Below are 144,179 nucleotides of genomic sequence, written 5' to 3' on the forward strand. Positions count from 1 at the left end.
GCTTGATTGCACTTGAAATTGGGCCGTTTAGGCATGTAGAAGCGGAATCTGGCCACCACTTCATGGCTGCGTCGGCGGTCTGGTATCCATACTCAGTCCCCAGCTGCTCGGGGTCCGGGTGTCCATGCTTGGTCCCCAGCTGCCAGGGGGCGGCCGGGTGTCCATAAACGGTCCCCAGCAGCCCCTATTTGTCCCGGTGCACCTTATACACAAGCGTGAATACCAAAACATTACCTGTGCCCTCCCCAGTGCATTTAGTGGGAAGGACAGCCTAACCACAAACATGTGAACAAGTGAATGTGGCCAGGGATGGTCCATCTCACTGACGCCTTCTCACTGGGTTAATATTGTGGAAGCCAGGACACAGTTGGACACCGGGATGCAACACGTCCTCCAGACAGAGAGGATTGCGGGTCCTGGGTTAATCAGGATTCAACACAAAATTCAGAATGTAGACAGCAGCTGTGGTCGGCCTCCTACACAACGAGTAAATTACTCATGATCATGAGGCCATCCATCTCCTTAGATTTCTGTTCCTTGGAATGCAAGCACATGTATGTAGTAGCGGCTAGACCTGAGGTGGTCAGCGTTTTGGCGCATATTCTACCTCCTCCGAGGATTGCTGGATGTTTTCCTGCTACTATCCCAGTTCTATGACTCCCATTAAAACAAAGCTTCAGGTGATGAATGATGGATGAGGTGGTGGCAAAGGAGAAAGAGCAGGAGGAACAGGGACCACTCACATCAATATCAGGCCAGTCAACCACACATGTCTTGTAGGATATGTTTCTGTAACAAAAGGAGCGGTTCGGCTACACAGTTATAGGGCATATAGTGAGTGCAATGCCTACCAAAAATTTCGAGGCATTCCAATGCCCCTTGGAAGTGACATGGAGGTCAGAGCGCCTTAACTAAACTGTTTTTTCCATTTATAGCAACTGGGTCTCCTGTACACTGTTGGCCTAAGCAGTGAATGGAAGGCTTTCCAAAAATTATGAGAAACTGCAATGCCCCTTGAAACAAACGTGGATTACAGCGTACTAAAAGCCTTCTACCCATTATTGGGGAGTGGGTCTCCCTTAGTGTTCGCTTATGCATTGAAAAGCAAAAGCTGACAAAAATTAGAAGGAAATGCAATGCCCGTTGGAAGAGTCGTGGAGGTTAGAGGTAATTAAAAACAACATTTCAATGCCCCTTGGAACAGCTGTGGAGTTCAGAGTGGTTTAACAAGACAGTTTTAATGCCCCTTGGAAGAGACGTGGAGGTCACAGTAACTTAACAAGACGGTTTTAATGCTCCTTGGAAGAGACGTGGAGTTCAGAGTGGTTTAACAAGATGGTTTTAATGCCCCTTGGAAGAGACGTGGAGGTCACAGTAGAAAAAAAAGACAATATCAATGATACTTGGAAGAGTGGTGGAGGTCGCAGTGGAATAAAATGACAATGTCAATACCCCTTGGAAGAGTGGTGGAGGTCGCAGTGGAATAAAAAGACAATATCAATGCCCCTTGGAAGAGACGTGGAGGTCACAGTAGCTTAACAAGACGATTTTAATGCCCCTTGGAAGAGACGTGGAGGTCGCAGTAGCTTAACAAGGCGGTTTTAATGCCCCTTGGAAGAGATGTGGAGTTCAGAATGGTTTAACAAGACGGTTTTAATGCCCCTTGGAAGAGACGTGGAGTTCAGAGTGGTTTGACAAGACGGTTTTAATGCCCCTTGGAAGAGACATGGAGGTCCCAGTGGAATAAAAAGACAATATTAATGCCCCTTGGAAGAGTGGTGAAGGTGGCAGTGGAATAAAAAGACAATATCAATGACCCTTGGAAGAGACATGGAGTTCAGAGTGGTTTAACTAGACGGTTTTAATGCCCCTTGGAAGAGACGTGGAGGTCACAGTAGCTTAACAAGACGGTTTTAATGCCCCTTGAAAGAGACATGGAGTTCAGAGTGGTTTAACAAGACAGTTTTAATGCCCCTTGGAAGAGACGTGGAGGTCCCAGTGGAATAAAAAGACATTATCAATGCCCCTTGGAAGAGTGGTGGAGGTCGCAGTGGAATAAATAGACAATATCAATGCTCCTTGGAAGAGTAGTGAAGGTCGCAGTCGAATAAAAAGACAATATCAATGCCCCTTGGAAGAGACGTGGAGGTCACAGTAGCTTAACAAGATGATTTTAATGCCCCTTGGAAGAGACGAGGAGTTCAGAGTGGTTTAACAAGACTGTTTTAATGCCCCTTGGAAAAAACGTGGAGGTCACAGTAGCTTAACAAGACGGTTTTAATGCCCCTTGGAAGAGACGTGGAGTTCAGAGTGGTTTGACAAGACGGTTTTAATGCCCCTTGGAAGAGACGTGGAGGTCCCAGTGGAATTAAAAGACAATATCAATGCCCCTTGGAAGAGTGGTGGAGGTTGCACTGGAATAAAAAGACAATATCAATGACCCTTGGAAGAGATATGGAGTTCAGAGTGGTTTAACTAGACGGTTTTAATGCCCCTTGGAAGAGACGTGGAGGTCACAGTAGCTTAACAAGACGGTTTTAATGCCCCTTGAAAGAGACATGGAGTTAGGAGTGGTTTAACAAGACAGTTTTAATGCCCCTTGGAAGAGACGTGGAGGTCCCAGTGGAATAAAAAGACATTATCAATGCCCCTTGGAAGAGTGGTGGAGGTCGCAGTGGAATAAATAGACAATATCAATGCTCCTTGGAAGAGTAGTGGAGGTCGCAGTGGAATAAAAAGACAATATCAATGCCCCTTGGAAGAGACGTGGAGGTCACAGTAGCTTAAAAAGATGATTTTATTGCCCCTTGGAAGAGACGAGGAGTTCAGAGTGGTTTAACAAGACTGTTTTAATGCCCCTTGGAAGAAACGTGGAGGTCACAGTAGCTTAACAAGACGGTTTTAATGCCCCTTGGAAGAGACGTGGAGTTCAGAGTGGTTTAACTAGACGGTTTTAATGCCCCTTGGAAGAGACGTGGAGGTCCCTGTGGAATAAAAAGACAATATCAATGCCCCTTGGAAGAGTGGTGGAGGTCGCAGTGGAATAAAAAGTCAATATCAATGACCCTTGGAAGAGACGTGGAGGTCACAGTAGCTTAACAAGACGATTTTAATGCCCCTTACTAGAGCCATGCAGTACACCATATTAAAAACATTATTCCCATTATTGGGGAGTGGGTCTCCCATAGTCTTTGCCTATGCCTTCCAAGCAAAAACTGCCAAAAATTAGGACGGAGGAACTTGCAATGCTGGCAACAACCCTGGTGGTATAGTGGTGGTGGAGGGTGAGGATAAAGAGAAGAGCAAAAAACAGCTGAAATGAGGAAGCACTTACCCATGTGTGGGTGTGAAGCGGTGCATGGGAATACACCTCCCGAAATAACACAGTGGATTTGACTTTATGTTACTCTGCTGTCATTTGGTGGTGATGGGAAGTCTGGACCAATCCAGAAATTGTTTATTTTGATAAGGGTCAGCTTGTCAGCATTGTCAGTTGACAGGCGAGTGCGCTTATCAGTTACAATTCCCCCAGCGGCACTAAAAACACGCTCCGATAACACGCTAGCGGCAGGGCGGGCCAGGACCTCCAAGGCATACAGAACGAGTTCATTCCAAGTGTCCAGCATGGATACCCAAAAATTAAAAGGCACAGAGGAATCACGGAGGACGCTGGTACGGTCGGCAAGGTACTCCCTCACCATCTTTTGAAACTTTCCACTCCTTGTGAGAGTACCCCGCGCCTCAGGGCCTGTAAGCTGGGTGGGTCTCAGAAAACTGTCCCAGAACGTTGACAGTGTTCCCCTGCCTCTGCTGGATTGGAGTTGCGTCTCTCTCGCCTGTACACCTTGGTTGGGCAATGAACTGTGACATCTGCCGCTAGCGTGTTCAGATGGAAATTTTTTTAACAGTTCTGCAGCAACGGCCTTCTGGTACTGCCACATTTTTGTAGACCTCTCCACCTCAGGAATAAGAGAGTGAAAGTTCTCCTTGTTGCGGGGGTCTAAAAGTGTCACCAGCCAGTAATGACTGTCACCCAACATTTTGACAACGCGAGGGTCACGGTTAAGGCAGCGTAACATAAAGTCAGCCATGCGTGCCAGACTGGTAATGGGCAAGACTTCCGTGTCCTCACCAAGATGACGACTAACCATGCTCTCCTCCTCCTCCTCCTCCTCCCCCCTGTCCTCAGGCCACCCACGCTGAACCGACGATATGACAGTTGTACAGGTACTACAGTCTACAGCGCATGATACCAGCTCCTGTTCTTCCTCCTCCTCCTCTCCCTTATTGTCCCCCAATGCACGTTGGGATGAGATGAGGCTGGGCTGTGTGGAATCACCCGCTACGGCTTCTTGATCCATCTCATCATACTCTGGCTGCAATGCCTCCCCTTTAATTCTCTGCAGAGAGCGTTGCAAAAGACAGACAAGTGGGATGCTGACACTAATGATGGCGTCGTCGCCACTCACCATCTTGGTGGACTCCTCAAAGTTTGTCAGGATGGTACATATGTCAGACATCCAGGTCCTCTCCTGAGGTCTTATGTGTGGAGTCTGACCTGAATATTGACGGCCTTGTTGCAGCTGGTACTCCACAACTGCTCTCTTCTGCTCACAAATCCTTTGCAACATGTGGAGGGTAGACTTCCAACGTGTGGGGACATCACACACTAGTCAGTGTGCCGGAAGCTTCAAATGCTGCTGCAACACAGCAAGGGCGGCGGAAGCTGTAGCCAACTTCCGAAAATGAGCTGACAAGCAGCGTACTTTGACGATCAGATCTGGCAACTTGGGGTACGAACAAAGAAACCACTGAACCACGAGATTAAGCAAATGAGCCAGGCATGGTACGTGTGTGATCTCGCCTCGCCTCAGAGCCGCCACCAGGTTACAGCCATTGTCACACTCGACCATGCCGGGATGTAGGTTCAGCGGTCTCAGCCACAGATCTGCCTTCTCTTTCACAGGTGTCCACAACTCACAAGCAGTGTGAGGTTTATCACCTAAGCTTATGAGGTTTAGCACAGCCTGTTGCCGCTTGGCTGAGGCAGTACTGCAGTGCTTCCAGCATGTAACTGATGTGGTAATATCTGAGATGGAGGCTGAACATGAGGAGGAGGAGGATGATGCGCAGGAGCTGTATACTGTGGGGGCAACTCTGACTGACATAGGGCCCGCAATCCTCGGTGTGGGGAGGATGTGTTCCGTCCCAAGGTCCGACTGGGTCCTGGCTTCCACTATGTTTACCCAGTGTGCAGTTAGGGAGATGTACCATCCCTGGCCACAAGCACTTGTCCACGTGTCCGTTGTCAGGTGGATTCTCCCAGTAACTGCGTTTTTGAGGGCACGGCAGATGTTTTGGGACACGTGCTTGTGTAGTGCGGGGATGGCACACCGGGCAAAATAGTGTCGGCTGGGAACTGAGTACCAAGTGACTGCCACCGCCATAAAGTTGCGGAAGGATTCCGTCTCCACCAGCCTAAAAGGCAGCATTTCCAACGCAAGCAGTCGTGAAATGTGCGAATTTAGAACTGTGGCCTTAGGGGCGCTGGCTGCGAATTTGCGCTTTCATTCAAAGGTCTGGGATATGGACAATTCAACGCTGCGGTGGGACGTGGACGTGGACGTTGATGCTGTTGCTTGAGAAACTGCCATAACAAGTGAAGACTTAGAGGAGGGGCATCTTTGCATGCAGTATGGACAGGGGATTGCCTTGCATGCACAACAGGGGGTTCTCTTACACATACAATAGCAGAAGAAGCAGTGGTGACACCCACTGACATTGGTCGTGGACCCTGGGGTTCGCCCCACAGAGTCGGGTGCTTTGCTTCCATGTGCCTGATCATGCTGGTGATGGTCAGGCTGGTAGTTTTGTCACCCCTGCTGATGCTGGCCTGGAAGGTGGTACAAATGGCCTTTTGGGGGTTATCAGCAGAGTCTTTAAAAAAATTCCAGACTCTGGAAGACCTACTGCTTGTACTGGCAACATCCCTCGTGTTGGTGTTACGGGGAGCGGTTGCCCGCCTTCTGTCTGCGGCCACCGCACTGCTTCTTCCTGCCTGTTGGGGTACTCTGCCTCCCTCCCCCTGTGTGCTGCTAGCCTAGATCATCCACCACCTCCTCCTCTTCCACTTCCGCACCACGGTCCTCCTCCTCACTTTGTGGCAATTGTGTCTCGTCATCGTCCACCTCTTGTGACAAATTGCCAGCGTCGCCTTCCTGTGGCCGTGGCTCTTCAAATATTTGGCCATCGCTACATGGGATCTCCTCTTCCACCACTTCAAGCGGAGCAGGCGAGGGGCCCAAATATGGAAATGGACTAGTGAACAGCTCTTCAGAGTGTCCAACTGTGGGATCAGTTGCTGTCTGACGACACTCGGCATGGTGGGCGGAAGGAGCATCAGGGTGAGGAGGAGTATGCAGTCGAGACTCACGGCTACTAACACTTGACCGTGTGGAAGACAGACCGGAGGTGGTGGTGCCCAGGTGACTGGAAGTATTATCTGCTATCCAATTAATAACCTGTTCACACTGATCAGTTCGCAATAGTGGTGCTGTTGTGTACTTCCCTAGTAATTCGGTCAAGAGCTGGGAGCGAGAAGATGTGGCTGTTGGTCGTGGCACATTTTCACCTTGGCCACAGCCCCGTCCTCTGCACTCACCATCACCAGAATGTCCTGTTCCATGTCCCTTGCCACGCGCCTTGCCCATTGTAAATGAAGTAAAATAGCTTACACTTGCACTATCAATGGCAAAGGGTAATAAAAAGGCGATTTGAACCGTGGAAGAGGAAAGCCACAGTTCTTGTTTTCTGGCCTACACCAGACTCTTTTAAACAGATATATTTGTGTCTGAACAGTCAGCAAGACACTGAAACTGTTTTTTTTATGCAAAAAGGTGGATTACACCCTGATTTGAACCGTGGGAGAGGAAAACCACAGTTCTAGTTATCTGGCCTACACCAGAATCTTTTAAACAGATATATTTGTGTCTGAACAGTCAGCGAGACACTCAAAATGTTTTTATTTATGGAAAAAAGGCAAAAAAGTGGATAATACAGAGATTTGAACCCTGGAACTGCAAAACCACAGTTCTAGATATCTGGCCTACACTAGACTCTTTTAAACAGATATATTTCTGTCTGAACAGTCAGCGAGACACTCAAAATGTTTTTTTTTTATGCAAAAAGGTGGATTACACCCAGATTTGAAATGTGGAAGAGGAAAACCACAGTTCTGGTTATCTTGCCTACACCAAAATCTTTTAAACAGATATATTTGTGTCTGAACAGTCAGCGAGACACTCAAACTGTTTTTTTTTTTTAAAAAAAGGCAAAAAAGTGGATAATACAGAGATTTGAAGTGTGAAACTGCAAAACCACAATTCTAGTTATCTGGCCTACACCAGACTCTTCTAAACAGATATATTTGTGTCTGAACAGTCAGCGAGACACTCAAAATGTGTTTTTTTTATGCAAAAAGGTGGATTACAACCAGATTTGAACCGTGGAAGAGGAAAACCACAGTTCTAGTTATCTGACCTACACCAGAATTTTTTAAACAGATATATTTGTGTCTGAACAGTCAGCGAGACACTCAAAATGTTTTTTTTTATGCAAAAAAGGCAAAAAAGTGGATAATACAGAGATTTGAACCATGGAACTGCAAAACCACAGTTCTAGTTATCTGGCCTGCACCAGACTCTTTTAAACAGATATATTTGTGTCTGAACACTCACAGATATACTCAATTTTATTTGGGGGGGTGGGGGAATACCAAAAGTTTAATAAGACTGGTATTTGTACAGTCTGACTGAGGAAAGAAAAAAAAAGAAGACTTAGATGAAAAAAAAGGATTTTTCCTGGCCCCTGAGACCTGGGGCTAAGTCTAGCAATTTGAAAATCAGCACACAGGACTGTAATGCATTGTTTGTTGGTATAACCACTGTGTCTCCTATACAGCCTGCCTGCCTGCCTGATATCTGGGATGGATATTAGTCCTGAGAAGGACTGTTTGTTTGATTTGGCAGGCTTTAGAGACCCTACACTACCTATTTTGCAGGATAAATCTCTCCCTAACTCAGCAGCACTCTCCCTACACCGTCTGATCCGGAGCGACTGTGTCCAAGATGGCGGCGCCCGGTTTTAAATACTCGAGGTGATGCTGTGCGGCCAGCCAATCACTGTAGTGCCCACAACCAACATGGCTGTGGCATTACAGTGACTGGATGGCAATCCCTGCATGATCATTGGCTCTGTAAAGAGCGCGAAACATGCAGGGCAGAGACCCGAGCTCCCGCCCAAGTAACCCGGAAATGCTCGGTGCTCGCTGAACATCCCGAGTAGTGAGATGCTCGGGCGAGTACCGAGCAGTGTCGAGCATGCTCGCTCAACACTAGTCTTGATGGAGCTGGCATATGACGTCACTGTCATGCAACGGGCGCACTCACGTCAGCCACTGTCCTCTGCTAGGTCGTCGGCCATTTTAACACGAGCCGGATCTAAGAAGAGGACACAGCACAGCGGAGAGTAAGAAGAATCTTTTTTTTTTTTTTTTTTTACTCTAAGTAGAATGGGATAGGGGCCAGGATGGATATATGGGGGGGCAGGCTATACATAAAGGGGGCCAGGAAGGGATGTCAGTGGCCCATTATACTAGTTCTACTCTGGTGAAATTGATGCCACTTTTGTGCTGTCTGCCACAAATTTTTGGAAATGTGGAGTCTCCTGATTGGGTCTCCATTTGCTGGGTTGGCTGTAGTGGAAGGGTGTCGGTCCCCATTATACTAGTTCTACTTTGATGAAATTGATGCCACTTTGTTGGTGACTGTCCCTATCTTTTTGAAATGTGGAGACTCCTGAGTGGGTCTCCATCTGCTGTATTGGCTGTAGTGGAAGAGGTGTCGGTCCCCAATATACTAGTTCTACTCTACTGAAATTGATGCCACTTTGTTGGTGTCTGCCCCTAATTTTTGAAAATGTGGAGACTCCTGATTGGGTCTTTATTTGCTAGGTTGGCTGTAGTGTAAGGGGTGTCAGTGGCCCATTATACTAGTTCTACTCTAGTGGAACTGATGTCACTTTGGCGGTGTCTGCCCCTAATTTTTGGAAATGTGGAGACTCCTGATTGGGTCTCCATCTGCTGGGTTAGCAGTAGTTGAAGGGATGTCAGTGGCCCATTATACTAATTCTACTCTGGTGAAATTGATGCCACTTTGGTGGTGTCTGCCCCTAATGTTTGGAAATGTGGAGACTCCTAATTGGGTTTCCTTCTTGTGTGTTGCCTGTACAATAAGGCTCCCAGACTGGCAGGCCTCCACTTACTTTCAGTCAACTATCAGTTCTACTATCCTTAAATTTTTGTACCAATTGTACTCTATGAAACTGATGTTTGCAGTGTGACAGAGCAGAAAAACAGGTTGAGCAGCTGCATGTGGTATCAGGGCTCCCAGCACAGCAGGCCTACACCGATCCCTCACCCACCTCGTCTTAATTTGAGGTTAAATTCAAAGCTGTAAATGCTGGCTCAGTGCCTGATACCTCATGTATGGCCCATGGCTGACTGCTGCTGTACCATTATAAAATTTGTACTGTGGGTCAAATGATGCCACTTTTCCTGGTGTCTGGCCTAATTTGAGCTGTTTTGGCTGCTCTTGGACACATCTACTATATAATTGTCTTATCCAGTCTGTCTGTCTGTTTGTCTTTCTGTCTGTCTGTCTGTCCTGGAAATCCCGGGTCGCTGATTGGTCCGGCCGCGGCCAATCAGCGATGCGGCATTTCTGAAAAACATGGCGGCCGTTAGCAGCTCATGTGCGGCACGGAGGTCAGCGGCGATGCAGCCGGGAGATGCAGCTGGCTACTCGCAGCATAAGTCCCCCGACCGCAGGCGCCGCTGACCTACATGCGGCTATCGTGGGGAGATCAGCGGCTACGGTCGCTTATCTCTCGAGGACAAGTGTGACCCCCCTCCCCTCCTCTCCCCTCCTCTCCTCTCCTCTCCCCTCCCCTCTCCTCCCGTGCCTCCCCCCGCTCGATCAGGACCCCGGCACCCGGCGTCATACTTACTCCTCTCCTCTCCTCTCCCCTCCCCTCTCCTCCCGTCCCTCCCCCCGCTCGATCAGCACCCCGGCACCCGGCGTCATACTTACCCCTCCTCTCCCCTCCCCTATCCTCTCCTCCCGTCCCTCCCCTCTCCTCCCGTCCCTCCCCCCCCGCTCGATCAGGACCCCGGCATCGGCGTCATACTTACCCCTCCCCGTGCCTCCGCAGCAGCTCCTGTGTCTTCCGCTGATGCTCTGTGACATCTCAGGTCAGAGGGCGCGGTGACGTCTTTACACCGCTCTCTCTCCTGACCAGTCACAGCGCACAGCGTCAACATGCCGGCTTCGTTGGAGTCCAGAGAAGCAGCTGAGAAGGGAGGTGAGTATTGGATTTTTTTTTTTTGTATGGGGCCATAGGGGACCTGCATGGGGCACTATGGGGGGATGGATATACAGGGGATATGACTTCCTGCATGGGGCATTATATGGGGGGGAGAGGTGACATCCTACATGGGGCATTATATGGGGGGGAGAGGTGACATCCTACATGGGGCATTATATGGGGGAGAGGTGACATCCTGCATGGGGCATTATATGGGGGGAGAGGTCACATCCTGCATGGGGCATTATATGGGGGAGAGGTCACATCCTACATGGGGCATTATATGGGGGAGAGGTGACATCCTGCATGGGGCATTATATACGGGGGATGTGACTTCCTGCATGGGGTATTATATACGGGGGATGTGACTTCCTGCATGGGGCATTATATGCGGGGGATGTGACTTACTGCATGGGGTATTATATACGGGGGATGTGACTTCCTGCATGGGGTATTATATACGGGGGATGTGACTTCCTGCATGGGGCATTATATGCGGGGGATGTGACTTCCTGCATGGGGTATTATATACGGGGGATGTGACTTCCTGCATGGGGTATTATATACGGGGGATGTGACTTCCTGCATGGGGCATTATATGCGGGGGATGTGACTTCCTGCATGGGGCATTATATGCGGGGGATGTGACTTCCTGCATGGGGTATTATATGCGGGGGATGTGACTTCCTGCATGGGGTATTATATACGGGGGATGTGACTTCCTGCATGGGGCATTATATGCGGGGGATGTGACTTCCTGCATGGGGTATTATATACGGGGGATGTGACTTCGTGCATGGGGCATTATATGCGGGGGATGTGACTTCCTGCATGGGGTATTATATACGGGGGATGTGACTTCGTGCATGGGGCATTATATGCGGGGGATGTGACATCCTGCATGGGGTATTATATACGGGGGATGTGACTTCCTGCATGGGGCATTATATGCGGGGGATGTGACTTCCTGCATGGGGTATTATATACGGGGGATGTGACTTCATGCATGGGGCATTATATGCGGGGGATGTGACATCCTGCATGGGGTATTATATACGGGGGATGTGACTTCCTGCATGGGGCATTATAAAGGAGGGTCGGGAGACATATGCTAGAATACTCGATGCGTTAGAATCGGGCCACCATCTAGTTTTCTATATGCATATATTTGGCTCCTTTTTTTTCCATTATTCTTTTGGCTCTGTTCTCTCCATTACCCGTTTCCCCATGATAAGGAATTTTACGTTTTTCATAGACATCTAATCACCCATTATATTTGATACAACACTGTCGCTTTAAGGACTCACCTTGGTATTATGTTTCAGTAATTCCCTCTTAGAAAAGAACCTGGGAATTTCATTTTATTTTGTCCTATTGTATACCGCTGTTAATATGTTACATTTTTTTGTATCACCTGTATATCTGTATAGCACATTTACTATATTTGTTTTAAATTTTAGCGAATTTGAATAAGACCCAAGCTTGGGTCTAAATGCTAATAAAATCGCTTGTGAAATTCATTCTACTTATCATTGATAATTCACCACAGCAATAGAAACAATCTTGTGAAATAAAAAACTAACACTGCCAAACAAACTCCTGCGAGTGTGGCTGTATATTATGCGCTTGGCTGCTTTTGGGCCCCTTTGATGGTGATGTGTTTGGTTTTGCCTGCCATTGAATGCAATGGGATTCGGATATGTTCAGCGAACTGTACGACAAATTGATCGGAGAACATCAGGAAGTTTGCCGATCTGAAACTAATGGAACCTTGAGAGGTTCGCTCATCTCTAGTAGTTAATACCGATTGGTCTAACATTGAAGCAGCCAAAAAAAGAGATATCCAATGTGAGGTCAAGAAATAATGTACTTATAGATGTAATACCTAAACAGGACAACAGTATTTCTCTATGATGGCTCCATAATCTTCTGAACTTGTTTGCAACTATATTATGGTTGTAGACATGAGGTATTACACCTAATTATTTGGCTTTGGCACATGGATATCAAGTGAAAAACCAAAATTGGCACTCTGAAACCAAAATTTTCATAGTGAGCTATAGTGAAGGACCATCCAAAAACAAGGAAGATTATATAGTTTTGTTGCTGTTAATACACAAATAGAAAAACAATAGAACAATATATTTTTTCTTTATTACAAGATGTAATGGCAAATGTTCTTTTATTCTAAAGAAGCTGCACAAGATGGTGAAGATTGCGTGAAGACTACAGTAGCAGCTGGAAAAGCTGAAGTAGGAGCTGGCACCACCGCACCTTTCTGGACCAAATATATCTATAGAAGCAATACAAGAAAAAACAAGAACATGACTTTAGTTAAAATTTAACTTAGAAAGTCAATTCATTTATAATCTCTTTAATTTGATTCACAGTGAGAATTAAATAATTTCCAATGCAAAAGTGTTTCAATTTGAACAATCAAATATTATAGATCTGATTTTTTGAACCTCCACCAATCATTAAAATGAAGTGGCTCCTTTACTAGTGAAGAACTCCTGCTACTTTAGCAATTATTTTACTGTACGGCTTCTTTGTCTGGACCTGTATTGACATCGCAACACTTCTTAGCAGTTGGAATGAATGCTACACTTAGTCTTTTCCAGTCAGTCTGGGTTTCGCGAGCCCATCAGCCTGCCTCCAGTCTTAGATTGACAGGTCACTGCTTTGTTAGTGACATGCCTACTTATAGTGTAGTAATAGATGACAGCCAAATAACCAAAGCTCTTTAAAATCAGCTTAATGTAATCTGTCACCAAGTTTATGTTGCCTTTTCTGAGGGTAGCATAGGGTGTTGACAGTGACCAAGATTCCAGCCCTGAGTCATTTACTTTTGTTGGTGCTATAGATGCACTGTTAGCTAAATCTGGACTCCTCTCAGTGTAACGCACATGCTGCATAGTGCTTGATATTCATGAGCTATGGGGTAATCTTTTATCCCATGAGTGATGCAGAATAGGGAAAAAATTGCATTCAGCAGTGTGATGGCAGTATGTTAGCAGTTCATGAATATCGGGGACTCTATCACATCAGAAGGACTACATTCCTCGCTTCCACCGAAGCTAATAAACAGTGATTTTAATAGTGCGCCAACAAAAGAAAATGACCCAGAGCTGGAATCAGGATTACTGCAACTACTCTTTGTTGATTTAAGATTTAGCAGCATAAACCTGGTGGCAGATTCTCTTTAACCAATACATTTGAGCCACAAGCAGCACTCTTAGACACATGAACATACTGTACATTGATATTAGTACAAGTACATCATTTACAGTAAACTGGAAGTTTGGAATGCTCTTACTTGAGGAACGGTTGACATATCACACAAAGAACGGCACCCAAAGACGGCAATAGCTATAGACACGCAAAACAATAGAACGTCTGTGATGAGAATGATGGAGAAGACAACAATGTCTCCAATCTGTCAAAAAAAAAAAAAAACACAGAATAGTCTTATCGCAGCTGTATGCTGAACTTGCTATGACTCTAGCTTTATCTCATTATTAAAAAAAAATCAGTAATTACAATATTACCACTGGAGTGCCGCTACATGGGGCATCTGTTCCTGAATGAACAAGGGATATCATGTAATATCTTTATCAACATTTAGTAAGATATTATCAGTCTGTTAGATTTCTGTTTTACTGTGCAATATGTCTATTTGTGAAATATCTCCAATACCCCAAGAGTGAACACAACAAATACCAGTAATGCCAGACTCCCCACCTGACAATAACATTTGCGGCTTAGTGTGTTATGTTCTCTCCCTGAAGACTCGGGTACTTTCCTCCCTCTCTACACTCTAATTTTGTGTACAATTGACTAGCTCTTTTTGCACTTGTACTAACAGGTGTGCTGGCTCTCCTATGATTCGACAGCACCCTGCTCCTTGCTGTGTCTGGTTACTTTGCTCTTAATTCTCCACTTTTAGTGTTAGGCCGCGGCCAGACTATCAGTATTTGGTAAGTATTTTTTCTCAGGAGTGGAAGCCAAAACCAGGAGTGGAACAATCAGAGAAAAGGTAGAATAGAAACAAGTCACCAATTCTATATTTATCACCTACTCCTGGTTTTGGTTCCCACTTTGATGATGTTCTGTTTGAAAATTCCCATTGCATGCTGGGATACTCAAACAAGTTGTCATCAGGAGGCAGAGGCTGCATTCAGTGCCCACCCTGAAACAAAGTGTCATCCAGGGGCGGACATATCATTGATGTAACCTGTGGTGCCGCACAGTGGCCTAAGAGGTCAGGGGGCCCATTTCCACTTCCAAAACAGGTAGAATTGTGCATTAGGATGAGCTATTGGACTGTAAAGGGCATATACTGTTCTTGCACAGGGGCCCTTTTCTGTTTGTGTCTGCCAATGGCATCATCAGTGACATACATTTCAGGGGCTGGGCTAGTTGCTGCTCTAATGAGCATGTGTCAGTTGTCAATTCCGATGTATGCTCCGAAGGACTTCCATTGTCACTATGCAATATTCTTCTCAGTGCACAATTTTGCCGGCTCTAAAGAGAAGTGACGAGCTGGAAAGCCCGAGATTGCTGGGAGGCATAAAGTTCATTTCCTCCCGGTAGCCAGGCTTTCAATGCAGCGGCCACACGGCTTTAGAACGCTTATAACCTGCAGGTAAGCCCCCTATCTGCTAAGACGAGTTACCTTTAATTAAACAATTCCACATCAAATTTGGGCAAAACTCACTTCGGGCTTTGGACACAAGTAATGATAACTAATATGTAAAGAACATTTAATTGATGTGATTGATACAATATCCAAGCATGCCATGATCATTCCAATGCAGCTGATGACTGCTCCAAGGATGTTAAGAGCAAGAGACCCTTTCACCTGCAATTAAAAGAAATCAAGCAACTTTTAGACAATTACTTCTGGCAAGGAATTGCATGAAGATCGAGTTTAAATTTGCACAATGAGTTTTTGACACTGCGTATTTTGACTGCAAAAAAACCACCGCATTTTACAATTCCAGCAACGTGGATGGGATTTATAGAAATCTCATGCCCACTGTGCTTCTTTTTTTTTATACAGTGTAAACTGACTTGCGGTGAGTTTTTGAAGTCCACATGTTAATTTCACTTGAGGGAAAAATGCATTTTATTTCTGGATTTTACCAATAAAATGGGATGAGGAATATTCGCAGGTAAAATTGCATATTCATTTTTAGTACATTTCCGCAACGGAAACACGCTAAAATTACATCTACTCCACACATGACTTTATCAACAAAGTTTTATTAAAAGGTACAGTAAGTATTACAGGAAGTGTCAAAATAAAGCAGTTTTACCTAAAACATGACAAAGCAAAAGGAGACAAAAAGCACAGCAGAAAAAAACAATGATAATTTATAAAACACACTCAAAGTTACCTAACTGGTGCAGAAATGCTGCAAAAAACCTTCAACGTGAATCACACGACAAATACTGATCACGGGATTTAGGATTCATGATCGTGACTCGATATAATCTTCACGTCTATCAATTGCAATCTAGAATTAAGTTTTATGCAACACTCACCAAGCAAATAGATGGTGACCTCTTAACTGAAATCGTGAGTGATCCCGCAACCAAGTACTAAAAAATGCAAAGCGAAAAAAAAATTAGAAATTGGTTTCAGTCATTCTGATACAAAGTATAATATTGCTGGATAAAATACTTACACATACTGGTCCCCAGAAAGGGACACCACTAAATAAGATAAAATGGACTGCAGTAAAAAGTGTTCCAATCCCCAGAAAAAATTGCACAATGGATGTCACAATCAACACAATCTATAAAAAAGATAACAATGGTATTATTTAGTATTAGTATTACTTTAGTATTTTACAATTCATTAATTACTATTACAATATTTTGCTTTGTAAAGTAGACAAACTGTACCCTATGATCACATAATGGTTCTCTTAATATTAAGGGATTTTCCTGGAAGTAAAATATTTTTGACATATCCTTAGGATGGATTTCAGTTTGATCATTTGGAGACTGACCCAAGTAGCTGGGAGCCCTTCACGATTTACATATATACATCTGGACGTGTGGCTGCACCAGAATTTCAGCTCAGTCTCACTAAATTACATTGGAACAAGAGTTCTTGAGCACATATGGGGCCAGATGCATCAAGACCGACATTGTTAACGCCAATCTTAATGAGGAAGTTGGTTGGAGTCAGACGCTCCTGATTCCAGAAGAAGCATACACCTCTTCATGAGTCATGAGAGTAGCTTACAGAACAGAGGAGTGTATACAAAGTACAAAAGTACACATTGGCATTATCCATGTTACTGCTAACTGCAAGCTAAAGGACTATCAATAAGGACAGATCATCCTATATAATGCAAAGGGGACGGCTGGAGAGCCTGAACAGATAATCAACAGAGTCCATCGGTAATGAACAAAATAAAAAACTTTATTAATAAAATTCATACAGACAAATGGGGAGATACAGGGGACAAGTATACACAAAGTCAGAAAGATATATCTAGTGGATACCATGGTTACAGGTCTCTCGTAGCCATGTTGACCTAGATGAAATGGTACATGTTGTATCAGAATAAACAAACCTGCACATATCAATCTAATATAAAATACCTGGGGCAAAGTCCAACCACTACAGGGACTCCAACTTGTGCACATCACCCCGACGTACGTTTCGGCACGAGCCTTTGTCAATCTTGATGAGGAAATGGGTTGGAGTCAGACACTCCTGATTCACGAAGAAGAATATACCTCTTCATGAGTCAGGAGCATCAGAAGGGTGCCATGCACCTCTGTGTGTCTCTTTCCTCAAATCCTACTCAAGCCCCTGCAGACACCATGTACACTTCACACTCCAGTTGGTCCACTTTGTTTGGGTGAAAATGGTGTGAGAACTCCAAAATTTCATTGCCATACTGGCATCTTTTTCAAGTAATAAAACTGTCCGGAAGGGTTTACAAGTACAGAGGGTTTTTTAAAGTCTGACATTTATTTATTTTACTCTCTTATATAGCACCATTAATTCAATAGTGCATTACAGACATTATTGGCACTGTCCCCATTGGGGCTCATAATCTACATTTCTGGAGTGTGGGAGGAAACCGAAAACCCATGCAAACACTGGGAGATCATACAAGCTCCTTGCAGATGTTATCCTTGGTGGGATTTGAACCCAGGACCCCAGCGCTGCAAGGTTAACCACTGAGCCACCGTGCTGCCCCTAGTGCCAAATTACACATGGGCTGCCCATTTAAAGGTGGGTAAAGAAATAAAAAAAGTAATGAAAAACATGTTTATGAGTTGGTGAGAAAGTTGTGAATGAACCATTTCAAAAGGTAGTTAGTCCAAAATGCAAGTAGAAAAATGTGTGAAAGTAGTGTACAGAGCAGGGGCGGATATACCGCCAGTGCAGCCGGTGCAGCTGCACCAGGGCTTGGAGGTGCAGGGGGGCCCTTGCAGCACAACTAATACTGAGGGCAATCTGGCCAGCTTCTCGGACCCCCAGCCTCCGGAGGGCCCATGGCCAGATTGCCCTCATCGTGTGGGCAGGCAGAGAGCGATCCCTCCAGCTCCGCTGCTCGCGGGAGGAAAATGGCAGTGGAGATGAGGGATCCGTCCTCTGCTTTCTGCCTGGTGCTTTCTCCCTCATACAGCCACCTGGCTTGATGACATCATTAAGTAGCGCAGGCCTGTGTCAGGGAGGAAGTTGCAGGCAAAGGTGATGCTGAGGGGGGAACATGCAAAGAGGCAAGAGTTTTTTTTTATATCCAATACACTGGGGAGAGCAATGATGGGGGTGGTGAGGAGGAGCAATGACGGGGGTGGTTGTGGCGCCCCTGAGGGTTCAACCGCCACAGGGATGCTGCACTTCTCTAATGGAGTGTAGTGTCCCTCCTCTGAGGTAAGAACAGTGCGATGGTCAGGACCCTTCCTTTACATCCAACACCACACTTCTCCTACCAGAGGGGGCTAGAATGCAATAGGTGCTGCCCTCCTGGTTACAGGGAGACTGGGGAACCAAGAGCTAGGGGAACCATTTAGTGCGTGAGGGTGGAGGATTCACATTTTAGTGACACTTTAAATTTCATATTTAATAAAAAGCCTGTCTGACTGTCATTTATTGTGATCTCCCTCCCTGAGCGTGGATACTGTCTGGGCCTGCAGAGGACGGAGACACGGCCCTCGTACCTCAGCCTTGGGTCGAGGGGCAGGTTGCAGACAATGAATATCTCAACCCGGTCAAGGACCATGATCAAGAAGGCCCGGAGCTCAAGAGTGTAGCTCCACAGCAAATGGATCCCAAGGAGGATGCAGACGTAGCGGTATACGCCACCTGTCCTCACCACCTGATATACTCAGAGGGAGTCCGGCTGCAAGAGGGGTACTGGCCCCCGACACCCTACCTTGCTGCTCCATGTCCTGGTCGGGGAAGCCCGGTAGGCCCTGAGGATCCCATCTGGTATCGGAAGGAGCGGAGCTGCCACCCGTGCCCTTTTTCTGAGAGGAGTTCAGAGGGAGACCCGGCCTATCCACACACAGACAGGAGAGAGAGAACCCGGTCTGTAGTTTAGGAACACTCAGGTGCGGGGTCCTGATTGAACACTGGACTTACTCGGAGGTTGTCGGACCCCCTTCGTCTCTGGTGACCGCAGAACTCCACAAGGAGCAGGGAGTCGCCTTCCTACTGCCATCTCTTATGTGAGTAAAGCCTTGGAAGTTCACCCCTATGGCCTCCGGACTCTTTATTCTGCGCTACACCGCAACACGCAGTACCAGACCACCTGGACTACTACCCCCCTCCATCCTGTCTCGCTGCCCTGAGGCCCTGCTCCGCCTGTGGGAAGTAGTAACAACTTCGGCTGCCATAACACAATGCCTCGGCGGACTGCAGCAGCGCTGGTGGCCTTCACCAGGTGCCACAGGTGGCGTAGTCGTAATCAGCCACTCAACCCGGATAAGCCCACACCATCCTTTTTAATGTGACGGCCCTGGGCACGGAGCGGGTCCGGGCCACGGCTGCACCCCATCTCTCCATCACAGGACCCGACTCTGAGTCCTCCATCTCCGAGGGTAAAGGGGCTTACAGAAGGCTTTGAGGCGTCACATGGTGAGGAGGAGAAATGATGGGGTGGTGAGGATGAGCCTCAATGGGGGTGGTGAGGAGGAGCAATAATGGGGGTGGTGAGGATGAGCAATGATGGGGGTGGTGTGTGAGAGCAATGATGGGGGTTGTGTGTGAGAGCAATGATGGGGGTGGTGGGAGAGAGCAATGATGGGGTGGCGAGGATGAGCAATGATGGGGGGGTGGGGGAGAGCAATGATGGGGGTGGTGAGGATGAGCAATGATGGGGGTGGTGGGGGAGAGCAAAGATAAGAATGGGGAGAGCAATGATGGGTGTGGTGGGGGAGAACAATGATAGGGGTGGTGGAGGAGAGCAATGATGGAGGTGGTGGGGGGAGAGCACTGATTGGGCTGGTGGAGGAGAGCAATGATGAGGGTGGTGGTGGAGAGCAATGATGAAAATGGGGAGAGCAATGATTGGGCTGGTGGAGGAGAGCAATGATGGAGGTGGTGGAGGAGAGCAATGATGGAGGTGGTGGGGGAGAGCAATGATGGGATGGTGGAGGAGATCAATGATGAGGGTGGTGGTGGAGGAGAGCATTGATGGGGTGGTGAGGATGAGCAATGATGGGGGTCATGAGGATGAGCAATGATGGGGGTGGTGAGGATGAGCAATGGTGGGGGTGGTGGAGAGCAATAATGAGGATGGAGAGAGAAATGATGGAGTTGGTGGGGGAGAGCAATGATGAGGATGGGGAGAGCAATGATGGGTGTGGTGAGGATGAACAATTATGGGGGTGGTGGGAGAGAGCAATGATAAGGATGGGGAGAGCAATGATGGGGGTGGTGAGGATGAGCAATGATGGGGTGGTGAGGATGAGCAATGATATGGGTGGTGGATGACAGCAATGATGAGGATGGGGAGAGCAATGATGGGGGTGGTGAGGATGAGCAATGATGGGGTGGTGGGGGATAGCAATGATGAGGTTGGTGGGGGAGATCAATGATTGGGGTGGTGGGAGAGAGCAATGATGAGAGTGGTGAGGATGAGCAATGATGAGGGTTATGGGGGAGATCAATAATGAGGGTGATGGGGGAAAGCAATGATGAGGATGGGGAGAGTAATGATGGGTGTGATGGGGAAGAGCAATGATTGGGGTGGTGAGGGAGAGAAATGATGAGGGTGGTGGGGGAGAGCAATGATGGGGGTGGTGGGAGAGAGCAATGATGGGGTGGTGAGGATGAGCAATGATGGGGTGGTGAGGGAGAGCAAAGATAAGGATGGGGAGAGCAATGATGGGTGTGGTGGGGGAGACCAATGATAGGGGTGGTGGAGGAGGGCAATGATGGAGGTGGTGAGGATGAGCAGTGATGGGGGTTATGGGGGAGATCAATAATGAGGGTGATGGTGGAAAGCAATGATGAGGATGGGGAGAGTAATGATGGGTGTGGTGGGGAAGAGCAAAGATTGGGGTGGTGAGGGAGAGAAATGATGAGGGTGGTGGGGGAGAGCAATGATGGGGGTGGTGGGAGAGAGCAATGATGGGGTGGTGAGGATGAGCAATGATGGAGGTGGTGGAGGAGAGAAATGATGGAGGTGGTGGGGGAGAGCAATTATGGGATGGTGGAGGAGAGCAATGATGAGGGTGGTGGTGGAGGAGAGCAATGATGGGGTGGGGAGCATGAGCAATGATGGGGGTCATGAGGATGAGCAATGATGGGGGTGGTGAGGATGAGCAATGGTGGGGGTGGTGGAGGAGAGCAATGATAAGGATGGGGAGAGCAATGATGGGGTTGGTGGGGGAGAGCAATGATTAGGATGGGGAGAGCAATGATGGGTGTGGTGAGGATGAACAATTATGGGGTGGTGGGAGAGAGCAATGATAAAGATGGGGAGAGCAATGATTGGGGTGGTGAGGATGAGCAATCATGGGGGTGGTGAGGATGAGCAATGATGAGGATGGGGAGAGCAATGATGGGATTGGTGGAGGAGAGCAATGATGGGGTGGTGAGGATGAACAATGATGGGGTAGTGGGAGAGAGCAATGATATGGAAGGGGAGAACAATGATGGGGTGGTGAGGATGAGCAATGATGGGGTGGTGGGGATAGCAATGAAGAGCGTGGTGGGGGAGAGCAATGATTGGGGTGGTGGGAGAGAGCAATGATGAGAGTGGTGAGGATGAGCAATGATGGGGGTTATGGTGGAGATCAATAATGAGGGTGATGGGGGAAAGCAATGATGAGGATGGGGAGAGTAATAATGGGTGTGTTGGGGAAGAGCAATGATTGGGGTGGTGAGGGAGAGAAATGATGAGGATGGGGAGAGCAATTATGGGCATGGTGGGGAGAGCATGATGAGGATGGGGAGAGCAATGATGATAGGGGTGGAGAGGGAGAGCAATGATGTGGATGGGGAGAGCAATGGTGGATGTGGTGGGGGAGAGCAATGATGAGGGTGGTGGAGGAGTGCAATGATGAAGGTGGTGGGGGAGAGCAGTAATTAGGATGGGAAGAGCAATGATGAGGGTTGTGGAGGAGAGCAAAGATGATGGTTGTGGAGGAGAGCAATGGTGAGAGTGGGGAGGGAGAGCAATGATGGGGTGGTGAGGATGAACAATGATGGGAGTGGTGGGAGAGAGCAATGATGATGGGGAGTTAAATGATGGGGTTGGTGGGAGAGAGCAAAGATGGGGTGGTGAGGATGAACAATGATGGGGTGGTGGGAGAGAGCAATGATGAGGATGGGGAGTTAAATGATGGGGTTGGTGGGAGAGAGCAAAGATGGGGTGGTGAGGATGAACAATGATGGGGTGGTGGGAGAGAGCAATGATGAGGATGGGGAGTTAAATGATGGGGTTGGTGGGAGAGAGCAATGATGGGGGTGGTGAGGATGAGCAATGATGGGGGTCGTGGGGGAAAGCAATGATGAGGGTGATGGGGGAAAGCAATGATGAGGATGGGGAGAGCAATGATAGGGTTGGTGGGGGAGAGCAATGATGGGGGTGGTGGAGTAGAGCAATAATGGAGGTGGTGGGGGAGAGCAATGATGGGGTGGTGGGGAGAGCAATGATGAGGATGGGGAGAGCAATGATGGGTGTGATGGGGGAGAGCAATGATGTGGATGGAGAGAGCAATGATGGGTGTGGTGGGCGAGAGCAATGATGAGGGTGGTGGAGGAGAGCAATGATGGATGAATGGGGGGGACACAGTACAGGGACTAAGTCTATGTTCACACATTCAGGATTTGCAGGAGAAAATTCTGCTGCATATCCTAATGTTTTGGCAGGAAGAACGTAAAATACATTTTTTCCACCTTTTTTACATGCTTTTGTTGCGTATTTCCCCCCACTCATTTGTATGGGCGAAATACACTGCAAGAATTGACATAATGCAGATTTGAATTGCTGCAAATCTGCAAGAAAAAAATAAACAACTTGGGCATGAGACTTCAGAGATCTCGTTCACTTTGCTTGACCCGTGTGGACAGAGCCTTACAGTTAATTGGTGAGCATCACAGAGATGGAATAATTAATATTATTGGGCAGCGGAGATTATAGTTAATGGGGGGCACAGTGCTGCTTATCACTTTATATTTTGATTGGTACATGGCTAATAGTATATTAATGGTGGGGTACATATCTGTATTCCGGGGCGCAGTGCGGGGAAGACACATGTATGTATACAATATATGTGACCTTGTTATTTTCAGGGCCGCGGTGATCATTGTGACAAGACGAATCGTGACTGGGAGATGTGGAAATGAAGGTCTGATCACATGGAGAAAAAGCAGCAGAAACCAACTCTAATTAGATGAGACATCAGCGGTAAGTGCCTGGATGTAAATATTATTCTGTATCTGCACTGTGTGACTTGGAGTGATAATATTATCTGTAAAATCCCTTAGGCTACGTGCCCACTATTCGTTTTCAAGTGTTTTTGCCGCGGAATTTCCGCAGCGAAAACACTTAAAAAACACTTGGTAATACATGCCCCATGGTCCCCAATGATAATCCACATGTGCTGTGCACATCCTGTGGAAATTTCCGCTGCGGATTATCATTGCGGAAAAATACGCAGCATGTCCATTAATTTTGCAGACACGCAGCGTAATTGCCGCCATTGACTTGCATTCAATCACTTAATATCCGCATGACTACATGTGCACATGAGGATATTAAGCGATTCAATGTGCGGATGGTGCCCGGGTCTGGAGAAGAAGAGACTCTCTTCCAGAGCTGGGTACCATAGTACCTGTAAAAAAAAAAGAATTTAAAATAAAAAAATACATTATACTTACCTTCTGATGGCCCCCGGTTTCTTGTACGGCTCGCGATGGTCTAAAAGGACCTGCGGTGACGTCATTTAGTCATGTGACAGGTCACGTGACCGCTGACGTCGGTGGTCGCGTGACCTGTCACATGAATAAATGACGTCACTGCAGGTCCTTTTAGACCACCGCGAGCCGTACAAGAGACCGGATGCACCGGAGAAAAGACCGGGGGCCATCCAAAAGTAAGTATAATGTTTATTTTTTATCATTTTTATTCTTTTTTTAACTATTAACTGGGTCACACTATATAAATCCATGCCGGTTGCATGGATTTATATAGTGTGACCAAGTTGTCAAGCACGTTTCCAAGTGATGCTAAAATCACTTGGAAAAGCGCTTGACAACCCCCATGCAGAAATGCATGCAAAAACGCTTGACAAACGCTTCTACCTGGCTGGAAAAACGCATGTAAAATCCGCATGCATTTTTCCTGCCAGGGCGATGCGGAAAAAATTTGCAGCATTTCTGCATCGTGGGCACATAACCTTAGACTGCATTCTCATATTTGTGTAAAATTTCTGTGAGCTGCCAGATTTTTTTATCTGACGGCACAAGGACTAGTAGATTTTTAAAGGTCCATTCACACGTCTGTGAAAATCACGGATCTGAGAATGAGATCCGTGAGGGTCAGAGAATGTTCTGTTCTGATCCGATTTTGAGGATTAGAATAGGACATGCTTATTGCATCTGTAAAACAGGGAAGTACACCGTCACTGTACACAGATGCACAATGTAGCCTTATTATATATATAGTACAGTCCCTTAGTATATAGTGTACTCAGTTATTATGTATTGCACAGTCCCTAAGTATTTAGTGTACTCATTTAATATGTATAGCACATCTCCTTCGTATATAGTGTACTCATGTATTATGTGTAGCGCCTTCCTTAGTTACATAGTTTTCTCTTTTATTTTGTATAACACCGTCCCTTATTACGCACCATCTTCTCTAGTTATATATGGTGCCGTCTCTTATTATATAGCTTCCTCTGCTGTTATGTACAGTGCTGTCCATTATATAGCGTATTCTTGTTATTTTTGTCAGTCACAGCACCCTCTTTTATTATATAGTAATCTCTTGTTAGATATAAAATGACTGCTGATGGTGCCGCTGGTGACCAGAAGATAAGTCCATCAGCTCCTCCATCAGAAAAGAAGCTTTCCCATGCTCCATCAGCCGTCTTTGCATTATATATCTAACAAGAGAGGATGGTATGTAATAAAGAACAGGGCGCTATATAATCCGATATATAAGGGACGGTGCTGTACATAATAAGAGAGAACACTGTGTAATAAGGGGCGGCAATATACATAATAAAGGACACATATACTGTATATATATACAGGGTTGTCCAAAAGCAGGTGGACAGAAAGTGTAATAAGGTTATGAAGGGGGAGATTTATCAAACATGGTGTAAAGTAAAACTGGCTCAGTTGCCCTTTGCAACCAATCAGATTCCACTTTTCATTCCTCACAGACTCTTTGGAAAATGAAAGGTGGAATCTGATTGGTTGCTAAGGGCAACTGAGCCAGTTTCACAGATCTAGTTTTCACATATAGATCTCCCCCAAATCTGTTTTCTTTTCAGATAATTCAGATAACACATAATGGCAAATAATTTAAATACAGATCAAAGAAAATGGATTTTAACAGATTATTGTAGATCTCAAAATGCTGAAACCGTTAGAGCAAATTGGGTTGAAACATTTGGTTCTCAAGCCCCAAAGAGACAAACCATTTACCGCATTCGTGACAAATTCAATTCCGCTTGCTCAATCTTTAATGCTCCAAAAACTGGTCGACCTAAAACAGTCTGTACAGAAGATAATAAACAACTTGTTGCTGAAACATTTGTTCAGAGTCCAAAAAAGTCCACCAGAAGAGCCTCTTTGGAATTGGGAATTTCACAAGCTTCTATCATGTGAATCCTGAAATCTATTGGGTGGAAAGCTTATCGTCCACGTCTAATTCATGGTTTATTGGAGGATGATCCAGACAGGCGGCTGCAACTTAGTGAGATTATGCTTAACGAAATTGAAGAAAATCCAGTAATTTTAGATAACATTATGTGGAGTGATGAAGCTTCTTTCTAATTATCCGGCCATATTAACAGACATAATTGAATTTACTGGTATAATGAGATCATGCATTTAACATTAGAGCAACAACTAAATGAGCCTGGTGTCAATGTTTGGGGTGATATTTCAAGTTTTGGTGTTTTAGGACCAATATTTTTTGATGGAACAGTCACAGGAGATAATTATCTCGAAATTCTAATGAATCAAGTTGTTCCCCAGTTACAGCAACAGCCTAATTCAAGAGTCAGAGTAGTGTCCAGAGGCTGGAGGCGCTACCAGGAGACAGGCGAGTACACTAGAAGACGTGGAGGGCAACAAGCCAGCAGCAGGACTGCTACCTCCGCCTTTGTGCAAGGAGGAACAGGAGGGGCACTGCCAGAGCCCTGCAAAATGACCTCCTGCAGGCCACAAATATGCATTTGTCTGGTTAGAAACTGACTCCATGAGGGTGGTATGAGGGCCCAACGTCCACAGATGGGGGTTGTACTCACAGCCCAACACCGTGCAGGACGCTTGGCATTTGCCACAGAACACCAGGATTGTCAAAGTCGCCACTGGCGCCCTGTGCTCTTCACAGATGAAAGCAGGTTCACACTGAGCACATGTGACAGATGTGACAGAGTCTGGAAACGCCATTGGAGAGTGATCTGCTGCCTGCAACATCCTTCAGCATGACCGGTTTGGCAGTGTGTCAGTAATGGTGTGTGGTGGCATTTGTTTGGAGGGCCGTACAGCCCTCCATGTGCTCATCAGAGGTAGCCTGACTGCCATTAGGTACCGAGATGAGATCCTCAGACCACTTGTGAGACCATATGCTGGTGCGGTTGGCCCTGAGTTCCTCCTAATGCAGGACAATACCAGACCTCATGTGGCTGGAGTGTGTCAGCAGTTCCTGCAAGATGAAGGCATTGAAGCTATGGACTGGCTCGCCCGTTCCCCAGACCTGAATCCGATTGAGCACATCTGGGACATCATGTCTCACTCCATCCACTGTCACGTTGCACGACAGACTGTGCAGGAGTTGGCGGATGCTTTAGTCCAGGTCTGGGAGGAGATCCCACAGGAGACCATCCGCAACCTCATCAGGAGCATGCCCAGGCATTGTAGGGAGGTCATACAGGCACGTGGAGGCCACACACAATACTGAGCCTCATTTTGACTTGTTTTAAGGACATTACATCAAAGTTGGATCAGCCTGTAGTGTGTTTTTCCACTTTAATTTTGGGGGTGACTCCAAATCCAGGCCTCCATTGATTAATAAATTTGATTTCCATTGATGATTTTTGTGTGATTTTGTTGTCAGCACATTCAACTTTGTACAGAACAAAGTTTTCAATGAGAATATTTCATTCATTCAGATCTAGGATGTGTTAATTGTTACCTTTATTTTTTTTGAGCAGTGTATATTGATGTCCTATTGTTCAGTCAACCAAAGTGTTTCCTAGTTTTTTGAACAGCTGCTGCATTTTGCAATGTGATTTTCACCATTCTGGTGGTTGGGTAATTTCCTGTATTCCTAGAAGCCTGCATTTTCTGTTTGTATCCTATGAGTAAAGGTGCTTCACTGTGCCAGAATGCATGAGGTGATTTAAAATTTTTCTGTTTTTAAACTTGTTCAATAAACTTTTTGATTTTTTTACCTGGTTGCTGTGCCGAATATGGATTTTCCCCAATTTTCTTCTTACAGTGGCTTGCGAAAGTATTCACCCCCTTTGGCATTTTTTGGTGTTTTGCTACATCACAATCTGGAATTTCACTATTTTTCTTTTTGAGGGTTTGCATCAGTTTATGTAAAGAACGCGCCTACAACTCTGAACATTTGGTTTTCCTTTTTTTTGTGAGGCAAACAACAAATAGGACAAAGTAACCGAGAAGTTCAGTGTGCATAACTGTTCACCACGCTAAAGTCAGTACTTTTTAGAGCCTCCTTTTGCAACAATTACAGCTGCAATTTGCTTTGGATAAGTCTCTATGAGCTTTCCACATCTTGCCACTGAGATTTCGGCCCATTCATCAAGGCAAAACTGCTCCAGCTCCTTCAAGTTAGATGGTTTCCTCTGTTGAACTTCAATCTTCAAGTCTGACCACATATTCTGAATTGGATTAAAGTCTGGACTTTGACTAGGCCACTCCAAAACATTTACACGTTTCCTCTTAAACCACTCGAGTGTTGCTTTAGCAGTATGCTTTGGGTCATTGTCTTGCTGGAAGATGAACCTCCATCCCAATCTCAAATCACTGACAGACTGGAACAGGTTTTACTCCCGAATATCCCTGTATTTCACACCATCCATTTTTCCTTCAACTCGGACCATTTACCCTGTTCCTGCTGTTGAAAAACGGAGCTCTTCAGGTGATGAGCTGTGTTAGTTTGGCGCTAGACATAGCATTTACCTTAGTGGCCAAAAAGTTAAATTTGGTCTCATCTAACCACAGTACCTTCCTCCATACATTTGGGAGTCTCCCACATGTCTTTTGGCAAACTCACAACGAGTCTTATATTTTTTGTATGTAGGCAAAGGATTTTTTCTGTCCACTCTTCTATCTAGGCGAACTCTATGGAGTTTACCGCTTATTGTGGTCACATGGACAAATATTCCAGTCTTTGCTTTGGAACTCTGCAACACCTTCAGGGTTACCTTTGGTCTCTGATTATTGCCCTCCTTGTCTGGGCTGAGAGTTTTGGTGGGCGGCCCTCTCTTTGCAGGTTTGTTGTCGTACTATGTTCTTTCCATTTGATGATAGATTTTATGGTGCTCCAGGGGATCCTCAGACATTGGGATATTGTTTTATAGTCCAACCCTGACTTGTACTTCTCAACAACATTGTTCATGACTTGTTTCGAGTTCTCCTTGGTCTTCATGGTGTTGTTTGCTTAGTGGTGCCTCTTTCTTAATGTTGTTGCAGCCTCTGTGGCCTTTCAGAAAAGTGTGTATATACAGACAGACCATGTGACACTTAGATTGCACACAGGTGGACTTCCTTTCTCTAAGCATGTGATTTATGAAGGTAATTGCTTGCACCAGAAACTTTTAAGGGCTTCACTGCCAAAGGGGTGAATACATATGCACATGCCAATTTTTATTTTTTTGTTCCCATAAATTTATAAATATAAATCTATATTTTTCTCACTTTACCAAATTAGGCTATTTAGTGCTGATGCATCACACACAAATCAGATTTCAACAATATTTAAACACAGGTTGTAACGTAACAAAATAAGTAAAAAGCCAAGGCGGTGAATATTTTCGCAAGCCACTGTATGTGTGCTCACACCCTAAAAATGCAAAGTCTTAGAGGGCTTAAGTGACGCGCCCCTGGGCCTGAGTCGCGCAGCGCTGCGCACGCGGGAGCCTACCCGGAGCCGGATCTGATAGGGGTAGTAGTCTCGTGGCGGTGACCCGGTCCGTGCCCAGGGGGTCAAACTGAGCGGCAGTCTTTAGCAGTAGATGTTAGAATGTTCGACTACGCCACCCGTTGAATGCGGCTATGAAGCCGCCGCTGCAGGGCAGACCGCTGAGGCCGGTGGTAAGGTTGTGCAGCGTAGCTGGTAGAACCCCCAACGGGAGGGGTATGACCTCAGGGCAGCAGATGTGGAAGTTAGTGGTAGTGATGGTGCAGCAAGGAAGCTCAGAGACGTGTGGTGCAGTTTCAAGGCTTTTACTCACAGGTGTTGCTCCGGTCACTTTGGCCAGCAGTGACCACCCGAGCCGTGCTGCGTCCACCAGGTGCGGGACTCGGCCAACCCCCAGGCAGTTCCAGAGCGTGGTCCCAAGCTCCCCTCTATTCCTTCCTACGGGCCGTCCTCACCAGGGACCCACCTGTGTCCGGCTCCCTCGGGTCTTTTAGTGGCGAAACCTTTCCCGGCTTCCCTGACCCTATGCGTGGTTTGCCTTCCTGGTGGATATGGTGAGGGGTCGTGCCAAAACTTGTCCACGACCTCCGGTTCCTGGCTAAGGATGTTTAGCCTCTACCAGTTTGGGATCCGGTACCCTCTTCTGCCAACCCTTCACCCGTTAACTTGTTCTCTTGTGGGATCTCAGGGTTCCCTCTATTCTTACATCTCTGGGCCTTTCTTGGTGTTTCTGTTCCTCCTCTCTGTGCTTCAGGCCTGGCTCTGGAGCTGGGCCCAGACGGAGCCGCAGCTCCCTGTCAGCCCTCTCTGGCTGAGCTCCTCTCTGCACAGACTCTCCTCTGAACAGGACCCTGTCTAAAGATGGTGCCCACCTCTTATACTCCCTCTGACACCCGAGCCCAGGTGACTAGCACCCAATGGGCTCCTTCCTATGCCCAGAGTCCCTCCCCTGTCTGCTCCTACACTACTGGGATGTTCCTCCCCCCCTCCCACTCCAGCCAGGGACAGACGCTGTCGTACCTGCACATCTATCTGGTGGGAGTACCGTTGTTCTGTCCCCCGGAAATGGATGAGTGTAGTGCATGCAACTAACTGAGCTCGGTCCCACACTCCATCCTTACCCGGGAGTGGAATACCACACCTCTGGTTTGAGGTGCAATACCCCTGTAGCAGCCGAGTCCTCGGGGTGCTACATAAGCATGACACAGATACTTACTTCTTCAAAGTTTTTGATGACCTGTAACATGTACAGTTCCCTCATGACCAGTAGATCTAACCTTTACTACTTACTGCAAGTTCTTGGGTTTTCTCCTTTACAAATTTCTGATGTATTGCTGTTGACAGCATGCTTTGAGGCACAACAGGGACAACCACTGGGGGAACAGGGTGAACATTAGGTCCATAGGAGATGGGTTGCAGCAAGTTCTCTTGAAACGATAAATCTTCTTCGGCCAGAATTATATTGCATGGTACCGGTTCATAACTGTGCATTCCATCTTCAATCGTGGGTGAAGACATTGTGGGTTTATCTTGGTTTATACTTCAAAGATAACAGAAAGCAAATGAATGTGTTATGTGCAGTGGAATGACAATCATGAATTCAATATAATAAAATTTCATACCAAAGTGTCATAGTCAAGTTTAAAGTATATTATTGAGGATAACCTGAAATGTCTGACCTGACAAGACCAACAAATGATATGCTTTGTCATATTGTATAATGGAATTAGATTGCATATCACTGGTTGGTCCTATTCCCTTTGTTGTGTGCAAGTAAAAGGACTCTCAGTGCAAGACTCTCTGCTAGATGATGATTTTGACTAAAGATTATGAAACAGTAGTGGAGACCCTTCTGTCCTGGGTGGTAAGCACATTCTTTACTTCATACATGACTGTATACAAAGTGCCTGCTGCACAATCACTGCAGATAAAAGCCCTGTCAGTATGCTGCTCTTCTTCTTCAGTACAACGGGGTGGGTAGGATTCGCCACTTTTCCTTTATTTCAATCAATGTGTTGAGGTTTAATTTTGTGGTACTTACTAATATATATTACAGGTTCTTCACCTACACTTGTTAGTGTACCTATAATGAAGACTAGAGGTGTCCGGCTACCATATATTCTGCTAAACCACACCATAAACCAGGGGACCGCAGAGCTCTGGCCAGCGGCCATACTTTGCTGGCTGTGGGCCCTATAATAGCTCTTAAGAGTGTAAGCATGTGCACGCAGCTTTCAGTACAGAACGCTACGGCGCGTACACTGGAGACGCTGATATACTTTGAAGTTAGCATAATCTGGGCTCTGTGTTCCAGTCCCTCCATTAGCAACAGCCTGTCCTGTGATGTCTATATGCCCCCAGCCCATACTGTAGTCGATGTCTGACACTTCTGGAAACTAAAACTCATTCCACCTCATTGTCCTCCTCCAAGTCTACTTCAATGAGGACTTGGTGTCTGCTGAAACCTTTTAAAAGAATTATTAATCCTCCATGCAACCAGATATTGGACCTTGATCATCACAGGATTAATGATTTTAATCACCTTATACGGCACATCAAACTTAGGAGCACATTTCCTTGAGAGAACCTTTAGACAACGATTTTTTGGGGAAAGCCAAAATCTCCTGCCTTAACCCTTTTACCACCCAAGCCTATTTTCGCCATCATGACCAGGCCAAATTTTACAATTCTGCCCAGTGTCTCTTTATGAGGTAATAACTCTGGAACACTTCATTGGATTCCTCTGATTCTGAGAGTGTTTTTTGGGACATATTGTACTTCATGATAGTGGTAAAGTTTCTTCAATATGACTTGCATTTATTTGTGAAAAGAAACAGAAATTTGGTGAAAATTTTTCAATTTTCAAATTTTTTATTTATATGCCTTTAAACCAGAGAGTTATGTCACGCAAAACAGTTAATAAATAACATTTCCCACATGTCTACTTTACATCAGCACAATTTTGGAAACTATTTTTTCTGTTGTTAGGAAGTTATAAGGAATAAAAGTTGACCAGCAATTTTCTCATTTTTCCAACAAAATTTACAAAAACATTTTTTTAGGAACCACATCACATTTGAAGTGACTTTGAGGGGCTCATATCACAGAAAATACCCAAAAGTGACACCATACTAAAAACGGCAGCCCTAAAGGTGTTCAAAACCACATTCAATATGTTTATTAACCCTTCAGGTTCTTCACAGGAAGTAATGGATTGTGGAAGGAAAAATTAACATTTTACTTTTTTTTACAAAAAAATTATTTTAGACCCGATTTTTTTTTTTTCCGGAGCGGTAACAGGAAAAAAATGGACCCCAAAATTTGTTGTTCTATTTTATCTGAGGATGCCTTATCTGACAAGAAGTCTCCTTTATTGGTGTCAGTGCTGGTTCCACCATGCTTGGGCTCCCGACGTGTTTCCTTACTCTTCAGGGGAGATAGAGCCTTATGCCATCTAGCTCAGAAGATACAGTGGTGGCCAAAAGTATTGGCACCCCTGCAATTCTGTCAGATAATACTCAGTTTCTTCCTGAAAATGATTGCAATCACAAATTCTTTGGTATTATTATCTTCATTTAATTTGCTTGCAAGGAAAAAACACAAAAGAGAATGAAGCAAAAATCAAATCATTGATCATTTCACACAAAACTCCAAAAATGGGCCAGACAAGAGTATTGGCACCCTCAGCCTAATACTTGGTTGCACAACCTTCCGGTAACCATCAATGAGTTTCTTACAATGCTCTGCTGGAATTGTAGACCATTCTTCTTTGGCAAACTGCTCCAGGTCCCTGATATTTGAAGGGTGCCTTCTCCAAACTGCCATTTTGAGATCTCTCCACAGGTGTTCTATGGGATTCAGGTCTGGACTCATTGCTGGCCACCTTAGAAGTCTCCAGTGCTTTCTCTCAAACCATTTTATAGTGTTTTTGGAAGTGTGTTTTGGGTCATTGTCCTGCTGGAAGACCCATGGCCTCTGAGGGAGACCCAGCTTTCTCACACTGGGCCCTACATTATGCTTCAAAATTTGTTGGTAGTCTTCAGACTTCATAATGCCATGCACATGGTCAAGCAGTCCAGTGCCAGAGGCAGCAAAGCAACCCCAAAACATCAGGGAACCTCCACCATGTTTGACTGTAGGGACCGTGTTCTTTTCTTTGAATGCCTCTTTTTTTCCTACACACTCTATGTTGATGCTTTTTGACAAAAAGCTCTACTTTTGTCTCATCTGACCAGAGAGCATTCTTCCAAAACGTTTTAGGCTTTCTCAGGTAAGTTTTGGCAAACTCCAGCCTGGCTTTTTTATGTCTCGGGGTAAGAAGTGGGGTCTTCCTGGGTATCCTACTATACAGTCCCTTTTCATTCAGACGCCGACGGATAGTACGGGTTGACACTGTTGTACCCTCGGACTGCAGGGCAGCTTGAACTTGTTTGGATGTTAGTCGAGGTTCTTTATCCACCATCCGCACAATCTTGCGTTGAAATCTCTCGTCAATTTTTCTTTTCCATCCACATCTAGGGAGGTTAGCCACAGTGCCATGGGCTTTAAACTTCTTGATGACACTGCGCACGGAAGACACAGGAACATTCAGGTCTTTGGAGATGGACTTGTAGCCTTGAGATTGCTCATGCTTCCTCACAATTTGGTTTCTCAAGTCCTCAGACAGTTCTTTGGTCTTCTTTCTTTTCTCCATGCTCAATGTGGTACACACATGGACACAGGACAGAGGTTGAGTCAACTTTAATCCATGTTAACTGGCTGCAAGTGTGATTTAGTTATTGCCAACACCTGTTAGGTGCCACAGGTAAGTTACAGGTGCTGTTAATTACACGAATTAGAGAAGCATCACATGATTTTTCAAACAGTGCCAATACTTTTGTCCACCCCCTTTTTTAGGTTTGGTGTGGAATTATATCCAATTTGGCTTTAGGACAATTCTTTTTGTGTTTTTTCATTGAAGACAAATTAAATGAAGATAATAATACCAAAGAATTTGTGATTGCAATCATTTTCAGGAAGAAACTGAGTATTATCTGACAGAATTGCAGGGGTGCCAATACTTTGGGCCACCACTGTATGTCTGACACTGTTGTTAGATTACTCACTATTTATATGCTAACCGCCATACCTGACATGTGTTATGTCTTTCCGGTACCTGTGTCCTTCTGGTATTGCGCATCTCAATAATGGACGTGTCTGCTTCCTGACATGCACGCTGGAGCACAGCGTCTCCTACTGCGCATGCACTTGCGGCCGATAGTTACAGGTCACTTCCGGCTTCCACATGACGTATATCCGATGGTGGAATGCAGGCTCCGAAGTGAAGTGCAACACATCTTAAAATCGCTTCATAAACCTCGGGAGCCTATCATAACATGATGGGAGACATGCCTCCACCTAATTTAACAAGTATCAATATTTCATCATGTGCTTACAGGGATTTTTTACATAAAGGATATAGTATTCCCTTAGTTTATTTCCGCAATCCCCAGGTATTTATGGCATACGTGATATATTAATGCAGATGCAACCAATACCCGAAATCCTTGCTCTAAGGTCGGTGGAGTAAGATTACTCTTCCAATAATGACTTTTTTCACATAAGCATATGCAGCTTCCTGTTAGTGGCATTAAAATATACACATAAATGTACTGGATCAAAGTGAGGGATCAGACACACATATCATTTATCACAGAAAAAGTGCTACAGAAAGGAAGAATAAACCCTTATTACATAAGTGGGGGCCCTGAGTCCGCATGCGATTCATGGGTAGAGATGAGCGTTGTTCGACTCGGAACTGTTCGCCAATCTCAAATTCGAGCTGTTTTGGGCGGTGTTCGAGCCGTTCGGCGAACACGAACGATTTGAGAAAAATTCGGCTGTTCGAGGTTATGTTCGATAACTGTTCGTGCACCAAAATCATAACTGGATTTTTTCTCAGTAATGATGAAAATTAATGTTAATACGCAGTTTGAGTGTACAGCGGGGCGGGGGGAGGGGCAGGGGATGGATCTCTGCAGGAATAATGAAGATCTCCATTTTTTTTTTCTCTTTCCCGCATTTACAGTGGGGAGGTGCAATCTGTCAGCCTATCAGCAGCGCACACACAGAGCGAACTGCTTTTTTTCACACAAGCAAGGGCATGTGTCATTGGCAGTGTATGTCACATGTCCTTGCCCTATAAGACCCAGCCATTTTCCCCGTCGCCACCAATTTCTCACTGCTGCAGCTGCGTGTTAGACGGCACCGCTGTTGCTGTGTGCGCTATACCTTGTTAATTTCAAGCCAATTTTCGCACAAATCTACAGATAGCTTGGGAGTAGGGAATAGTTGTGATTGCAGTCCTTTTAAGGACTAGGTTACAGCATTTCCTACGACTTTTATCAGGCAGGTCTGTGCTCTTAAATAGATAGGTTGGGAGTAAAGACTAATTGTAATTGCAGTCCTTTTCAGGGCTAGGTTACATCAGTTCCTATCAGTTTTTGCCAGGCAGGTCTGTGCCAGTGCTGTGCAAGTTTTTTTTCACAGCATTTGGCTGAATCAAGCAAAGCTAATCCTTTTTGGCCTATTGCAGAGTGTGTTAGTCAGTGGAGTAGCCTATCTGTGTTGCAAGATATACCACCTGTGTATAGAATACCAATTTTTTTACTGCACCTAGTGAAGTAAAACCTTTTGGGCATAGCATCATTCTATTAGTCCATCTATACTGACCTCCATCAGGTTGCAAACTGAATATAATTTTTTTCTGCATCTAGCTCTGAAAAAATATTTGGCCTTCTAGCAGTGTGTGGGACTTTCTCTATTAGTCCATCTATACTGACCTCCATCAGGTTGCAAATTAAAAATAATTTTATGTCTGCATCTAGCTCTGAAAAAATATTTGGCCTTCTAGCAGTGTGTGGGACTTGTTCTATTAGTCCATCTATACTGACCTCCATCAGGTTGCAAACTGAATATAATTTTTTTCTGCATCTACCTCTGAAAAAATATTTGGGCTTCTAGCAGTGTGTGGGACTTGTTCTATTAGTCCATCTATACTGACCTCCATCACGCTGCAAACTGAATACAATTTTTTTCTGCATCTACCTCTGAAAAAATATTTGGCCTTCTAGCAGTGTGTGGGACTTTCTCTATTAGTCCATCTATACTGACCTCCATCAGGTTGCAAATTAAAAATAATTTTTTGTCTGCATCTAGCTCTGAAAAAATATTTGACCTTCTAGCAGTGTGTGGGACTTTCTCTATTAGTCCATCTATACTGACCTCCATCAGGTTGCAAACTGAATATATTTTTTTTCTGCATCTACCTCTGAAAAAATATTTGGGCTTCCAGCTGTGTGTGGGACTTGTTCTATTAGTCCATCTATACTGACCTCCATCAGGTTGCAAACTGAATATAATTTTTTTCTGCATCTAGCTCTGAAAAAATATTTGGCCTTCTAGCAGTGTGTGGGACTTGTTCTATTAGTCCATCTATACTGACCTCCATCAGGTTGCAAACTGAATATAATTTTTTTCTGCATCTAGCTCTGAAAAAATATTTGGCCTTCTAGCAGTGTGTGGGACTTGTTCTATTAGTCCATCTATACTGACCTCCATCAGGTTGCAAACTGAATATAATTTTTTTCTGCATCTACCTCTGAAAAAATATTTGGGCTTCTAGCAGTGTGTGGGACTTGTTCTATTAGTCCATCTATACTGACCTCCATCACGTTGCAAACTGAATACAATTTTTTTCTGCATCTACCTCTGAAAAAATATTTGGCCTTCTAGCAGTGTGTGGGACTTTCTCTATTAGTCCATCTATACTGACCTCCATCAGGTTGCAAATTAAAAATAATTTTTTGTCTGCATCTAGCTCTGAAAAAATATTTGGCCTTCTAGCAGTGTGTGGGACTTTCTCTATTAGTCCATCTATACTGACCTCCATCAGGTTGCAAACTGAATATATTTTTTTTCTGCATCTACCTCTGAAAAAATATTTGGGCTTCTAGCTGTGTGTGGGACTTGTTCTATTAGTCCATCTATACTGACCTCCATCAGGTTGCAAACTGAATATAATTTTTTTCTGCATCTAGCTCTGAAAAAATATTTGGCCTTCTAGCAGTGTGTGGGACTTGTTCTATTAGTCCATCTATACTGACCTCCATCAGGTTGCAAACTGAATATAATTTTTTTCTGCATCTAGCTCTGAAAAAATATTTGGCCTTCTAGCAGTGTGTGGGACTTGTTCTATTAGTCCATCTTTACTGACCTCCATCAGGTTGCAAACTGAATATAATTTTTTTCTGCATCTACCTCTGAAAAAATATTTGGGCTTCTAGCTGTGTGTGGGACTTGTTCTATTAGTCCATCTATACTGACCTCCATCAGGTTGCAAACTGAATACAATTTTTTTCTGCATCTACCTCTGAAAAAATATTTGGGCTTCTAGCTGTGTGTGGGACTTGTTCTATTAGTCCATCTATACTGACCTCCATCAGGTTCAAATTGAATATAATTTTTTTCTGCATCTAACCCAGCCAATAGTTTTGGCCTAATACCACAGTTTTGCCACTCAGCTCTGCTCGGTTCCCATCCATTGTTTTTTTGTGCAAACAACTCCAGAGTTGTGAATTAGTTAACCACCAAAATGAGTGGAAAAAGGCCTGCTGCTGGTGGAAAGGGGAATAGGCGTGTTAGGAAGGGGAAAAAAGGTTGTGTCCGTGGGGTAGGTGTTAAAGCAACAGTAACATCTGCAGAAGAAAGACCATCTTCCAGCCAAACTAAAATGTTTACTTCTTTTAGCGGACAATGTGATAAGATCCCTTTCTTACGGCCACGCCAATCGCTACAAATTCCAGATGAGGCACAAAAACAGCAGGTGCTTCAACGGATATCAAGTGTTCCTTTAAGTGGGCTCTCCTCCACATCAACTTCAACATCACAAATACTCCAGTCCTCAAAGGTTGTCACCCCAATCGCACTTGCTTCCTCACAGCTCCCAAGTCTCCAGCTGCCCATCTGAGTATGAGGTAGAACAGATGGTTGAGTCTGCAGAGCTGTTTACTCATACTATAGCCTGGGAATCAGAGGTCGACTCCAGCGCTTCTGTGAATCCAGACGAGGAAATGATCTGCACTGATGCCCAGAATCTTTATGATTCGGATCCAGGACCAGACGCAAAAGGTTCTGACCATAATGTAGACCCTCATTCCCAAACTGTAACTCCTGTTGGTGGAGACAATGAGGAAGACGATGATGAGACTCAAATACCTGATTGGAGCGACAACTTTAGTTTTTTGTCAGGGCAGGAACAGGTTGCCTCTGAGGACGACGGGTGTGATAACGTACAGGGTGATGATGATGAGGTTGGAGATCCCACTTACTGTCAACCCACAGTCAGCCAAGAGATGAGGTCAGCAGAGGAGGTGGAGGAGGATGCTAGTGACGACGAGGTCAGGTTGCTCATTCCTGGACAGAGACGTAGTACTGGAAGCACGTCAACAACTGCATCCTCAAACACAACTCTGCCTCTCAACACAAGTCGTGGTGGCTCTTCAGGTCGCATGGGTGCTAAGCCTTGCATAGCCTGGGCATTTTTTCAGATCGATAAAGATGACCCAACTTGTGTTATCTGTAACATTTGTCAGCAAAAGCTAAGTAGAGGCCAAAAAATACATAGTTTGAGTACTTCATGCATGAACCGGCACATGGACATGAAGCATAAGTTGCAGTGGGAAGCTCACTGTGCTACAATGCGGCCTAGCCGGCCGGGCCAACCACCGTCTGCCATATCTTGTGCATCCGCGGCCTCTTCATCCTCTGTGACTGGGGGGACAGCAGTCACACCTGTCTTGGGGCGCAGACCTGCCACCTCTTTACCCGCAACAGCCAGCGTGATTGGCAGGTCATCATTTTCTTTGGAGGTGGTAACACCAGCTGGTGTTGAGCGCTGTCCGACATCGATAGCACCACCTTTGGATCAAGGCAACCTAACATGTCTGCCTGCATCTTCCTCACAGACCGGCAGTTTGCCGGGGACGCCCTTATCAACCCCGTCTAAGCACAATAGCCAGCCCTCGGTCCCTCAGATGTGGACAAGTAAAAGACCATTTCCTCCTAGCCATGAGAAAGCTAAGAGGTTGAATTTCACCATCTGCAAGCTCTTGGCTACAGAAATGCTGCCTTTCCGCCTGGTGGACACAGAGGATTTTTGAGACCTTATGTCCGTCGTAGTGCCCCAGTACCAGATGCCTAGTCCGCACTACTTCTCAAAGAAAGGTGTGCCTGCGCTCCACCAGCATGTCGCACACAACATCACCGCTTCTTTGAGAAACTCTGTGTGTGACAGGGTGCATTTCACCACAGACACTTGGACGAGTAGGCATGGACAGGGGCGTTACATGTCGCTGACTGGGCACTGGGTAACTATGGTGACAGCAGGACAAGGGGCTGCTGTCCAAGTCTTGCCGTCCCCACGAGTTGTGCGTCAATCCTCTTTATCTCAAAGTTCCTCCACTGCTTCTGCCTCCTCAACCTCCTCTCGGTCCTCCACCTTCACCCAAAGCCTGTCTGGTCATGCCACAAGCTTTCTAACTGCGCAGAAGGGATTCTGCACACCTCCTTACTATGCTGGCAGTAGGGCTCAACGTCATCAGGCGGTTTTTACTTTGAAATGTCTGGGAAATGTGAGTCACACAGCTGAGGAGTTGTGGTCAGCTCTGGAGAACCAATTTCATGAATTGTTGTCTCCACTGGACCTGAAACCAGGGAAGGCCGTGTGCGACAATGCTGCAAACCTGGGTGCGGCCCTTCGCCGGGGCAATGTCACACACGTGCCTTGTATGGCTCACGTGTTGAACCTGGCTGTCCAGCAAATTTTAGCCCACTATCCAGGACTAGATGGCCGTCTGCAGAGGGCACGGTCACTGTGTGCTCACTTCCGCCGTTCGCATCCCGCAGCTCAGCGACTTACATCTCTACAGAAGTCGTTGGGCCTGCCACTTCACCGGCTAAAATGCGATGTGCCTACCCGGTGGAATTCAACTCTGCACATGTTGCAGCGACTGTGGCAGCACCGACAAGCCCTGGTGCAATACGTTCTGACGTATAGCCTGGGCCAACGAGATCCAGAGGTGGGGTAAATCACGCTGGAGGAGTGGTCTCAGATCAGGGACCTATGCACCCTTCTGCACAGTTTTGAAATGGCGACGAAGATGTTTAGTGCTGATGATGCCATTATCAGCATGACTATTCCGGTGATTTACATGCTGGACCACATGTTAAACAGAATTCGGAGTCAGGTGGTGGCACAAGAGGAGGTGGAGGAATTAGAGGAGGAGGAGTTGTATGCGGAAGGGCTAACATCTGCAAGGTCCAGAAGGTCGGCAGCACTAAGGCGGCAGGCATGTGAGGGTGGGGGAGTTGGTTTTACCAGGGCGCATGGTAGCAGCCAAACTAGTGAGGAAGGTGCAGGAGCCCAGGAAGAAGTGGAGGACGAACTGATGGAAGACTCATCAGATGAGGGAGACCTTGATCACATTTCTGTTGTGCGAGGTTGGGGGGAGAGGACAGAGGAAGGAAGCATGATTGTTACCTCACCACCAACACAACAGGGACTTGGTGCTCCTGGATGCGCAACACACATGAGTGCCTTCTTGCTGCACTACCTGCAACATGACCCTCGAATTGTGAGAATTAGAAATAATCCTGACTACTGGGTTGCCACACTGTTAGATCCCCGGTACAAAAGTAAATTTGCAGAAATTATTCCTGCCATAGAAAGGGATGCACGCATGCAGGAGTATCAGCAGAGACTGTTGCAGAATCTTACATGTGCTTTTCCACAAAACACCAGTGGTGCACGTAGTGAATCTCACAGTTCCAACTTGCCAACCGTGGGACCGTCGAGTGTTCAGCACTCAAACCGTAACAGAATCACAGTATCTGCTGGTAACATCAATTTTGCGGAATCATTTCACCACTTTTTTAGCCCATCCTTTGCAAGGCCACAGGAGACAAGAAGTCTGACACATAGTCAACGCCTAGAGACGATGGTACAGGAGTATCTCCAAGTAAACATTGAAACCATGACTGTGTCACTGGACCCTTGCTCTTTTTGGGCTTCCAATCTGGATAAATGGCCGAAGCTAGCCACTTACGCCTTGGAGATCTTGTCATGCCCCGCAGCCAGCGTTCTGTCTGAACGTGTGTTCAGCGCTGCTGGTGGTGTGCTGACAGATAAGCGCCCGCGGCTCTCCACTGATAATGTAGACAGACTCACGTTCATAAAGATGAACAAATCATGGATCCGAAACGACTTTTCTACCCCTGTGTCATCCTGGGGAGAGTAAAAGCTTGATGATTGTTTAAAATCACCTCACCAACCGTTTTAAGCTTTCAAATTACTAATCATGTTTATCTGTATCTTGGCTGGAAAATAATTTGGGCTTTGTAGCAGTGTGCAGCACTGATTCTATTAGGCCATCTATAATAAGCTCCACCAGATTTAAAATTACTAATCATGTTTATCTGTATCTTGGCTGGAAAATAATTTGGGCTTTGTAGCCGTGTGCAGTACTGATTCTATTAGGCCATCTATACTAAGCTCCACCAGATTTAAAATTACTAATCATGTTTATCTGTACCTTGGCTGGAAAATAATTTGGGCTTTGTAGCAGTGTGCAGCACTGATTCTATTAGGCCATCTATACTAAGCTCCACATAACAGCTATCATGTAAAATTACATACTTGCAATAAGAGTGTAGCCGAAGCCTAGCACGAACACGCCACCCCTGGGTTGAGGGTGGCGTGTTCGTGCTAGGCTTCGGCTACACTCTTATTGCAAGTTTGTAATTTTACATGATAGCTGTTATATGTTTATACATCCGTGATAATCTTTCTATGATAGCTGCAACTGGACCTTATGACATTATTCACATATAGCTGTCTTTTTTTTCCCCCCTTCTCCTTCCCCTTGTGGGAGTTATTGGTTGTTGACCAGGGTGGGCACACTTGCAGTTTTCTCATTCTACAATGACTACCATATTACTATTGTATGACATATTTTTTCAGTGTTTTCACTATTAAGTCTGTTATAGATCTCTAATTATACTTACCTTTATTTTTGTTTTCTCTGGTTGGGGTAGTCCCTTTGGCTATGTACTTGTCCAGAATACATGTGATCTTTATCCAAAGCTTTGGGACCTGTTGTTATTGACCCCACTATGTGCATTTATCCATATAATTTTTTGTATAAGTATATCTATGAGATTGTCTTTTATTCCTAGTAGCCGTTTTTCCTTATACTTACATGTATTTCCCTCCATCTCTGTTTTTATATTTGTATTTGTGATCCATTTGTTTCATGTTCTTTTCTAATAAAGTATATACAATTTTTTTCATCTATTGGACGCTTTTCGAAGTTTTTCTCTCCCTCCCTTTTCTTCTTTAAATGATACACTTCGGTAGTCCTCATGATTTTTAAGTCCTACTATGGGGTTTACTTTTGTCGCTTACGCTTACCCCTATATTTCAACTTTTTTGATTATACTTCTTGATTGCCAAGACACTTCATCCTGATCATCGCACAATGTTGATTTTAGTCATGCCTTGACCTAAACACTCCACAATTTGCTGCTTCTCAGCAGCCGACACATCCTTTTTCTTTCCTATTTTGGCAGAAAATGTAGGCTGCTTAATAATGTGGGACAGCCTTCTTAAGTAGTCTTGCCTTTCATTGGACACACCTGCCAAACTAATTAGCACAGGTGTCTGCAATTGCTTACAGTGATATAAAGAGCCCTGACACACATCACCATCAATGAGTTTAACTGACAAACAAACAAATTCTTCCCTTATCACTCCTAAATAGTGTTGAGCCACCCCCGTAGTGTTCGAGTTCGGTTCGGTTCGTCGAACACCCGTGTGTTCGCCGAACTGTTCGTCGAACTGTTCGTCGAACACCTTCGAACACCGTTAAAACCAATGGCAGGCAAACAAAAACACATAGAAACACATAGAAAACACCTTCAAAGGTGTCCAAAAGCTGACAAACTGCTCAGAAGACATAACTAACACATGGAAAAGTGACAAGTACATATAGTCATGCGAAAATAAAAGAGGTGGAGGAGTAAAAGGAGGGGGAGACACAGATATAGGCATGTCATGCCCTTCTAAAATCCAAAAAGTGAGAAGCCGACACGGCCAGTCCGCTCCTGCCCGTGCCACCTCCGTGTCGCCGGGTTTGTGCCAGAGCCGCGGTGAACCCTGACGGCCAGCCCCCCTCTCCCAATACTGGTGCCTGTCCGCTGGTGGGTCGAGCGAGCCCCCCTGTGGTGGAGGCAGCTCTATGCTTTTTAATTTAAATTGTCTCTCTAATTTGAATGAATACACTTTAAATCCATTTACAAGGATCTATTGGAGGGCAAGTCTCATGCCAGCAGCTACGGTAGCAGGAAGTGGAGGAGGTGTGGCCTGTGTTCCAAGCTGAGTGAGAGCTGTGTGGAGGAGCTCCTGGGAAGCTCCAACTAGGACTTTTTTCTAAGCCCGACCCTTGCCTCTTCGTTTTCCCAGGACCGAGGCAGGGGTGTCGGGGGGTATCCCCGGGCTCCGGCCCTCCCGGTCTGGGCCGGGTGGGGTCGGAGGACTGAATATGGATCCATCGGAGGACTCTGTGAGGAGGTCTGGGAGGCTGTCCCAGCGTGAAACGGCTACGGTGAGCATGCCGGCATCGGCTAACAAGGTGACTGGCAAGCCCAAGGGAAGCAAGGGGAGTGCCCCATGGGCCGAGAGGGGCCCGGACGAGTCAGCGGAGGCTTTCTCCCAGCCGGTGGTGGAGATGTTGCGGTGCCACGAAAAGGGGAAGGTGGCACTGGCGAAACTCCTGCTGGACTTGCGGCAGGCCAAGGCGCTATATAATGCAGCAGCCCAGAGGAAGCGCCCGGCGATCGCCACGCAAATCCAGAGGGTCAAGGATAGGATCGCCGAGGTGGAGCAGAGGCAGGCAGAAATAGAGAGGGCTGCGGGTCCCTTTCTGGAGAAATTCTCTAATGATCGGCGGTTCTCGGGCCAGGAGGGGTTAACCACGCAGCAAGGAAGGGGGGCGTGTGAAGGGGGCCTGCCGGCCAGTGAAGGCACTCCCAGGACTACGCATGGCAGCCAGGAGCCTGGAAAGGAACGTTTGTCTGGAGCCCCGCCCCCTGTCCCACCCACCACAGCTCTGGGTGCTGCCCCGGGGGTTACCCCAGCCATGGAGGAGGAGAAGGTGGGGGGTGGAGGAAGTGGCGCGCTGTTAGTGCGAGCAGAGGATAGTGTGGGTGCGGGCACAAAGGCCGGGGGATCGCGGTCCGGGGCTCCGCCCCTTGCCCCACCCACCTCAGCGCTCGGCGTGGCCACCATGAGAGACACACGTAGAACTGCAGAGCCCAGCGGCACCCGGTCTGCCGGCCCGCCCCTAGCCCCGCCCACCTTGGCAATCGGCGTGGCCACCATGCGAGACACACGTGGAACTGCAGAGCCCAGCGGCACCCGGTCTGCCAGCCCGCCCCTAGCCCCGCCCACCTCGGCGCTCAGCGCGGCCACCATGAGAGGCACACGTGGAACTACCGAGCCCAGCGGGCCCCAGTCTGCCAACCCGCCCCAAGCCCCGCCCACCTCGACATTCGGCGTGGCCACCATGAGAGAGACACGTGGAACTGCAGAGCCCAGCGGCACCCGGTCTACCAGTCCGCCCCTAGCCCCGCCCACCTCGGCACTCAGCGCGGCCACCATGAGAGGCACACATGGAACTACCGAGCCCAGCGGCCCCCAGTCTGCCAACCCGCCCCAAGCCCCGCCCACCTCAGCGCTCGGCGCAGCTACCATGAGAGCCGCGAGTGGAACTGCAGAGCCCAGCAGTTCCCGGTCTGCTGGTCCGCCTCTAGTCCTGCCCACCGCAGCTCTCTGCACTGCCTCTGTACAGTCTGTGGGCGGAGGGAAGGAGGGAGGCAGGAGGGACATGAAAGAAAAAGCAGCAAGCAATGCTTATAGTACCAGAAGGCTCAGCAAGCCTTGCGCCAGTGCCCCGCCCCTCGTCCTGCCCACCACAGCACCTGGAGTTACCCAGAAGAAACCTGCGGCTGGGAGGGAGGCAGCAGGGAAAACAGCAGGGAAGACAGAGACGGATCCAGGAACAGTGTCCCAGGAGGTGGCAGTAACCCCGGTCGAGCAGCCTGCCGGCGTTACTGGGGAGCCTCCTAAATCTTCCGGTCTGCGTCCTGAGCAGGTGGCGCTGCCTGCCTCCAGCACATCAGAGGAGGAGGACATGGAGGCGTCTTCGGGGTCCGGGGGGCTCATGGCGGCCATCCGGTTGCTGGAGTCCCCGGTGAACCTCCAGCATTTTTGTTTCGGGGACGAAGATCCGGGACCTGGAAAGAAGAAGGGGCGCAAGAAGAAGGCACAGGAGACGGTGAGTATGCGTTACGTGTTTAATGATGATACTGATGCTGCTGCTGTCTCCTGTGTAACCCCCACCGGTCAAGGGCGCCCGAATCATGAAGTTGGTCCTCGGCGCAGGTCCGGTGGGGAGAGTAAAGGCAAATGTAAGGCGAGTGGTGATGGTGTGGCGATCCCTACGGAGGACAGTAGGGATGGCAAAGGGTCATCGCTGGCAGTGGCGCCAGACATATTCAGTGTGGTGGAGTTCCCGTCTCTGTCTCCCATGGCCTCTGGGTCTCGGGCAGAGGAAGGTGGGGGTTGTGGCGGTGGAGCCAGAGCAGCTTTTTCAGAGATCTTGGCTGAGGTCCGGAGGATGGTGGGGGAGGAGAGAGACACTGCTTCCATATCTGGCCAGAGGGTTGAGGGGCCGCATGCTGGGGACAAGGCTGCCGGGGGTAAACCGGCTGGGGTGTCTGCACCTGTGAGGTTGGTAAAACCCGGCGCCCAAAATCCCGGCCCCTGTGATACCCAGCGCATGAATATTAGAGGGTCCAAGGTGGCAGAGGGGGAGAAGGGGAGTAAGGACAATGCTGCGGATGTGGTGAGTGTCCTGAAACCCCCCCCCAGTGATGCCAGGACCTTGGGTAAAGCGGTTAGTACCCCACCTGTTCTTGCTAGCATGGATGGGGTGCATGAGGTGGGGATGAATGGGGTACATGAAGGAGGTGAGGATGGAGGTGAGGATGCAGGTATGGAAGTGGTGAGTGGTACGGCTGGTGGTGATGGTAGTGGTGCAGGGGCGGTAGGTGAAGCTGTGAGGCAGAGTGTGAGTGTGAATGAGGGGCCAAGTGTGAGGCCAAGGAATCCCAGTTCGTTGGCGGCCTCGTTAGAGGGCGGTTCACATGTCCGCACCTTTGCGGCGGCCGCTGCCGCGGGTAGTGGAGGGTCCTTGTCAGGGGACACTGGGCAGGGTTACTTGCAATGGCGTCTCCTGGACGCCCTGAAGAGGGGAGAGCAGTCCATTACAGTGGAGGGTAGGGAGGTAGATTTATCGTTCTGGATAGACCGACATGGTCTGTCCGCCTTCCGAGAGTTAGGGGCAGAGAACGTTACGTGGTCTCTGCCGACAGCAGGGCAGGGTGGCGTCCGTAGGAATGTGGTCCGTCTCCGGTGGGAAGGCAATGAAACTTGCCCCTCTAGGGACAAGGTGGTGGAGCTTTTCCTGGGGATGGGCTTCAGGGCTGATGACATCTATGCCCTGATTCATCCCTATGGTGCCACCTTTTTCGACGTCAGCTTTGTGAGATCGGAGGGCCTAGAGCTCTTCTGGTCTCAGTATGAGCTGGCTCGGATTTGCCCTGAATGGCGAGGGTTTATAGTCCAGGCTATCTCTCGCCAAAACTCAGTGAAGAAAGTGACCGTGCTCACCAGTAACGAGTCACTTTCTGAGATGGACATCATGACCTGGCTGAGCAGGTATGGGGAGGTGGTCCAGATTCCCAAAAAGAATCTGGACAAGCATGGCATCTGGTCAGGGGCCTGGACCTTTATGGTAAAACTGAAGGTCTCGGGTTACTCGGTTACCCACATTCCCACTTCAACATTCTTGGGAAGGGACCGAATCCTGATCTTTTACCAGGGGCAGCCGAAGTTGTGCCACAGGTGCGGCAGCCCCTCTCACTTCAGCGCGGGGTGTAAGGTGGAGAAGTGCGCAATGTGTGGAGGGGTGGGTCATCTGGCCGCAACCTGTAGGGACATTCGGTGTAACCTGTGTGGTGTCTTGGGACACCCGTTTAGTCGCTGTCCGCGCTCCTATGCCAATGTTGGCCTGAATCCGGGAGGTGCTGGTAGGGAGGAGGCGAGGACCAGACCAGCCGGTGAAGGGACTAGCGGCGGCGTAGGAAGTAAGGGACCGGTGAGGAGCAGAACTCCCCCTGAGGCGGGAGGGAAAGAGCAGCGTCCGAGGAGAGTGGTGGAGAGGGACCAGGGGATTATGTCCCTGCCTCTGGTCCCTAGTTCGGGGGAGCTTGCAGCTGAGGTCCCGGACAGTGAGATAGACGAAGAGGTCAGGAGGATGGTCAGGGAGGATGGGGCCACCTCTCCCTTATCCTCATCCAGCGAAGGTGTGGATGAGGGGGGGAATGAAGAGTGGCAACAGCAAAAGAAAAGGGAGAAGAAAAGGGTGAGGAGGAAGGGTAACTCGAAGGAGAAGGCAACCCGGGGCCAGGTGCCAAAGGAAGGCTCTTCCTCCCTTCCTCCGGTGGAGCTCTCCAACCAGTACCAGGCCCTAAGCGAGTCTCCCTTGTCTTCAGATGGGGGGGAGGAGGGGGGTCTGGTGCTGGGGGTTGCGGACAAGGATGTAGGGGCTAAAGGGGGCGCCAGGCCCTCAACATCGGGGGTTGGGGAAACCGGGCCTCTGGTGGGGGGGGTCGACCCAGGGCCTCCTGACAAGGGCAAGGGTGCGCCTGAAACAGTTGTGCCCGTTAAAGTTGTGTGTGGAACAGCAGGTATGGATGTGTCGGTGTGCCTGAAACGTGCTATATCGTCCTCTGAGGAGGAAAATGGAGCACATGTAAAGGGTAAGGTGGGTGGGAAGAAGGTCGCTGTCCAACCTGATCACTCATGATGGCGGCACTCACCCCGTTGACGCTGGCGACCATTAATGTTGCCAGCATAAAGTCTGATGCGGCTAGGTTCACGGCCTTCCATTTTCTCGGCCAGCTTGATGCCGACATTTTGTTTTTGCAGGAGACCAGGTTGGTCGATCTCACGTCCCTTAAAAAAGCTAAGAGGGAGTGGGTACACGGGCCTTCCTATTGGTCTCTTGCGGCTGAGCCGTATAGCGGTGTGGCGGTCCTTTTCAAGACCGCAGATGTAGTATGCCGACGGGTTATTGAGTTGGAAATGGGGAGGTGCTTGATCTTGGATGTGTTCATAAGGGGACAAGAGCTTCGGCTCATAAACATCTATGGTCCCCAGACTAAGTGGGACCGCAAGTGTCTCTTTATGAGTATTAAACCCTTTTTGTTTTGTAGCCGACTGGTGGTCTTTGGAGGGGACTTCAACAATGTCTCGAGGCCCCAAGACAGAGGAGGTTCCAGAGACCGGTTGGCCTACGACAGCGTCGCCTTGAATAGCATAGTTAGTGAGGCTCGCCTAGTGGATGTCCACATCCGGAACACCACGGGCCACGCGGGTTACACTTATTTCAGAGGTAGTCAGACTAGGTCTAGAATAGACAGGTTTTATTTGAAGGAGGAGGCAGTCTCTTCACCTTTATCGGTGGTAGAGGTTGAATTCTCCGACCACTGCCTGATTATGTTTTCTCTGAATGTTACAGAGACTCCTCGGATGGGAAGAGGTTTTTGGAAGCTGAATTCGTCACTCCTGAAGGAAGCAGCTGTAAGACAGTCCTTTGAGGATTTCTTTCAAAGTCAGGTACCGCTACTGGGCCTTGGTAACACTAAGTCAGAGTGGTGGGAGATCTTCAAACATCGGGTGGCGAGATTCTTCCGCCAGCTTTCTAACCTCAGAAGCCTGAACAGGGATCTCCTGTATCGGGGCCTGAGGAGGAAACTCGAGGAACTTGTCTCGACTGGGGGTGGCCGTGAGGACATCACCAGGGTGAAAGCCTTACTCAAGAGATGTCAGTATGATAGGCACACATCTTTGGTTTTTGAGAGGGACTTCGGGAAGTATCGCTCACCCGACCCCTACAGAAACTGCAAGATGTCAGTGAGTAGTAAGATAGTGGCGGGTCTGAGGGACAGTACAGGATCCCTGACCAGGTCCAGGTCAGGGATCTTGGAGGTCGTCAGATCCTTTTACTCACATCTCTTGGGGAGGAGGGAGCTGGATCGAGATGAGACGTCGGCTTTCCTGGCTGAGGCCATTCCTGAATCAGGGGTAGACCCCTCGCTCGATGTCTTGGTGGATGAGATCAAAGAAGAGGAAGTTAGACTGGCGATTGACGGGCTCCAGCTCAAAAAATCACCAGGTCCGGACGGCTTAACGTCGGAGTTCTACAAGACCTTTAAGGACCTTTTGGTCCCCTTATTGACTCAGGTTTTTAATGAGTGTCTCTCCTCGGGCACTCTTCCGAGATCAATGAGGAGGTCAGCTTTGATCCTTCTTTCTAAGGGAAAGGATCCGTCGCACATTGAGAACTGGAGGCCCATAGCGCTTCTCAATGTGGACAGGAAGGTTTTGGCTAAAGTACTCTTTAATAGGTTGGTGAAGTTTGCGCCACGGCTCCTTTCTGAGTCCCAGCACTGCTGTGTTCCTGGCCGTAGCACTTTTAGTGCTGTTCTCGGTGTCCGGGAGGCTGTGGAGCAGGGTAGGGCTGGCCTCTGGAAGGGGTATCTGCTGTCCTTGGATCAGGCCAAAGCCTTTGACCGGGTTGATCACGAGTACCTGTGGTCCACTCTTCTGAGGTATGGTCTGCCAGGGAGGTTCGTGGACTGGCTGAAGACATTGTACAGAGGGGCGGAGAGTTTCCCACTTGTGAATGGTTGGATTGGACAGGCCTTTGCGGTGTCCTCTCAGTCCCCTGCTGTATGTGTTCGCGATTGATCCCTTCATAAGGAGGGTGGATCGTGGACCAATAGCGGGGGTGAGGATGGACCAGGCGGGCGAACGGGAGGCCGCCCTGAAGGTAGTGGCCTATGCTGATGATGTCTCTGTTTTTGTCTCCTCAAAAGAGGAGGTGCGGGCAGTGATGTCTGAGGTGGAGGGCTACTCCAGGGCCTCTGGTTCCATTGTCAATCGGAGCAAGTGTGGGAGTCTTTGGCTGGGGGGAGGAGATCCCAGGTTTGATCTCCCGGACACCCTCCCAGAGCCCCAAGAGTATGCCAAGATCCTAGGCGTTGAATTTGGCCAGGGTGATTACCCAACCAAAAACTGGGAAAGTAGACTTAAAACTGCCGCCCAGAGAGTGGACCAGTGGAAGGGTTGGTCTTTGACCCTGAGGGAAAGGGTGAGCTTGTGCAAAGGTTTCCTGCTCCCATTGTTAATGTATCTAGGCAGCATTTGCATTTTGGCAGAGCCTCTCTGGACGCGGGTCTATGGCCTGTTTTTCCAACTGTTATGGGGAAACAGGCTGAACCTAGTCAAGCGGGAGGTTACTTACCGTACGAGGAGACTAGGGGGGTTGAATATGGTCAACCCCGTGGTGTTCTTGGTTTGCACCTTTCTTAAGCTAAATATATCAAACCTCTGGAAAGAGAGGGCTCCTCTGTGGGTATTCTCCTGTAGGGGATGGTTGCAGTCCTTCTTCCAGGATTGGGAGACAGGAGGGCGTGTGAAGGATCTTCGCACACCGCACGGGCATCTCCCGGCTTATGTTACCCCGGTTTTGAAAGTAATACGCCGGTGGGGTTTGGGAGTGTGGGAGGTGAGGACTCTCACGAGGAAACTTCTCGAGGGGAGGATCTTATCGACCCATTTTCAAAAGCCACTGGCACTCAGGGACTGCCCAAGTCGGGATCTGGAGGTGGGGTTGCGTCTTTTAAATTCAAAACGGATCCCCGCGAAGTATTGGGACTTGACTTGGCGCTGCTTTCAGGGTAAGCTGTATGTGAGGGACAACTTGAAGTACAGGAACTCCGAGGATAGGAATTGTCCTCGTGAGAGTTGTGCTGACACGCTTGAGAGCATGGAGCACTTCCTGCTTCAGTGTCCCTTTAATGCAGAGGTATGCAACAGGGTGGGCGCTTCCATTGACTGGCCTAGGCTGGCGGGCCTCTCCTACGCTGAGTGGGCCTATGGAGCGTTCAGAGACCTTGGTGGACGGGACCAGTGCACTCTTTTTCTAGTTAGCCTAGTGGTTAGGTTTTTCACATGGAATGCACGGTGTTTAGTGTCGACGGGCAGTAAAATCCTCCCAGTGGGTGAGGTATGTAGCAACATCCTTGGTGACCTGGTGAAGATGCGCTCCTTGGAGTATGAAAGGCTGGGTGCATCGGGGGCCTCCCGTCTCTGGAGGGGTTTCTCCTTCCAGGTGCCTTAGTTCTGGATTGCTCCAAGCCTCCTGGTGGTGGGCTAAGTTCTCACCGTAGCTTTTTGTTTTGAGAATGGTATCATGAAAAGGGTTTACAAGCACCGAACCGGTGCGGATGGTATTTTTGTTATTGTTCTTGTTGTTATTATTATTGTTGTCTTATTGTTCTTTTACTTTGGGGGTTAGTTAGGTGGGGTGGGGGTTTTGAGGGGGGTTAAGCATGAACTTGGACTGGCCCGGGCCCAAAACTGTCGGGGTTCGCCCTAAGTCCGGAAGGACTTTTTCGGAACTTAGAGGCCGGTTCGGGTTGGGGGTATAGTGACAGTTGGGGTAGTGTATGTGTTATTATGTGTTACTCATGATTTAAGTGTTGTGTGTTATTTCATATGGTTTATGTGGTTTATATTTTGTTATATGTATTTTGCTTCTGCATCTCTGGTTTTTGTTACAGCAGAATCAGGTGTAAGTGTGGAGGAAGTTTGAGGTATGTTTGGATAGGCTGTGGTTGTATGGTGGTTGTCAGGCAGGTGGGGTCCCTTGTATATGCATTGTTTATGTATCGGTTATATTGCTGGAAATTGTTTTCGTTACTTGTACTAGTTTGTGTTCTTACATTTATAATAAAATAGAGTTCCAGCTCCAGTAGCGTCCACTAAAGCTGCTGCAGTTAAAAAGCTTTTATAAGGATCGAGCTCGGCTGTCCACCGCAAGGCATCCTACTGCCAGTCCCAGCCCCTATGCCTTGGGGTGCCTCCTGATGCTCTTCACTAAGTATCCCATGGTCCCGAAGCATTTCCTTTGAAAAAATTAAGTGTCTAAACTACAGGTGGTGCAGCTTGCTTAACAGCTGACTAGCAGACACTGCTACTAGGCACAAAGTATTTCCTGGGCTAGATGCAGTTAAAAATTTGTAATTAGATACTCTCGTTGGATGCTGAGAAAGCATTCCATAGAGTCTCCTGGCACGCCATATATGATTCTCTTAAAAATCTTGGGGTAGGGGTCTAGGGGACCCTTTTATAGCCAAAATCACGGCCCTGTATCGCAATACGTCACCTAGGCTGAAGATAAATGGAACTGTAGCACCCAGAGGGCTCGGTTGCTACAGACGTATTGCACCTCACCCAGAGGTGTGATATCTCACTCTCAGGTAAGGATGGAGTGTGGATCAGGACCCGACACCTGCATGCATTACACCACATTGCCGTGGGGCAGGGCGACCAATATGCCCCTGAGATGGGCACGACAGTCCCTGTCCCTGGCTGGAGTGGGGGGAGGGAACACTGAGGAAGGGGAACCCTGTAGTGCAGGAGCAGGGAGGAAGCAGTTCCTGGGTGCATTGAGAAGGGAGTATAAAAGGTGGGCACCATCTTAGTTCAGTGCAGAGAAGTCTGAGCAGAAGTGGCAGGGAGCAGGGGCTCTGCATGAGCTCTGCTCCGGAGGCGGGCCTAGTAACAGAGGCCCAGGCCTGGAAGAGGGAGAAGGAAGGAAGAGGAGCGGAGAAGGCTCCAGGAACGAGGAATGAAGGGATCCCAGGGGTGCGGACGGGCGAGTCGCCACCGCACGCCGGAATCCACCTGCATGGAGGGGTCAGGCCAAAGGGGGAGACCGGTCCCCGAACTAGTGGAGGCAGGAAACGACCCTCAGCTAGAAACCGGAGGCTCTGACATTTTATGTGGCGCAGCCCCTCGCTACACCCGCTAGGAAGGCACCACATACTGTCAGGGAAACTGGCGCCAAGTTTACCAAGAGGAGGCCCGAGGCAGCCGGACAGAAGTGTTGGTAAGAAAGGCCAGACAAATGACACACAAAGGGGGTCCTGTGAAGTGCTCCAAAGTTATCTGGGAGTTGTCTGAGCCCCTCACCTGGTGAGCACAGTACGACGTGGGCAGCCGTTACCTGCAGACGTGGTCTGGATAATAAGAACTGTGAGTAAAGGCCCTGGACTGCATCACTGACTCCGTGTCGTTACTGCTGCTGCCCTGCACCATCACCCCCATCCTCCGCATACACTGCCCTGAGGCTATACTCCTCCCGTGGGGAGTTATGCTATGCTCTGCTGCACCCACAACACCAGCCTCAGCGGTCTGCCCTGGAGCGGCGGTTCACTCTGACCGCAATCCACGGGTGGCGTAGTCGGACATTTAAACATCAAAACCACATAAATAGTTCTGCCACTGGTTTGACCGCCCTGAGCCACGGAACCGGGTTGCCGCCACGGAGACTACAACCACCAGCATCCACCAAAAAGGGTCCGGCTCCGGGTGTCCCAAGGCCCAGGGGGCGCGTCAGAACATTTTCATCACCTTTCACAATCACCAATGGGACAAGGCAGGGATGTTCTCTGTCCCCTCTCTTATACATCCTAGTGACGGAGCACCTGCTCTCATCAATTCGCCATAACCCCAATATTAGGTGGATTGAGGTGGGAGGCACCGAGTACAAGTGCTCTCTATTTGCTGATGATGTCCTAGTATATATCACTCAATCACATATATCCATCCCTGCTGTTATGGCTGAAATAGATCACTTTGTTACATGGTCAAATTTTAAAATCAATGCAGAGAAGTCTGAGGCCCTCGATGTCTCCCTCCCCAAATCCATATAGGATTCCATCCAGTCCAACTTTCCCTTTGCCTGTCCCTCACAGGGTATCAAATACTTAGGAATTCCTATTCATAGAGACCTCTCCCATCTATGTTATCTTAATTTTGGGCCCTTTATTGAACAACTCCATACAGACCACGGTTGGCAAGTTAGAACTGTAATATTCACTACGTGAACCGCTGGTGTTTTGTGGAAAAGCACATGTACACTGCGTTCCAAATTATTATGCAAAAAGTGTTTAGGAATGATAAGGGAAGAATTTGTTTGTTTGTCAGTTAAACTCATTGATGGTGATGTGTGTCAGGGCTCTTTATATCACTGTAAGCAATTGCAGACACCTGTGCTAATTAGTTTGGCAGGTGTGTCCAATGAAAGGCAAGGCTACTTAAGAAGGCTCTCTCACATTATTAAGCAGCCTACATTTTCTGCCAAAATGGGAAAGAAAAAGGATGTGTCGGCTGCTGAGAAGCAACAAATTGTGGAGTGTTTAGGTCAAGGCATGACTACAATCAACTTTGTGCGATGATCAGGATGAAGTGTCTTGGCAATCAAGAAGTATGTAGCTGATTCACAGTACACACGTGTGCGTGCTGATAAGGGCAAATTGAGGACTCTTTCCTACAGGCAATTACGTCAGGTTGAAAAAGCAGCGGCCAAAAAGCCTTGTCATAGCAGCAGACAAGTTTTTGAAGCTGCTTGTGCCTCCAACGTCCCCAGAACAACAAGATGCAGGGTCCTTCAGAGGTTTGCAGCTGTGCATACGCCATCCTGTCGACCTCCTCTATCCACTTCACACAAGCAGAAACGGCTCCAGTGGGCCAAACATTACATGAAGACTGATTTCAAAACAGTTTTGTTCACGGATGAGTGCCGTGCAGCGCTCGATGGTCCAGATGGATGGAGTGGAGGATGGCTGGTTGATGGACACCCCACGCAAACACGGCTACAGCGCCAACAAGGAGGAGGTGGAGTAATGTTTTGGGCTGGAATCATGGGGAGAGAGATTGTCGGCCCCTTTAGGATCCCTGAAGGCGCTAAAGATGAACTCCATAATGTATGTGGATTTTCTCAAACAGCACTTCCTGCCATGGTTCAAGAAGAAGAACCGTGTATTTCACAGCAAGATCATTTTTCTGCATGATAATGCACCATCTCATGCTGCACATAAAACATCTGCATCTCTGGCTGATATGGGCATAAAAGGGGACAAACTTATGGTGTGACCCCCATGCTCCCCTGACCTCTACCCCATTCAGAACCTTTGGAGCATCATTAAAAGGAGTGTCTATGATGGCGGGAGGCAGTTCACATCTAAGCAACAGCTCTGGGAGGGTATTCTGTCCTCATGCAAAACAATTGAAGCAGAAACCATCCAAAACCTGACAAATTCAATGGACGAGAGAGTTCAGAAGCTCCTTTCGAACAAGGGGTCCTATGTGAAAATGTAACATCACCTAGAATAAAGTTTTGAGTTGAAAACTGTTTGATTTCAGTTTCTAACAACCTGCTAATGCTTATAATTTCAAAAATGACCATTTTTTTGGTCTTTATTAAAATTAAAAGGTTGATCGAAAAGTTTGGGGGATCTAAGAGTGTGGCAACCCAGTAGTCATGATTACTTCGAATTCTGACAATATGAGGGTCATGCTGCAGGTAGTGCAGCAAGAAGGCACTTATGTGTCTTGCGCATCTCGGAGCCCCAAAATTATTTTCCGGGCTAGATGCAGCTAAAAATTATTTTAAATTTTAAATCTGGTGAAGCTTTAGTATAGATGGCCTAATAGGATCAGTGCTGCACACTGCTACAAAGCCCAAATTATTTTCCAGCCAAGATACAGATAAACATGATTAGTAATTTGAAAGCTTAAAACAGTTGGTAGGGTGATTTTAACCAATCATCAAGCTTTTACTCTCCCCAGGATGACACAGGGGTAGAAAAGTCGTTTCGGATCCATGATTTGTTCATCTTTATGAACGTGAGTCTGTCTACATTATCAGTGGAGAGCCGCGTGCGCTTATCTGTCAGCACACCACCAGCAGCGCTGAACACACGTTCAGACAGAACGCTGGCTGCGGGGCATGACAAGATCTCCAAGGCGTAAGTGGCTAGCTCCGGCCATTTATCCAGATTGGAAGCCCAAAAAGAGCAAGGGTCCAGTGACACAGTCGTGGCTTCAATGTTTACTTGGAGATACTCCTGTACCATCGTCTCTAGGCGTTGACTATGTGTCAGACTTCTTGTCTCCTGTGGCCTTGCAAAGGATGGGCTAAAAAAGTGGTGAAATGATTCCGCAAAATTGATGTTACCAGCAGATACTGTGGTTCTGTTACGGTTTGAGTGCTGAACACTTGACGGTCCCACGGTTGGCAAGTTGGAACTTTGAGATTCACTACGTGCACCACTGGTATTTTGTGGAAAAGCACATGTAAGATTCTGCAACAGTCTCTGCTGATACTCCTGCATGCGTGCATCCCTTTCTATGGCAGGAATAATTTCTGCAAATTTACTTTTGTACCGGGGATCTAACAGTGTGGCAACCCAGTAGTCAGGATTATTTCTAATTCTCACAATTCGAGGGTCATGTTGCAGGTAGTGCAGCAAGAAGGCACTCATGTGTGTTGCGCATCCAGGAGCACCAAGTCCCTGTTGTGTTGGTTGCGAGGTAACAATCATGCTTCCTTCCTCTGTCCTCTCCCCCCAACCTCGCACAACAGAAATGTGATCAAGGTCTCCCTCATCTGATGAGTCTTCCATCAGTTCGTCCTCCACTTCTTCCTGGGCTCCTGCACCTTCCTCACTAGTTTGGCTGCTACCATGCGCCCTGGTAAAACCATCTCCCCCACCCTCACATGCCTGCCGCCTTGGTGCTGCCGACCGTCTGGACCTTGCAGATGTTAGCCCTTCCGCAAATGTTACACCCCAGGGGTCTGGTTGCCACAGTGATAGAGATATTACGTCTGAGAGCAGGTGGGAGGTCTCTTGGTCAGGAATCCTATGCATGCCACACCTCCTGCCCAGTCCTGGGAGGGGAAGAACTTCCCCTATATAAACCTAGGGCTGAGGCAGGGTGAGTGAGTAGAGAAGAAGTAGAGACAGAGAAAAGAAGCAAATATAGGAACAGAACATCAGGAGCTCTGTGGGAGCAGTGTTACAAGGAGTCAGGGGCTGGCAGCTGCAGAGCTCGCCCTGACTGAGAAGATTTCTTACCGGACCCGGAGTCCGAAGCTGTGGGGACTAACTCCTACCCAGCAGCAGAATCCGTCAGGCAGGGGATTCCAGGTCCTCTGGCCAAGAAACCCGAAGGCACGGTCACACGCATGGGACCAGCACCGCCGTCGTGGAGCGGAAGCTACTAGAAGGCCCCGAGTCACCGGCCATACGGGTGAGCACCACACGGTACACTCAGGGACGTGGGCTACTTATACCCGCCTCTAGCAAGGTAGCCAGAAGAGTACAGTTAGTGTGGGAGGCCTACAACTCCGCCTGGCCAGGGGAGATCCCATCTGCTCAAGGACTGACCAGGCCCCAATCGCTAGCCAGTACTCCGGGAGGGTCTATCTTTGTCACCAGTAAAGACCCTGAACTACACCGTACCGTCTCCGAGTGGTTCCTGCTACCCCCATCATCCACGTCGGCTGCCCTGAGGCCATACCCCTCCCGTTGGGGGTTATACTATCACGCTGCACAATCCTACCACCGGCCTCAGCGGTCTGCCCTGCAGCAGCAGCTCCTTAGCTGTACTCAACGGGTGGCGTAGTCGTCCAACATCTACCGCTGATACATCGCCGCTCAGTTTGACTCCCTGGGCACGGACTGGGTCACCGCCACGAGACTACAACCCTCAACAGATCCGGCTCCGGGTAAGCTCCCACGTGCGCAACGCAGCGCGACACAGGCCCAGGGGCGAGTCAATTTTTGGCGTAGTCGGCAGGATCTCGTGCCCGCAACCACCGGGTTCTACGTGCCTGAAAGAGACTGTTCAAACTTACCTGTGGTGAAGATTCCCGCCATCTGGCGCCATCTTCAGCCTTCTTCCCGCCATCGGTGAAGATTCCCGCCATCCGGCGCCATTTTCAGCCTTCTTCCCGCCTTCCGTGGAGTTTTCCCGCCGTTGGACGCCATCTTGAAGACGTCGCGCGGGAAGAAGAGGGGCGTGGACTCCGAAAGCGCGCGAGAACTGAAGCCCCGCCTCACGTCCGGACGTCGCGTTAGGTCCTGGAAGGAGCCCAGCAGACGCCGACGTCACAGGAGCGCGACGGAAGGTCCTCAACCCTGACGATCTACTGCGGAGCCGCGGCCTACGGAAGAGGATCATCGCAAGGTAGGCCACGGTCCACTAGGGGGGAGGAGGATGTCGGATACGGAGGAGAGCTTCACTGCCTCAACCCCCGCCAGCGCCACCGCTGCTGCAGTCATGCCTTTCACCATGCCCTATATCCCGGGAGCGGCCTGGCTACCCCAGTACTCAGGGGAGTCACATACCCTGCATGACTTTAGAGAAAAGCTGGATAGCCTCTTCCAGGTGTACCCCCTCACAGAAGAGCAAAAAGTGAGCATCCTGGTGGCCCAATTAACTGGGGCAGCCCGAAGGGAGGTAAAGTCCTGGCCACCTGGGGGGAGGACTGTCGCAGGGATACTAACCCGGCTGAGGGACACCTTTGATACCCGCACCTCAGCCGAGATCAAGCTTAGATTCTACGGGTGCAAACAGCGGGCACATGAGAGTATAAGGGACTATGCCCTGAACCTACAAGAGGCCCTGAGAGCCATTAAGCAGACCGACCCTGACGGCGTGGGAGACGAGGACAGGCTGTTGACTGAACAATTTATAGAGGGTTTATATTGCAATGCCCACCGAACCCAGTTGCGGGCAATGGCCTTACAGGACCCTCATCTGGGATTTGCACAGTTCAAGGACAGAGCCATCCGGGTGCTCCGAGAACCGGCACCAGGTGGCGTTGTGACCCACAGACGCCCCACTACCACTTACCACCAGGAGGCGGCACCCTTGTCGGCAGGGCCTGTGGGAGCTGATGCACAGGCTTTGAACAATGACCCGGCTCCAGACCTGCACCATCAGGTCCAAGAGCTAGCTAAAAGCATTGCTGCGCTAACCCGAACTGTGCAGTCTTTACAGGTTTCCACTCCAGGGAAGATCCAGCTGGCATCCGGACCGGAGGACATCCCGTGGCGTCGACCAAGGAGGACCCCACCGGCCAGAGGAAGACCCAGCGACCGATACAACGAGGACGGACGACCCATCTGCCGCCGCTGCAATCAACCTGGACATATGGCAAGGTACTGTCCTTTAAACTGGCACAACCTGGGGTAGAGGGCCAACCCCCAGGAAAAAGATCACCAGGCCCATCGAACTGGCGCGACAAATATGTGGGAGGACGTCCAGTCTTACCCGTGGTACTGGATGGCATTCCTATGAGTGCCCTACTGGACACCGGGTCACAGGTCACCACCATCCCGTACGTGCTCTTCAAGCAGTACTGGAATGACTCGGATATCACCCGCTACCCTGACGACGACTTGAGTATCATCCCCAGCAATGGTCAGCCCGTGCCACAGATTGGATTTAAAGAGGTGACCATTAAAATCGGTAGAGTTGAACTGGCAGCACAGGGACTGATCATTGTAGACATTGACAAACACGAGAGTCACCCAAAGATAACTCTAGGAACTAATGTAATTGAAAATTGTCTTGCAGAGGTGATTTTCCTTTTACAGCAGGTTGCCAAGAACGCCAGCTCCGGCGAGCAGCGAGTGCTCCAAAAAGAGATCCAGGCACTGATGCGACGGCAACAGGTGGAACTCTCCGGCGGTGAGATTGGTAGCGTGAGAATGTGTGACCCTTTCCCTATTGCCATGCCCCCAAAAAGTGAAATGATGATTTGGTGCCGGGCAGCTATTGGTCTGAGAGGTAGAGATTACCAGGCAATGGTAGAACCAGTTTACTCAGACAGTAGGCCCACCATCTTGACAGCACGGGGGGTGGTTAATGTACGCCATGGGAGGGTGCCCGTTCACATAATCAATATCGGGAAGAGGGAAGTGTACCTGCCCCGGTATGCCACGCTAGCCAAATTATATACCATTAACCAAAATGCTATACAATCTGTGGAACCCTTGCCTCCATCTCACCCGGAGGAAGGTAACGGCTCTAAGAAAACAATGGAGGACTGGTGTCAGCAACTACATTTGGGTACTGACTCCACTCCCTCACACCAGAAACAGGGAGTCTATCGGGTGGTTCAAGAGTACGAGAGAGTGTTTAGTAAACACCCGTTAGACTTCGGGCGAGTCAAGGGGGTAGAACACCACATCCCCACGGGAGACCATCCTCCCATAAAAGAGAGGTATCGACCCGTACCCCCTGCACACTACCAACACGCCAAGGGGGTGCTTAGAGACATGAAGGAGGCTGTGGTGATCAGGGATAGCTGTAGCCCCTGGGCAGCTCCACTAGTCTTAGTCAAAAAGAAAGACAACACCATGAGGATGTGTGTAGATTACCGGAAAATCAACCGTATCACACACGGATGCGTACCCCTTACCAAGGATAGAGGAGTCTTTGGCTGCTTTAAGATCTGCTAACTTCTTCTCTACCTTGGATCTCACTAGTGGGTACTGGCAGGTTCCTGTAGCAGAGGCGGACCGGGAGAAGACCGCATTCACCACCCCGATGGGACTTAGCGAGTTTACCTGTATGCCGTTCGGACTCTGCAACGCACCAGGAACCTTCCAACGATTAATGGAGTGCTGTCTGGGCCACAGAAACTTCGAGACGGTCCTGTTGTACCTGGACGATGTCATCGTATATTCTAAGACTTATGAGGACCACCTGAAACACCTGGCGGAAGTGTTCGAAGCTCTGGCAAGCTACGGCCTAAAGGTGAAACCCTCCAAGTGTCACCTCCTGAAACCAAAGGTGCAGTACCTGGGACACGTGGTGAGCGCTGACGGAGTGGCTCCCGACCCTGATAAGATCACCGCAATTAAGGAATGGCCAAGTCCCTCCAGTGTAAAGGAAGTGCGGCAGTTCCTCGGGTTGGTAGGCTACTACCGCAGGTTCATCCCCGGTTTCACCAAAAAGGCAGCTCCTATGCAGGACCTCCTGATAGGCCAGTCCCGGAAGGCCAAGAACCAGAAGCCGCCCTTCAGATGGGAGAAGTTGGAAGAAGAGTCCTTCCGCCAGCTGAAGATGGCCCTCACGGGGGATGAAATCCTGGCGTACCCGGATTACAGCCAGCCCTTTATCCTCTACACCGACGCAAGTAACATCGGGCTAGGAGCCGTGCTGTCCCAGATCCAGCAGGGGAAAGAGCGAGTAATCGCTTACGCCAGCCGAAAACTGCGACCCACCGAAAGAAACCCTGAGAATTACAGCTCATTTAAGCTAGAGTTCCTGGCAGTGGTATGGGCAGTCACCGAACGCTTTAAGCACTACCTCGCTTCTTCCCGGTTCGTCGTGTACACGGATAACAACCCGTTGACACACCTGGACACGGCACGACTCGGTGCCCTAGAGCAGAGATGGATGGCCCGCCTGTCCAACTACGAGTTCACCATCAAATACCGGGCAGGACGCTCCAATACCAACGCGGACGCCCTGTCCAGGATGCCAAACCTACCGGACGTAGGGGAAGATCCAGAGGGACTGGAAGAAGTCGAACTCCCCGCGTTTCACCGTCATGGGACTATCCAGTATTCCCATCGGGTAAGGAGTAAGCAAGGCGCTACGCTTAACCCCTTACCTCACTACAACTGGGCGGAAACGCAAGACAGTGACCCTGCTGTCCGGCTGGTGAAGGAGATGCTGACTCAGCCAGAGGCTCGCCTTGACCCAGACGCTCCGGAGGAAGCCAAGCAACTGTGGGCAGAAAAGAGTAGACTGTTCCTTTACAAGGGGAAGTTGTGTCGCAGGATGGTTAACTCCCGGACGCATGAACTAATCTGGCAAGTAGTGGTGCCACGACGAGACGCAGCCATGGTGATGGAGGCATACCACGATGGAGCTGGGCATTTCGGATGGAAGAAGCTGGAGTTCCTGCTGCGCGGGCATTTCCATTGGGTAGGCATGAGGGGAACCATCGAGAGGTGGTGCAGAGACTGTGGCCCGTGCAACCTGAGGAGGAAGGACCGTGCCAGCCAGAAGACTCCCCTGCAGTCCATCGTCACCCGGCAGCCGTTGGAACTGGTAGCCTTGGATCATGTAAAACTGACCCCAAGCAGAAGTGGCTACGTCTACGCGTTAACCATCGTGGATCATTACTCCCGGTTCTTGGTTGTCGTCCCCGTCAAGGACTTAACGGCTCAAACAGCAGCTAGAGCCTTCCAGCAGCACTTCTGCCATCCACACGGGTACCCGGACCAAGTGCTGATGGACCAGGGACCTGCCTTTGAAGCGGAGGTCTTCCAGGAATTCTGCAATCTGTATGGCTGCCGGAAGATAAGGACGACACCCTATCATCCGCAAACTAATGGACTTTGTGAGAAAATGAACCAGGTGGTAATGGATCTTCTGAAAACATTGCCCCTGGAAGAACGCAGTCTGTGGCCTGAGAAGCTGCCCGATCTGGTGGACCTATACAACCACATCCCGGTAGGTTCCACCAACTGTACCCCGGCTTACCTAATGAGGGCGAGACCTGGTAAGTTACCTGTTGACCTGGAAATGGGAGTCCTGACACCCGAGGACACTTCACCAGAAGCAGACTGGGACACAGAGAGGCAGCAGCAGTACCGGAAAGTACAGGAGAGCGTGGAGCGACGTCTCTGTCAGGCTAGGGAGAAACAAGAGAAAACTTACAACCAGTATGCTCCCGCTGTTCCCCTGGTGCCCGGAGAGCAGGTCTTGAAGAGGAAAAGACGGCTCCACAAGTTGGACGACCAGTGGGAGAAGGACCCGTACACCGTACTGCCCTCAAGCCACGAGAACCCGAAGGTCTGTACCATCAGTAAAGACGGAGGGGAGACCACAGCCATTGTATCCCGGGATCACCTGAAGAAGTGTCCTGAACAGCTACGGGACCCTGAAGAGGAACAAGAAGACCATCAACCCGTAGAGGAAAGGGAAGATATGGTTAGTACTGTGCTCGGAGACTTCCCTCGGTCTTGGACTCAAGTCAATGGTGCAGTTGTGGTACCCGTACTCACCTTCCTCCAACCAGCATCCCAAGCACCTACTGAGCAACAGGTAGAGCTGGAAGAACAGCAGGTCCAGGAGGCAGAAGACCCCACACCAGCAGACCAGGAGGATCAACCCTCTGCTTATAGTGAGCCTGCCGTACCCCTAGTGAGCCAAAGAGCCCGTAGACCGCTGCCCAGTTTACCCTTAACAGCTCCTACACCCTGTAGTTCAGGGCCAGACAGTCAGCTCCGTAGGTCCACTAGGGCCACTAGAGGCCAGTTACCCGCACGTTGGAGGATTTGAAGTGTATAAATTGTTTTATTTGTGGTTACCTGTTTTTCTTGTTGCTTGTGTATAATTATGTGTTTCTAGTTGTTTATAGGAGTCTTTGGTGGATTTACCGGGAATCCTGTGTACATAGTTGGAGCGTAACCCATGACGGACTAAAGACTGTTAAGGACTCGGGGCAGGACAGACCCCTACCTGGTTACGTCTCCCTGTTTTGGTGAAATGGACACCTTGCTTTCTTCAAAGACTGCACCCGGTTACGGACATGCCGTGACCACCTTTATGTGTTTCTTTATTGTATTGTTATTGTTATATCTTGTTATGTTTTTCTAAAATATGTTTAGTCCCGGAGTACTAAATTTCACTAGGGGGGAATGTGACACCCCAGGGGTCTGGTTGCCACAGTGATAGAGATATTACGTCTGAGAGCAGGTGGGAGGTCTCTTGGTCAGGAATCCTATGCATGCCACACCTCCTGCTCAGTCCTGGGAGGGGAAGAACTTCCCCTATATAAACCTAGGGCTGAGGCAGGGTGAGTGAGTAGAGAAGAAGTAGAGACAGAGAAAAGAAGCAAATATAGGAACAGAACATCAGGAGCTCTGTGGGAGCAGTGTTACAAGGAGTCAGGGGCTGGCAGCTGCAGAGCTCGCCCTGACTGAGAAGATTTCTTACCGGACCCGGAGTCCGAAGCTGTGGGGACTAACTCCTACCCAGCAGCAGAATCCGTCAGGCAGGGGATTCCAGGTCCTCTGGCCAAGAAACCCGAAGGCACGGTCACACGCATGGGACCAGCACCGCCGTCGTGGAGCGGAAGCTACTAGAAGGCCCCGAGTCACCGGCCATACGGGTGAGCACCACACGGTACACTCAGGGACGTGGGCTACTTATACCCGCCTCTAGCAAGGTAGCCAGAAGAGTACAGTTAGTGTGGGAGGCCTACAACTCCGCCTGGCCAGGGGAGATCCCATCTGCTCAAGGACTGACCAGGCCCCAATCGCTAGCCAGTACTCCGGGAGGGTCTATCTTTGTCACCAGTAAAGACCCTGAACTACACCGTACCATCTCCGAGTGGTTCCTGCTACCCCCATCATCCACGTCGGCTGCCCTGAGGCCATACCCCTCCCGTTGGGGGTTATACTATCACGCTGCACAATCCTACCACCGGCCTCAGCGGTCTGCCCTGCAGCAGCAGCTCCTTAGCTGTACTCAACGGGTGGCGTAGTCGTCCAACATCTACCGCTGATACATCGCCGCTCAGTTTGACTCCCTGGGCACGGACCGGGTCACCGCCACGAGACTACAACCCTCAACAGATCCGGCTCCGGGTAAGCTCCCACGTGCGCAACGCAGCGCGACACAGGCCCAGGGGCGCGTCACATACAACTCCTCCTCCTCTACTTCCTCCACCTCCTCTTGTGCCACCACCTGACTCCGAATTCTGTTTAACATGTGCTCCAGCATGTAAATCACCGGAATAGTCATGCTGATAATGGCATCGTCAGCACTAAACATCTTCGTCGCCATTTCAAAACTGTGCAGAAGGGTGCATAGGTCCCTGATCTGAGACCACTCCTCCAGCGTGATTTGCCCCACCTCTGAATCTCGTTGGCCCAGGCTATACGTCAGAACGTATTGCACCAGGGCTTGTCGGTGCTGCCACAGTCGCTGCAACATGTGCAGAGTTGAATTCCACCGGGTAGGCACATCGCATTTTAGCCGGTGAAGTGGCAGGCCCAACGACTTCTGTAGAGATGTAAGTCGCTGAGCTGCGGGATGCGAACGGCGGAAGTGAGCACACAGCGACCGTGCCCTCTGCAGAAGGCCATCTAGTCTGGGATAGTGGGCTAAAAATTGCTGGACAACCAGGTTCAACACGTGAGCCATACAAGGCACGTGTGTGACATTGCCCCGGCGAAGGGCCGCACCCAGGTGTGCAGCATTGTCGCACACGGCCTTCCCTGGTTTCAGGTCCAGTGGAGACAACCATTCATGAAATTGGTTCTCCAGAGCTGACCACAACTCCTCAGCTGTGTGACTCACATTTCCCAGACATTTCAATGTAAAAACCGCCTGATGACGTTGAGCCCTACTGCCAGCATAGTAAGGAGGTGTGCAGGATCCCTTCTGCGCAGTTAGAAAGCTTGTGGCATGACCAGACAGGCTTTGGGTGCAGGTGGAAGACCGAGAGGAGGTTGAGGAGGCAGAAGCAGTGGAGGAACTTTGACATAAAGAGGATTGACGCACAACTCGTGGGGACGGCAAGACTTGGACAGCAGCCCCTTGTCCTGCTGTCACCATAGTTACCCAGTGCCCAGTCAGCGACATGTAACGCCCCTGTCCATGCCTACTCGTCCAAGTGTCTGTGGTGAAATGCACCCTGTCACACACAGAGTTTCTCAAAGAAGCGGTGATGTTGTGTGCGACATGCTGGTGGAGCGCAGGCACACCTTTCTTTGAGAAGTAGTGCCGACTGGGCATCTGGTACTGGGGCACTGCGACGGACATAAGGTCTCGAAAATCCTCTGTGTCCACCAGGCGGAAAGGCAGCATTTCTGTAGCCAAGAGCTTGCAGATGGTGAAATTCAACCTCTTAGCTTTCTCATGGCTAGGAGGAAATGGTCTTTTACTTGTCCACATCTGAGGGACCGAGGGCTGGCTATTGTGCTTAGACGGGGTTGATAAGGGTGTCCCCGGCAAACTGCCGGTCTGTGAGGAAGATGCAAGCGGACATGTTAGGTTGCCTTGATCCAAAGGTGGTGCTATCGATGTCGGACAGCGCTCAACACCAGCCGGTGTTCCCACCTCCAAAGAAAATGATGACCTGCCAATCACGCTGGCTGTTGCGGGTAAAGAGGTGGCAGGTCTGCGCCCCAAAACAGGTGTGACTGCTGTCCCCCCAGTCACAGAGGATGAAGAGGCCGCGGATGCACAAGATATGGCAGACGGTGGTTGGCCCGGCCGGCTAGGCCGCATTGTAGCACACTGAGCTTCCCACTGCAACTTATGCTTCATGTCCATGTTCCAGTTCATGCATGAAGTACTCAAACTATGTATTTTTTGGCCTCTACTTAGCTTTTGCTGACAAATGTTACAGATAACACGAGTTGGGTCATCTTTATCGATCTGAAAAAATGCCCAGGCTATGCAAGGCTTAGCACCCATGCGACCTGAAGAGCCACCACGACTTGTGGTGAGAGGCAGAGTTGTGTTTGAGGATGCAGTTGTTGACGTGCTTCCAGTACTACGTCTCTGTCCAGGAAGGCGCAACCTGACCTCGTCGTCACTAGCATCTTCCTCCACCTCCTCTGCTGACCTCATCTCTTGGCTGACTGTGGGTTGACAGTAAGTGGGATCTCCAACCTCATCATCATCACCCTGTGTGTTATCACACCCGTCGTCCTCAGAGCCAACCTGTTCCTGCCCTGACAAAAAACTAAAGTTGTCGCTCCAATCAGGTATTTGAGTCTTATCATCGTCTTCCTCATTGTCTCCACCAACAGGAGTTACAGTTTGGGAATGAGTGTCTACATTATGGTCAGAACCTTCTGCGTCTGGTCCTGGATCCGACTCATAAAGATTCTGGGCATCAGTGCAGATCATTTCCTCGTCTGGATTCACAGAAGCGCTGGAGTCGACCTCTGATTCCCAGGCTATAGTATGAGTAAACAGCTCTGCAGACTCAACCATCTGTTCTACCTCATACTCAGATGGGCAGCTGGAGATTTGGGAGCTGTGAGGAAGCAAGTGCGATTTGGGTGACACCTTTGAGGACTGGAGTATTTGTGATGTTGAAGTTGATGTGGAGGAGAGCCCACTTAAAGGAGCACTTGATATCCGTTGAAGCACCTGCTGTTTTTGTGCCTCATCTGGAATTTGTAGCGATTGGCGTGGCCGTAAGAAAGGGATCTTATCACATTGTCCGCTAAAAGAAGTAGACATTTTAGTTTGGCTGGAAGATGGTCTTTCTTCTGCAGATGTTACTGTTGCTTTAACACCTACCCCACGGACACAACCTTTTTTCCCCTTCCCAACACGCCTATTCCCCTTTCCACCAGCAGCAGGCCTTTTTCCACTCATTTTGGTGGTTAACTAATTCACAACTCTGGAGTTGTTTGCACAAAAAAACAATGGATGGTAACCGAGCAGAGCTGAGTGGCCAAACTGTGGTATTAGGCCAAAACTATTGGCTGGGTTAGATGCAGAAAAAAAATATATTCAGTTTGCAACCTGATGGAGGTCAGTATAGATGGACTAATACAAAAAGTCCCACACACAGCTAGAAGCCCAATATTTTTTCAGAGGTAGATGCAGAAAAAAATATATTCAGTTTGCAACCTGATGGAGGTCAGTATAGGTGGACTAATAGAACAAGTCCCACACACTGCTAGAAGGCCAAATATTTTTTCAGAGCTAGATGCAGAAAAAAATTATATTCAGTTTGCAACCTGATGGAGGTCAGTATAGATGGATTAATAGAACAAGACCCACACACAGCTAGAAGCCCAATATTTTTTCAGAGCTAGATGCAGAAAAAAATATATTCAGTTTGCAACCTGATGGAGGTCAGTATAGGTGGACTAATAGAACAAGTCCCACACACTGCTAGAAGGCCAAATATTTTTTCAGAGCTAGATGCAGAAAAAAATTATATTCAGTTTGCAACCTGATGGAGGTCAGTATAGATGGATTAATAGAACAAGACCCACACACAGCTAGAAGCCCAATATTTTTTCAGAGCTAGATGCAGAAAAAAATATATTCAGTTTGCAACCTGATGGAGGTCAGTATAGGTGGACTAATAGAACAAGTACCACACACTGCTAGAAGGCCAAATATTTTTTCAGAGCTAGATGCAGAAAAAAATTATATTCAGTTTGCAACCTGATGGAGGTCAGTATAGATGGATTAATAGAACAAGACCCACACATAGCTAGAAGCCCAATATTTTTTCAGAGCTAGATGCAGAAAAATTTTTTATTCAGTTTGCAACCTGATGGAGGTCAGTATAGATGGATTAATAGAACAAGACCCACACACAGCTAGAAGCCCAATATTTTTTCAGAGCTAGATGCAGAAAAAAATTATATTCAGTTTGCAACCTGATGGAGGTCAGTATAGATGGATTAATAGAACAAGACCCACACACAGCTAGAAGCCCAATATTTTTTCAGAGGTAGATGCAGAAAAAAATATATTCAGTTTGCAACCTGATGGAGGTCAGTATAGATGGACTAATACAAAAAGTCCCACACACAGCTAGAAGCCCAATATTTTTTCAGAGCTAGATGCAGAAAAATATATATTCAGTTTGCAACCTGATGGAGGTCAGTATAGGTGGACTAATAGAACAAGTCCCACAGACTGCTAGAAGGCCAAATATTTTTTCAGAGCTAGATGCAGAAAAAAATTATATTCAGTTTGCAACCTGATGGAGGTCAGTATAGATGGATTAATAGAACAAGACCCACACACAGCTAGAAGCCCAATATTTTTTCAGAGCTAGATGCAGAAAAAAATATATTCAGTTTGCAACCTGATGGAGGTCAGTATAGGTGGACTAATAGAACAAGTCCCACACACTGCTAGAAGGCCAAATATTTTTTCAGTGCTAGATGCAGAAAAAAATTATATTCAGTTTGCAACCTGATGGAGGTCAGTATAGATGGATTAATAGAACAAGACCCACACACAGCTAGAAGCCCAATATTTTTTCAGAGCTAGATGCAGAAAAAAATTAGATTCAGTTTGCAACCTGATGGAGGTCAGTATAGATGGATTAATAGAACAAGACCCACACACAGCTAGAAGCCCAATATTTTTTCAGAGCTAGATGCAGAAAAAAATTAGATTCAGTTTGCAACCTGATGGAGGTCAGTATAGATGGACTAATAGAATGATGCTATGCCCAAAAGATTTTACTTCACTAGGTGCAGTAAAAAAATTGGTATTCTATACACAGGTGGTATATCTTGCAACACAGATAGGCTACTCCACTGACTAACACACTCTGCAATAGGCCAAAAAGGATTAGCTTTGCTAGATTCAGCCAAATGCTGTGAAAAAAACTTGCACAGCACTGGCACAGACCTGCCTGGCAAAAACTGATAGGAACTGATGTAACCTAGTCCTGAAAAGGACTCCAATTACAATTAGTCTTTACTCCCACAACCTATCTATTTAAGAGCACAGACCTCCCTGATAAAAGTCGTAGGAAATGCTGTAACCTAGTCCTTAAAAGGACTGCAATCACAACTATTCCCTACTCCCAAGCTATCTGTATATTTATGCGAAAATTGGCTTGAAATTAACAAGGTATAGCGCACACAGCAACAGCGGTGCCGTCTAACACGCAGCTGCAGCAGTGAGAAAATGGTGGCGACGGGGAAAATGGCTTGGTCTTATAGGGCAAGGACATGTGACATACACTGCCAATGACACATGCCCTTGCTTGTGTGAAAAAAAGCACTTCGCTCCGTGTGTGCGCTGCTGATAGGCTGACAGATTGCACCTCCCCACTGCAAATGTGGGAAAGAGAAAAAAAAATGGAGATCTTCATTGTTCCTGCAGAGATCCATCCCCTGCCCCTCCCCCCACCCCGCTGTACACTCAAACTGCGTATTAACATTAATTTTCATCATTACTGAGAAAAAATCCAGTTATGATTTTGGTGCACGAACAGTTATCGAACATAACCTCGAACAGCCGAATTTTTCTCAAATTGTTCGTGTTCGCCGAACGGCTCGAACACCGCCCAAAACAGCTCGAATTTGAGATTGGCGAACAGTTCGAGTAGAACAACGCTCATCTCTACTCCTAAACACTTTTTGCATAAGAATTTGGAACACAGTGTACATGTGCTTTTCCACAAAACACCAGTGGTTCACGTAGTGAATCTTACAGTTCTAACTTGCCAACCGTGGTCTGTATGGAGTTGTTCAATAAAGGGCCCAAAATTAAGATAACATAGATGGGAGAGGTCTCTATGAATAGGAATTCCTAAGTATTTGATGCCCTGTGAGGGCCAGGCAAAGGGAAAGTTGGACTGGATGGAATCCTGTATGGATTTGGGGAGGGAGACATCGAGGGCCTCAGACTTCGCTGCATTGATTTTAAAATTTGACCATGTAACAAAGTGATCTATTTCAGCCATAACAGCATGGATGGATATATGTGATTGAGTGATATATACTAGGACATCATCAGCAAATGCAGAGCACTTGTACTCGGTGCCTCCCACCTCAATCCACCTAATATTGGGGTTATGGCGAATTGATGAGAGCAGGTGCTCCGTCACTAGGATGTATAAGAGAGGGGACAGAGGACAACCCTGCCTTGTCCCATTGGTGATTGTGAAAGGTGATGAAAATGTTCTGACGCGCCCCCTGGGCCTTGGGACACCCGGAGCCGGACCCTTTTTGGTGGATGCTGGTGGTTGTAGTCTCCGTGGCGGCAACCCGGTTCTGTGGCTCAGGGCGGTCAAACCAGTGGCGGAACTATTTATGTGGTTTTGATGTTTAAATGTCCGACTACGCCACCCATGGATTGCGGTCAGAGTGAACCGCCGCTGCAGGGCAGACCGCTGAGGCTGGTGTTGTGGGTGCAGCAGAGCATAGCATAACTCCCCACGGAAGGAGCATAGCCTCAGGGCAGTGTATGCGGAGGATGGGGTTGATGGTGCAGGGCAGCAGCAGTAACGACACGGAGTCAGTGATGCAGTCCAGGGCCTTTACTCACAGTTCTTATTATCCAGACCACGTCTGCAGGTAACGGCTTCCCACGTCGTACTGTGCTCACTAGGTGAGGGGCTCAGACAACTCCCAGATAACTTTGGAGCGCTTCACAGGACCCCCTTTGTGTGTTCTTTGTCTGGCCTTTCTTACCAACCCTTCTGTCCGGCTGCCTCGGGCCTCCTCTTGGTAAACTTGGCGCCAGTTTCCCTGACCCTATGTGGTGCCTTCCTAGCTGGTGTAGCGAGGGGCTGCGCCACATAAAATGTCACAGCGTCCGGTTTCCCTCCTCCACTAGTTTCGGGGACCGGTCTCCCCCTTTGGCCTGACCCCTCCACGCAGGTGAATTCGGGCGTGCGGTGGCGACTCGCCCGTCCGCACCCCTGGGATCCCTTCGTTCCTCGTTCCTGGAGCCTTCTCCGCTCCTCTTCCTTCCTTCTCCCTCTTCCAGGCCTGGGCCTCTGTTACTAGGCCCGCCTCCGGAGCAGAGCTCATGCAGAGCCCCTGCTCCCTGTCACTTCTGCTCAGACTTCTCTGCACTGAACTAAGATGGTGCCCACCTTTTGTACTCCCTTCTCAATGCACCCAGGAACTGCTTCCTCCCTGCTCCTGCACTACAGGGTTCCCCTTCCTTAGTGTTCCCTCCCCCCACTCCAGCCAGGGACAGGGACTGTCGTGCCCATTTCAGGGGCATATTGGTCGCCCTGCCCCACGGCAATGTGGTGTAATGCATGCAGGTGTCGGGTCCTGATCCACACTCCATCCTTACCTGAGAGTGAGATATCACACCTCTGGGTGAGGTGCAATACCTCTGTAGCAACCGAGCCCTCAGGGTGCTACAGTTCCATTTATCTTCAGGCTAGGTGATGTATTGCGATACAGGGCCCTGATTTTGGCTATAAAAGGGTCCCCTAGGCCCCTACCCCAAGCTTTTTAAGAGAATCATATATGGCGTGCCAGGAGACTCTATGGAATGCTTTCTCAGCATCCAACGAGAGTATCTAATTACAAATTTTTAACTGCATCTAGCCCAGGAAATACTTTGTGCCTAGTAGCAGTGTCTGCTAGTCAGCGGATTATCCCGGCTGTTAAGCAAGCTACACCACCTGTAGTTTGGACACTTAAGTTTTTCAAAGGAAATGCTTCGGGACCACGGGCTACTCAGTGAAGAGCATCAGGAGGCACCCCAAGGCATAGGGGCTGGGACTGGCAGTAGGATGCCTTGCGGTGAACCGCCAAGCTCGATCCTTATAAAAGCTTTTTAACTGCAGCAGCTTTAGTGGACGCTACTGGAGCTGGAATTACGCGGCTGCTGGCATGAGACTTGCCCTCCAATAGATCCTTGTAAATGGATTTAAAGTGTATTCATTCAAATTAGAGAGACAATTTAAACTAAAAAGCTTAGAGCTGCCTCCACCACAGGGGGGCTCGCTCGACCCACCAGCGGACAGGCACTAGTATTGGAAGAGGGGGGCTGGCCGTCAGGGTTCACCGCGGCTCTGGCACAAACCCGGCGACACGGAGGTGGCACGGGCAGGAGCGGACTGGCCGTGTCGGCTTCCCACTTTTTGGAATTTAGAAGGGCATTACATGCCTATATCTGTGTCTCCCCCTCCTTTTACTCCTCCACCTCTTTTCTTTTCGCATGACTATATGTACTTGTCACTTTTCCATGTGTTAGTTGTGTCTTCTGAGCAGTTTGTCAGCTTTTGGACACCTTTGAAGGTGTTTTCTATGTGTTTCTATGTGTTTTTGTTTCCCTGCCATTGGTTTTAACGGTGTTCGAAGGTGTTCGACGAACAGTTCGGTGAACACACGGGTGTTCGACGAACCGAACCGAACTCGAACACTACGGGGGTGGCTCAACACTATTCATGGGTTCGTGTTACACGGAGGAGACACAGTGAGGGGGTATTAGCAGGGGGAAAGATTTAAGGGTCTGCACAGTCCCTAGATAATTGTACCTATCTTCATCTATCACCTAACGCGGAGGTTGGCACCCTAGGGGATCTGCGCAGTGGCGCCCCCACTCAATGGCAGTTGTCCCTTAGATAAATAATCCCTGTTCTTTCCACTAAGTACTGAAAGAAAAGGGATGAAGGACAGTTGTTCATTAAGTCCGGTCGGATGTACTGTTTGTCACCAGAAAATCCATTTGGATTCTTTTTGTAAGATCATCCTGTCCCAGTTGCCTCCTCTTGGTGGGGGGGGGATTTTGTCAATCCCCACTAATACCATTTTGTCCGTATTTCCCCCCTGAAAGTTGTTTAAATGATTAGCAATCAGGGTATTTCTCTTGTTCATGGTATTCCCTAATTCTCTTTCGGAACTCCCTTCTCGTTTTTCCGACATATTCAACCCCATATTTGCACGTTGCTTTATATATTATGCCTACACTCCGACAATTGATGAAATGTCTTATAACATACTCTCTTTGAGTATTGTTACTTATGAAAACTTTCGCTTGTTTTACCGACCTACATTCCATGCAATCTCCACATCTGTAACAACCCTTCACTTTAAGATGATGCCTGGGAGGGCTGCTTGTAGTGACTGTGGACCAATCTATCTATTAATGATCGACCCTTACGAAAGATGATTTGGGGGATGTCAGATATGCTCTCATTGTGATGTCTGCATCCATCAATAGAATCAGCCAGTGATGTTTTAGAATTTCTCTAATGTCATTTGCTCGGTTTGAAAACCTTGTAATAAATCTGAATGTATTTTCTTGCTTGTTTTTTTCAGCTGTTCTAAAGGATATCTTTCCGATCTTTTGACAGAGAGGATTTATAAGCCTCTGCCAAAATCCCCTTGGAATATCCTCTTTACAAAAAGCCCTGCTTTAGATCATCCGCTTGTTCTTTAAATTTACTGATGTTAGAGCAGTTCCTACGTATCCTTAAATACTGTCCTTTTGGGATACCCCTCTTGAGTGGGACAGGGTGACCATTGTCCAATCTCAAGAGGGAATTTGTTGCGGTAGGTTTTCTGAAGGTGCTCGTGATGAGTTCGCCATTGTCACCTTTTTGGATGCAGACATCAAGAAATGCTAGCTTTTCTCGATTTACCTCATATGTGAATCGTACGCCTATATGATTCTGCGATGCCTCTACTCAGAAAGCCCGTGTTTTACCCTGGGTGCTGGGGGACTCGGTGTCGGGCCCTGTGATGGGAAGATGGGATGCAGCCGTGGCCCGGGCCCGACCCGTGCTCAGGGCCGTCACATTAGAAAGAGATGGTGTGGGCTAATCCGGGTTGAGTGGCTGATTAACGACTACGCCACCTGTGGTGTCTGGTGAAGGGCCACCAGCGCCGCTACAGTCCGCTGAGGCCTGGTGTCATGGCGGCTGGAGTTCTCACTGCTCCCCACAGGCGGAGCATGGCCTCAGGGCAGGCAAGGTAGGATGAAGGGGGGTAGTAGTAGCGCGGGGAGTACGGGCACCGCGTTGTGTGGTATGGCGCGTAATGAACAGTCCGGAGGCCAAAGGGGTGAACTTCCAATGCATTTTACTCACTCAGAGATGTTAGCGGGAAGGCGACTCCCTGCTCCTCGCAGAGTCCTGCGGCCACCAGGAACGGGGGTCTGACTACCTCCGAGGAAGTCCAGTGTTCGGTAGCGACCCTGCACCAGAGTGTTCCTGCACTACAGACTTCACCCTTTCCCGTCTGTGCGTGTGTAGATAGGCCGGGTCTCCCTCTGAGCTCCTCTCAGGTCTAGGGCTCGGGTGGCAATTCCTCTCCATCCAATGCCCGGTGGGATCCTCAGGGCCTAACCGGGCTTTCCCGTCCTGGACGTAGAGTACGAGGTCGGGTGTCGGGGGGCTGGTACCCCTCTTGCAGCCAGAATCCCTCTGAATAGATCAGGTAGGCGAGGACAGGTGGCGTGCTCCGCTCCATCTGCATCCTCCCCGGGACCCATTTGCTAGGGAGCCACACTCTAAAGCTCCCGGGCCTTCTTGATCCTGGTCCTCGGCCGGGTTGAGACATTCCTTGTCTGCAACCTACCACTCGTCCCAAGATCAGGGTACGAGGGCTGTGTCCCATACCGGTGCAGGCCCACACAGGATCTGCGCTCCTGGAGGAAAGTCACATTACACACAGTATTTTGACAGCACAGTGACAGCCGACAGACTAGCAAAGGCGAGACTGATGGACCAGAAGAAAGGACAGAAGGACCAAAAGACCAAAAAGAACCAAGATCAAAGATGGCATACTATTAAATATGAAATTTGAAGTGTAACTAACTAGTGTTCCTCCACCCACACCCACTAACTGGTTCCTACTACTTTGTGTTCCCCAGTCTCCCTGTAACCAGGGGAGCAGCACCTTGTGCATACTAGCTCCCTCTGGTGGAAATGTGGTGTTGGATGCAAAAGGCTAGGTCACTACCATCACACTGGCCTTACCTCAGAGGAGGAACACCACACTCCATTGCAGAATTGCAGCATTCCTGTGGCGGTCGAACCCTCAGGGGCGCCACAATTCACATTTAGCTCTTCCACAAAATTTGCAAAAACATTCTCAGTTCCTTTCCATATGACGAAAATGTCATCAATACATCTTAGCCAGATGACTACCCTCTCAATCCCAAGGACAGAGAGGGTCACCAAAAATCTGAGTTTCCTCCCACCAGCCCAGGAGCAGATCAACATACGAGGACTCCCCATCGCAGTGTCCCTGAGCTGGTGGAAGTACTCCCAACCTGTTATGATGTTACGCACACGCCCGGGCAGACTAGCGTGAGTGTGATTAGTGATCCCACTAAACCATGAACCGAGGAGTGCCTGGAGGGCCGTAACTAAGTATCAACCCGATCCGACCAAGGTCACACGGCGGCTCAGTCGACTCCGTGAACCAGGGAGGAACCGAGCAGAGGGACCAGGTGCTACTCCAGGTCAGACCCCGGTCACAGATGTTGACCCACACCGGGGAATGCAGGAACAGGCAGGTTAAACTGGCATATTGACTGGTGGGTACTGGCAGGCACGGCTGGTATGCAGACAGGTGGATATTAACAGGCACAGCTGGTATGCAGACAGGTGGGCACTGGCAGGCACGGCTGGCATGCAGACAGGTGGGTACAGGCAGGCACGGCTTACATGCAGACAGGCGGATACTGGGCAGGTAGGAACGTAGGCAGGAAAGGGACCAGTACAGACTGTGACACAGGAACAGAGCCGAAGGTGCGGTAGACAAGCAGAGCAGAGAAAAACCCACAGATGCGGTGAACAAGCACAGCAGAGCAAAACCCGCAGATGCGGTGAACAAGCAAAGCAGAGCAAAACCCGCAGATGCGGTGAACAAGCAAAGCAGAGCAAAACTGCAGATGCGGTGAACAAGCAAAGCAGAGCAAATCCCGCAGATGCGGTGAACAAGCAAAGTAGAGCAAAACCGCAGATTCGATGAACCAGCAAAGCAGAGCAAAACCTGCAGATGTGGTGAACAAGCAAAGCAGAGCAAAACCGCAGGTGCGGTGAGCAAGCAGAGCAAAGCAAAACCTGCAGATGCGGTAAACAAGCAAAGCAGAGCAAAACCGCAGATGCGGTGAACAAGCAAAGCAGAGCAAAATCCGCAGATGCGGTGAACAAGCAAAGCAGATCAAAACCCGCAGATGCGGTGAACAAGCAAAGCAGAGCAAAACCCTCAGATGCGGTGAACAAGCAAAGCAGAGCAAAATCGCAGATGCGATGAACCAGCAAAGCAGAGCAAAACCTGCAGATGCGGTGAACAAGCAAAGCAGAGCAAAACCATCAGATGCGGTGAACAAGCAAAGCAGAGCAAAATCGCAGATGCGATGAACCAGCAATGCAGAGCAAAACCTTTAGATGCGGTGAACAAGCAAAGCAGAGCAAAACCGCAGGTGCGGTGTGCAAGCAGAGCAAAGCAAAACCCGCAGATGCGGTAAACAAGCAAAGCAGAGCAAAACCGCAGATGCGGTGAACAAGCAAAGCAGAGCAAAATCCGCAGATGCGGTGAACAAGCAAAGCAGATCAAAACCCGCAGATGCGGTGAACAAGCAAAGCAGAGCAAAACCCTCAGATGCGGTGAACAAGCAAAGCAGAGCAAAATCGCAGATGCGATGAACCAGCAAAGCAGAGCAAAACCTGCAGATGCGGTGAACAAGTAAAGCAGAGCAAAACCTTTAGATGCGGTGAACAAGCAAAGCAGAGCAAAACCGCAGGTGCGGTGTGCAAGCAGAGCAAAGCAAAACCCGCAGATGCGGTAAACAAGCAAAGCAGAGCAAAACCGCAGATGCGGTGAACAAGCAAAGCAGAGCAAAACCGCAGATGCGGTGAACAAGCAAAGCAGAGCAAAACCCGCAGATGCGGTGAACAAGCAAAGCAGAGCAAAACCGCAGGTGCGGTGAGCAAGCAGAGCAAATCAAAACCCGCAGATGCGGTAGACAGGACAGAGCTCTGTTCACATGGAACAGACTGGAAAACACAAGAAGATAGCTGGAACACAGGAGTTAGATACAGAGGCAGGGAAACAGAACGAGCAGAACCAGATACTCACAAGGTACTTGCAATTAAGTAGCGAGTGGACACAAAACTCACAAACAGAAGTACAGCGACAATGAGTTGGAGTTAGGTGCAGGTTCAGATACTGCAGGAAAAAGGGAAGATACAGACATAGAGACAAACAAGTAACGGACTAGGACACTGTTCAGACAGGATCTGAACCAGTAACAAGATACAGGAACGAGCCTGGGAACTCAGCCTACAGGGTGGCAGAAACAGACTAGAGTCAGGACAGGACCTGGCAAGTCACAGTTGCACAGAACACACTGTAAGAAAGTGTTGCTCAGGCACCTCCTACTGGGTGGAGGGGGTTTAAGTATCCAGTGACTCACAGCAATAGGCTGAGGATGCATTAGGACTGCGCACACTGCAGCTTTAAGAATCAGGAAGCAACAGCGCCGACGCCCTAAGCCAGCAGACAAGAGATATTCAAACAGCAGGTACTGGAGCAAAGTATGCAGCCTGGCCTGAAAGGTAAGATTGTGGTCTTGCATGGTGGAAGATGGTAAGCCATGCAAGCATGCCGCCAGGGATGTTACATATGATAGGCTCCCGAGGTTTCTGAAGAGATTTTAAGATGTGTTGCTCTTCACTTTGGAGCCTGCATTCCACCAGCCGGATATACGTCATGTGGAAGCCGGAAGTGACCCGTAACTATCGGCCGTGAGTGCATGCGCAGTAGGAGACGCTGCACTCCAGCGTGCATGTCAGGAAGCAGACACGTGCATCATTGAGATGCGCAATACCGGAAGGACACAGGTACCGGAAAGACATAACACATGTCAGGTATGGTGGTTAGCATATAAATAGTGAGTAATCTAACAACAGTGTCAGACATATCTTCTGAGCAAGATGGCATAAGGCTCTATCTCCCCTGAAGAGTAAGGAAACGCGTCGGGAGCCCAAGCATAGTGGTACCAGCACTGACACCAATGAAAGAGACTTCTTGTCAGATAAGTCTGCCCTCTAGTCCAAAAATTTGGCTGTAATGGTCCAATAATTATGCCAACAATTTAGCTATGCGGAAACCTGTGGGCTGCTAATAAGGATTGATAAGCAGCATGATTTCCAAATTTGTCTATATACATGAATGTTAAAACATATGAGACTTGAAGCTCAGGTATACTTATGCTTCAGAGACTCATCTGGTCCATTCGGATAACTCTGACTTAAGGGTGGTATGACATTTATTCCCATAATTACGCTCTGGTCCCACGTATGAATTGGGCAATGAGAGTGTTTTCTGGTTGAAATGGGAAAAAGAAGTACCTCCCTAATATAAGTGCTCGGGTTCTGGAAAAATAACTGAGCGATTAATAGTAAGCCCTCTGTGCCCCCTGTGTGAAGTTAAAACAGGGCATGCTAATAGAATAAATTTGGAGTCAGTTTAATATACTTTGGATTTGAAAAAGAATAATTCCAGGAAAAAATTTTTTGTCTGCTAAATCAGGTTGCAAAAGGGCCAACAAGTGCTAAGCATCTCTGGGAACTCCTTCAAGATTGTTGGAAGACCATTTCCGGTGACTACCTCTTGAAGCTCATCAAGAGAATGCCAAGAGTGTGCAAAGCAGTCATCAAAGCAAAAGGTGGCTACTTTGAAGAACCTAGAATATAAGACATATTTTCAGTTGTTTCACACTTTTTTGTTAAGTATATAATTCCACATGTGTTAATTCATAGTTTTGATGCCTTCAGTGTGAATGTACAATTTTCATAGTCATGAAAATACAGAAAAATCTTTAAATGAGAAGGTGTGTCCAAACTTTTGGTCTGTACTGTAGTTTTTTATGTTTGGCTGCTGTCACACACTAAAAGACGCATTTCTTTGCAAACACTAGTTTTTGCATTGCAATATTTTGAGAGCTATAATTTTCCCATATTTCTGCCGACAGAGTCAAGTGATGACTTGTTTTTTGCGGGACAAATTGATGTTTTTAATGGTACCATTTTCGGACACATTATATTTTTGTATCTCTTTTTATTCAGATTTTTGAGAGGCAGAATCAACAAAAAACAAGAATTCAGGAATTGTTCATTTTTTTTTTAATGTTGTTTGGTAAAATTGATAAAGCAGCTTTATTCTTTGGGTCAGTACGATTACAGCGATACCACATTTATAATTTTGTGTGTGTTTTGACGCTTTTAAGCAATAAAAACGATGTAAAGAAAGTATTATTTTTGCATTGCTTTATTCTTAGAGATATCAATTTTTATTTTTGGAGCTCTATGGCAGCTTGTTTTTTGCACAAGATGACATTTTTAGCGATACTATTTACTATTTTTACTATTTACTATTTACGATCGCCTTTTTGATCTCGTTTTACTCCACTTTTTGCCTCGTTTTTTATTTTTATTTTTTATGGTATTAACTGAAGGGGTTAACTGGTGGGACAGTTTTATAGGTTAGGTCATTTCGGTCTCGGCAATGCTAAATATGTGTACTTTATTTATTTATTTATTTTTTCAGAAAAACATTTACTTATGGGTACAATAAATACAGTGGTGTGAAAAGTGTTTTCCCCTGCCTGATTTCTTATTCTTTTGCATGTTTGTTACACTTAAATGAGATCACAAAACAAATTTATATATTAGATAAAGATAACACAAGTAAACAGAAAATGCAGTTTTTAACCGCTTCCCGACCGCCCACTGTATATAAACACAAAGACCAGACAGCGCCGATGTTTATAAACGGTCGGTGGTCCCGCAGCGCTCTAGGACCCCCAGGGTCCTGCAGGCGCTGTGGTTGCGGTTCAGATCAGTAGCAGTGACAGTGGACATCATCGGGACCTGATTGGATCAGGTCCCAATGATGTTAACCCTTTGCTATCTTCTAGATGCCACGTTCTATAGTGATCACGGTATTTAGAACATAGTGAGAGGAGAGGGGGTCGTCCTCTTACCTCTCCGATGGCCCCCTGATGTCTGAGAGGACCTGCCGTTTTCATGGCAGCCGGAGGTCACATGACCGCCTTCGGGTCTGCCATGTACGGTATCCTGCTAGACTCAGCCTGCAGCTGAAGTTTAGCAGGAGACACTGACAGTGTGAAACTGTCAGCAAACCTCTCATGCAATGCAATACATGTCTATTGCATTGCATGAGAACAGTGATTAGAAAAATAAAAATTAATGTCCCATACAGGGACTAAGTAAAAATGTAAAAAAAAAGTCTAAAAAATATTTTCAAACTGTTAAAAAAATCTCAAAATAAATAAAAATAAATAAATAAAATATTAAACCGAAAAATCCGTATATTTATGCAAAAACAAAAAAGTACACATATTTGGTATCGCCGCGTCCGAAACAACCCAATCTATAAAACTGTCACACTAATTAACTCCTTTCGTGCACACTGTAATAAAAATAAATAAAAAACGGAGCAAAAAACTATGCTTTTTCATCATATCACCAAACAAAAAGTGGAATAAAATGCGATCAAAAAGCAAAATGGAAATAAAAATGGTACCGCTGAAAACGTCATCTTGTTCTGCAAAAAACAATCCAACATACAGCTCCATCAGCCGAAAAATAAAAAAGTTATAGCTTTCAGAATAAAGTGATGCAAAAATAATATTTTTTCTATAAAATTGTTTTATTGTGTAAAAGCGCCAAAACATTAAAAAAAAATATACAGTAAGTGTAATATTGTTGTAAACGTACTGACCCGAAGAATAATGCTGCCTTATCACTTTTACCACACGCAGAACGGCATAAAAAAAAAACTTCAAAAAACAATTCCTGAATTGTTGGTTTTTGTTAATTTTTCCTCCCAAAAAACGGAATAGAAAGCGATCAAAAAATGTCACGTACCCAAAAATGGTACCAATAAAAATGTCAACTCGTCCCGCAAAAAACAAGCAGTCACATGACTCTGTCGGCCGAAATATGGAAAAATTATAGCTCTCAAAATATAGCGATGTAAAAACTAGATTTTGCAAAAAAAAGTGTCTTAGTGTGTGACATCTGTCAATCATAAAAACCCGATATAAATCTGGTATCTCTGTAATCGCACCGACCCGAAGAATAAAGTAATCTCATCACTTATACCACACGAGGAACGGCGTAAAAAATAAATAAAACCAATTCTTCACCTGCTACTGATTTGTTTATTATGTCTCCCAAAGATCGCAGTAAGGCACTGCTCACATTTATCCTGCGCTCTGCGCTGAGCACTTACACCAGAGTTTCCGTGTAAATCTCTGAAATACGTGATTCAGACGGAACCCATGATGGAAGATTCACTGTAATGAGGCAGATATAGGCAACTGTGGATGCCATCTGGCCTGTGATCCCACGGTGTCAGTTTTTTTAGGCTTGCATAAAAGTGCGGCTGGCCACAGTTTTGTGCACTTCTGAAAAAAAGGACACCACTAAACAGAGGCCAGACGGAGTCCAGAGTAACTCTGCTGCCTTATTACAGTGAATGGATCCCGCAGGGGTTTTATTTGAATTACATCACTTGGAAATTTAGATGGAAACCCCGATGTAAGTGCTCAGCATAGAGCGCCGGATAAACAATATGTAAAATGTTCCCAATAAAAGCTTCAACTCAGTCGTCAAAAAAAGCTAGTCCCCACTCAGGTCCGTTATCTGTTAAAAATATAAGGGACTTCCAAGTTACTGGTAGCAGAAAGGCTTTGGAAAAGCGAAATGGCCCTTGCCCCCCAAAAGAAATTCTGAAAATTTTGTGCTCCCAAATCCAAATGCCTATTCTACAATAATTTGTTCTCCAATTGTCAAATAGTGCTCCATCCCTCCCAGATCTCGCCGTATGGCTAAGCGGTACGGTACAGCCACATATGGGGCATTGCCATGTTTAGAAGAAATTGTGTGACACATTTCGGCACCATTTTTACCCATTGACCTGTGTGAAAATGTAAAATCTGAGGGTAAAACATTTTTTTGTGGTAAAAATATAATTATGTTTTATTCACTGCCCAATGGTATAAATTTAAAAATTAAAAAATACTCACTACTTCCCTAGATGAATTCCTTGAGAGGTGTAGTTTACAAAATGGGGTCACTTGTGGGGGTTTCTGCTGTTTTGGCATGTAAGCGACTCTTCAAATGTGACATGGTGTCTGCAACCTATCCCAGCCAACTTAGCGCTCCTTTCTCTTCCGAACCCTGCCGTACACCAAAGCAGTGGTTTTTCCCCACATATGGGGTATCGGCGTACTCAGGAGAAATTGCACAACAAATTTCTTGGTGCAATTTCTCCTGTTATCCTTATGATAATGCAAAATTAGGGGATGAATAACATTTTTTTGTGGGAAAAATGTGAAAATTTTATTTTTACGGCTCAATATTATAAACTTCTGTGAAGCACCTGGGGGTGCAAGGTGCTCACCACACATCTAGATAAGTTCCCTAAGGGGTCTAGTTTCCAAAATGGTGTCACTTGTGGGGGGTTTCCACTGTTTAGGCACATCAGGGGCTCCCCAAATGCAACATGGTGTCCGCTAATTATTCAAGCAAATTTTACATTCAAAAAGTCAAATGGCACTCCTTCCCTTCCAAACCCTGCCGTGTGCCCAAACAGTGGTTTTCCTCCACATATGGGGTATCAGTGTGATCAGGAGAAATTGCACAACTAATTTCAAGGTGCAATTTCTCCTGTTATCCTTATGATAATGCAAAATTAGGGGATGTAAAACATTTTTTGTGGGAAAAATGTGAAAATTTTATTTTTATGGCTCAATATTATAAACTTCTGTGAAGCACCTGGGGTTCAAGGTGCTCACCACACATCTAGATAAGCTCCCTAAGGGGTCTAGTTTCCAAAATGGTGTCACTTGTGGGGGGTTTCCACTGTTTAGGCACATGAGGGGCTCCCCAAATGCAACATGGTGTCCGCTAATTATTCAAGCAAATTTTACATTCAAAAAGTCTAATGGCGCTCCTTCCCTTCTGAACACTGCAGTGCGCCCAAACAGTGGTTTACCCTCACATATGGGGTATCAGCGTGCTGATGAGAAATTACACGACAAATTGTGTAGTCCATTTTTTCCTGTTACCCATGTGAAAATGAAAAAATTGGGTTTAAAGTAACATTTTTGTGAAAAAAAGTTAAATGTTCATTGTTTTCTACCACATTCCAAAAATTCCCGTGAAACATCTGAAGGGTTAATAAACTTCTTGAATGTGGTTTTGAGCACCTTGAGGGGTGCAGTTTTTAGAATGGTGTCACTTTTGGGTATTTTCTGTCATAAAGGCCCCTCAAAGTCACTTCAAATAAGATTTGGTCCCTAAAAAAATGTTTTTGTAAATTTTGTTGGAAAAATGAGAAATCGCTGGTCAACTTTTAACCCTTAGAACTTCCTAACAAAAAAAATGTTGGTTCCAAAATGGTGCTGATGTAAAGTAGACATGTGGGAAATGTTATTTATTAACTATTTTGTGTGACATATCTCTCTGATTTAAGGGCATGAAAATTCAAATTCTGAAAATTGCAAAATTTTCACCAAATTGCCAATTTTTTCACAAATAAACGCAAGTGATATCGAAGAAATTTTACCACAATCATAAAGTACAATATGTCACGAAAAAACAATCTCAGAATAAGGGGAATCCGTTGAAGCGTTCCAGAGTAATTACTTCATAAAGTGACAGTGGTCAGAATTGTAAAAAGTGGCCTGATCACGAAGGCGAAAACAGGCTCTGGCACAAAGTGGTTAAATGAAGGTCTTTATTATTAAGGGAAAAGGAAATCCAAACCTACAGGGTACTGTGTGAAAAAGTCATTGCCTCCTAACCCTAATAACTGGTTGGGCCACCCTTAGCAGCAACAACTGCAATCAAGCATTTGCGATAACTAGCAATGAGTCTTTTACAACGCTCTATAGGAATTTTGGTCCTCTCATCTTTGCAAAATTGTTTTAATTCAGCCATATTTGAGGGGTTTTGAGCAAGAACCCCCTTTTTAAGGTCCAAAAAACTGAATCTACTGCACCTCAAATTGACACTTCTGTAGCTTGGCAAATAAATGATTGTCATGAACAACTTGTAGCACCTGTCGAACATTCTCCTGATGCTCCTCATGAGAAGCTGAATAAATCAAGATGTCATCTAAGCATATCACTACAAATCTACCCACTAAATAAGAAAAAATATAATTTATGAAGTTCTGAAATTCTGCTGGAGCATTGGTCAAACCAAATGGCATCACCAGATTTTCAAACTGACCCTCGGGTGTATTAAAGGCAGTCTTTCACTCATCACCTTGACAAATGTATATATATATGCCCCTTTGAGATCCAGTTTAGAAAACCTTGGCCCCTGCTAGTTGAATAAACAATTCAGGGGTAAGTATTATGTACAGTAATTTTATTAATATCTCTATAATCCAAACATGGACACAACTTTCCATCTTTTTTTCTTAACAAATAAAAATCCCAAGGTGACTGGTGTGGTGGAAGGCCTTATGTGACCCATGGAGAGACTCTTTTAATGTAGTCTTTCAAGGCATCTCTTTCCGGAAGAGAAGTTAAACAGAAAAGATTTAGCCAATTTGGCCCCTGGTATAAATTTGATAGCACAATCATATTAACTATACGGGGGCAGAACTTCACATTCAGGCTAAAAAAAATTTGGTAACCAAAGACACTTGTAAAAAAAAACAGTAGTAGAGAGAACTTCAAACGTTTAGAACCATTGTCCTTACATATTGATATCTTATTTTTCTCTTAATCTTTAAGAAATTCATTTTTTCATATGAAACCCTAAATCTTTGTGACCCATTCAACATAGAAAGAGACAAGCAAGTGATCCAAGTTCAATTCCCTCCTTGGACTCTCTGCCGGCCCAATTTGAATAGGTTCTCTTGCCTCAAAAGGAGGAAAGGAAGAAGGCACTGAAACACCCTCAAATGTGCTCTTATCTCTAAGATGTCTCTCTACAACACACTTGCAGTGACATAGATCCTTCCAGGGACAACAGGGAGGTCTTACAAACCATCATATCTCGAATCTGGCTAGAAGACCCTTGTAGAATTGACTACGGAGGGCTGGGTCATTCCAAGAGTTTTCCACTGCCCAATGTCTGAACTGAGAACAGTAGACCTCCACTTTATGATTTCCCTGAACAAACCTGCAGATCATTGATTCAGCAAAAGCAACTTTATAGGGATCATCATAAATGAGCCCCAGAGCAGAGAGATGAGCATCAACTAAGGAAAAAGTGGAAAATCTTCAGGCAGAGAAAATGCCCAAGCTTTAAGATCTCCACGGAGCAATGACAGAACAATACCCACTCGTTAGCTCTCTCCTCCGGATGAGGCAGGACGGAAATGAGAATACAACTTACATGAAGAAAGAAAGATGGAAAACTTACTTTGGCCCCCATCGAAGCAATCTGGTAAATTTAATTTAGGCTCAGAAGACAATTTTGGGTGGACTAAAACCTCTATAGTAGCAGATAACGTATGCTACTTGATGTCTGCCACCTCCAGTGACAAGGAATGTAATTGCGTGTCCAGGGCATTCACAGCGTACATGGTGGCTTCTCAGCATACTAAAATAGAGTGGGCTGGTGATAATGTTATGATTATGTAACAACTCACATGGGAAAAATAGGAAAAACACTAACAATCTGCCACTGACCCAGCCGAATCCTGTACAGATTAGAGATTCTGACTTTGCAGTCACTAGCGCTTCTTACAAGTGCTGGAATAGCCTTATCACTAGGCTAAATGATGGCAGCTTGGAACTATGCTGCCTAAAAGGCTGTCGAGTGCTTCACGTTTCTCCTAAGGAACCAGAGGGCAGGCCAGAGTACAATTTAACAAAAGAAAGGAAGGAGTACTGATATAGAAAGAGACCCCAGAGTGAGTTTAAACATACCATGAATTACAAAATGAAAAGATAAAATACATACTGTAGCGTCGGCGTCCCTGCCTCCTGCTAGGCAGGGACGCTGTTCCCCTCACCTCTCCACTCCGTGCCCGGCGTCCTCCTCCCGCTCTGCTGGCAGCGCACGCTGCTTCCCGGCCACTGTGCTTAGGGCGCGCGCGCGCTCCCCCTCTCTTAAAGGGGCCGCGCGCGCCGTCCTAAGGAGTCCCCGGCCAATGGCCGGAGGACCTCATCATATATAAGGCACCTCCTCCAAAATGGTGGTGCCCGAGCAATGTTGTTGCAAAGCCTTCACTCTGCTTCAGCCCTCAGGTCCCGTTGCCAGTTACCTGCCAGTCACCTGCCAGATTCCTGCCTGTTACCTGCCAGTCACCTGCCAGATTCCTGCTTGATACCTGCCTGATATCCGTTTACCTGCTTGCAAGCCTGCGGTCCGACGGTCTGCCTTCCGACACCTGTCAGTCTGTCTATGGACCAGCCTGCCCGCTCACCTGGGAGCGCTCATCTGCTACCTGCCTGCTAGCCTACCTGGAGGCTCCGCCGTCACTTGCCGTGACCACCTGCCTGTCCAGAGACTCTTGCCTGCTCACCTGGGAGCGCTCACCTGCTACCTGTCTGCTAGCCTACCTGGAGGCTCTGCCGTCACTTGCCGTGACCACCTGCCCGTCCAGAGACTCTTGCCCGCTCACCTGGATGCGCTCACCTGCTACCTGCCTGCTAGCCTACCTGGAGGCCTTGCCGTCACTTGCCGTGACCACCTGCCTGTCCAAAGACCCTCGCCCGCTCACCTGGGAGCGCTCACCAGCCACCTGCCTGCTGTCCTTCTACCCAGAGACTGTCCCTGTCACTTGCCGTGAGTACCCGTCCTTCTACTCAGAGACTGTCCCTGTCACTTGCCGTGACTACCTGCCCTTCTACCCAGAGACTGTCCCTGTCACTTGCCGTGACTACCTGCCCTTCTACCCAGAGACTGTCCCTGTCACTTGCCGTGACTACCTGCCCGTCTTCCCTGGGAGCCACCCGCTTCCTTACAAGGACCGCCCCCTTGTATAGTTGCTCAGAGGTTCCGCCTCCCAGACCCGTTACAGTTTGCTCGGGCCATGGAACCCGGTGGCACCCAAGCTCCCTCGCTCTCGGACCTATGTCATGAACTGTTCCGTCAGAGGTCCCAACAGGAGTCCATCCTGAGTCATCTGCGGAATGTCAACTCTCGCCTGGACACTCTGACTGCTCCACCAGCAACCACCTCTAGTGTCTTGACTCGCAGCCCGGCAGCGCCGTTGCTCACCAGTACCATGGCATCCTGCCCCGGACCCCGGCTTTCTGCACCTCCTCGCTTCGGAGGCGACCCCGCTCAAGCTCGGGGCTTCATAAACCAGTGCACCCTGCACTTTGAACTCCTGTCCCACCAGTTTATCTCCGACCGGGCCAAAGTAGCCATCATCATCTCCCATCTCACGGGGGAGGCACTGGCTTGGCTAAATCCTCTATGGGAGAGAGGAGACCCCCTGGTGTCCAACCTGCCAGCCTTTCTCACGGCTTTCCGGAAAGTCTTCGACGAACCCGGACGGAAGACCTCATCCGCATCATCTCTGCTACGCCTCCATCAAGGAAATCTCACCGTGGGCCAATATGCCATACGGTTCCGTACCCTTGCTTCGGAGCTGGCCTGGGATAACGACGCCCTGGTGTCTGTCTTTTGGGAGGGTCTGTCCGGCCGTATTAAAGATGAACTCGCCGGTAGGGACATACCTACCACTCTCGACGACTTAATAACTCTTGCCACCCGGATTGACATCCGGTTCCAGGAACGCGCCAAAGAGGTCACCCGTGAGAGGAGGTTTCCACGTCTAGCCCCTACCTTTCAGAAACCTGTCACGTCTCCCGCTACTCCCCAGGCGCACTCATCCGAGCCTATGCAGGTCGACTAGACCTAGATGGTCAAAACCCGTCAAGAGTTATGACGTGCCGAGGGGAGCTGCTTCTACTGTGGCAGTAAGGAGCACCGGATCCGTTCCTGCCCGGAGAGGTCGGGAAACGCCTGTGTCTAGGATCACTCAGAGAGGTCGTCCTAGACAAGAGTAAACCCTCTCCATGTCTGTTGCTGTCGGTCTCTATCATCTGCGGGGAGAACCGTTATTTTGAACTAGCCCAACTTGACTCTGGAGCTGCCGGAAATCTCATTTCTCAGTCTCTGGTAGAGAGATACCGCATTCCCACCAAACCTCTAGCTGTACCCTTATCTGTCGCTGCCGTGGATGGGGGCCTCTTACCACATCCCATCAAACTCATTACCGAATCCATAACCCTGCAGGTGGGAATGCTGCAATCTGAGAGCATCTTCTTTCATGTTCTGCCTGGACTCTCTCACACCCTATAGCTAGGCCTACCTTGGCTTCAGAAACATGCACCCGTGCTTGATTGGCAGACCGGAGAAGTCCTTCGCTGGGGACAGGACTGTCATAAGAATTGTTTAGTTCCCGTCCATCCTGTCCGTCCTTCTCCTACTCCAGCCAATCTACCTGGTCTTCCGGCTCCTTATTGGTCGTATGCGGACGTCTTTAATAAAAAGGAGGCAGAGACATTACCCCCTCATAGACCATACGACTGCCCAATCGACCTGATGCCCGGCGCTACTCCTCCCCGTGGGCGCATTTACCCTTTGTCCGCTGCTGAGACCCGATCCATGTCAGAATATATTGAGGAGAATCTGGCCCGGGGATTCATCCGGAAATCTACTTCCCCGGCGGGAGCAGGCTTCTTCTTCGTCAAAAAGAAGGATGGCTCACTCCGTCCCTGTATAGACTATAGAGGCCTTAACCAGATCACGGTGAAGAATAAATACCCCCTTCCGCTCATTCCGGAATTATTTGACCGTCTGAGGGGGGCTAGAATCTTCACCAAGCTGGACCTCCGTGGGGCGTATAACCTGGTCCGTATCCGTCAGGGGGATGAATGGAAGACGTCATTCAACACCCGGGACGGCCACTATGAATACCTGGTAATGCACTTCGGTCTCTGTAACGCTCCCGCCGTCTTTCAAGAGTTGGTCAATGACATCTTCCGGGACCTTCTCTACTCCTGCGTAGTGGTGTACCTGGACGACATCTTGGTCTTCTCTCCGGATCTCCCCACACACCGGAGGGATGTTTGTCAGGTTCTGCTCAGGCTCAGGCAGAACCACCTCTACGCTAAATATGAGAAGTGCCTCTTTGAGCAGACCTCGCTTCCGTTTTTGGGCTTCATAATTTCTCAGACCAGCCTACGAATGGATCCTGAGAAACTGTCTGCCATCGAGAAGTGGCCTCGACCAGAGGGGTTGAAGGCTATTCAGCGGTTCCTTGGCTTCGCCAACTACTACCGCCTCTTCGTACCGCACTTCTCTTCCCGGACTGCCCCAATCTCTGCGCTCACCCGTAAGGGCACTAATCCCAGAGAATGGCCGCCCGAAGCTGAGGAAGCCTTTCTTTCCTTAAAACAGGCTTTCTCTTCTGCCCCGGTGCTGCATCGCCCGGACGGCAACAAGTAATTCTTTCTGGAAGTTGACGCCTCCTCCTCTGGAGCCGGAGCGGTACTTACCCAAAAATCGTCTTCCGGGAGAATGGTAACTTGCGGCTTCTTCTCCAAACTCTTCTCCTCTTCCGATCACAACTATTCTATAGGAGACCGAGAATTATTGGCCATTAAGCTGGCATTGGAGGAGTGGCGTTACCTGCTTGAGGGGGCTCTTCACCCGGTAATAATTTACACGGACCACAAGAACTTGGCTTACCTCCAGAGTGCCCAGAGACTTAACCCGCGCCAAGCCCGGTGGTCCTTGTTTTTTGCTCGCTTTGATTTTGTTCTTCATTTTCGCCCGGCTGACAAAAGCATCAAAGCTGACGCCTTGTCCCGATCCTTCCTGGTGTCTGATCTTGAGGAGGAACCTAAACACATCATCGATCCCGCCAGAGTAATGCAGGTGGCCCCCGTGAGTCTAAATCGTCTCCCTCCCGGTAAGACGTTCATAACGGTACCTGATCGGGAGAAGATCCTACACTGGGGTCACTCGTCTAAGCTTGCTGGCCATGGCGGTCAGAAAAAGACCCTCCAGCTTATCTCCCGGCACTACTGGTGGCCTACCCTGCACAAGGACGTAATAGACTTTGTCTCTGCCTGTGTGTCCTGCGCCCGCAACAAGGTTCCGAGACACCTGCCAGCCGGTCGCCTCCTTCCTCTTCCAGTACCTGCTGCCCCCTGGCAGCATATAGCTATGGACTTCATAACAGATCTCCCTGTCTCTGCCGGTTGTATGGTCATTTGGGTGGTCGCTGACCGCTTTTCCAAAATGGCTCATTTCATTCCCCTGCCAGGCCTCCCGTCTGCACCCGAGCTGGCTAAAGACTTTATCCGCCACATCTTCCGTCTCCTTGGCCTGCCCCTCCACATCGTGTCAGATCGTGGGGTTCAGTTCACCTCACGCTTCTGGAGAGCCACATGTAAGCTGCTAGACGTCACCCTGGACTTCTCCTCCGCATACCACCCTCAGTCCAATGGTCAAGTGGAGCGGATCAATCAGATCCTGACCAGTTACCTCCGGCACTTCGTTAATGCCCACCATTCAGACTGGGTGGATCTCCTGCCATGGGCCGAATTCTCTTACAATAATCACGAGAGCGAATCTTCCTCCAGATCCCCGTTTTTTGTAGTCTTCGGTCAGCATCCTCGGATCCCATTTCCCGTCTCCACCTCGGTGGACAATCCGGCTGCGGAATCTCTCGTTAGCAAATTTTCCTCCATTTGGGAGAGTACCCGATCCACACTCCTTCAGTCGTCCGAGCGGATGAAAAAACACATGCCTGGATCCTCCACAATTCCGTCCTGGAGATAAAGTCTGGCTCTCGTCCAAGTATGTCCGGCTTAAGATTCCTTCCTACAAGTTAGGGCCTCGGTTCATCGGCCCACTAGAAGTTATCAAACAAATCAACCCAGTGGACTATAAATTGAAACTCCCGGCCAACTTGCGGATCCCTAACTCCTTCCATGTATCTCTCCTCAAACCCGTGGTACTTAACTCTTTTTCCAAGTCTACAGGTACGCCTCCTGCTCCGGTTTCCGCTGAAAACGAGTTTGAGGTAGAGAACATTCTGGCCACCAAAAGGGTAAGAGGAAAAACCTTTTTTCTGGTAGATTGGAAGGGGTTTGGTCCTGAGGAGAGAACGTGGGAGCCCCGGGAGAACATCCATGCCCCTCTCATCCTTGATAAATTTCTGTCTGGCCTAAAAAAGGGGGGGCCTAAAGGGGGAGGTACTGTAGCGTCGGCGTCCCTGCCTCCTGCTAGGCAGGGACGCTGTTCCCCTCACCTCTCCACTCCGTGCCCGGCGTCCTCCTCCCTCTCTGCTGGCAGCGCGCGCTGTTTCCCGGCCACTGTGCTTAGGGCGCGCGCGCTCCCCCTCTCTTAAAGGGGCCGCGCGCGCCGTCCTAAGGAGTCCCCGGCCAATGGCCGGAGGACCTCACCATATATAAGGCACCTCCTCCAAAATGGAGGTGCCCGAGCAATGTTGTTGCAAAGCCTTCACTCTGCTTCAGCCCTCAGGTCCCGTTGCCAGTTACCTGCCAGTCACCTGCCAGATTCCTGCCTGTTACCTGCCAGTCACCTGCCAGATTCCTGCTTGATACCTGCCTGATATCCGTTTACCTGCTTGCAAGCCTGCGGTCCGACGGTCTGCCTTCCGACACCTGTCAGTCTGTCTATGGACCAGCCTGCCCGCTCACCTGGGAGCGCTCATCTGCTACCTGCCTGCTAGCCTACCTGGAGGCTCCGCCGTCACTTGCCGTGACCACCTGCCTGTCCAGAGACTCTTGCCTGCTCACCTGGGAGCGCTCACCTGCTACCTGTCTGCTAGCCTACCTGGAGGCTCTGCCGTCACTTGCCGTGACCACCTGCCCATCCAGAGACTCTTGCCCGCTCACCTGGGAGCGCTCACCTGCTACCTGCCTGCTAGCCTACCTGGAGGCCTTGCCGTCACTTGCCGTGACCACCTGCCTGTCCAAAGACTCTCGCCCGCTCACCTGGGAGCGCTCACCAGCCACCTGCCTGCTGTCCTTCTACCCAGAGACTGTCCCTGTCACTTGCCGTGAGTACCCGTCCTTCTACTCAGAGATTGTCCCTGTCACTTGCCGTGACTACCTGCCCTTCTACCCAGAGACTGTCCCTGTCACTTGCCGTGACTACCTGCCCTTCTACCCAGAGACTGTCCCTGTCACTTGCCGTGACTACCTGCCCTTCTACCCAGAGACTGTCCCTGTCACTTGCCGTGACTACCTGCCCTTCTACCCAGAGACTGTCCCTGTCACTTGCCGTGACTACCTGCCCGTCTTCCCTGGGAGCCACCCGCTTCCTTACAAGGACCGCCCCCTTGTATAGTTGCTCAGAGGTTCCGCCTCCCAGACCCGTTACACATACTGCTAGAGAGTATACCGCCTATGTCCTAAACAAGAAACAGAAGGTAAGTTCAGGGTGAAAAGCATAATCTGAAGAGAGATAAACCCTAGCTGGTCTTTCACTGACTTGCATAAACAATGGCAAGATTGCTGGACATCCAAATGAGAATATTACCAGCAGGAAACACAAGCAGGGGAAAAGTATATATAGTCTCAAACTAAAAGTGATTGGGCAGACAAATGAACAAATGAAAACAACTGTCAACCTAAAAAGACTAAAAGAAAGGATACAACACACCCATAGTAAATGTGTGACTGCTGTTGCTCAGGGGATAGAGAAGCTGACCATAAAGCACAGGCTCATGGGTTCGAACCCAGATGCATGACAATATGCTTCTGCTGATGCCATGTAACATGCCTCAGTAGTAAAGTGGCCAAAGAAGGAGATGTTATTGCTCCCTGTCTAGCTGGAGACCACTAGTGTGATTTGTGCTGGAGCCAAGAAGTCAGTATCCAGCACCTTCCTGAGACCACCCATAACACAGTGCTTTTTGGAGAGCACCCATAAAGCAGTGTCTTCCAGAGAATCATGCCAAAATCCTGTTATTGTGTTTTTCTCTTAAGACAAAAGATGTTAATGTATGAGTTGTTTTTTCTAAACTAAAACCTCAGTATTTAGGTTAAATTACTGCGTTGGCAATGTGCGATAAACAAGTGGATTTTGGGTGTCAGTTTGGGCACTCGATCTCTAAAAGATTACCCATCAATGGGCCAGCAGATAACTTCCTTAATCAAGTCCGTTCTTGAGTGGACTTGAATGTACCCTTCCATTCATTATCTACGAAACTGCTGAAGAAAGCCAAGTTCAACATTCTAGTAGCACTGGAGTTCCATCTCTGAATCACTAAGGATAAAGTGACTGCATTATGAGCATCTTACAGATACTATTGGATGTAGCACGGTAAAACGATATACACACAAGTCATGCAAACAAAATCACTATTAGATGTATCAGAGTAAGGCGATATACTCACAGGTCATGCAAAAAAGAGTCATTAATGGATGTAGCAGAGTAAAAGACTATACTCACAGATCCTACACACAAAGTCCAGTGTTTGATGCAAAACTCAATTACTTCCTCATACATGTGGTGTTTCCTGCTGAATGAATTTTATTAGTATGTCCAGTTATACATTACTTTACCTCTGTTGTAAGAATGGGTTATGACTGTTGATTTAAGTCAGACATAAAATATGTATAAAGGTCTAACTTGAGGATATCAAGTATTCAGCATGGTCTTTGCTCATGAAAATGCATCACACATTTTTTGAGGCACTAAGGAACAGTCACCAGAAAATATTGGTGTCATTGGAGAGTACTATAGCAAACAGGATGTGTGTCACCAAGACCCTCATGACCAAACGATTTTCCATTTATGTTCTTTAGGTTTTCCCATGCTTCTTAAAAAAGCAATAACTTTTATATTTTATCATTGCTATAGCCGTGTAACGGCAAAATGGTGAAAAAAAAGCAATTCCATAATTGTTTTTTGGGCTTTCATTGTGCCGTAAAAATGTCCTGGTGATATGATTCTTCAGGTCAGTACGATTACTGTGAAACAAAAAATGTTATTTATATTTTAATGGCTAAAAAAAATCACAACTTTAAAAAAATGTGTGTGTCATTGCTATTTCTGTGACTTGTAACTATTTTTTGTTTTTCTGTTAATAGAACTGTATGATTTTTTTTTGCATATTGCTGAAGAAATATTCTTACATCATGATAGATTGAACTGTCTTTTAGGCTGTGTGCCCACTATGCGTTTTTTAAGCGTTTCCGCAGCGGCAATTCCGCTGCAGAAACGCTTAAAAAACGCTTGGTAGAAGGTCTGCTATGTTCCCCAATGATAATCCACATGTGCTGTGCACATGCTGCGGAAATTTCCGCTACGGATTATCATTGCGGAAAAATCTGCAGCACTACCAATTATTTTGCAGAATCGCGGCGTTTTCACCGCCATTGACTTGCATTGAATCGCATAATATCCGCATGACTACATGTGCACATGGGGATATTAAGCGATTCAATGTGCGGATGGTACTGGGTCCTGAGAAGAGGAGACTCTCCTCCAGACCCGGGTACCATAGTACCTGTTAAAAAAAAGAATTAAAATAAAAAAAATTATTATACTCACCTTCTGATGGCCCCCGGTCTCCATAGCGATCTATCCTGGCTTGCCGGCAGCTCGCAATGGTCTAAAGGGACCTTCCATGACGTCATTTAGTCATGTGATAGGTCACGCGACTGCTGACGTCGGCGGACGCGTGACCTGTCACATGACTAAATGACATCATGGAAGGACCTTTCACACCACCGCGAGCCGCCAAAGACACTGGACGCAAGACCGGACGCAGCGGAGAAAAGACCGCGGGCCATCAGAAGGTGAGTATAATGTTTTTTTTTTATTTTTTACCATTTTTAATTTTTTTGGTCACACTATATAAATCCATGCCGGTTGCATGGATTTATATAGTGTGACCAAGTTGTCAAGCACTTTCCAAGTGATGCTAAAATCGCTTGGAAAGCTCTTGTCAACCCGCATGCAGAAATGCAAGTGAAGAACGCTTCACATCCGCTTGTCTCTGGCAGGAAAAACGCATGTACAATCCGCATGTACAATCCACATGTACAATCCGCATGTACAATCCACATGTACAATCCGCATGTACAATCCGCATGCGTTTTTTTCTGCCAGGGAGATGCAGAAACGCTCAGAAAAAATCCGGAGCATTTCTGCATCGTGGGCACATAGCCTTACAGATGATAATAACAAATATGTTTAGTTTCTTGATTCACTTTTTTGGGCTGGGGAAAGGAGAGTGAAGTAAACTTTTAGCTTTTTATTTTTTGAATATTTTTATATCAGTTTTTTAAATGTTTACTTAATCTTTAGCCCCCTGGAATTAGAGGACTTGAACCTGTGATCTGCAGGCAGTGATATTGACATCCTTCTATGAAGCCCAGCTAGCCTCATTCAGGGTTTCATAGGAGAACCAAATGGCAGATACGAGGGCCTTTAGAAGGATTGCATTACATGAGGAGGCTGGGGGAGGCTGATGGACAGCAATGCACACTCAGTTTTTGACAGTGGCATGTAAATGGTTAAGCAGCAGACGTGATTGATCAAAGCTGTTAGCGTCAGATAATGGCTGTAAAACCCTGCAAGCATATGCCAAGTATGGAAAGGGTCATCTCCTGAGCCAGCTTCATACACTCACACACTGATTGTGGAATAAAGTTAGGTCAGAGTTTACAAAGTGGTTAACAGTGTTGATTCACGTACTTTAGATTAATGGCATTTAAAGGGGTTTTCCTCTAAGGAGATGGACATATTGCCCTGCTCCCCCTTGATGAAATCAGTGTTGTGTATAATGTGATGTGTAATCTGAATAAAGTCCTGCATCCTGTGTACATATGGCATTACAATGCATAGTCACATACCTTACCCTTAGTACCTTGCTTAACCAAAAAACACACAGACACACGTTGACTTGCTGGAAAATTAATTGGCCACGGCCTTTATTAAACCTTTTAACACAGGTAAAAAAAACAAAAAAACTTCAAGTAATAACATAATAACTCCAACCAACTGCAGCTTAGCCAAAGCTCGAGCCCATTTACATTACCTATAACTTACTGTCCATTCGGTTCCCTGAACGACTAACCCCACCGGCCATCTTGCCTGGAGTAAATGTGACACCCCAGGGGTCTGGTTGCCACAGTGATAGAGATATTACGTCTGAGAGCAGGTGGGAGGTCTCTTGGTCAGGGATCCTATGCATGCCACACCTCCTGCCCAGTCCTGGGAGGGGAAGAACTTCCCCTATATAAACCTAGGGCTGAGGCAGGGTTAGTGAGTAGAGAAGAAGTAGAGACAGAGAAAAGAAGCAAATATAGGAACAGAATATCAGGAGCGCTGTGGGAGCAGTGTTACAAGGAGTCAGGGGCTGGCAGCTGCAGAGCTCGCCCTGACTGAGAAGTATCACCGGACCCGGAGTCCGAGGCTGTGGGGACTAATCTCTACCCAGCAGCAGAAACCGACCGGCAGGGGATTGCAGGTCCTCTGGCCCAGAAACCCGAAGGCACGGTCACACGCGTGGGACCAGCACCGCCATCGTGGAGCGGAAGCCATTAGAAGGCCCCGAGTCACCGGCCATACGGGTGAGCACCACACGGTACACTGAGGGACGTGGGCTACTTTTACCTGCCTCTAGCAAGGTAGCCAGAAGAGTACAGTTAGTTGGGAAGGCCTACAACTCCGCCTGGCCAGGGGAGATCCCATCTGCTCAAGGACTGACCAGGCCCCGATTGCTAGCAAGTACTCCGGGAGGGTCTATCTTTGTCACCAGTAAAGACCCTGAACTACACCGCATCGTCTCTGAGTGGTCCCTACTATCCCCATCATCCACGTCGGCTGCCCTGAGGCCATACCCCTCCCGTTGGGGGTTATACCATCCACGCTGCACCATCCTTCCACCGGCCTCAGCGGTCTGCCCTGCAGCGGCAGCTCCATAGCTGCATTCAACGGGTGGCATAGTCATCCACCATCTACTGCTAATAGACTGCCACTTAGTCTGACTCCCTGGGCACGGACTGGGTCACCGCCACGAGACTACTACCCCCATCTGATCCGGCTCCGGGTAGGCTCCCGCGTGCGCAACGCTGCGCTACTCAGGCCCAGGGGCGCGTCATAAGCAGGCAAGCATAATCCCCCCCACACCGAGGGCCATTTCTACCATTGCTTGCAGATCCAATTTAAAGATGTCGTTACCTATTTCAGACAAATGGATCCAATCACTCCTGAATAGGGCTGGCAAACCTCCCTCCAATTCAACGTGCCGAAATGAAAAACGTCCAATAGATGGCATAAATTTACTCATGGATCTATTCACACTTTTGCTTATTTTGTCGCAAAATTTTAAATCTATAGACTTTACCCACGATAGACGGAATACGATCTCTGAAAATATAATTTTGACTCCAAAAAACATTTTTTTTTTACTCTAGTAAACCCTTTTTCATTTGTAATAATAAATCCACTGTACCCAATTTACCAACGTCATTCCCTCCTAAGTGCACGATGATTACATCTGGGGACAGAGATCTTTCACCCATCAGGGCAGCTTGCTCCACCAGTCCTTCCCATCTTTGTCCCCTAATCCCAAACCAACAGATCCTTACGTTATCGGCAGACAAAGACAGGTTCGGACCATAGTACCGCTGCTGCTCTCTCCACTCTGCCCAGTGCACGAAGAAATGACCCAGTATCCATACTGTTATACCCACAAAAACTACAAATAAAGGGGAAGATTAGTACACATCACTTTCTGATGTACACACAATAACATCCTGAACCCCATCTCCCCAACCTGGCAGCACCAATCCTGAAAGAATGAGTGGAAAAATATTTACCACTCACATTCAATTTTGACAAACATTTATTCAAAATACCCCTGAATTGGAACTGAGTCAATGGCTTACCAGACCAGTGAAGCAAAAACTTCTCCCCACCTGCTAGTCGCAACCTTAAATAATTTTTAACTAAACAAACCGGACAGATTACTTTACCTGCTAAACGCTGCATTTTTAAAGAAGTACCCTTACCGGCTTGATAAGTTTTGGATTTGGCAATATAAATTACTACTGTCTCCTTCTTTACTGTAACGTGTTGAAAAGTCAAACCTACAACCTATCATCTCTGCCCCTCGGCAACAACTCTCCTATGTGCAGAGCTCCAAAAAACAAAAGCGCAGCTGCTGTGCAGAATAAGAGGGCTTCTTAGTTATCATAACAGCATGAGAATGCAATTGTACATAAATTTAACAACATTTCAGGAGAAATAGGGCATCTGCCATCACAAACGACTTTCTCCTTCTTGTAACCTTTAATACCTGTTTAATCAGGAAATAATCATTACATGCCCTCTGACTAATAATTCTCACAAAAAATGACACACCAGACAATGTTTTAACTACTGTGGAATAGGCGAGACCTTTGTCAAAAAGTGATAGTATGAAAAATAAACAGATTGTTCTAAAAACTTATTAGCGTCCAGTTTCTTACTTCTACAAAATTTGACCCATGAAACCCAGGTCGACAAATAACCTTTCCATGTAGAACCAGCCATACACCGCTGTAATAGCTCCACTAACCTGACCAAATCAATCCCCAGAGATACTCCGGACACTCCACTCCCCTCTCCTGGGCACCTGGGGCGAGCCTGAAGGACCTCTCATACTGAAAATGAGAAAGTGAAACAGCCACTGAAGTATCACTATTATCGACCTGCACCGCCTTCAGCCAAATATTCTACTTTAAACACAGCAGTAATAGATGCAAAAGAATTTTAACAACTAAACCACATTTACAGTACAGACCAAAAGTTTGGACACACATTCTCATTTTAAGATTTTTCCGCATTTTGATGACTATGAAAATTGTACATTCACACTGAAGGCATCAAAACTATGAATTAACACATGTGGTATTATATACTTAACAAAAAAAGTGTGAAACAACTGAAAATATGTCTTATATTCTAGGTTCTTCAAAGTAGCCACCTTTTGCTTTGATGACTGCTTTGCACACTCTTGGCATTCTCTTGATGAGCTTCAAGAGGTAGTCACCGGAAATGGTCTTCCAACAATCTTGAAGGAGTTCCCAGAGATGCTTAGCACTTGTTGGCCCTTTTGCCTTCACTCTGCGGTTCAGCTCACCTCAAACCATCTTGATTGTGTTCAGGTCTGGTGACTGTGGAGGCCAGGTCATCTTTTGTAGCACCCCATCACTCTCCTTCTTGGTCAAATAGCCCTTACACAGCCTGGAGGTGTGTTTGGGGTCATTGTCCTGTTGAAAAATAAATGATGGTCCAACTAAACGAAAACCGGATGGAATAGCATGCCATTGCAAGATGCTGTGGTAGCCATGCTGGTTCAGTATGCCTTCAATTTTGATTAAATCTCCAACAGTGTCACCAGCAAAGCACCCCCACACCATCACACCTCGTCCTCCACGCTTCACGGTGGAAACCAGGCATGTAGAGTCAATCCGTTCACCTTTTCTGGGTCGCACAAAGACACGGTGGTTGGAACCAAAGATCTCAAATTTGGACTCATCAGACCAAAGCACAGATTTCCACTGGTCTAATGTCCATTCCTTGTGTTCTTTAGCCCAAAAAAGTCTCTTCTGCTTGTTACCTGTCCTTATCAGTGGTTTCCTAGCAGCTATTTTAACATGAAGGCCTGCTGCATGAAGTCTCCTCTTAACAGTTGTTGAAGAGATGTGTCTGCTGCTAGAACTCTGTGAGGTATTGACCTGGTCTCTAATCTGAGCTGCTGTTAACCTGGGATTTCTGAGGCTGGAGACTCGGATAAACTTATCCTCAGAAGCAGAGGTGACTCTTGGTCTTCCTTTCCTGGGGCGGTCCTCATGTGAGCCAGTTTCTTTGTAGCGCTTGATGGTTTTGCAACTGCACTTGGGGACACTTTCAAAGTTTTCCCAATTTTTCGCACTGACTGACCTTCATTTCTTAAAGTAATGATGGCCACTCATTTTTCTTTACTTAGCTGTTTTTTTCTTGCCATAACACAAATTCTAACAGTCTATTTAGTAGGACTATAAGCTGTCTATTCACCGTACTTCTGCACAACTCAACTGATGGTCCCAACCCCATTTATAAGGCAAGAAATCCCACTTATTAAACCTGACAGGGCACACCTGTGAAGTGAAAACCATTTCCGGTGACTACCTCTTGAAGCTCATCAAGAGAATGCCAACAGTGTGCAAAGCAGTCATCAAAGCAAAAGGTGGCTACTTTGAAGAACCTAGAATATAAGACATATTTTCAGTTGTTTCACACTTTTTTGTTAAGTATATAATTCCACATGTGTTAATTCATAGTTTTGATGCCTTCAGAGTGAATGTACAATTTTCATAGTCATGAAAGTACAGAAAAATTTTAAAATGAGAAGGTGTGTCCAAACTTTTGGTCTGTGCTGTATATGACAAACAATTCACGGCAAGGACTATCCTTTTCCTACTGGATTTAATGATGATATTCCTATTCGCCAGCTGGCTACCCCAAACTACTATAACCACTAAAATAGTAAACAGTAGAGATGAGCGGTGTTCGACTAGAACTGTTCGCCATTCTCAAATTCGAGCTGTTTTGGGCGGTGTTCGAGTCGTTCGACGAACCCGAACGATTTGCAAAAAATTCGGCTGTTCGAGGTTATGTTCGATAACTGTTCGTGCACCAAAAGCTTGTCCTGCATGTCTGGCATTTAGAGCACCAATCATGCAGGGATTGTCTGCCACTCACTGTAATGCCACAGCCATGGTGGTTGTGACATTACAGTGATTGCCCAAATCGATGGGAACAGTGCTCACAGTGAAACATGAAAAGCCGGCAATTCAGCAGCGGCATACACCGGTACCCGACAATTTAGAACAGAAAGAATAGAGAATCACACATAGATTAGATAGATAGAAACATGTCAGTCACATATATATGAAGTACAGTGACAGTGTTGATTACTGTTCTTTTCATTTAGTGTTAAAATAAAGGATTTATTTAAAAAAAAATTGGCGTGGGGTTCCCCGTAATTTTAGTCTCTAGCGGAGGTTAAGCAGACGGCTGGGGCAGATGTTTGAAGCCTGGGAAGGGGGTAATACCCACGGAGCTTCCCAGGCTACTAATATCAGCCCCCAGCTGAATACCTAGCCTTTACTAGCTATTAAAATTGGGGACCCCCTCAAAAAATGACGTGGGGTCCCCCCTATTTTAATAGCTAGCAAAGGCTAGGCAGACAGCTGGGGGCTGATATTAATAGCCCAGGAAGGGTGCCAGGAATATTGGCCCCCTCCCAGGCTAGAAACACCAGCCGTCAGCCACCCCAGAAATGGCGCATCCATAGGATGCGCCAATTCTGGCACTTAGCCTCGCTCTTCCCACTGCCCTGTAGCGGTGGCAGTGGGGTAATAGGGCTGGGGTTGATGTCAGCTTATAATGCCAGCTGACATCAAGCCCGGGTTAGTAATGGAGAGGCGTCTATAAGACACCCCCATTACTAACCCCATAGTCAAAGTTAAAAAAAACACAAACACCCAGAATAAAGTCCTTTAATTGAAATAAACACACAATTCTTTATTGTTCTAACTTAAACCATACTTACCATCACGCCCATTCCAGCTGAAGCCAATGTCTCCTGCAATAAAAGAAAAATAATAAAGCAACATCATCCTTACCTTTCCATGGTTCCCACGACGGCTTCAGCTCTGCTACATTCACATAACAGGCTGGATCGCAGCAGAACGCTGCCATTCAGCTTGCCATGCCGCACACACTGAGAAGCGCAGGCATGCTTGCGCTCCTCAGTGTCTCGCTGTGACGGCATAAAGATGAGCCGAGTTCATGTCCAATGAACTCGGCTCACCTCTGGCACGTCACTGAAAGCGTGGGAAAATTCTCCTGCACTCAGAGCTTCAGCATGAGAATTCTCCCACGCTGTCAGTGACGTGCATGAGGTGAGCTGAGATCATTGGACATGAACTCACCTCATGCACGTCACTGACAGCGTGGGAAAATTCTCACGCTGAAGCTCTGAGTGCAGGAGAATTTTCACATGCTGTCAGTAACGTGCATGAAGTGAGCTGAGTTCATTGGACATGAGCTGACCTCATGCACGTCACTGACAGCGTGGGAGAATTCTCACGCTGAAGCGCTGAGTGCAGGAGAATTTTCCCACGCTGTCAGTGACATGCATGAGGTGAGCCGAGTTCATTGGACATGAACTCGGCTCATCTGGATGCCGTCACAGCGAGACACTGAGGAGCGCAAGCATGCCTGCGCTTCTCAGTGTCTGCGGGATGACAGGCTGGACGGCAGCTTTATGCTGCGGTCCAGCCTGTCATCTCGATGTAGCAGAGCTGAAGCTGTCGTGGGAACCATGGAAAGGTAAGGATGATGTTGCTTTATTATTTTTCTTTTATTGCAGGAGATCGTTGGCTTCTGCTGGAATGGGCGTGATGGTAAGTAGGGTTTAATTTAGAACAATAAAGAATTGTGTGTTTATTTCAATTAAAGGACTTTTTTCTGGGTGTTGTGTTTTTTTTAAATACTTTACTAGAAATTCATGGTGGTCATGTCTAATATTGGCGTGATCCCATGAATTTCGGGCTTAGGGCCAGCTGATAATGCCAAGCTGGCCCTAACCCCTTTATTACTCAGTGAGCCACCGCACCAGGGCCCTGGATGAGTTGGGTACAGCGCCAGAAGATGGCGCTTCTATGAACGCGCCATTTTCCGGGGTGGCTGCGGACTGCAATTTGCAGCGGGGGGGGGCCCAGAAAGCTTGGGCCTCCCTGCGCTGCGGATTCCAGCCCCCAGCTGCCTAGTTGTACCTGGCTGGACACAAAAATAGGACGAAGCCCCACGTATTTTTTTTTTTATTATTATTTCATGAAATTCATTAAATAATTAAGAAAAAAAGGGCTTCCCTATATTGTTGGGTCCGGCCAGGTACAAATAGGCAGCTAGTGGTTGGGGGCAGCCCGTTCCTGCCTGCTGTACCTGGCTGGACACAAATATAGTGCGAAGCCCCACGTCAATTTTTTTTTAATTATTTCATGAAATAATTAAGAAAAAAAGGGCTTCCCTATATTGTTGTGTCCGGCCAGGTACAAATAGGCAGCTAGTGGTTGGGGGCAGCCCGTTCCTGCCTGCTGTACCTGGCTGGACACAAATATAGTGCGAAGCCCCACGTCAATTTTTTTAAAATTATTTCAGGAAATTCATGAAATAATTAAAAAAAAATTGACATGGGGCTTCGCACTATATTTGTGTCCAGTCAGGTACAGCAGGCAGGAACGGGCTGCCCCCAACCACCAGCTGCCTATTTGTACCTGGTCGGACACAACAATATAGGAAGCCCTTTTTTATTATTATTATTTCATGAAATAATTAAAAAAAAATTGACGTAGGGCTTCGCACTATATTTGTGTCCAGCCAGGTACAGCAGGCAGGAACGGGCTGTCCCCAACCACTAGCTGCCTATTTGTACCTGGCCGGACACAACAATATAGGGAAGCCCTTTTTTTCTTAATTATTTCATGAATTTCATGAAATAATTAAAAAAAAAATACGTGGGGCTTCGCCCTATTTTTGTGTCCAGCCAGGTACAACTAGGCAGCTGGGGGCTGGAATCTGCAGCGCAGGGAGGCTCAAGCTTTCTGGGCCCAACCCGCTGCAAATTGCAGTCCACAGCCACCCCGGAAAATGGCGCGTTCATAGAAGCGCCATCTTCTGGCGCTGTACCCAACTCATCCAGGGCCCTGATGCGGTGGCTCACTGGGTAATAAAGGGGTTAGGGCCAGCTTGGCATTATCAGCTGGCCCTAAGCCCGAAATTCATGGGGTCACACCAATATTAGACAAGACCGCCATGAATTTCTAGTAAAGTATTTTAAAAAAAAAAACAACACCCAGAATAAAGTCCTTTAATTGAAATAAACACACAATTCTTTATTGTTCTAAATTAAACCATACTTACCATCACGCCCATTCCAGCTGAAGCCAACGATCTCCTGCAATAAAAGAAAAATAATAAAGCAACATCATCCTTACCTTTCGATGGTTCCCAGGACAGCTCCAGCTCTGCTACATCGAGATGACAGGCTGGACCGCAGCAGAAAGCTGCCATCCAGCCTGTCATCCCGCAGACACTGAGAAGCGCAGGCATGCTGGCGCTCCTCAGTGTCTCGCTGTGACGGCATCCAGATGAGCCGAGTTCATGTCCAATGAACTCAGCTCACCTCATGCACGTCACTAACAGCATGGGAAAATTCTCCTGCGCTCAGCGCTTCAGCAGGAGAATTCTCTCACGCTCACCACATGCGCACGAGAATTCTCCCACGCTGTCAGTGACGTGCATGAGGTGAGCTGAGTTCATTGTCGGCTCATCTGGATGCCGTCACAGCCAGACACTGAGGAGCGCAAGCATGCCTGCGCTTCTCAGTGTCTGCGGGATGACAGGCTGGATGGCAGCTTTCTGCTGCGTTCCAGCCTGTCATCTCGATGTAGCAGAGCTGGAGCTGTCCTGGGAACCATCGAAAGGTAAGGATGATGCTGCTTTATTATTTTTCTTTTATTGCAGGAGATCGTTGGCTTCAGCTGGAATGGGCGTGATGGTAAGTATGGTTTAATTTAGAATAATAAAGAATTGTGTGTTTATTTCAATTAAAGGACTTTATTCTGGGTGTTTGTGTTTTTTTTAACTTTGACTATGGGGTTAGTAATGGGGGTGTCTTATAGACGCCTCTCCATTACTAACCTGGGCTTGATGTCAGCTGGCATTATAAGCTGACATCAACCCCAACCCTCTTACCCCACTGCCACCGCTACAGGGCAGTGGGAAGAGCGAGGCTAAGTGCCAGATTTGGCGCATCCTATGGATGCGCCATTTCTGGGACGGCTGACGGCTGGTGTTTCTAGCCTGGGAGGGGGCCAATATTCATGTTACCCTTCCTGGGCTATTAATATCAGCCCCCAGCTGTCTGCCTAGCCTTTGCTAGCTATTAAAATAGGGGGGACCCCACGTCATTTTTTTGAGGTGGTCCCCCATTTTAATAGCTAGTAAAGGCTAGGTATTCAGCTGGGGGCTGATATTAGTAGCCTGGGAAGCTCCGTGGGTATTATCCCCTTCCCAGGCTTCAAACATCTGCCCCAGCCATCTGCTTAACCTTCGCTAGAGACTAAAATTACGGGGAACCTCACGCCAATTTTTTTTTTAATAAATCTTTTATTTTAACACTAAATGACAAGTACAGTAACCAACACTGTCTCTGTACTTCTTATATATGTGACTGACATGTTTCTATCTATCTAATCTATGTGTGATGCTCTATCTTTCTGTTCTAAATTGTCAGGTACCGCTGCTGAATTGCCAGCCGGCTTCTTTAAAGAGACGGTGCATGAAAACACTAATATTTTTTTAAATATATCCTTTACACTAAATGACAAGTACAGTAAGCAACACTGTCACTGTACTTATTATATATGTGACTGACATGTTTCTATCTATCTAATCTATGTGTGAAGCTCTATTCTTTCTGTTCTAAATTGTCGGGTACCGCTGCTGAATTGCCGGCCGGCTTTTTTAAAGAGACGGTGCATGAAAACACTAATATTTTTTTGAATAAATCCTTTACACTAAATGACAAGAACAAGTAGCCAACACTGTCACTGTACTTCTTATATATGTGACTGACATGTTTCTATCTATCTAATCTATGTGTGATGCTCTATTCCTTCTAGTCCAAATTGTTGGGTACCGGGGTATGCCGCTGCAGAATTGCCGGCCGGCTTTTTTAAAGAGAGTGTCTTCTGAGCAGTTTGTCAGCTTTTGGACACCTTTGAAGGTGTTTTCTATGTGTTTCTGTGTGTTTTTGTTTGCCTGCCATTGGTTTTAACGGTGTTCGACGGTGTTCTAAGGTGTTCGACGAACAGTTCGACGAACAGTTCCTCGAACATCCCGGTGTTCGACGAACCGAACCGAACCCGAACACTACGGGGGTGGCTCAACACTAGTAAACAGTTCTAGCAGCACCAAATTATTCAACACCCCATTCTTGTGCCATGCCCAATGCCATTGACCCGTACACCACTTTCCATCCCAAAAAACACCAAAACCTGATTCAGGGGCCGCATTCCTGTACAAATTCAACTTCTCTCCCGTGATAAAAGGCTGACACCACAGAGCTTGACCATTAAATGATTCTAAGAACTCCAACCAAACCTCTAAATATTCCCTTACCTCCTTGGTTACCCGAACATGAATTACTGGATTCCTAATTCTTTCAACATGTTCCGATAAGCGTCTGCAAAATGTTATAGTGAAATCCAGTGGATGAAAAAGTAAAAAAACCTTTATTGTATCCAGTTAAATAATAGCAGCAGTGCACACCAGCAAGTAGCGAAACCTACGCGTTTAACCCTAAAAAGGTCTTAATCATGGCTTTTAGGTTGAAACGCGTAAGTTTCGCTACTTGCTGGTGTGCACTGCTGCTATTTTTTAACTTGATACAATAAAGGTTTTTTACTTTTTCATCCACTGGACTCCACTATTATATTTATCTTCAGCCAAGTTCCAGGCTCTCCCTGCAGACCTGAAGACTGCATCGCAAATCACAGAACCAGTGAGCTGACCTCTCCTCTCCCCTCCCCCTGTTTCTTCTGCAAAATATTCTGCCCATAGGCATCATTATTCTAGACGCAAAGTCTAACAGCCCTAGCAAACATTCCACCTCCTTCACTGTCACCTTCTTCCTACTTATCACCGCTAACAACGCTTCCCTACATTTAACAATCTTAGCTAAAGGTAAACTAAACTCGCCTTCACCTGTATCAATCACTATACCCAAATACTCTATACAATTGGTTGAGTAAACTGTTTTCTCCTTTGCCAGCGGGATGCCAAACTGCTTACAAATCAACTGAAACGTACCCAAAAGCTCAGCACACACTAATGAATCACAAGGACCTATAAACAAAAAATCATCTAAGTAGTGCGCTATACCAGAGGTCCCCAACCGCCGGTCCGCGGACCAGGACCGGGCCGTTGGGGTTTTTCAGCCGGTCCGCGGCACCGCCACAGACAATCACTAAACATTGACAGTGTGCTCTGGTCTGCGGTGGCTCAGAGCACACTGTGTGGGGTGGATGCTGCCCGCTGTTCTAGACTCCCGCAGGGTAGACCTGTAGAGGACCTGTGATGACATCAAGGTACATAACTGTGATGTCACCACAGGTCCTGAAGCAGGATGAAGCAGGGGCGGAACTACCGCCCGTGCAGCCGGTTCATTGAACGGGGGCCCCGAGGGAGAGGGGGCCCCTCCAGCCTCCAGCAGGGCCGCCATCAGGGCATGACTGCCCTGACTCCAGTATGGGGCCCGGCCGGTAGGAGCCCCCTCGGAGCCCCCTCTTGTGCATCTCTCTTCTCATGGGGCCCCCGGCCCCATGCAAAGCGCCGGGTCCAGGACATCTCATAATTCCTCTGACTTCCGGTCATGTGACGGCGCCGTCACATGACCGGAAGGCAGGAGAACCTGGTGTCAGCGATTTGGACGAGCGCCAGGATTCTGCAGGGATCGCATGGGGGTAAGTATAACAAGTTTTTTTTTTTTTTAAATACAATTAACTAGGAGTGGGGGGAATGGGAGATGCACATGGGGGGAGGGGAGAGATGAGAGATGCACATGGGGGAGGGGAGAGATGAGAGATGCACATGGGGGGAGGGGAGAGATGAGAGATGCACATGGGGGGGAGAGGAGAGATGCACATGGGGGGAGGGGAGAGATGAGAGATGCACATGGGGGGAGAGATGAGAGATGCACATGGGGGGAGGGGAGAGATGAGAGATGCACATGGGGAGGGGAGAGATGAGAGATGCACATGGGGGGGAGGGGAGAGATGAGAGATGCACATGGGGGGGAGAGGAGAGATGAGAGATGCACATGGGGGAGGGGAGAGATGAGAGATGCACATGGGGGGAGGGGAGATGTGAGAGATGCACATGGGGGGAAGGGGAGAGATGAGAGATGCACGGGGGGGTGAGAGATGCACGAGGGGGATGAGAGATGCACGGGGGGATGAGAGATGCATGGGGAGGATGAGAGATGCACGGGGGGATGAGAGATGCACGGAGGGGATGAGAGATGCACGGGGGGTGGATGAGAGATGCACGGGGGGTGAGAGATGCACGGAGGGGGATGAGAGATGCACGGAGGGGGATGAGAGATGCACGGGGGGTGAGCTGCACATGGGGGGGTGAGAGATGCACATGGGGGGGGTTATGTTTACATAACTTTGTTGCCTTATGAAGGGCGGGGGGGGCCCCCAAAAATTTCTTGCACAGGGGCCCACTACAGTCTGTGTCCGCCCCTGGGATGAAGTAAATGCAGCTGAACAGCAGCTGTCAGGACAGCTGCCCTGTCCTGCTGCAGGGCGTGATGGGGCCTCAGTGATGCAGCTCCTGGCACAGCACATTATGTGAGGCTCCTGGCATAGCTCCTGGCGGGGACCTGGTCTACACTATATGATAAGTATGCACTAAACTCCAAATCCCTCCATTACCCCGCCCCCATATGACCAAATCCCCGCCCACCCCACCCCCTCCTTGCTGGGCCATGGAAAAATGATCTTGCTTCAAGCCGGTCCCTGGTGCAAAAAAGGTTGGGGACCACTGCGCTATACCACCTCTCATGCACTGCAACGCTGTAACCCACTCTATAGAGGAAGAAAAGGCCTCAAAATAAAAACAAGACACTGAACACCCCATAGGCAAACATTTATCCACATAGAAAAACCTGTTAGGCTATGTTCCCACGATGCAGAAATGCTCCGGATTTTTTCCTGAGCGTTTCTGCATCTCCATGGCAGAAAAAACGTATGCGGATTGTACATGCGGATTGTACATGCGTTTTTCCTGCCAGGGACATGCGGATGTGAAGCGTTCTTCACATGCGATTTCTGCATGCGGGTTGACAAGCGATTTCCAAGCGATTTTAGAATCACTTGCAAAAAGTGCTTGACAACTTGGTCACACTATATAAATCCATGCAAACGGCAAGGATTTATATAGTGTGACCGAAAGAATGTTAAAAAATAAATATATACTTACCTTCTGAGGGCCCCCGGAGTCTTTATTCGATGCGTCTCGGCTTGCCGGCAGCTCGAGGTACACCGAAAGGACTTGCCGACGTCAGCAGTTGCGTGACCCGTCACATAACTAAATGACGTCATGGCAGGTCCTTGAGTCCACCGCGATCTGCCGGCAAGCCAGGACAAAGACACCGGGGGCCATCAGAAGGTAAGTATAATGTTTATTTTTTATTTTATTCTTTTTTTCACACCTTCTATGGTACCCGGGTCCGGAGGAGAGTCTCCTCTTCTCCAGACCCGGGTACCATCCGCACATTGAAACGCATGTAATCCACATGTACAGATCCAGTGATGTGGATTACATGCGTTCCAATGCAAGTCAATGGCAGCAAAAACGCAGCGCTTCCGCAAAATAATTGGTAGTGCTGCGGTTTTTTTTGCAATGATAATCCGCAGCGGAAATTTCCGCAGCATGTGCACAGCACTTTCGGATTATCATTGGGGAACATGGCAGGCCTTCTACCATGCGTTTTTTAAGTGTTTCTGCAGCGAAATTGCCGCTGCGGAAACGCTTAAAAAGCACATCTTGGGCACACAGCCTAAAACTGAAAACCCAGTGAATTAAAACTGCTAGGATGTATTGGCAATAACCTAAAGGCTGATTCAATATCGACCTTGACCATTAATGCCTCAGGCCCGTAACTCCTAACTACAGTGCCTTGTGAAAGTATTTGGCCCCGTTGAACTTTTCTACCTTTTGCCACATTTCTGGCTTCAAACATAAAGATATAAAATTCAAATTTTTTTGAGAAGAATCAACAACAAGTGGGACACAATCATGAAGTGGAACGAAATTTATTGGATATTTTAAACTTTTTAAAAAAATTAAAAACTGAAAAGTGAGGCGTGCAATATTATTCGGCCCCCTTGAGTTAATACTTTGTAGCGCCACCTTTTGCTGAAATTACAGCTGCAAGTCGCTTGGAGTATGTCTCTATCAGTTTTGCACATCGAGAGGCTGAAATTCTTGCCCATTCTTCATTGCAAAACACCTCGAGCTCAGTGAGGTGGGATGGAGGGCGTTTGTGAACAGCAGTTTTCAGCTCTTTCCACAGATTCTTGTCTGGACTTTGACTTGGCCATTCTAACACCTGGATATGTTTATTTTTGAACCATTCCATTGTAGATTTTGCTTTATGTTTGGGATCAATGTCTTGTTGGAAGATAAATCTCCGTCCCAGTCTCAGGTCTTTTGCAGACTCCAACAGGTTTTCTTACAGAATGGTCCTGTATTTGGCTCCGTCCATCTTCCCATCAATTTTATCCATCTTCCCTGTCCCTGCTGAAGAAAAGCAGGCCAAAACCATGATGCTGCCACCACCATGTTTGACAGTGGGGATGGTGTTTTGAGGGTGATGAGCTGTGTTGCTTTTAGGCCAAACATATCGTTTTGCATTGCGGCCAAATAGTTCGATTTTGGTTTCATCTGACCAGAACACCTTATTCCACATGCTTGGTGTGTCTCCCAGGTGGCTTGTGGCAAACTTCAAACGAGACTTTTTATGGATATCTTTGAGAAATGGCTTTCTTCTTACCACTCTTCCATAAAGGCCAGATTCGTGCAGTGTACGACTGATTGTTGTCCTATGGACAGACTCTCCCACCTCAGCTGTAGATCTCTGCAGTTCATCCAGAGTTATCATGGGCCTTTTGGCTGCATCTCTGATCAGTCTTCTCCTTGTTCGAGATGAAAGTTTAGAGGGACGACTGGGTCTTGGTAGATTTGCAGTGGTCTGATACTCCTTCCATTTCAATATGTTAGCTTGCACAGTGCTCCTTGAGATGTTTAAAACTTGGGAAATCGTTTTGTATCCAAATCCGGCTTTAAACTTCGCCACAACAGTATCTCGGACCTGCCTGGTGTGCTCCTTGGTCTTCATGATGCTCTCTGCACTTGAACAGAACCCTGAGACTATCACAGAGCAGGTGCATTTATACGGAGACTTGATTACACACAGGTGGATTCTATTTATCATTACCAGTCATTTAGGACAACATTGGATCATTCAGAGATCCTCACTGAACTTCTGGAGTGAGTTTGCTGCACTGAAAGTAAAGGGGCTGAATAATATTGCACGCCCCACGTTTCAGTGTTTAATTTTTTTTAAAAGTTTAAAGTATCCAATCAATTTCATTCCACTTCATGATTGTGTCCCACTTGTTGTTGATTCTTCCCAAAAAAATAGAATTTTATATCTTTATGTTTGAAGCCAGAAATGTGGCAAAAGGTAGAAAAGTTCAAGGGGGCCAAATACTTTCAACAGGTACTGTATATCTGCAGCCTTATCAAAATATGTGTCTGTAACAGTACTTACACTATTGTCAATGCTATCGTTCAAGGAGGTACCATACGGGTATGGCAAGTGGTGAATCAATCTGAAAGAATTTGGTTCTTTCTTTGGAACTACACCCAGAGGAGATAAACAAAAATTTACAAATGGCTGCTCCTTAAAGGGGCCCGCCACTCTACCTTCTGTTAATTCCTTTAAAAGTTTATTTTTTACCACCTCTGGGTGCAGCTCAGCGGATTTTAAATTCTTAACCCTTATACATCCTTCTCCTGAAAAATGTGGATTCATGAACCCATGTGTGAACCCATAAATTATTAACCAGGCCATCTTGCAGTTTGGGTGCCACTCTAACCATGGCCACAATCTCTCCAGATTTACTGGAGTCAATGCTTTTACCAAAGTATTTCTATGTGGAAGGTTGCCCACTTGCTTTCTTAAAACATCTGGACATAGTATGCAACCCTCCACAAAAGGAACACTCATGTCTGTACTTAGACGTATTCGGCCACTTACATTATGCCTTGTTAAATGCAAAACATGTACCTTTCCTAAAGGTACTAGTCTGAGCTGGTACATTACATTGCAAATTATTAGGTTTATTTTGGCAGCATCAAATTAAGCCATAAACCCATATCTTTAACACCCCATTTCAGGGCGGAATATACTGCAAGCTTCTGACAAACGTTTTCATCGTAAAAATACCAGTTTAAGTAACCAAAATTTTTATAAGCTTCTAGTACTATTTCCACATGTTGGGAAAAACCAGAACACTTGCTGGGAAACTTCTCGCCCATCACACTGGCGTAAATACAAAAATCCTGCAACCAGTTATTAAAAGACTGTGGTATCGGCCTGCGCCTATCTTCGTCTTTGTCCAGCCTCGCCAAAAATTCCTTAGAGGCTAGGAGCAAACACAGGATATCTACAAACTCATTATGCAAAATTTTTTCCTTAACTGTCATGGGCAAGTAATATCCCAGAGGCAAAACTGGACATACTAGAATCTCCTTGTAACAGTCCTCGCCCACCCCTCTAACACCTGATGCTAATGGGGTTGCTATGGACTCTTGATTCCCCCCCCCCCGCCAGCCTCTGAGCCACTATTCAGGTGTCTCCAAACTTCGGCTACACCTGTGGCCCTAGAGCACTGGCTGGCTGACCTAGAAACGACAGCAGGGAGTTGCAATACATCTTTAAGAGATGACAATACATGACAGCTGTTCTAATGTGTGTTGTGCGCGACAGGCGGGCTATACTCACCGCCCTCAGATGCAGGGTCCTGGGACTGGTCTCGTCTGAAGAAATCCCTCGCCATGGGCTCTCCAGCTTCCAGATCGGCAGCCTCAGGACCAGCAACGGATTCCTCCAGCCGGTGGTCAACTGAGGCCAGCCTGGTCCTGTCGTCCGGTGATGTGTGGCTCCTCCATCTCCCATGGGACCTCTGCGGAAGCACTGGCGATGAGGAGTACAGAATTCTCCTCTGTTTGCTTCTGGCTCTGGTGCTCATGCGCGCGCCACCAGATGACGTCATCTGGGGTTTCAGCGCTTCCACTGCGGCTTGCTCCTCCTGCACTTCCGGTCCTCTGCTTATCCTCACCGCCACACTCGGCCCAGGGACATCGTTGCTCACTGTCTCCAGGCAGCAATGAAGGCAGACAAGGACCCCTTCTTCCCTCATTCGGCTCCGCAGCTCTTCCAGGACGGCTTCCATATTTTCCTTTGACAGGTACGGTAGCAATTTCTGTAGAAGTTCTGGTCCTTGCCAGCCAGCAGCCAATACCATTGATTAAAGGCGGCTTGCATGGTCACATGGCCCACACAACACCAACATCAACACCCAACCAGGACCCACAGAGTTTTCCTGTAAAGTGCCAGAGTGTGACGGGACAACATCTTCCACAACTGGATGTGTTAAAAAAATATTCCTGTGCTGGGATAATCTTATAAATTGCTGTGTATTGTGTAATGGCTGTGTCTGACCATGCAGGAATATGGTCTGATCATACCACATCAACTGGGCAGGGAAAGAAGTGTGGTGCCCCTGAGTGTTCGACCGCCACAGGGATGCTGCACTTCTCTAATGGAGTGTGGTGTTCCTCCTCTGAGGTAAGTACAGTGTGATAGTCATGACCCAGCCTTTGCATCCAACACCACACTTCTCCACCAGAGGGAGCTAGTATGCACTAGGTGCTGCTCTCCTGGTTACAGGGAGACTGGGGAACCAAGAGTTAGGGGAACCAGTTAGTGGGTGAGGGTGGAGGACTTACAAGTTAGTTACATTTTAAATTTCATATTTAATAAAAAGCCATCTTTGATCTTGGTCTTTTCGCTGGTCCTTGTTAGTCAAGGCCTTTCGGCTGTTGTCTGTGCTGTCATATACTGTGTGAAATGTGACCTGCCTCCCGGAGCGCAGATCCTGTGTGGGCCTGCACTGGCAAGGGACACAGCCCTCGTACCTTAGCCTGGGACGAGGGGCAGGTTGCAGACGAGGAATGTCTCAACCCGGCCAATGACCAAGACCAAGAAGGCCCGGAGCTCAAGAGTGTGGCTCCACAGCAAATGGATCCCAGGCAGGATGCAGACGGAGCGGAGTGCGCCACCTGTCCTCGCCATGCTGATATATTCAGAGGGAGTCCGGCTGCAAAAGGGGTACCGGCCCCCGACACCCGACCTTGCTACTCCACGTCCTGGTCGGGAAAGCCCTGTAGGCCCAGAGGATCCCATCGGGTATCGGACGGAGCAGAGCTGCCACCCGTGCCCTTGTTCTGAGAGGAGCTCAGAGGGAGTCCCGGCCTATTTGCACACACACGGACAGGAAAGGATTGGGTCTGTAGTTCAGGAACACTCTGGTGTAGGGTCCCGACTGAATGCTGGACTTACTCGGAGGTTGTCAGACCCCCGTCTCTGGTGAATGCAGGACTCCGCAGGGAGCAGGGAGTCGCCTTCCTTCTGCCATCTCTAAAGTGAGTAAAGCCTTGGAAGTTCACCCCTATGGCCTCCGGACTGTTTATTCTGCGCCACACCGCGAGACGCGGCGTCCGTCTCCCTCTACTACTACCCCCTCCATCCTGTCTCTCTGCCCTGAGGCCTTGCTCCACCTGTGGGGAGTAGTAATAACTTTGGCCGCCATAGCACCATGCCTCAGCGGACTGCAGCGGTGCTGGTGGCCTTCACCAGGCACCACAGGTGGCGTAGTCGTAAATCAGCCACTCAACCCGGACAAGCCCACACCATCTCTTTTAATGTGACGGCCCTGAGCACGGGTCGGGTCCGGGCCACGGCTGCACCCCATCTCTCCATCACAGGACCCGACTCCGAGTCCCCCATCATCCAGGGTAAACTAAACGGGCTTTTTCGAGAATGAGGCGTCACAGAAGCAAAAAAAGTATACAGTCATTACAGCACGGGATCACAGATGATTCTTTTTGGGATTCAAAACATTCCCCTGCCTGTTTTTAAGCAATGCTTTACCTCACAGAAAGAATCCTCTGTGATCCTATGCTGTAATGTCTGCATACTCTCTTGCTTCTCCCCCTGCCCAGGAGATGTGGTATGATCAGACCATGTTACTGCACAGTCAGACTCAACCATTACACATGTATAAAATTATCTCAGCACAGGAACATTTTTTAAAAAACATTCAATTATGGAAATTATTATTATTCCAAGATCTATTGATTAAAATGTTGATTAAAATTAACTTTGTTCATGGGAAAATCCCTTTATGTAGAACTTAAAATGTAGACATACATCACAGTGGATCTTTTGAAGTTCAAAGTCACCGTCTTCACAGAATTTTCACATAACTAACAAGCCTCTAATTGCCTGGAAAATATGTTTATAACACCATGAGTTATCCATGGAGTCTATTAAACCTGTTTTAAGCTCTGTAATACAAAGACAGCTTTCTTAAAGGGATCCTGTCACCACGTTATTCCCATTTAAAGTAGGGCCAGCACTTATATAGCCTCACATACTGCATTCTAGAATGCTGTATATATGTCCCCAATGCACACTGCATAACACAACGAAAAAGCTTTATGTATACTCACATATGGGTCGGTCCGGTCTGATGGGCATCCTTGGTCTTGATCCGCCACCTCCTCTCTTCTTGCAATTGCCGTCCTCCTTCTTGCTTTGTGTGGATGACGCATCCTTCGTCATCCACATGGTGTCCTGCATTACGCTCCTGCGCTGGTGCACGCCTCGCTGCTCTGCTGAGAGCAGAGTACAGTACTATATTGAGCATGCAGGGGGAAAGGGCAAAGAGTACCGGCACATGTACACTATAATACTTTGTTCTGACCTCTGCAAGTAAGAGAGGAGTACACCTGAGCAGGATTGTAATGGAGGAAATGGGGTGGATGACATAGGATGCATAGAAAGAAGGAGGACGGCAATTGCAAGAACAGAGGAGGCACCGGATCAAGACCAGTGACGACAATCAGATCAGACGGCACTGTAGGTGAGTACAATAAAAACAGTTTTTTTGTGTTATGCAGAATGCACAACCTTGGGAAAGGCTTTGCCAATTCTAGCATCTCCAACATCAGAGACAGTTTAGGTGAGCAGACCCCTACTTTTTATGCCACCATATGTGTAATAAAGTGTCTGTTTGCTCTTTACATTTCAGCATCCCATTAAAGCAAATCTCAATTTATGTAGGATTTCTGGGGTCTCATACCAACTACTCATAACACCTACTGTACGTTGCTGAATTCCATCTCTCATATCACACTGGAGCATGGAGGCAATAGTACATCCATTGGAAAATGGGCTAGTCCATGTCACTGGTCTATTTTGTTGACCCAAAAGTCCATACGATCAGGGCTCAGGGTATCTGCTTCAGAAAGAACACAGTCTTTGCACGACTGAACCTGTCTGTTCAACTGATGGGTTTGTTTTTGCAAGTAAGTGCAATAAGTTGTCAGAAGAGCAGATAAAACATTATCCATAATGTGATGTATAACGTAGGTGTTGCTGCTGCTGCCTCGGCTACTTATTGGAGCTATAACACTGGCACAAGTGGGGGAAAGTTGTGTCTGCTTTTATCCAAGAGAGTGTTGCCGATTTGTTGTGCGGTAGAAAGTTAGTTGTTCACTCAGCAAAAGCTTTACGGAGCAGATCATAGAGCTTACCTTGGTAATACGTCAATTTGGACTCTCTTTAGGAAACTTTTTATAGAGTCTAAAAGTGTGGCTATCTAATCACTTTGCTTCATGTTAGGTATAAACCTGTCATTCCACAAGCATTGCAGCATAAAGATTGCCATTGTCACCTGCACAGCCGAGGACCCCATTGTTTCATTTTCATCACCCTGCTGTATTGGTTAGTTGTCATGACCAACATTGTCGTTATCATAATATTCACTCTATGCCAGATCTACAGGTGCTTCTCGCAAAAGTAGAAGATCCTCAAAAATGTAATTTATTTCAGTTCTTCAATACAAAAAAGTGAAACTTGTCATGCCTTTTATAGAAATGCATATAGTCAGTTTGCTAAGCTTTATAATAAGGTTGAATTGTAGTGTTGATAACATTGAGTTACTGTCTAGTGATAACTTATCCAACACGGCCATCTGTTGACAATGTTTTCTTACTACAACTTGTTTATATTGTTTCATTGGTTACTGTGCAATCTAATCTTTGCTCACCAAGGCTTCTGTAGTTTTCCATCAGCCTTCACACTAGCCTTGCCGCCTTCTTCTGCAGCAGCCATTATTGCCTCATGGATGCTGACATGCAGACAGGCTGATCTCTCTCTCCCTGGATTTCAGCCCATCTGATTGTTTGTCTTCACATAGCACAGTCGGTGAGTCATTATGTTCCTCCTGTTAGAGCTCACCACATTCTATAATGCATTTGCTTTGTTTTACATGGCCTATATTTAAGTAGTCTTCTGCCATTATAGTCATTGTATTCGCCATGTTGTGCAATTACATTGTGTGTCCTGCATCAAAAGTCATGCTATGTATTTCAGATATGCCGTATGCTTTGTACTGAGTACTTTCATTTGTTTCCTTGTAGTTTTACACTGATCCTATCAATATAAGTTGTAAAGGACCCCCTGCATCCACCTGAATGCATCGATAGGAAAGAGTTTAGCTGTCTGTCAACTCGCTCTTCTTAGGCACAGAGGGAGGGTGCCAGAACAGTAAAACGACTACTATAAAACGGGGTTGAAGCACAGACACTGGCTTCTATTAGAGAGCAGTCAATCCGCATACAGACATGATGTCAGAAAGAGGATCTGAATATTATGCAACACACTTCAAGGAAGTCTGTGAGCAGCATCGCAATTGCCACCGGGGACCGCCAAAGTGAGAGCTGCCTTTGCCAAACAGGAGTTGAAATTAAAGAAAGAAAAAGCACATCTAGAAGCCGACCTTGCAAAACTCGCCATCGACAAGGAAGCAGCAGCAGCAGAAGCTGAAGTACAAGCTTTAAAAGAAGCAGCAAACCGCAATAGTGAAAGTCTCAGTATAAGATTCGGACCCGAACTTAGTCATCGTGACATCTCACAACGCACTTCAGACTACGTGCTACAACACGCTTCATTAGATGACTACCTACATTCAGCTCCAAGAGAGAGACCAAACCCTGCCGATCATCAGCAACAAAACCCTGCCATTCAGTCATCGACTTTGGTCCACCAATCATCCCACTTTAAGCATGAAGGTAATTCTGTCCACCTACTACCATCAGTGCGACCCGCACCCAAGCCTGTACATTCCTACTACACAGCAAACGCTTTCAAGATAGAAGACTCTGATGGTGACTATCGTGGCGATAACACATTTTATGGCAACAATAGCTCACTGAGACCTCACCACGGCAACACGCACCCAGATCGCCCTCTCAGAGATCAGGACCTACCAGCTTTTCTCAAGTTCTTTGCATGTCATGAGTTACTCACCAAAGGTCTCTTAAAGTTTAATGGCCATTCTGAAAGTTACAGAGCATGGAGAGCTTCCTTCAGAAACACCACTACTGGCCTCGACATCTCTGCCAGTGAAGAGATCGACCTCTTGGTTTAGTGGCTAGGAAACAAATAGATAGAAGACGCAAAACGCATCAGAGATATTAATATCAACCACCCAAGCAGAGACTTGTACATGTTATGGAAGAGACTCGATGAGTGCTACGGCTCCCCAGAGATGATGAAAGAATCCCTGTTTAAAAGGTTAGAGAACTTTCCTGAATTCTCTAATAACACCTTCCACATGCTAAGAGAATTGAGCAACCTCTTGGTAGAACTCAAGGTGCCAAGACCGAAGGAGACCTGCTAGGTCTCTTGTGCCTAGACACAGCCAGGGTCATCAAACCCATAGTGAAGAAACTACCTTTCAGTTTGCAATAGAAATGGCTCAACCAGGGTTCAGATTACAAACAGCGACACAACGTGCTGTTTCCTCCATTCTGCTTCTTTGTAGAGTTTGTGCGCCAGCAGGCCAAGATCAGGGATGATCCCAGCTTTCCACCATAGATCCTGTTAACCCAAGAACAGGTAAGCCTGCTCCAGTCCGTAACCCCAGAGGCTCACCTATCACTGTGAAAAAAACAAATGTGTCTTCTACAGACTCAACACACAAGACCCGCAGTACAGCAGAAACCGAAGGGTCGCTAACAAAAGACCCAGACAGGGAGTGCCCCCTACATAAAAGGCCTCATGCACTACAAAAGTGCAGAAGTTTTAGAGAAAAATCCCTTAAAGACAGTAGAATCTTCCTCAAAGAAAACAACATATGCTACAGATGTTGCCCATCTACATCTCACTTAGCTAGAGACTGCAAAGCCAGCATTACTTGTTTGGACTGTAACAGCCAAGAGCACAATTCAGCTCTACACCCGGGGCCAGCGCCACAGACTCCCTCACCCATAGACCGACCTACGGAGCACGACGGGGAGGAGAAAGACAGTACACCTCCTGAAGTGTCACCCCAGTTCACTCAAGTTTGCAGAGAAGGTCTTTCTAACAAATCCTGCTCAAAGATCTGTCTGATTACAGTTTACCTTACAGGCCACAGAGAAAAGGCGGTTAAACTTTATGCTATCCTCGAAGACCAAAGTAATAGATTGCTTGCCTGCTCAGGTTTCTTTGACATCTTTAAAATCGAGGGACTCAGCTCATCCTGCTCACTTAAAACATGCACAGGAGTGAGTGAAGAATCTGGGAGAAGAGCCACAGGTTATCGAATTGAATCCCTAGATGGGCAGACATCCTTATCACTTCCTACATTAATTGAGTGTAATTCTATCCCGAACAATAGAGAAGAAATCCCCACACCATAAGCAGCTCTACATCATCCTCACTTGAGAACCATAGCGCATCTCATTCCCATACTCAATCCTCAAGCCAAGTTGGTCCTTTTGCTGGGGAGAGACATCATCAGAATCCACAAGGTGAAGAAGCAGATAAATGGTCCTCATAACTCGCCCTACGCTCAGAAGTTAGACCTGGGATGGGTCATCATAGGGGATGTTTGCCTAGGAAACGCTCACAAGCCAAACAACGTCAACTCTCTCTACACGAACACGTTAGACAATGGGCACCCATCCTTCTTCCTACCCTGTCCCAACAAGTTCCTTGTAAAGGAGAAGCTCGTCGGGACACTTGAACGACTACTTGTGCGAAGGAGACAAAGATCACCTAGGGTATACTGTCTTCCAAAGGACTAAAGAAGATTATAAATTAGCCCATTCCATCGAAGATGAGACCTTCCTGGAGATAATGGATCAAGGATTTCGCAAGGATGAAAGCAACAGCTGGGTGGCTCCGCTACCGTTGAAGCCACAGATACCCTGTCTTCCTAACAACAAAGAGCCAGCACTAAAGCACCTTGCCTTCCTAAATCGCAGCTTCTTAAGGAAGCCAGAAATGAAAGAACACTTCTTTGCTTTCATGGGCAAAATATTCAAAAATGGCCACACGGAGGTAGCTCCACCTCTGAAAGAGAACAATGATGCTGGTACCTCCCAATTAGTGTTGAGCCACCCCTGTAGTGTTCGAGTTCGGTTCGGTTCGTCGAACACCCGTGTGTTCGCCGAACTGTTCGTCGAACTGTTCGTCGAACACCTTCGAACACCGTTAAAACCAATGGCAGGCAAACAAAAACACATAGAAACACATAGAAAACACCTTCAAAGGTGTCCAAAAGCTGACAAACTGCTCAGAAGACACAACTAACACATGGAAAAGTGACAAGTACATATAGTCATGCGAAAAGAAAAGAGGTGGAGGAGTAAAAGGAGGGGGAGACACAGATATAGGCATGTCATGCCCTTCTAAAATCCAAAAAGTGAGAAGCCGACACGGCCAGTCCGCTCCTGCCCGTGCCACCTCCGTGTCGCCGGGTTTGTGCCAGAGCCGCGGTGAACCCTGACGGCCAGCCCCCCTCTCCCAATACTGGTGCCTGTCCGCTGGTGGGTCGAGAGAGCCCCCCTGTGGTGGAGGCAGCTCTAAGCTTTTTAATTTAAATTGTCCCTCTAATTTGAATGAATACACTTTAAATCCATTTACAAGGATCTATTGGAGGGCAAGTCTCATGCCAGCAGCCGCGTAATTCCAGCTCCAGTAGCGTCCACTAAAGCTGCTGCAGTTAAAAAGCTTTTATAAGGATCGAGCTCGGCTGTCCACCGCAAGGCATCCTAGTGCCAGTCCCAGCCCCTATGCCTTGGGGTGCCTCCTGATGCTCTTCACTAAGTATCCCGTGGTCCCGAAGCATTTCCTTTGAAAAAATTAAGTGTCCAAACTACAGGTGGTGTAGCTTGCTTAACAGCCGGGATAATCCGCTGACTAGCAGACACTGCTACTAGGCACAAAGTATTTCCTGGGCTAGATGCAGTTAAAAATTTGTAAGTAGATACTCTCGTTGGATGCTGAGAAAGCATTCCATAGAGTCTCCTGGCACGCCATATATGATTCTCTTAAAAAGCTTGGGGTAGGGGTCTAGGGGACCCTTTTATAGCCAAAATCACGGCCCTGTATCACAATACGTCACCTAGGCTGAAGATAAATGGAACTGTAGCACCGAGGGCTCGGTTGCTACAGACGTATTGCACCTCACCCAGAGGTGTGATATCTCACTCTCAGATAAGGATGGAGTGTGGATCAGGACCCGACACCTGCATGCATTACACCACATTGCCGTGGGGCAGGGCGACCAATATGCCCCTGAGATGGGCACGACAGTCCCTGTCCCTGGCTGGAGTGGGGGGAGGGAACACTGAGGAAGGGGAACCCTGCAGTGCAGGAGCAGGGAGGAAGCAGTTCCTGGGTGCATTGAGAAGGGAGTATAAAAGGTGGGCACCATCTTAGTTCAGTGCAGAGAAGTCTGAGCAGAAGTGGCAGGGAGCAGGGGCTCTGCATGAGCTCTGCTCCGGAGGCGGGCCTAGTAACAGAGGCCCAGGCCTGCAAGAGGGAGAAGGAAGGAAGAGGAGCGGAGAAGGCTCCAGGAACGAGGAATGAAGGGATCCCAGGGGTGCGGACGGGCGAGTCGCCACCGCACGCCCGAATCCACCTGCGTGGAGGGGTCAGGCCAAAGGGGGAGACCGGTCCCCGAACTAGTGGAGGCAGGAAACGACCCTCAGCTAGAAACCGGAGGCTCTGACATTTTATGTGGCGCAGCCCCTTGCTCCACCTGCTAGGAAGGCACCACATAGGGTCAGGGAAACTGGCGCCAAGTTTACCAAGAGGAGGCCCGAGGCAGCCGGACAGAAGTGTTGGTAAGAAAGGCCAGACAAAGGACACACAAAGGGGGTCCTGTGAAGCGCTCCAAAGTTATCTGGGAGTTGTCTGAGCCCCTCACCTGGTGAGCACAGTACGACGTGGGCAGCCGTTACCTGCAGACGTGGTCTGGATAATAAGAACTGTGAGTAAAGGCCCTGAACTGCATCACTGACTCCGTGTCGTTACTGCTGCTGCCCTGCACCATCACCCCCATCCTCCGCATACACTGCCCTGAGGCTATACTCCTCCCGTGGGGAGTTATGCTACGCTCTGCTGCACCCACAACACCAGCCTTAGCGGTCTGCCCTGTAGCGGCGGTTCACTCTGACCGCAATCCACGGGTGGCGTAGTCGGACATTTAAACATCAAAACCACATAAATAGTTCCGCCACTGGTTTGACCGCCCTGAGCCACGGAACCGGATCGCCGCCACGAAGACTACAACCACCAGCATCCACCAAAAAGGGTCCGGCTCCGGGTGTCCCAAGGCCCAGGGGGTGCGTCAGAACATTTTCATCACCTTTCACAATCACCAATGGGACAAGGCAGGGATGTCCTCTGTCCCCTCTCTTATACATCCTAGTGACGGAGCACCTGCTCTCATCAATTCGCCATAACCCCAATATTAGGTGGATTGAGGTGGGAGGCACCGAGTACAAGTGCTCTCTATTTGCTGATGATGTCCTAGTATATATCACTCAATCACATATATCCATCCCTGCTGTTATGGCTGAAATAAATCACTTTGTTACATGGTAAAATTTTAAAATCAATGCAGCGAAGTCTGAGGCCCTCGATGTCTCCCTCCCTAAATCCATATAGGATTCCATCCAGTCCAACTTTCCCTTTGCCTGGCCCTCACAGGGTATCAAATACTTAGGAATTCCTATTCATAGAGACCTCTCCCATCTATGTTATCTTAATTTTGGGCCCTTTATTGAACAATTCCATACAGACCACGGTTGGCAAGTTGGAACTGTGAGATTCACTACGTGCACCACTGGTATTTTGTGGAAAAGCACATGTAAGATTCTGCAACAGTCTCTGCTGATACTCCTGCATGCGTGCATCCCTTTCTATGGCAGGAATAATTTCTGCAAATTTACTTTTGTACCGGGGATCTAACAGTGTGGCAACCCAGTAGTCAGGATTATTTCTAATTCTCACAATTCGAGGGTCATGTTGCAGGTAGTGCAGCAAGAAGGCACTCATGTGTGTTGCACATCCAGGAGCACCAAGTCCCTGTTGTGTTGGTGGCGAGGTAACAATCATGCTTCCTTCCTCTGTCCTCTCCCCCCAACCTCGCACAACAGAAATGTGATCAAGGTCTCCCTCATCTGATGAGTCTTCCATCAGTTCGTCCTCCACTTCTTCCTGGGCTCCTGCACCTTCCTCACTAGTTTGGCTGCTACCATGCGCCCTGGTAAAATCATCTCCCCCACCCTCACATGCCTGCCGCCCTGGTGCTGCCGACCGTCTGGACCTTGCAGATGTTAGCCCTTCCGCATACAACTCCTCCTCCTCTACTTCCTCCACCTCCTCTTGTGCCACCACCTGACTCCGAATTCTGTTTAACATGTGCTCCAGCATGTAAATCACCGGAATAGTCATGCTGATAATGGCATCGTCAGCACTAAACATCTTCGTCGCCATTTCAAAACTGTGCAGAAGGGTGCATAGGTCCCTGATCTGAGACCACTCCTCCAGCGTGATTTGCCCCACCTCTGAATCTCGTTGGCCCAGGCTATACGTCAGAACGTATTGCACCAGGGCTTGTCGGTGCTGCCACAGTCGCTGCAACATGTGCAGAGTTGAATTCCACCGGGTAGGCACATCGCATTTTAGCCGGTGAAGTGGCAGGCCCAACGACTTCTGTAGAGATGTAAGTCGCTGAGCTGCGGGATGCGAACGGCGGAAGTGAGCACACAGCGACCGTGCCCTCTGCAGAAGGCCATCTAGTCTGGGATAGTGGGCTAAAAATTGCTGGACAACCAGGTTCAACACGTGAGCCATAGAAGGCACGTGTGTGACATTGCCCCGGCGAAGGGCCGCACCCAGGTTTGCAGCATTGTCGCACACGGCCTTCCCTGGTTTCAGGTCCAGTGGAGACAACCATTCATGAAATTGGTTCTCCAGAGCTGACCACAACTCCTCAGCTGTGTGACTCACATTTCCCAGACATTTCAATGTAAAAACCGCCTGATGACGTTGAGCCCTACTGCCAGCATAGTAAGGAGGTGTGCAGGATCCCTTCTGCGCAGTTAGAAAGCTTGTGGCATGACCAGACAGGCTTTGGGTGCAGGTGGAAGACCGAGAGGAGGTTGAGGAGGCAGAAGCAGTGGAGGAAAAATGACATAAAGAGGATTGACGCACAACTCGTGGGGACGGCAAGACTTGGACAGCAGCCCCTTGTCCTGCTGTCACCATAGTTACCCAGTGCCCAGTCAGCGACATGTAACGCCCCTGTCCATGCCTACTCGTCCAAGTGTCTGTGGTGAAATGCACCCTGTCACACACAGAGTTTCTCAAAGAAGCGGTGATGTTGTGTTCGACATGCTGGTGGAGCGCAGGCACACCTTTCTTTGAGAAGTAGTGCCGACTGGGCATCTGGTACTGGGGCACTGCGACGGACATAAGGTCTCGAAAATCCTCTGTGTCCACCAGGTGGAAAGGCAGCATTTCAGTAGCCAAGAGCTTGCAGATGGTGAAATTCAACCTCTTAGCTTTCTCATGGCTAGGAGGAAATGGTCTTTTACTTGTCCACATCTGAGGGACCGAGGGCTGGCTATTGTGCTTAGACGGGGTTGATAAGGGTGTCCCCGGCAAACTGCCGGTCTGTGAGGAAGATGCAGGCGGACATGTTAGGTTGCCTTGATCCAAAGGTGGTGCTATCGATGTCGGACAGCGCTCAAGACCAGCTGGTGTTACCACCTCCAAAGAAAATGATGACCTGCCAATCACGCTGGCTGTTGCGGGTAAAGAGGTGGCAGGTCTGCGCCCCAAAACAGGTGTGACTGCTGTCCCCCCAGTCACAGAGGATGAAGAGGCAGCGGATGCACAAGATATGGCAGACGGTGGTTGGCCCGGCCGGCTAGACCGCATTGTAGCACACTGAGCTTCCCACTGCAACTTATGCTTCATGTCCATGTGCCGGTTCATGCATGAAGTACTCAAACTATGTATTTTTTGGCCTCTACTTAGCTTTTGCTGACAAATGTTACAGATAACACGAGTTGGGTCATCTTTATCGATCTGAAAAAATGCCCAGGCTATGCAAGGCTTAGCACCCATGCGACCTGAAGAGCCACCACGACTTGTGGTGGGAGGCAGAGTTGTGTTTGAGGATGCAGTTGTTGACGTGCTTCCAGTACTACGTCTCTGTCCAGGAAGGCGCAACCTGACCTCGTCGTCACTAGCATCTTCCTCCACCTCCTCTGCTGACCTCATCTCTTGGCTGACTGTGGGTTGACAGTAAGTGGGATCTCCGACCTCATCATCATCACCCTGTGCGTTATCACACCCGTCGTCCTCAGAGCCAACCTGTTCCTGCCCTGACAAAAAACTAAAGTTGTCGCTCCAATCAGGTATTTGAGTCTTATCATCGTCTTCCTCATTGTCTCCACCAACAGGAGTTACAGTTTGGGAATGAGGGTCTACATTATGGTCAGAACCTTCTGCGTCTGGTCCTGGATCCGACTCATAAAGATTCTGGGCATCAGTGCAGATCATTTCCTCGTCTGGATTCACAGAAGCGCTGGACTCGACCTCTGATTCCCAGGCTATAGTATGAGTAAACAGCTCTGCAGACTCAACCATCTGTTCTACCTCATACTCAGATGGGCAGCTGGAGATTTGGGAGCTGTGAGGAAGCAAGTGCGATTTGGGTGACACCTTTGAGGACTGGAGTATTTGTGATGTTGAAGTTGATGTGGAGGAGAGCCCACTTAAAGGAGCACTTGATATCCGTTGAAGCACCTGCTGTTTTTGTGCCTCATCTGGAATTTGTAGCGATTGGCGTGGCCGTAAGAAAGGGATCTTATCACATTGTCCGCTAAAAGAAGTAGACATTTTAGTTTGGCTGGAAGATGGTCTTTCTTCTGCACCTACCCCACGGACACAACCTTTTTTCCCCTTCCCAACACGCCTATTCCCCTTTCCACCAGCAGCAGGCCTTTTTCCACTCATTTTGGTGGTTAACTAATTCACAACTCTGGAGTTGTTTGCACAAAAAAACAATGGATGGTAACCGAGCAGAGCTGAGTGGCCAAATTGTGGTATTAGGCCAAAACTATTGGCTGGGTTAGATGCAGAAAAAAATTATTTTTAATTTGCAACCTGATGGAGGTCAGTATAGATGGACTAATAGACCAAGTCCCACACACCGCTAGAAGCCCAAATATTTTTTCAGAGCTAGATGCAGAAAATTTTTTTATTCAATTTGCAACCTGATGGAGGTCAGTATAGATGGACTAATAGACCAAGTCCCACACACTGCTAGAAGCCCAAATATTTTTTCAGAGCTAGATGCAGAAAAAAAATATTTTTAATTTGCAACCTGATGGAGGTCAGTATAGATGGACTAATAGACCAAGTCCCACACACCGCTAGAAGCCCAAATATTTTTTCAGAGCTAGATGCAGAAAAAAATTATTTTTAATTTGCAACCTGATGGAGGTCAGTATAGATGGACTAATAGACCAAGTCCCACACACTGCTAGAAGCCCAAATATTTTTTCAGAGCTAGATGCAGAAAAAAATTATTTTTAATTTGCAACCTGTTGGAGGTCAGTATAGATGGACTAATAGAACAAGTCCCACACGCTGCTAGAAGCCCAAATATTTTTTCAGAGCTAAATGAAGAAAAAAATTATTTTTAATTTGCAACCTGATGGAGGTCAGTATAGATGGACTAATAGACCAAGTCCCACACACTGCTAGAAGCCCAAATATTTTTTCAGAGCTAGATGCAGAAAAAAATTATATTCAGTTTGCAACCTGATGGAGGTCAGTATAGATGGACTAATAGAATGATGCTATGCCCAAAAGATTTTACTTCACTAGGTGCAGTAAAAAAATTGGTATTCTATACACAGGTGGTATATCTTGCAACACAGATAGGCTACTCCACTGACTAACACACTCTGCAGTAGGCCAAAAAGGATTAGCTTTGCTAGATTCAGCCAAATGCTGTGAAAAAAACTTGCACAGCACTGGCACAGACCTGCCTGGCAAAAACTGATAGGAACTGATGTAACCTAGTCCTGAAAAGGACTCCAATTACAATTAGTCTTTACTCCCACAATCTATCTATTTAAGAGCACAGACCTGCCTGATAAAAGTCGTAGGAAATGCTGTAACCTAGTCCTTAAAAGGACTGCAATCACAACTATTCCCTACTCCCAAGCTATCTGTATATTTGTGCGAAAATTGGCTTGAAATTAACAAGGTATAGCGCACACAGCAACAGCGGTGCCGTCTAACACGCAGCTGCAGCAGTGAGAAAATGGTGGCGACGGGGAAAATGGCTTGGTCTTATAGGGCAAGGACATGTGACATACACTGCCAATCACACATGCCCTTGCTTGTGTGAAAAAAAGCACTTCGCTCCGTGTGTGCGCTGCTGATAGGCTGACAGATTGCACCTCCCCACTGCAAATGCGGGAAAGAGAAAAAAAAATGGAGATCTTCATTGTTCCTGCAGAGATCCATCCCCTGCCCCTCCCCCCGCCCCGCTGTACACTCAAACTGCGTATTAACATTAATTTTCATCATTACTGAGAAAAAATCCAGTTATGATTTTGGTGCACGAACAGTTATCGAACATAACCTCGAACAGCCGAATTTTTCTCAAATTGTTCGTGTTCGCCGACCGGCTCGAACACCGCCCAAAACAGCTCGAATTTGAGATTGGCGAACAGTTCGAGTAGAACAACGCTCATCTCTACTCCCAATATTCGGTGTCTATCACCCCAAAAGGCATGGACAGATACGCGTAGTGTTCGATTCCAGCTCACGATATCGAGGACTCTCCTTGAATTATGTTCTTTTAACGGGTCCCAACTAGTGTTGAGCCACCCCCGTAGTGTTCGAGTTCGGTTCGGTTCGTCGAACACCCGTGTGTTCGCCGAACTGTTCGTCGAACTGTTCGTCGAACACCTTCGAACACCGTTAAAACCAATGGCAGGCAAACAAAAACACATAGAAACACATAGAAAACACCTTCAAAGGTGTCCAAAAGCTGACAAACTGCTCAGAAGACATAACTAACACATGGAAAAGTGACAAGTACATATAGTCATGCGAAAATAAAAGAGGTGGAGGAGTAAAAGGAGGGGGAGACACAGATATAGGCATGTCATGCCCTTCTAAAATCCAAAAAGTGAGAAGCCGACACGGCCAGTCCGCTCCTGCCCGTGCCACCTCCGTGTCGCCGGGTTTGTGCCAGAGCCGCGGTGAACCCTGACGGCCAGCCCCCCTCTCCCAATACTGGTGCCTGTCCGCTGGTGGGTCGAGCGAGCCCCCCTGTGGTGGAGGCAGCTCTAAGCTTTTTAATTTAAATTGTCTCTCTAATTTGAATGAATACACTTTAAATCCATTTACAAGGATCTATTGGAGGGCAAGTCTCATGCCAGCAGCCGCGGTAATTCCAGCTCCAGTAGCGTCCACTAAAGCTGCTGCAGTTAAAAAGCTTTTGTAAGGATTGAGCTCGGCTGTCCACCGCAAGGCATCCTACTGCCAGTCCCAGCCCCTATGCCTTGGGGTGCCTCCTGATGCTCTTCACTAAGTATCCCATGGTCCCGAAGCATTTCCTTTGAAAAAATTAAGTGTCTAAACTACAGGTGGTGCAGCTTGCTTAACAGCCGGGATAATCCGCTTACTAGCAGACACTGCTACTAGGCACAAAGTATTTCCTGGGCTAGATGCAGTTAAAAATTTGTAATTAGATACTCTCGTTGGATGCTGAGAAAGCATTCCATAGAGTCTCCTGGCACGCCATATATGATTCTCTTAAAAAGCTTGGGGTAGGGGTCTAGGGGACCCTTTTATAGCCAAAATCACGGCCCTGTATCGCAATACGTCACCTAGGCTGAAGATAAATGGAACTGTAGCACCCTGAGGGCTCGGTTGCTAAAGACGTATTGCACCTCACCCAGAGGTGTGATATCTCACTCTCAGGTAAGGATGGAGTGTGGATCAGGACCCGACACCTGCATGCATTACACCACATTGCCGTGGGGCAGGGCGACCAATATGCCCCTGAGATGGGCACGACAGTCCCTGTCCCTGGCTGGAGTGGGGGGAGGGAACACTGAGGAAGGGGAACCCTGTAGTGCAGGAGCAGGGAGGAAGCAGTTCCTGGGTGCATTGAGAAGGGAGTATAAAAGGTGGGCACCATCTTAGTTCAGTGCAGAGAAGTCAGAGCAGAAGTGGCAGGGAGCAGGGGCTCTGCATGAGCTCTGCTCCGGAGGCGGGCCTAGTAACAGAGGCCCAGGCCTGGAAGAGGGAGAAGGAAGGAAGAGGAGCGGAGAAGGCTCCAGGAACGAGGAATGAAGGGATCCCAGGGGTGCGGATGGGCGAGTCGCCACCGCACGCCCGAATCCACCTGCGTGGAGGGGTCAGGCCAAAGGGGGAGACCGGTCCCCGAACTAGTGGAGGCAGGAAACGACCCTCAGCTAGAAACCGGAGGCTCTGACATTTTATGTGGCGCAGCCCCTCGCTACACCCGCTAGGAAGGCACCACATAGGGTCAGGGAAACTGGCGCCAAGTTTACCAAGAGGAGGCCCGAGGCAGCCGGACAGAAGTGTTGGTAAGAAAGGCCAGACAAAGGACACACAAAGGGGGTCCTGTGAAGTGCTCCAAAGTTATCTGGGAGTTGTCTGAGCCCCTCACCTGGTGAGCACAGTACGATGTGGGCAGCCGTTACCTGCAGGCATGGTCTGGATAATAAGAACTGTGAGTAAAGGCCCTGAACTGCATCACTGACTCCGTGTCGTTACTGCTGCTGCCCTGCACCATCACCCCCATCCTCCGCATACACTGCCCTGAGGCTATACTCCTCCCGTGGGGAGTTATGCTACGCTCTGCTGCACCCACAACACCAGCCTCAGTGGTCTGCCCTGTAGCGGCGGTTCACTCTGACCGCAATCCATGGGTGGCGTAGTCGGACATTTAAACATGAAAACCACATAAATAGTTCCGCCACTGGTTTGACCGTCCTGAGCCACGGAACTGGGTCGCCGCCACGAAGACTACAACCACCAGCATCCACCAAAAAGGGTCCGGCTCCGGGTGTCCCAAGGCCCAGGGGGTGCGTCAGAACATTTTCATCACCTTTCACAATCACCAATGGGACAAGGCAGTGATGTCCTCTGTCCCCTCTCTTATACATCCTAGTGACGGAGCACCTGCTCTCATCAATTCGCCATAACCCCAATATTAGGTGGATTGAGGTGGGAGGCACCGAGTACAAGTGCTCTCTATTTGCTGATGATGTCCTAGTATATATCACTCAATCACATATATCCATCCATGCTGTTATGGCTGAAATAGATCACTTTGTTACATGGTAAAATTTTAAAATCAATGCAGCGAAGTCGTAGGCCCTCGATGTCTCCCTCCCCAAATCCATATAGGATTCCATCCAGTCCAACTTTCCCTTTGCCTGGCCCTCACAGGGTATCAAATACTTAGGAATTCCTATTCATAGAGACCTCTCCCATCTATGTTATCTTAATTTTGGGCCCTTTATTGAACAACTCCATACAGACCACGGTTGGCAAGTTAGAACTGTAAGATTCACTACGTGAACCACTGGTGTTTTGTGGAAAAGCACATGTACACTGCGTTCCAAATTATTATACAAAAAGTGTTTAGGAGTGATAAGGGAAGAATTTGTTTGTTTGTCAGTTAAACTCATTGATGGTGATGTGTGTCAGGGCTCTTTATATCACTGTAAGCAATTGCAGACACCTGTGCTAATTAGTTTGGCAGGTGTGTCCAATGAAAGGCAAGACTACTTAAGAAGGCTCTCTCACATTATTAAGCAGCCTACATTTTCTGCCAAAATGGGAAAGAAAAAGGATGTGTCGGCTGCTGAGAAGCAACAAATTGTGGAGTGTTTAGGTCAAGGCATGACTACAATCAACATTGTGCGATGATCAGGATGAAGTGTCCTGGCAATCAAGAAGTATGTAGCTGATTCACAGTACACACGTGTGCGTGCTGATAAGGGCAAATTGAGGACTCTTTCCTACAGGCAATTACGTCAGGTTGAAAGAGCAGCGGCAAAAAAGCCTTGTCATAGCAGCAGACAAGTTTTTGAAGCTGCTTGTGCCTCCAACGTCCCCCGAACAACAAGATGCAGGGTCCTTCAGAGGTTTGCAGCTGTGCATGCGCCATCCTGTCGACCTCCTCTATCCACTTCACACAAGCAGAAACGGCTCCAGTGGGCCAAACATTACATGAAGACTGATTTCAAAACTGTTTTGTTCACGGATGAGTGCCGTGCAGCGCTCGATGGTCCAGATGGATGGAGTGGAGGATGGCTGGTTGATGGACACCCCACGCAAACACGGCTACAGCGCCAACAAGGAGGAGGTGGAGTAATGTTTTGGGCTGGAATCATGGGGAGAGAGATTGTCGGCCCCTTTAGGATCCCTGAAGGCGCTAAAGATGAACTCCATAATGTATGTGGATTTTCTCAAACAGCACTTCCTGCCATGGTTCAAGAAGAAGAACCGTATATTTCACAGCAAGATCATTTTTCTGCATGATAATGCACCATCTCATGCTGCACATAAAACATCTGCATCTCTGGCTGATATGGGCATAAAAAGGGACAAACTTATGGTGTGACCCCCATGCTCCCCTGACCTCTACCCCATTCAGAACCTTTGGAGCATCATTAAAAGGAGTGTCTATGATGGCGGGAGGCAGTTCACATCTAAGCAACAGCTCTGGGAGGGTATTCTGTCCTCATGCAAAACAATTGAAGCAGAAACCATCCAAAACCTGACAAATTCAATGGACGAGAGAGTTCAGAAGCTCCTTTCGAACAAGGGGTCCTATGTGAAAATGTAACATCACCTAGAATAAAGTTTTGAGTTGAAAACTGTTTGATTTCAGTTTCTAACAACCTGCTAATGCTTATAATTTCAAAAATGACCATTTTTTTGGTCTTTATTAAAATGAAAAGGTTGATCGAAAAGTTTGGGGGATCTAAGAGTGTGGCAACCCAGTAGTCATGATTACTTCGAATTCTGACAATATGAGGGTCATGCTGCAGGTAGTGCAGCAAGAAGGCACTTATGTGCCTTTCGCATCTCGGAGCCCCAAAATTATTTTCCGGGCTAGATGCAGCTAAAAATTATTTTTAATTTTAAATCTGGTGAAGCTTTAGTATAGATGGCCTAATAGGATCAGTGCTGCACACTGCTACAAAGCCCAAATTATTTTCCAGTCAAGATACAGATAAACATGATTAGTAATTTGAAAGCTTAAAACGGTTGGTAGGGTGATTTTAACCAATCATCAAGCTTTTACTCTCCCCAGGATGACACAGGGGTAGAAAAGTCGTTTCGGATCCATGATTTGTTCATCTTTATGAACGTGAGTCTGTCTACATTATCAGTGGAGAGCCGCGTGCGCTTATCTGTCAGCACACCACCAGCAGCGCTGAACACACGTTCAGACAGAACGCTGGCTGCGGGGCATGACAAGATCTCCAAGGCGTAAGTGGCTAGCTCCGGCCATTTATCCAGATTGGAAGCCCAAAAAGAGCAAGGGTCCAGTGACACAGTCGTGGCTTCAATGTTTACTTGGAGATACTCCTGTACCATCGTCTCTAGGCGTTGACTATGTGTCAGACTTCTTGTCTCCTGTGGCCTTGCAAAGGATGGGCTAAAAAAGTGGTGAAATGATTCCGCAAAATTGATGTTACCAGCAGATACTGTGGTTCTGTTACGGTTTGAGTGCTGAACACTTGACGGTCCCACGGTTGGCAAGTTGGAACTGTGAGATTCACTATGTGCACCACTGGTATTTTGTGGAAAAGCACATGTAAGATTCTGCAACAGTCTCTGCTGATACTCCTGCATGCGTGCATCCCTTTCTATGGCAGGAATAATTTCTGCAAATTTACTTTTGTACCGGGGATCTAACAGTGTGGCAACCCAGTAGTCAGGATTATTTCTAATTCTCACAATTCGAGGGTCATGTTGCAGGTAGTGCAGCAAGAAGGCACTCATGTGTGTTGCGCATCCAGGAGCACCAAGTCCCTGTTGTGTTGGTGGCGAGGTAACAATCATGCTTCCTTCCTCTGTCCTCTCCCCCCAACCTCGCACAACAGAAATGTGATCAAGGTCTCCCTCATCTGATGAGTCTTCCATCAGTTCGTCCTCCACTTCTTCCTGGGCTCCTGCACCTTCCTCACTAGTTTGGCTGCTACCATGCGCCCTGGTAAAACCACCTCCCCCACCCTCACATGCCTGCCGCCTTGGTGCTGCCGACCGTCTGGACCTTGCAGATGTTAGCCCTTCCGCATACAACTCCTCCTCCTCTACTTCCTCCACCTCCTCTTGTGCCACCACCTGACTCCGAATTCTGTTTAACATGTGCTCCAGCATGTAAATCACCGGAATAGTCATGCTGATAATGGCATCGTCAGCACTAAACATCTTCGTCGCCATTTCAAAACTGTGCAGAAGGGTGCATAGGTCCCTGATCTGAGACCACTCCTCCAGCGTGATTTGCCCCACCTCTGAATCTCGTTGGCCCAGGCTATATGTCAGAACGTATTGCACCAGGGCTTGTCGGTGCTGCCACAGTCGCTGCAACATGTGCAGAGTTGAATTCCACCGGGTAGGCACATCGCATTTTAGCCGGTGAAGTGGCAGGCCCAACGACTTCTGTAGAGATGTAAGTCGCTGAGCTGCGGGATGCGAACGGCGGAAGTGAGCACACAGCGACCGTGCCCTCTGCAGAAGGCCATCTAGTCTGGGATAGTGGGCTAAAAATTGCTGGACAACCAGGTTCAACACGTGAGCCATACAAGGCACGTGTGTGACATTGCCCCGGCGAAGGGCCGCACCCAGGTTTGCAGCATTGTCGCACACGGCCTTCCCTGGTTTCAGGTCCAGTGGAGACAACCATTCATGAAATTGGTTCTCCAGAGCTGACCACAACTCCTCAGCTGTGTGACTCACATTTCCCAGACATTTCAATGTAAAAACCGCCTGATGACGTTGAGCCCTACTGCCAGCATAGTAAGGAGGTGTGCAGGATCCCTTCTGCGCAGTTAGAAAGCTTGTGGCATGACCAGACAGGCTTTGGGTGCAGGTGGAAGACCGAGAGGAGGTTGAGGAGGCAGAAGCAGTGGAGGAACTTTGACATAAAGAGGATTGACGCACAACTCGTGGGGACGGCAAGACTTGGACAGCAGCCCCTTGTCCTGCTGTCACCATAGTTACCCAGTGCCCAGTCAGCGACATGTAACGCCCCTGTCCATGGCTGCTCGTCCAAGTGTCTGTGGTGAAATGCACCCTGTCACACACAGAGTTTCTCAAAGAAGCGGTGATGTTGTGTGCGACATGCTGGTGGAGCGCAGGCACACCTTTCTTTGAGAAGTAGTGCCGACTGGGCATCTGGTACTGGGGCACTGCGACGGACATAAGGTCTCGAAAATCCTCTGTGTCCACCAGGCGGAAAGGCAGCATTTCTGTAGCCAAGCGCTTGCAGATGGTGAAATTCAACCTCTTAGCTTTCTCATGGCTAGGAGGAAATGGTCTTTTACTTGTCCACATCTGAGGGACCGAGGGCTGGCTATTGTGCTTAGACGGGGTTGATAAGGGTGTCCCCGGCAAACTGCCGGTCTGTGAGGAAGATGCAGGCGGACATGTTAGGTTGCCTTGATCCAAAGGTGGTGCTATCGATGTCGGACAGCGCTCAACACCAGCTGGTGTTACCACCTCCAAAGAAAATGATGACCTGCCAATCACGCTGGCTGTTGCGGGTAAAGAGGTGGCAGGTCTGCGCCCCAAAACAGGTGTGACTGCTGTCCCCCCAGTCACAGAGGATGAAGAGGCCGCGGATGCACAAGATATGGCAGACGGTGATTGGCCCGGCCGGCTAGGCCGCATTGTAGCACACTGAGCTTCCCACTGCAACTTATGCTTCATGTCCATGTGCCGGTTCATGCATGAAGTACTCAAACTATGTATTTTTTGGCCTCTACTTAGCTTTTGCTGACAAATGTTACAGATAACACGAGTTGGGTCATCTTTATCGATCTGAAAAAATGCCCAGGCTATGCAAGGCTTAGCACCCATGCGACCTGAAGAGCCACCACGACTTGTGGTGAGAGGCAGAGTTGTGTTTGAGGATGCAGTTGTTGACGTGCTTCCAGTACTACGTCTCTGTCCAGGAAGGCGCAACCTGACCTCGTCGTCACTAGCATCTTCCTCCACCTCCTCTGCTGACCTCATCTCTTGGCTGACTGTGGGTTGACAGTAAGTGGGATCTCCGACCTCATCATCATCACCCTGTGCGTTATCACACCCGTCGTCCTCAGAGCCAACCTGTTCCTGCCCTGACAAAAAACTAAAGTTGTCGCTCCAATCAGGTATTTGAGTCTTATCATCGTCTTCCTCATTGTCTCCACCAACAGGAGTTACAGTTTGGGAATGAGGGTCTACATTATGGTCAGAACCTTCTGCGTCTGGTCCTGGATCCGACTCATAAAGATTCTGGGCATCAGTGCAGATCATTTCCTCGTCTGGATTCACAGAAGCGCTGGAGTCGACCTCTGATTCCCAGGCTATAGTATGAGTAAACAGCTCTGCAGACTCAACCATCTGTTCTACCTCACACTCAGACGGGCAGCTGGAGATTTGGGAGCTGTGAGGAAGCAAGTGCGATTTGGGTAACACCTTTGAGGACTGGAGTATTTGTGATGTTGAAGTTGATGTGGAGGAGAGCCCACTTAAAGGAGCACTTGATATCCGTTGAAGCACCTGCTGTTTTTGTGCCTCATCTGGAATTTGTAGCGATTGGCGTGGCCGTAAGAAAGGGATCTTATCACATTGTCCGCTAAAAGAAGTAGACATTTTAGTTTGGCTGGAAGATGGTCTTTCTTCTGCACCTACCCCACGGACACAACCTTTTTTCCCCTTCCCAACACGCCTATTCCCCTTTCCACCAGCAGCAGGCCTTTTTCCACTCATTTTGGTGGTTAACTAATTCACAACTCTGGAGTTGTTTGCACAAAAAAACAATGGATGGTAACCGAGCAGAGCTGAGTGGCCAAACTGTGGTATTAGGCCAAAACTATTGGCTGGGTTAGATGCAGAAAAAAATTATTTTTAATTTGCAACCTGATGGAGGTCAGTATAGATGGACTAATAGACCAAGTCCCACACACCGCTAGAAGCCCAAATATTTTTTCAGAGCTAGATGCAGAAAATTTTTTTATTCAGTTTGCAACCTGATGGAGGTCAGTATAGATCAGGGGTCTCAAACTCGGCTGGGTATATGGGCCGCACATGGAAAAAATTTGAATTTGGGGGGCCGCATTCTTTGTTCAATGTGACATTTTTAGTGATACCATTTTTTTTGTATACACCTTTTGAACATTTTTGCCGTGTTTATTTTTTTATGGCTTGGGTCGTTATGGATGTGGCAATAATAAACGTGCACTTTTTTGTGTTTACTTTAGTTTACATATAAAACAGCATTTTTAGTGCCCAATATTTTTTCATGCTTTATTTTATTTTTTATTTTTTTTACTATTTTATTTCCCCCAATTGGCCACATACAGTAATATTGTCTTACAATTAGCATCATATAGTAATAATGGAAAACATCTTGTAGTAATGTTCCCCATCCAAGTCCCCATCTTGTACTAATGTGCCCCATCCAGGTCCCCATCCTGTGGCAACGTTCCCCATCCTGGCGCCCATCTTGTACTAATGTGCCTCATCCAGGTCCCCATCCTGTGGCTATGTGCCCCATCCAGGTCCCCGTCCTGTGGCTATGTGCCCCATCCAGGTCCCCGTCCTGTGGCTATGTGCCCCATCCAGGTCCCCGTCCTCTGGCTATGTGCCCCATCCAGGTCCCCTCTTGTGGCTATGTGCCTCATCCAGGTCCCCATCCTGTGGCTATGTGCCCCATCCAGGTCCCCTCTTGTGGCTATGTGCCTCATCCAGGTCCCCATCCTGTGGCTATGTGCCCCATCCAGGTCCCCTCTTGTGGCTATGTGCCCCATCCAGGTCCCCGTCCTGTGGCTATGTGCCCCATCCAGGTCCCCATCTTGTGGCTATGTGCCCCATCCAGGTCCCCATCTTGTGGCTATGTGCCCCATCCAGGTCCCCTCTTGTGGCTATGTGCCCCATCCAGGTCCCCGTCCTGTGGCTATGTGCCCCATCCAGGTCCCCTCTTGTGGCTATGTGCCTCATCCAGGTCCCCATCCTGTGGCTATGTGCCCCATCCAGGTCCCCTCTTGTGGCTATGTGCCCCATCCAGGTCCCCGTCCTGTGGCTATGTGCCCCATCCAGGTCCCCATCTTGTGGCTATGTGCCCCATCCAGGTCCCCATCTTGTGGCTATGTGCCCCATCCAGGTCCCCTCTTGTGGCTATGTGCCCCATCCAGGTCCCCATCTTGTGGCTATGTGCCCCATCGAGGTCCCCTCTTGTGGCTATGTGCCCCATCCAGGTCCACATCCTGTGGCTATGTGCCCCATCCAGGTCCACATCCTGTGGCTATGTGCCCCATCCAGGTCCACATCCTGTGGCTATGTGCCCCATCCAGGTCCCCTCTTGTGGCTATGTGCCTCATCCAGGTCCCCATCCTGTGGCTATGTGCCCCATCCAGGTCCCCTCTTGTGGCTATGTGCCCCATCCAGGTCCCCGTCCTGTGGCTATGTGCCCCATCCAGGTCCCCATCTTGTGGCTATGTGCCCCATCCAGGTCCCCATCTTGTGGCTATGTGCCCCATCCAGGTCCCCTCTTGTGGCTATGTGCCCCATCCAGGTCCCCTCTTGTGGCTATGTGCCCCATCCAGGTCCACATCCTGTGGCTATGTGCCCCATCCAGGTCCACATCCTGTGGCTATGTGCCCCATCCAGGTCCACTTCCTGTGGCTATGTGCCCCATCCAGGTCCACATCCTGTGGCTATGTGCCCCATCCAGGTCCCCTCTTGTGGCTATGTGCCCCCTGTGCTGTTCTTCACACACATAAAATAGAAAAAAAAAGAAGATGATTCTCACCTGTCCTCCGTTCCCTCGGCGGCCTTCCTGCAGATGTGGCCCGCAGGCACCACAGAGTCAGACCCCTTGACGATCCCGACCTGGTCCAGGAGGAGCCGCCGACAGCAGCGCTGCATTGCCGCACAGAGACCGTCTCCCAGCACTGCATTTCCAATGTCAGCCGCCGGCCAATCAGAGGCCAGCAGCTGACATCTGCATATGGCAATGACGTCATACTCGCTGCGCCGACACGCAGATATCAGCTGCTGGCCTCTGATTGGCCGGCGGCTGACATTGAAAATGCAGTGCTGGGAAACAGTCTCTGTGCGGCAATTCAGCGCTGCTGTCGGCGGCTCCTCCTGGACCAGGTCGGGATCATCAAGGGGTCTGTGCCTGCGGGCCGCATAAAGCAGCCTCAGGGGCCGCATGCGGCCCGCGGGCCGCGTGTTTGAGACCCCTGGTATAGATGGACTAATAGACCAAGTCCCACACACTGCTAGAAGCCCAAATATATTTTCAGAGCTAGATGCAGAAAAAAATTATTTTTAATTTGCAACCTGATGGAGGTCAGTATAGATGGACTAATAGACCAAGTCCCACACACTGCTAGAAGCCCAAATATTTTTTCAGAGCTAGATGCAGAAAAAAATTATTTTTAATTTGCAACCTGATGGAGGTCAGTATAGATGGACTAATAGACCAAGTCCCACACACTGCTAGAAGCCCAAATATTTTTTCAGAGCTAGATGCAGAAAAAAATTATTTTTAATTTGCAACCTGATGGAGGTCAGTATAGATGGACTAATAGACCAAGTCCCACACACCGCTAGAAGCCCAAATATTTTTTCAGAGCTAGATGCAGAAAAAAATTATTTTTAATTTGCAACCTGATGTAGGTCAGTATAGATGGACTAATAGACCAAGTCCCACACACTGCTAGAAGCCCAAATATTTTTTCAGAGCTAGATGCAGAAAAAAAATATTTTTAATTTGCAACCTGATGGAGGTCAGTATAGATGGACTAATAGACCAAGTCCCACACACCGCTAGAAGCCCAAATATTTTTTCAGAGCTAGATGCAGAAAAAAATTATTTTTAATTTGCAACCTGATGGAGGTCAGTATAGATGGACTAATAGACCAAGTCCCACACACTGCTAGAAGCCCAAATATTTTTTCAGAGCTAGATGCAGAAAAAAATTATTTTTAATTTGCAACCTGATGTAGGTCAGTATAGATGGACTAATAGTCCAAGTCCCACACACTGCTAGAAGCCCAAATATTTTTTCAGAGCTAGATGCAGAAAAAAATTATTTTTAATTTGCAACCTGATGGAGGTCAGTATAGATGGACTAATAGACCAAGTCCCACACACCGCTAGAAGCCCAAATATTTTTTCAGAGCTAGATGCAGAAAAAAAATATTTTTAATTTGCAACCTGATGGAGGTCAGTATAGATGGACTAATAGACCAAGTCCCACACACTGCTAGAAGCCCAAATATTTTTTCAGAGCTAGATGCAGAAAAAAATTATTTTTAATTTGCAACCTGATGGAGGTCAGTATAGATGGACTAATAGACCAAGTCCCACACACTGCTAGAAGCCCAAATATTTTTTCAGAGCTAGATGCAGAAAAAAATTATTTTTAATTTGCAACCTGATGGAGGTCAGTATAGATGGACTAATAGACCAAGTCCCACACACCGCTAGAAGCCCAAATATTTTTTCAGAGCTAGATGCAGAAAAAAATTATTTTTAATTTGCAACCTGATGGAGGTCAGTATAGATGGACTAATAGACCAAGTCCCACACACCGCTAGAAGCCCAAATATTTTTTCAGAGCTAGATGCAGAAAAAAATTATTTTTAATTTGCAACCTGATGTAGGTCAGTATAGATGGACTAATAGACCAAGTCCCACACACTGCTAGAAGCCCAAATATTTTTTCAGAGCTAGATGCAGAAAAAAATTATTTTTAATTTGCAACCTGATGGAGGTCAGTATAGATGGACTAATAGACCAAGTCCCACACACCGCTAGAAGCCCAAATATTTTTTCAGAGCTAGATGCAGAAAAAAATTATTTTTAATTTGCAACCTGATGGAGGTCAGTGTAGATGGACTAATAGACCAAGTCCCACACACTGCTAGAAGCCCAAATATTTTTTCAGAGCTAGATGCAGAAAAAAATTATTTTTAATTTGCAACCTGATGGAGGTCAGTATAGATGGACTAATAGACCAAGTCCCACACACTGCTAGAAGCCCAAATATTTTTTCAGAGCTAGATGCAGAAAAAAATTATTTTTAATTTGCAACCTGATGGAGGTCAGTATAGATGGACTAATAGACCAAGTCCCACACACTGCTAGAAGCCCAAATATTTTTTCAGAGCTAGATGCAGAAAAAAATTATTTTTAATTTGCAACCTGATGGAGGTCAGTATAGATGGACTAATAGACCAAGTCCCACACACCGCTAGAAGCCCAAATATTTTTTCAGAGCTAGATGCAGAAAAAAATTATATTCAGTTTGCAACCTGATGGAGGTCAGTATAGATGGACTAATAGAATGATGCTATGCCCAAAAGATTTTACTTCACTAGGTGCAGTAAAAAAATTGGTATTCTATACACAGGTGTTATATCTTGCAACACAGATAGGCTACTCCACTGACTAACACACTCTGCAATAGGCCAAAAAGGATTAGCTTTGCTAGATTCAGCCAAATGCTGTGAAAAAAACTTGCACAGCACTGGCACAGACCTGCCTGGCAAAAACTGATAGGAACTCATGTAACCTAGTCCTGAAAAGGACTCCAATTACAATTAGTCTTTACTCCCACAACCTATCTATTTAAGAGCACAGACCTCCCTGATAAAAGTCGTAGGAAATGCTGTAACCTAGTCCTTAAAAGGACTGCAATCACAACTATTCCCTACTCCCAAGCTATCTGTATATTTGTGCGAAAATTGGCTTGAAATTAACAAGGTATAGCACACACAGCAACAGCGGTGCCGTCTAACACGCAGCTGCAGCAGTGAGAAAATGGTGGCGACGGGGAAAATGGCTTGGTCTTATAGGGCAAGGACATGTGACATACACTGCCAATCACACATGCCCTTGCTTGTGTGAAAAAAAGCACTTCGCTCCGTGTGTGCGCTGCTGATAGGCTGACAGATTGCACCTCCCCACTGCAAATGCGGGAAAGAGAAAAAAAAATGGAGATCTTCATTGTTCCTGCAGAGATCCATCCCCTGCCCCTCCCCCCGCCCCGCTGTACACTCAAACTGCGTATTAACATTAATTTTCATCATTACTGAGAAAAAATCCAGTTATGATTTTGGTGCACGAACAGTTATCGAACATAACCTCGAACAGCCGAATTTTTCTCAAATTGTTCGTGTTCGCCGACCGGCTCGAACACCGCCCAAAACAGCTCGAATTTGAGATTGGCGAACAGTTCGAGTAGAACAACGCTCATCTCTAGTCCCAACCTCAACAAGCTGTTATCAGTGTTCTCATCAGATTCTGGAAAGAAACAGTTGCCATCACTGAAGACATACAACAAATGTTTCACTGTTTTTTAGTCAATGAACAACATAGAGACTTCCTATGGTTCTTCTGGTTCAGAGATAACGAACCTACCAAAGACATTGTAGAATACCGTATGAAGGTGCATGTTTTTGACAATAGCCCATCCCCTGTGATAGCAATCTACGGACTTAAGCGATCAGTACAAGGAAGTGGAAAAGACTTTGATGAAGATGTCAGACAGTTCATTGAAAGAGTCTTCTAAGTAGATAACGGTCTAAAGTCTCTTCCATCGCCAGAGGCTGCAATCAGCCTACTCAAGAGGACTCAGAATGCACTTGCTTGTTCTAATCTCAGGCTACCTAAGATAGCTTCTAATAGCAAAACGGTGAAGGAAGCCTTTCACACCGAAGACTACACCACCGAATTGAAAGACCTAGACTTATCCAAAGACTCCTGGTACGGGGCAGTGGAACTACTGATCCCATGTTGGAAACTCTAGGACTAAGATAATTGCCTGTTGGACATTTACCTGGAATTGCTGTTCACCGTGGTCAGAAGGAATAAAACTAATTACATCGATAACCTGCCTAGGTGATTATTAAAATCCACAACCGCACATCGTTACAAGTGGTGGCAGTGGTGGGATCACCTATCTCTGGACAGTATACCAGGGAAAGTTACTGAGCGGTGACTTGGCAGAAGAGATGGCAGACTCCATCTACAAGAGGCTCAAAAAGGAGGAGCTGAGAACTCTTTGCTCTGGGAGAGAGCTAGAGTGGTTGCCAGGGGATAACCGTGTGACCCTAATACAACGCTTGGACGATTGGGACCGTGAACAGCCACAGGAGGAGGTCAGTTCAGACGTGGAGGAGGGCATCTCCCTGGAGGGACCACAGCCCAGGACTGTCATCCAGATGGCAGAGGATCAACCAACTGAGTTGAGGTGGCTGCCGGATGCGCTAGGAGAGCAGTCCACGGAGATGGAGCGGGCGGCAGTGCTAAGGAAATATCTGGGTGTGCATGTAGCGATACCCACACCCGCCCCAGTGCAGAGGACAATGGATAACAGGAGAGAGGGGCCTGCATCTTTAAGGTACCGAGATATACCACAGTTTAATGAGGACACCTCAGATATTGATGAACATCTCTGGTTATTTGAGAACCTCTGCCTGCTGAATGAGGTGTCTGTCCATGACTGGCCCAGATTTTTGAGCGTTAGCCTGACCGGAAAAGCAAGAGAAGCTTTTAATAACTTGTCTTTGGGGGATCAGAGATGTTACTCTACCATTTGCAGCGCATTACTAGAAAGGTATGCCGTTACGCCGGAAACCTACCGGAGGAAGTTTCGGGAGACTGACAAGCCCACTGCGCACACACACATTGGGAGTTTGCCAACATGC

General features: G+C 47.7%; 1 protein-coding gene across 2 annotated transcripts; it reads right to left on the reverse strand.

Moving 5' to 3' along the window:
- Positions 1 to 12,507: 12,507 nt before the first annotated feature.
- LOC141271152 (membrane-spanning 4-domains subfamily A member 18-like) lies at positions 12,508 to 94,420 on the reverse strand. Of its 2 annotated transcripts, none has more exons than XM_073681258.1 (7): positions 94,301 to 94,420; positions 30,546 to 30,795; positions 16,113 to 16,223; positions 15,970 to 16,026; positions 15,140 to 15,283; positions 13,739 to 13,858; positions 12,508 to 12,715 (listed from the first exon to the last, which is right to left on the reverse strand). In XM_073681258.1, the coding sequence occupies exons 2-7, from the start codon at positions 30,771 to 30,773 to the stop codon at positions 12,605 to 12,607; spliced, it is 771 nt and encodes a 256-aa protein (XP_073537359.1). In that variant the 5' UTR covers positions 30,774 to 30,795; positions 94,301 to 94,420; the 3' UTR covers positions 12,508 to 12,604. The 2 variants fall into 2 exon arrangements, with proteins under 2 accessions (XP_073537359.1, XP_073537358.1); XM_073681257.1 differs by having other exon boundaries at positions 94,245 to 94,370.
- Positions 94,421 to 144,179: the final 49,759 nt, after the last annotated feature.

The sequence above is a fragment of the Phyllobates terribilis genome, unplaced genomic scaffold (genome assembly GCF_046119375.1).
Source record: "Phyllobates terribilis strain yellow unplaced genomic scaffold, ASM4611937v1 Scaffold_5__5_contigs__length_657084704, whole genome shotgun sequence".
NCBI classification, from domain to species: domain Eukaryota; kingdom Metazoa; phylum Chordata; class Amphibia; order Anura; family Dendrobatidae; genus Phyllobates; species Phyllobates terribilis.

Bases quoted from the DNA above. Each gene is read 5' to 3' on its own strand.
- LOC141271152 (XM_073681257.1), bottom strand. From the start codon at position 94,357: ATGTATGAGGAAGTAATTGAGTTTTGCATCAAACACTGGACTTTGTGT. The intron at 16,224-30,545 runs GTAAGTAGTAAA...TCTTTTTTATAG, and splicing joins AGAAAACCCAAGAACTTGCA to ATTGTGTTGATTGTGACATC. The intron at 12,716-13,738 runs GTAAGAGCATTC...TTGCTTCTATAG, and splicing joins ATATGTCAACCGTTCCTCAA to ATATATTTGGTCCAGAAAGG.